Source organism: Neolamprologus multifasciatus, chromosome 20 (genome assembly GCF_963576455.1).
Source record: "Neolamprologus multifasciatus chromosome 20, fNeoMul1.2, whole genome shotgun sequence".
In the NCBI taxonomy this organism is placed as follows: domain Eukaryota; kingdom Metazoa; phylum Chordata; class Actinopteri; order Cichliformes; family Cichlidae; genus Neolamprologus; species Neolamprologus multifasciatus.
The window spans coordinates 20,680,243-20,824,421 of record NC_140458.1 but is presented as its reverse complement, the minus strand read 5'-3'; the positions used below and the strand labels follow the sequence as shown (position 1 = coordinate 20,824,421).

General features: G+C 40.9%; 4 protein-coding genes and 1 long non-coding RNA gene across 10 annotated transcripts; 4 read left to right on the top strand and 1 right to left on the bottom strand.

Moving 5' to 3' along the window:
- Positions 1-20,802: 20,802 nt before the first annotated feature.
- nsfl1c (NSFL1 (p97) cofactor (p47)) lies at positions 20,803-30,676 on the top strand. Of its 2 annotated transcripts, none has more exons than XM_085145563.1 (9): positions 20,803-20,952; positions 21,678-21,778; positions 21,904-21,978; positions 24,436-24,601; positions 24,728-24,823; positions 26,593-26,702; positions 26,818-26,955; positions 28,875-29,045; positions 29,480-30,676. In XM_085145563.1, the coding sequence occupies exons 1-9, from the start codon at positions 20,851-20,853 to the stop codon at positions 29,640-29,642; spliced, it is 1,122 nt and encodes a 373-aa protein (XP_085001689.1). In that variant the 5' UTR covers positions 20,803-20,850; the 3' UTR covers positions 29,643-30,676. The 2 variants fall into 2 exon arrangements, with proteins under 2 accessions (XP_085001689.1, XP_085001688.1); XM_085145562.1 differs by having other exon boundaries at positions 21,901-21,978.
- Positions 30,677-32,620: 1,944 nt separating this feature from the next.
- fkbp1ab (FKBP prolyl isomerase 1Ab) lies at positions 32,621-42,241 on the top strand. The gene is made up of 5 exons (XM_085145572.1): positions 32,621-32,783; positions 32,890-32,937; positions 36,695-36,807; positions 39,222-39,387; positions 40,910-42,241. Exons 1-4 carry the CDS (start codon positions 32,747-32,749, stop codon positions 39,348-39,350), a joined length of 327 nt encoding a protein of 108 aa, XP_085001698.1. The 5' UTR covers positions 32,621-32,746; the 3' UTR covers positions 39,351-39,387; positions 40,910-42,241.
- A 12,391-nt stretch (positions 42,242-54,632) lies between these two features.
- Positions 54,633-78,246, top strand: sdcbp2 (syndecan binding protein (syntenin) 2). 2 transcript variants are annotated; one of them, XM_085145565.1, is made up of 10 exons: positions 54,661-54,775; positions 58,089-58,145; positions 63,329-63,380; positions 65,068-65,164; positions 70,247-70,347; positions 71,113-71,277; positions 73,149-73,324; positions 74,580-74,751; positions 77,055-77,146; positions 77,885-78,246. In XM_085145565.1, the coding sequence occupies exons 3-10, from the start codon at positions 63,330-63,332 to the stop codon at positions 77,937-77,939; spliced, it is 909 nt and encodes a 302-aa protein (XP_085001691.1). In that variant the 5' UTR covers positions 54,661-54,775; positions 58,089-58,145; position 63,329; the 3' UTR covers positions 77,940-78,246. The 2 variants fall into 2 exon arrangements, with proteins under 2 accessions (XP_085001690.1, XP_085001691.1); XM_085145564.1 differs by lacking the exon at positions 58,089-58,145 and having other exon boundaries at positions 54,633-54,775.
- Positions 65,202-125,652, bottom strand: snphb (syntaphilin b). Of its 4 annotated transcripts, XM_085145545.1 has the most exons (7): positions 125,431-125,652; positions 100,882-101,009; positions 95,059-95,211; positions 90,680-90,859; positions 90,080-90,184; positions 89,110-89,259; positions 65,202-88,970 (listed from the first exon to the last, which is right to left on the bottom strand). In XM_085145545.1, exons 2-7 carry the CDS (start codon positions 100,929-100,931, stop codon positions 86,978-86,980), a joined length of 2,631 nt encoding a protein of 876 aa, XP_085001671.1. In that variant the 5' UTR covers positions 100,932-101,009; positions 125,431-125,652; the 3' UTR covers positions 65,202-86,977. The 4 variants fall into 4 exon arrangements, with proteins under 4 accessions (XP_085001671.1, XP_085001674.1, XP_085001673.1 ...); XM_085145548.1 differs by lacking the exon at positions 90,680-90,859; XM_085145547.1 differs by lacking the exon at positions 95,059-95,211 and having other exon boundaries at positions 125,431-125,651.
- On the top strand, positions 109,720-118,214 carry LOC146494875 (uncharacterized). The gene is made up of 2 exons (XR_014871478.1): positions 109,720-109,767; positions 109,801-118,214. It is a non-coding gene; the product is annotated as an uncharacterized LOC146494875 (long non-coding RNA).
- Positions 125,653-144,179: the final 18,527 nt, after the last annotated feature.

The following is a 144,179-nucleotide window of genomic DNA, read 5'->3' as shown; positions in this document are numbered from 1 at the left end:
TTCTCCTCTCTTGCCTCTGCTTTCTTTCTCTCTCGTCCTCTCCCTCTCTCTTTCTCCTGCCAGGGCAGAGCTCAGTATGGGCTCCTGCCCCTGGCCCACGCACCTGGGGATGATCAGCACACCTGCCGCTGATTACGAATTAGAGTACTACTTAAGATGGCGAGTCTGCTCTACTCGTCGCTGGATCGTTGAGCCATCAGCGTCAGTCGCCCTGCAAACCTGTTATTTGAACTCGTGAGTACTTCTGAACCTGGAAGCTGACTGTCTCTCTATATGTGTGTAGATCTCCCCTGGACCCTGAGCAACTGTGACTGAGCGTGTGCAAGACGAGTGGTGGTGAAGAGAGGAGCTGTATGGAAAGCCCCCACCCTGGACTCCTTCCCCTGTCACTCCTGGATCCCGAACCCCGACCCTTTTCCCGAACACCTTTGTATATATATTGCACCTGTGGGAATCACTGTAAATAAATCCACTCTTGTTTGAAGGAACTAGTGGTCTGCACCTGAGTTCGCTTCACTAGCCTTGACAGGAAGTATTGGTAGTGGAAATAAATCAGGGTGGGTGCAAGAAACAGATTTCCTCATCTTTCTGAAGCACTTCGCAAACCACGCCAAGGTAAGCCATGATAAAAAGTAATTCAATTGCGATGCTGGTGAACAACTACATTTTTTCAGCTTCATTGTTATGTTCAAAATTGGTGCAAGAGTTGTAGGTTATAATGCCCACTGAGCCAATGAGGCCAAACTCAAGGAAGACCAACCAAAATTGATGAAATATTCAGTTGCAGAAAATTCCATAATTTGTCTTTTTTGGGGGGTTGGAATATGTTCAAAAGCTAGATTTCTGCATCCTGTCACACACACACATAGCTACATAAATGGCTCAAGTGCATTCATGTGTTGAATAAACAAAGATTACATGTTAATTTTTTGTTAGTACCCTTATTTCATTGTGTTACATTTCAACCCAGGATATGTTACAACTAACCCAGACTATGGGGTAAATTGTAACATTTCACTCTTGTGTTTGAGACCATACCATGCAATGGGTAATTGTGCTGCAGAGAAAATAGCTGCACTATTTAATAGCAGAGACATGTAAATACTTTGCATTACATTTTGAATCCACTACCTTAAAAGAGCTCCAATTTACAGACAGAAATGTCAAAAATGTTACAACTATCCCTGGTCTCCCCTACATAATCAACATTTACATTAAATGTGGCACTTTGTCAGTTCTGTTTATCATTGTAATAATTTATAGTACGCATTTTCTCTTCTCGTTTTACAAAGTATGGTCCGGTAAAGAAGGTAATAAAAGAAGGATTGACGCTCCTTTCCATACCATGTGGAGAGTTCAAACAGCTCCTATTATAACTATCACACAGAAACATCTGGATCCCTATGGTCAGTTACAAACATTCTTTATAAAAAACAAAACAAAAAACTGAACTTATCAAAAAAGGACTGTTGGAAAATATCCAAAATCTTGGATGTGAGTGTTCTTGGTTCCCCTTACAAGACCTCTGTAGAGGCTCTTTGAGCCCAAAAAGGTCAACGCCTGCAAAAGCCCACAGCTGTAGGAATGAATGGACCACTTTTTTATCTGCATGTTTTACACAATACTGTTACCCACCTTCATTAAAATGACACTAACTCTCAGTAAATTTGGAGGTGAATGCAGAAATATTTAATTTAGTATCCCTCAAACCATGTTCTGTGCAGTTAAGAAAACACGGGGTAATTATACTAGTATAAATACACACATAAAACCATTAAGACCCAAATAAGGCACAGCAAAATATAGTAAAGAATGCCTCCTGAGGCCCTCAATTAAAAATTGATGTTATGCTCAAACAAGCTCTTGGCTGTATCCACTGAATATTTCATAAACAGTCTGACTTTTCCTTTTTGCTTTGGCACCATTATGCTGGCTTGGGTATGTAGGACAGGAAGCCACTCACAACTACTTCCTGTCTGATAATGCAGATCTCTGGAAGACCTGCAGGAAACCCCACCAGGAGAAACAGGGGCGAGGGAAAAGAGGAGGTGGGGATCAAGCTCGGTAGAAGAAGTTGTCACATAGAAAAGACTATATTTATCTCGATTCTTAACTTATTGAGAATGACACTGAAACAAGATGGGAACTGTCATGCACTTGTTTAATGAAATTGAAAAAGATAAAAAGCTGAGAAAGAGCATATAAATGGGAAAGGAGAACGGGAGAGGGATGATAGGCAGCTTGGGAGAAGACAGGGAAACGTACAAAGATAGCATGGCAGCAATTGTGTCGCAGGATCCAAGGACTTGTTTTGTCTTCATGAGAATCAGAGAGGAGGAGGCAGCCAGGAGCTACATGTGTATGTATGAAAGAGAGTGAAAGACAGGGAAGAAGTGTGTGATGCCTGGTGTGTGTATACATGTGTGCATGGCAGAGGGTGGAGGGGACTCCGGGGAGAAAGAACCTCGACTCAACCTCCAAAATCCTTTTCATGTGCGATTGGTGCCGTGCCTCTGTCTCCTTGTTATCTTCACACACAGGCCGGGTATCGCTTTCTCTGTGCTGGCCGACTCTGTAACTGACACCAAGTGTCTGCAGCACAACTTTGGCCGGCTTTTCTCAGCCCGCTTCTCCCTGCTTAAAACTGATTTGAATGAGGGTGAGAAGTGAATAGCTCAAATAATGCAGTGTCTCACTGCTATTTTTGACCTGGCATACATGTAAGCATTTGAATAACACTGCCATGTACAAAGCCCTTAATTTGAATGAGAATAGAACAAAAGGCTCAGCTGAGACTTTTTAGAGGGCTGAACCACCAGTTTTGACACACAGTGAAAATATACAAAATTCAAAGCACAACTTTATTGGAACAACGAAATGCACTATAAACTACATGCCAGATGATTCTACAGCAAAGCACCTAAGGTAATGAAGACTGAAAGATAAATTTAAATTGCACTTATTAGTACAAGTGAAAGGACAATTTTTTTCTTTTTTCTCTATGTGTGTATGGAGACACATTTTTCTTATATTCTTACACATATATATTTGATATTGGAGATTTATTTATGTTGTATTAATCCAATGGCAAGTAAATGCAAAAATTCATTCTAATGTGCACCATCTGGTGTATGTTCTGAATGACAATAAAATAGCTATCCTCTTCCATTCTACAAAACCTTCAACAACTCAGAGCCTTCTTGCTATGAGATGGTAGTATTCAACTGAATTAAACTCAGTTTTATACTTCCAAATCACAACAGTCGCTCTATGGTGCTAAATGAATAGGGAATAAACCAAGGCAATTAGATGCCCCCCTGTGAGCAAGCACTTGGTGACAGTAGGAAGGAAAACATCCTTCCTACCTCCAGCAGAGCCCGGCTCAGGTAGGAGCAGTCATCTGCTATGACCGGTTAGGAATGGGAGCAGGCAGGCAGGACAAAGCTACATTGTGGGAGAGAGCCAGAGATTAATAATAACTAATGATGAAATCCAGGGTGGTGTACAAAGATATACTGAGTGAAAAGAACTTAGTGAAGAGAAACACTGAGTGCATCATTGTAAGCCCCCAACAGCCTTGGTCTATTCCACCATAACTAAACGAGGGTTCGGGGTCACCTAATCCAGCCCTATGTGCTTTATCAAAAAGGAAAGTTTTACATCTAATCTTAAAAGTAGAAAAGGTGTCTGTCTCCTGAATCCAAACTCAGAGCTCTTTCCACAGAACAGTGGTCTGAAAACTGAAGCCTCTGCCTCCCATTCTACTTTTAGTGTCATGAAGTGGGGTGTGTGGCAGCAGCAGGTGGACCTAGAATGCAGGACTCATGACAGACAGAAGTAAATTTTAAATCACAGTGTTTATTTGTGCTGGCAAAACAGCAAAGACAACAAGAACAAACCCAGGCTGGAACAAACCAAAGGCAAAAAAGACTGACACAAATTACATACACCATGACAATATATACACAGGAGGAGATTATGGTAGAGTGAACACACCTGGGAACACAGCTGAACAGAATCTGACGAGACAGGGAAACAAAAACTGAAGGTTATGCACACAGGATGAGGGAATGTCAGAATAAAACAGGAAGTCAGTAGGACTGAGACCCAGACTAAGACATATGAACCTGAAACAATCACTGGAGATAAATAGACAAGGAGACATGACTGACTGGGGGGACCAAAGGATCAAACACTGAGAGATAATAAGAGGAACAGGAAGTGAAAAACACAGGGAAAAGGTCTTAAGATATATTAACTAGACAAGACAGGGATACCAGACAACCACAGAGACAGGACACGGAGAGACAAAACAAACACAGAGACAAGACTGATTACCACAGGAGACGCTGGAGACAGGTCAGAGAGACGAGACTGGGACTGACTCTAGGAACTAATAAACTCAAGGCAAATACAGAGCTAAAAGATACATATGTCTCAAATCTAAAAGAATAAGTCAGAAGTCCAAAAACAAAACTCAGAATAAAAGCTCAGAGACCTAGGACTACGACTTTTAGAAACTCTAGGAACCACAAGTAATCCAGCAATCTGAGAGTAAAGTGCTCTTTTTTGGTGATATGATACTGTGAAGACTTTAAGTTAAGAAGCTGATTCACAACCATCTAAAATGTCAATCAAATGTTTATCATCAATTGGTTCAAAATTATCTTTATTTTTCTTACACTGGGTCTTGGTGCAGGCTCTTGATTCATGTCTGTCTGAAACTAGCCACTCGCCCTTTATCTCAGCCTTTTCTGACTGGTTTGCGCCTCACACACAAAACATTTCTTTACGAGGGGCTGTTTAAAGTGAAGCTCTGCCCTGAAGCTGATTTTCCTGAAAGGGCACACCTGTGTGTGCCTGAAATCAAAGCGTGATGACATGTGACCAGTAATGGGAGGTCAACCCTCTAACTAATGTCTAATTCACATCTGTGACATAATACACTTTTATTCAGGGTCCTTTGGCAACCTAATGAAGGTCCTGAAATGCTGTGTTCTAATATATTGAATGCTGTGTTTGCTTTGCTCCTTAGATATTACCATGAAATAGTTTTTACTTTACAGGTTTGCAACTGTGAGCCAAAATAAAATATTGCTTAAAGCTCACCGTTTGTAATTTGAGCTGTTTGAAAGAGCTCAAGGCTTTGTTTACAGAACATGTGCTCACCAAGATAACAACTGGAGGTTTTTATTACTGCCACCACTCTTCATTTTTTTATCCTTGAGAGATGATGTTTTGTCCTTTGCTGAGCTCTAGACACCACATAAAAGTCAGTAAGAGGTGCAAATTCAGACTCGTAACTGGCTCATCACACTCTGTGTATTCAAAGACTGTCTCTCCATCCACCCCCACCTCTGCACTTGGAAAAAAAAGATGATTCTGTGGAATCATCTGATTTACCTTATTTTAAGACCTTCTAAGGTTTTATGTCCTGATATGCAAAACATATCATATTCAAATTCAACTAGAACACAGTTGGATGCAAAAATTCCAAATGAAAAGGGGATTTTCTTTTTTTGGTGCAGCAAAAGCAACAGGGACATGGTGTAACATGTAACAGTGTGCTCATTTACACAGACTTTACAGAGCTACTGCAGGAGCATCAGAGAGGACACTCCTTTCTTGTATTCACATGATACTTAAATGATATGTAAACTGACCTTTATGTGTAAATGAAGTCACAGAGAGTCACTACATTTCTGTTTGGGTTTGTTTTTTATATAAACTTGAAAGCGTAGCTGCTAAGGTGTTAAGTGATTTCATCATTTGGCTCACCAAATATTCATCAAGGACAATCATTTGTAACTAACCATGCATCTGAACATAATCCTGTTCATCTCTTTCTAACTCTGTACTTTGTTTTTTGCCATTTTTTCTCTCGCTGTGTAACAATGCAGTGTCGGTGGCTTGCATAAGCACATGCGTAGACTGAGAGGAACTAGGTCTGTTCAAAGCATGATGACTGAAACAGAAATCCACCCCCCCCCCCATCCCCCTCCAAAAAAAAAAATCTGAGAAGATGAAACGACACAAGAAAAAAAGAGAGAATCTTTAATTCTGATGAAAAAGAGGACACTTCATAGCATCTGTGTTGAATGCTAGAAAACCTCATTTGGGCAGAAAATGGGAAAGTTATCCTTCATCATCATTCCACATGTAATTTAGTATATACAGCTTTAGATAAAACTGACAAAGAAACTGTCAGAACATAAACGTGTTCACGCAGAAGCAAACTATGATGTATCATAAAAAATGATAAAAGCCAAAATCTTAATGCGTTCTATCATTTTATTCATGTCATGAATGAACATAAATAGACTAGACCATAGTCACCTGCCCCTCCCCCTACCACAAACACATCCACTGTACACTAACTTAGACGCGCAGACACTGAAGGCTGACAAATGTCGACTGAGATCTGGGGCAGTTTCCTCCTGGGCACGACATTGCTGTCCGTATGCAGCCAGATGAGCTCCTGCATCCAGCTGAGTGTGTGGTTACCACGGTGACCCTGGTGTCTCGTCTCGTTCACGACCAATAAAAATGCCGAAAAGCTGCAGAAAGGAGGATTGTCTGGGGGGCATTTAGTGGAATGTCATGTAGTATTACCCCAAACAGAGTGTGTACTAGTGCGCACAGTGTTAGTGTTGGACATTTAAAGGGTCTGGTGTGGTAATAAAACACACACAAAGAGTCTGACGGTTTAAGGTTCATTTAAAGGCTGTTTTCTTTTCTTTTTCTAACCTCATTTGATTTAGGTTCAGCCTTTAACAGCAACACACAGCTCCTGGGGCTTTATTGCACCAATGATTACACCGGCTCATTGACTTCCTTTTAAATTCAACTGTGGATGCACACATTAGGGTCTGTTTATATGGGCAAATGCAGCCTTCCATACATTTACCACGAAGTGCCTGCATCCAAAATGCACAGATAAACATTAAAATATTGTTTATTTCAAGTTTCCTTTTAAAGCAACTAAAACCACATGATGCCTTCATGTTTGGTTAAAAAAAAAACACACTAAAACAAGCAAATTTGAATGAAAAAAGGAAGCTCGTGCCAAGATCCTTTCTTTTTTTAATTTTGAAATTTACTGACTTACTTATTCCTTTTTTGTTCTTGGCATTAAAGGAACAATATACCTATATCTCAGTTATGGCGCAGACACTGTTGGAGTGTGGTAAAAAAACAAACAAAAAAAACCTCAGTATCGTGCATAACAGTTGAATGTTTTCCCAGTGAGTCATAATCCTGTAGACCCACTTGGGTTCTATTATGTTTTGCTAAGTCTTTCTTAATGGTTCCCTCATTTTTCTGACTTTCAAATACAAGCACAGAGTGTGCAACCAGCCAATGATGTCCTTTTCCACCACTCACCTGCATGCAACTCAAAATATGACAAAGCAAAAGAAGAATTGTCATTTTTCCGAGCTGTCAAACGATGTGCAGGTACTGGTGTCATTTTCAAAAATGTAGGCTTTTGTCTACTTTAAGAAAGAAAAATTGCAGTAAATGCAATGCTGACAAAAAGCTTCTACAAGAGTTTGTTTATTTGGAATGATAGGGGGAGATGTTATCAGAACGAGTGCATAATTAGCACTTTGGGTGGATAGCTCAGAGCTGTGAGAGCAGTGCCTAAACTTTGGCTCTGACCAAACTCTTCATTCCATCCTCACACTGAGTGTGTAGAACTCACTCTCACTTGTTTCTCCTCTTCTATAGGGAGGACATAGCAGTAAAGCAAGGGTGCCCTGCACGTTTTAAATGTGTCCTTGATCCAACACAGCTGATTTCAATAAATTACCTCCTCAACATGTCTTGAAGTTCTCCAGAGCCTTGGTAATGAACTCATCATTTGATTCAATTCAATTCAATTCAATTTTATTTATATAGCGCCAAATCACAACAAATGTCGCCTCAAGGCGCTTCATAGATACAGAGAAAAGCCCAACAATCATATGACCCCCTATGAGCAAGCACTTTGGCGACAGTGGGAAGGAAAAACTCCCTTTTAACAGGAAGAAACCTCCGGCAGAACCAGGCTCAGGGAGGGGCGGCCATCTGCTGCGACCGGTTGGGGTGAGAGAAGGAAGACAGGATAAAAGACATGCTGTGGAAGAGAGACAGAGATTAATAACAGATACGATTCAATACAGAGAGGTCTGTTAACACATAGTGAGTGAGAAAGGTGACTGGAAAGGAAAAACTCAATGCATCATGGGAATCCCCCGGCAGCCTACATCTATTGCAGCATAACTAAGGGAGGATTCAGGGTCACCTGGTCCAGCCCTAACTATATGCTTTAGCAAAAAGGAAAGTTTTAAGCCTAATCTTAAAAGTAGAGATAGTGTCTGTCTCCCGAATCCAAACTGGAAGCTGGTTCCACAGAAGAGGGGCCTGAAAACTGAAGGCTCTCCCTCCCATTCTACTTTTAAATACTCTAGGAACAACAAGTAGGCCTGCAGAGCGGGAGCAAAGTGCTCTAATAGGGTGATATGGTACTACAAGGTCATTAAGATAAGATGGGGCCTGATTATTTAAGACCTTGTATGTGAGGAGCAGGATTTTGAATTCAATTCTGGATTTAACAGGAAGCCAATGAAGGGAAGCCAAAACAGGAGAAATATGCTCTCTCTTTCTAGTCCCTGTCAGTACTCTTGCTGCAGCATTTTGGATTAACTGAAGGCTTTTCAGTGAGTTTTTTGGACATCCTGATAATAATGAATTGCAGTAGTCCAGCCTGGAAGTAATAAATGCATGAACTAGTTTTTCAGCGTCACTCTGAGACAGGATATTTTTAATTTTAGAGATGTTGCGCAAATGGAAGAACGCAGTCTTACATATTTGTTTAATATGTGCGTTGAAGGACATATCCTGGTCAAAAATGACTCCAAGGTTCCTCACAGTGTTACTGGAGGCCAAGGTAATGCCATCCAGAGTAAGAATCTGCTTAGATACCATATTTCTAAGCTTCAGGTGTGTTAACCCATATTTAAAACCTGTAGGACACCAGTAATTGCACATAAATATAAATAACAATCCTATACACCAATGGACATTAGAACGCAAATTGAATAATACAGAACCTTGAACACACTTTTAGCAATATATATAGATGATGATGTTGACTTATAGAGAGCACTTATAAATGTATGTTTATGCAAGCGAACACCTGAAAAAGAGGCATTGTGACATAGTGACACAATGAAGTGCTAAATGACTTACTCTGAGACCAACTTGGAGACTGGCGTCGAGCTCCAAAGGCGATGGATCAGGTGGTTCAGCTGACTGAGCTTTATGAACTGATAATGTGTGGGTCTGCACTCAGCATGCAGCTGAAACACTCAAACGTTGTTTGTGACTCACATTGTCCTCCTCACATTTCATATGTGAGTGAAAAAAAAGTCTATTGTTGTTGGCTCTTTACTTTGGCCCTCAGTGCTAACTACTCTTCCAGATAATCTGTTTTCTCCTGTTCACCATTAACTTGTCCCTGCTGGTTTTGTACATCTCTTGACTCCTTACACCCCGTTTTCCTCTCTGCATGAATACCAAAGCCTAACATTAGTTGGCATAATGTTAGCTTATAAACAGCTGTTGCTGTTGTTGTTTAGCCAGCTTGTTGTCAGCAGTCCGGAGATGGGAGGGTCTAATCTACTGACAAGAAGCAATTGCGACAAAATTGGGAATTAATAAGCGTGTTTATGAACGTTTCTGTGTACTAGAGCCTTGACTTCAGTACAGGAGATGAAATTTGAGGTGAGGAAGAGGATGAGGAGGGAATGAGGGAGGAGAGAGATGAAGAAGCAGAGTAGATAGACATAGTGAGAAAGATGATGAAAATATCCACGTCCAAATCCTAATTGGTCATATGCAATTTGAAATAGCTGTTTGTAATCAAGTAATTTAAAGGCATACTTTGTATGTGGCCAGCCTCTAGCAAGATACATGAAACATGATTAGGCAGAACAGGGATATCCATTCAAGATAGACATCAGGATGGCATCCACAAAACAGTGCCTCTTCCTGTATGTGTTTAATAGTTTAATTCTATGTTCATTAATCCATCAATTTGTTGGAAGATGTAATTACACAGTAATGAACATATATTTATGAGTACAACATTTTTACCCCCCCCCCCCCCCCCCCAAAAAAAAAAAAAAAAAATTACTTGCTGTACCTTTAAACCAGGTCCACCCCCAGCAACTTACATAAATTATTGATAAAACAATGTAAACTAAATGTGCATGCCACCAGAATACTGCATCTTGTCAGTTTCTGCAGTCCCAGAACTTGGGAACACAGACCATTTTATCTTGGTTGCTGCTAACACGTGCAAAACGGAAAGCTATCCAAATGTAAACACACTGTTGTCTCCACATGAACAGATAGTATAATTAGGTCAGCCAGCAATGTGCCCCAGAGTTTGTGTCCTCCTAAGATGTCCTTTAGACATGCACATCCTAGACGCCAAACATCTATAACGGATTTGGAGATTGGAGAAAATATATGATAAGTGAAACATAACACACAAATAAATATCCAAATATGTTGCTTTTCAGCAGGCGTGCGTATATATGCAGTGTACCTTGGTATGTTCAACATTTTTGTCATCAAAGGGAAGTGTAATTTTACTATGGATCCACAACGTGCACCATAAAATATTTAATTCAATTCAATTCAATTCAATTTTATTTATATAGCGCCAAATCACAACAAAAGTTGCCTCAAGGCACTTCATAGATACAGAGAAAAACCCAACAATCATATGACCCCCTATGAGCAAGCACTTTGGCGACAGTGGGAAGGAAAAACTCCCTTTTAACAGGAAGAAACCTCCGGCAGAACCAGGCTCAGTGAGGGGCGGCCATCTGCTGCGACCGGTTGGGGTGAGAGAAGGAAGACAGGATAAAAGACATGCTGTGGAAGAGAGACAGAGATTAATAACAGATATGATTCAATGCAGAGAAGTCTATTAATACATAGTGAGTGAGAAAGGTGACTGGAAAGGAAAAACTCAATGCATCATGGGAATCCCCCGGCAGCCTACATCTATTGCAGCATAACTAAGGGAGGATTCAGGGTCACCTGGTCCAGCCCTAACTATATGCTTTAGCAAAAAGGAAAGTTTTAAGCCTAATCTTAAAAGGCTGGAAGCTGGTTCCACAGAAAGGGGCCTGAAAACTGAAGGATCTCCCTCCCATTCTACTTTTAAATACTCTAGGAACAAAAAGTAGGCCTGCAGAGCGAGAGCAAAGTGCTCTAATAGGGTGATATGGTACTACAAGGTCATTAAGATAAGATGGGCCCTGATTATTTAAGACCTTGTATGGGAGCAGGATTTTGAATTCAATTCTGGATTTAACAGGAAGCCAATGAAGGGAAGCCAAAACAGGAGAAATCTGCTCTCTCTTTTTAGCAGACATCAGAACAACAAAATGTTGGCTGAACCATGTTCCATTCATCTACCGTATAAATAATCACAACGGAATAACTACTTTGTAGTACTAAATAATCTCAACCGTAAATCAAGAAATCAATGTAGTCACTGTGGCATCTCCTATTGCTTAGTGTAGCACCTTAGTGAACTCAAAAGCTGCAGACATCATTGTGATCATTTGAAAGTGGACCTGACAAGAGAGTGTGGGGTCTGACTGAGAAACCACAAGAAATCACAGGGCCAGCCTTAAACGTCTCTGTTTAGGGCCATTAATTAAAAAAACGAAAATTGTGTTTTATTTAATAATAAGGCACTTATGGCTCCACCTTTCAGACATGGAAGCTGTGTCACTCTTATGCAAAGTCTCATATAGAATCCACGACAGAGTAGCATTAAAAAGCAGTTGCGTGATCATTTTTAGAGAAGGATTTTATCTCTACAACAAGTGTTTACATTTCAAGGTGGTTGCATGAACGCAGGTATTGAATGTGAGCTATAATACATTGTTTCATCACTATAGAGAGAGCTGTTCAACACTTAATTCTCCTGAGTCAGTTACATTCAGTGGATTTAGAATCTGACCTGAGAATGCACCAGAAACAACATTAAATAAATCTATTTAATAAACAACATATATATTCTTTTGAACTCTGCATCAGTCGCAGCCTTCAGCTTTACAGCTGTTGTGTGAACTGTAAATCACTGTGGGGTTTAATTAAAACGTGTTCACTGCTGTGTCAGTGTGTGTCCCCAAGTTACAATGTGATGCAGCGGGTGTTTGACCCTTGGTGACACTGGGGTGGGGTGGGGGTGGGGGATGAAAAAGAGGAAATTGAGGGAGGAAAAAGGTGTCAGGGAAGGGAAGAGGGAAAAAGGAAGAGACAAGGTTTGAAAATAAAGGAAGAATAGAGAAAACAGAGGAGGAGGAGGCAGAGGAAAGCATCCTGGCTGTAGTAAATCTCTCTCTGGCAGTCGAGAGAGCGGCAGCCAGATTTATGACTGCATGCTGGGGTAATAAGAGAATGGACTGTATCCCTTTTAGTGGCCCTCTTCACAGCATTGCAGTGCCTACAGCCAGAGTGACCTCCCTGCTGCTGTACGCTGATTTATGTACTCTATGATCTGCTACAATATGCACACCCTTTAACCTAATGCAATTTACACTTCTTGTCATATGTAGGTCAGAAGCTTCTGTCTCGTCCCTGCAGACCCGGTTCTGCCAACTGTATCAGGTGATTGTCTGCTGCCATGGAGATAAAAATGGAGCTGGCTCTGTTTTTGGTCTTTTGGACGCACAGACAGGCAGTTTTCAAGTATCTGCACATGCAGAGATGCACCCGTGGAGAAAGAGGAAAAAGTAACAATATAATGGCTACGAAGATAATAAGGCCCTTCCTCTTTCCTTCTTCCTGCTGATACCAAACTGTTTATCTTGTGCAGGCTAAACAGCCTCATGGGCAGAAGCAAAAGACAGAAAAAAGACAACAAAAAAAATGGAGATAATAATGTGTGGATATCCGCCCTGCCCATGAAACTCAAGGGAAAACTCAGTGGTGGAGAATGGAAATCTTGTTCACATTGGCAACTTCTCTTTAAAAAAGTAGTGGAAATCCATAAATCCTTTAACGCAATCACTTGGATAATACTTAGCACCTTGTAAGTGGATGTGGAAAAAATGTTATCAATCATCTAACACATACTGAGCAAGGCCAGTCTCCTGTGCATGTCTGTCCACCAGAAATCCAAAGAAGGCCCCGAGAGCTCGATGCAACGACAAAACACACACAAATAGACAAAACTTAAACAAATTAAGGACACATCGTTTGAGCATACCAGACTTTTTTCTAGGGAGACTTAAAAAAAAAGTTGTAAGCACTGCTGGAACACAGTTATTGTTGCAATAATTTACAGCTAAAATCTAATGTCTGTTGGTGACGTTGAAAAATGAGCCTATAAAGGCTTTTGGTTAGTTTTTAGCATGAAGTATTGTAGCAAACAGTATGTCCGCTTTTTTTCCCCTTTTTGTTTGCACTCTCACATAATGACTCTGGAAACCACGCACCTCTATGTGCTAACAAAGTCGTAGAAGAAGGAAACCAAAACATAGCAAATATGTATGTAAATGGTGCAAGACATCAAATATTCTGAAATTGTCGTTCCATTTTTGAATGCAGGAGTTGGAATGCTTTGCTTTAAAGTGATGCACGTAGTTCAGTCTGTGTGGCAGCACTACTTTTGTTCATGTAACAACCACAAGTGCTACTTCTATGGTTCCTGAGTCACCAGCACTCAGTGACTTTAGTGTATGATGTCAGTGACATCCCAATAATGTATTAGCCAGATTCTAAGAAATAGCTCTGTCAGTTTGTAATTATGGTTAGACTCATGATAGGTGGGAAGAAAAGCTCGTGCTGACAGAGACCCTCAGGGCAGCCATTGTTAGATCTGACTTCACCTGGACTTCTATGACGTCTGTCTGCTGGGATTAAAAATTCTCCCAAAGGGAAATACCAGTGTGGCACTGTGAATGCACTGGTGCTTACAACAGATGAAAAACCACCGCTGGGGATGACATCGATATAAGTGTACTAACTTTTAGAGGAGTACAAGAATCCTCTGCTTTGTTATTACAGAATATAACATGGATACGCCTTCAATTCCAAAAGGGTTGGCGTGCTGTGGAAACAGAATACAATGATCTACAAATGTACAAATATTTTATTCACCAGAGAACATAGAAAACAGTGACATGTTTTCCCTGATTCATTATGAATAAAATATGGATTTTAACCCTTAGATTTTGTTTTTATTGACATTTTATACAGAATCCCAGTGTTTTTAGAACATTTTTTAAAATAAACTTTAAAGTAAACTTTTTTAATTTTTTTAAAGTAAACTTTAAAAAAATGTGTTACACATAATATCAGATTACAATAAAAGCTTATGACACGTGTCTATCGAAGGAGAAATTACCAGTTTGATTGGAAATTATAGTTATTTTTATTTATTTTACATATCCCCAGCATCACCTTGTTGCACATATATGCTTCCTTTGTTGCAGGATTCCTCTCTGCAGAATGAATTGTTTGTGACTCTGCTGACCTTTAACAGGGCAGTTAACACAAGGCCTTGACCTTTTAGCCTGCAATTGTTACTATTAGCTACTCCCTGCCTAAAGACAAATGAGATATATTGCTATGCTTGACAATACTAAAGCAGGTGGAGGATGAATAAAGAGCAGGAACACAACAAATTATTGAAATATGTACTGATACAAGTTAGTACCAGTCAAGAGTTAAGTGGTAAGTATAATAAATCCTTGAATTTCTATGGCATAGTCTTCAAAAGTAGCCATCACTTAAATGATTTGGTGCTCTCCTGAAGATTGTAGACCTTCACTAAGTCTTGAGTTGTTCTATGCTGTGGTTCTTTTATGGCATCACACCACTGGTAATTGCGATTGTGCAACTTGTACATGATTTAGAAGAGTGAGTGGCAGGGAGGTGGAGGGAAGTTTAGGGGCCTCTATGTACACTTGGACTAACAAACAAACAGCAGCTTTCTTTTACAAGCTGTCATCTTCTCAATGCTCTGCTGGATGCTGACCTCCTGAAGGCAGTTCAAAATTAAATTACTGTGTAATATAATAGAAAGCTGTTTTTAACTCTAATAAGAAAAACTGAAAGATACAATATTAAGATTATCATGCTATTACACATATATGAACAGAAACTATAATCCTATGGTAACTTTATTACAATAGAACCTGAAATCATATCTAACTTATCTACTATCTAATCATATCTACTAATGTTAAATACATCATAAAAAAAACTACAATTTACATACTTTTAAATTCAGAAAAATACTATATTTAGCATTCTTGTACAAAATATGAAAAAACTGATACCACTTTTATAACTATGCATTGTATGCCGAGGGGGAGCCAGGAGAGAGTAGCATCAGTTAGCATAAAGAGTGGGAGCAGGAGAAACAGCCAACAACAAATTTGATATATGTTAGATTAGAACTGGAATATTGTTGGATAATAATAATAATAATAATAATAATAATAATAATAATAATAACAAGGAAACTACAACCAAAAATCAGCTCAAGGGATCACTTCTGTGGTGTCCCTGGTTGCAACAGCTTTGTGTTTGAGTTTTATGCTAAGAAGCCGAGGATATACTGCATAACAAATAGCTGGATTTTCTTGTTTGAGTGCAACTAGCCAAACAGCGAACAGCCACTGAGACAGAGAGTTACAGAGACAGGCAGTGAAAGTGGACAGTGTGTCCTCTGTTTCTTAGCATAAAACTCATTGCTGCAGCACAAATGTGATCCCCTTAAACAGATTTTCAGTTATAGTGTCCTTATTTTCCCCTGAGTTACCGATTCTGTCACTAGCTAACATAAACTAATGTAAGTCTATTAACTGCAACCAACCACATTTCTTACTGACAGAAGATGGTGCTGAACATGTTCTTAAAACTTTACAGAGCTACATCGATTTCAGTTTTTGAGAGTAGGGCTCAATGGTGTAAATTAGCCTTTATATGCGTAGCGTTTCATGTCCCCTTTAAGGCAAGGTCATCAATTTACCATTCCACAATTAAGTAGAGAGTAGGCTACTGAATTGTAGTCATTATAAAAAATTACACATGCATTTCAGGTAGCAAATCTCTAAATCTTTTATTTTCTCCAAAAAGTCCTCCAGCTAAACAATTATATAGTCATGGTCCTGCACTGGTCCAGTTGCTGTTTTGGTATTCCACTTTCAACAAGTAGGTTGGAAGTTGGGTTAAGCAGGTGATGATGTGCTTGAGGATGGAGTCCCGTTTTTCAGCCGCCACACTGTTGTTTGTCAGTCTTATTTTCAGCACTTAAGGTCCAGCTCCAGCATCCAGTATCTGATTGTCTGCCTCCTTAGAGTGGTCATCAGGCTCCTCTGTGACTTTCTTGTTTTTTCACAAACCTTCAAACTAAAGTCTCAATTTCCTTGTCTCCCAGTGTTCCTTGTGTGGCCCAACTTACCTGTTCTCATCTAGCTGGTCCATTCTCTTTGGAATCCTACGTCAGAGAATTACTGCATCTACTCACCTGTCTGTCCTGGCACAAAACAGATCAGTGCTTCCCTTCCAAGTATCCTCCCCAGATCAGCCATACTTGTTATTAATCTCTGTCTCTCTTCCACAGCATGTCTTTTATCCTGTTTTCCTTCTCTCTCCCCAACCGGTCGCAGCAGATGGCCCCGCCCCTCCCTGATCCTGGTTCTGCCGGAGGTTTCTTCCTGTTAAAAGGGAGTTTTTCCTTCCCACTGTTGCCAAAATGCTGCTCATAGGGCGTCATATGATTGTTGGGTTTTTCTCTGTATGCATTATTGTAGGGTCTACCTTACAATATAAAGCGCCTTGAGGCGACTGTTGTTGTGATTTGGCGCTGTACAAATAAAATTGAATTGAATTAAGCAAAACCCTCTGGGACAGTGCTGTGGAAGTCTTGTGTGTAGGTTAACCTGAGCCAACCTGCCTCTTCCTCTCTCTCAGTGGTTCCAGTCCTCATAAGCCAAACGGTTCCCAGGAAGTCTCGTAGCTGACATCTCCTCCAGTATTTCTTTGTCATTATTTAATAAATTTCTCAAACTTTTAATTTGTCTGCACTGCTCTAGAGTCCACTACTATTTTGGCGTATGACACACATTTGTAATATTTGTTGTGTGTTCTCTTACTATCTATCTTAACTATCTCAAGTGTTGCTGAAATAATCTTTCCACTATAAAAGCCTAAAACCATCTGCACTAACGGGGAATGACACACACAAACACATTGAAATCTTGTCCAGGAGGAGTCTGTTTAACCACCAAAACTACTTGGTTAGGCAAATACCATGTCTTAAAAATAATCTCTTACAACATTAGAAACACGTTAAAACCCTTAATTTTCTTGTATATCAGTGTGGTGCCAGTCCCACTGAACCTTAAAGGTGAAAACACTATTTACATTTCACTATGTATTTACTATTCACAGGAGGGGAGGAGGTCATGTTTTCTGTCCGTCAGTCCATCAGACGCTTCCAGTGACATTCCAGTTAACTTCAGCTGACATCTAAAGTCTGCCGTCTACTTCTAACATTTTGCAACTGTAGGCTCACTGTAACATTACACTTCGACAACATCAGCCCCCAATCTCATGGGACCATAAACACACACATAAATCAACACTCACGCCTTCAGGATTTCCTGAGGCGAGATTCACTGATGTCAAGCTGTGAAATGGGTTCAGGCTGACTCTAATGTGTGTTGGTGTGTGACAGGCTTTAGGACATGATAACAACTACTTCTGGTCTTGTTCCCTTTTCACTTTATACATCATGTGCATGTGATTTTTCTTGTTTTTCCTCCATTGGTTTGCAGGTTTACACTTCACTCTCTTCCTTATATCATTCCCTCTCTTGCTTTGAATCTGGGTGCTGTTGCCTCATTACGCAGAGCCTGAAGCTAAAAACATCCAAAGGGGAAACTATATGATCACAGCCTCTTAAACTTCCTCACTGTATTTTTCCTTTATTTATCTCCATCTTTTGTCTGCGTCTGTTGGGGGATGGTGGGTGTCGTGCTTCACCAATGTGACATCAGGGTTTTCTCACTTCACTACAGATTAATTAGCCTTGAAGATCAAACAACGAAGAGCACATGGCACAAACTACCCCACCAACCCATGCCCCCCCCCAGAAAAAATTAAGATGGTTCAAATCTGTCTGAATGTGGATTGCTTTGTGCCATCCGTTCAGCTTGCGATCAGACACTTTACTGGAATACAAAGGTAGCCTATCACCCATGGGAATATTCTCACCATCTGCTTATCATACTGGAATCAGAGGAACATGTTTCCTGGAGCACTTCTGCCAGAGGTGAGGGTGTTTGACACTTCAGCCAGCATTTGTTTCACGGAGCACTTGCATAAAAATCTAAACTAGAGATAGGGGCTGAAAAATGGTATAAGATGCAGATTACGATCTGCTGGTGGCATTAGAAGTTCCCACATTGATGTGTCAGAGCTTGTTGGAATGGAATCAGATTAACGAGACAGAATGAGATGAAAACCCTGACAGGGTCTAAAGAAAAGCTAGAAAGTTGTTATAGTCTGTTTAAAATAAGAGGTGATCTTTTCTCTTTCTCTCTCCCAGCAACTCGCTTGTCACAAGGGGTCAGCCCAGCAGGCAGCCTTTACACCAGATACTCTTTCTGATGTAACCCCAAAAGGGATTTGTGTCCCCAGTTGGAACTGAACCAAATGCAAATGTATAATCCAATGCAGTTAAATTTATAGACTTCTTTGTCCTAGTTCAGAAGCAAAGTTTGAAAAGGATAATATCTATCTATCTATCTATCTATCTATCTATCTATCTATCTATCTATCTATCTATATACCTGGGGATCCCGCAGGCGAATGGGAACCATGAAGAGGCCGCTAGGAAAGCTGCAACCACCAAGTACCTGCAGAGGGTCAGGCAAGTCCTGAGGAGTCAGTTGAACGGTAAGAACAAGATCCGGGCCATCAACACGTACGCCCTGCCCGTGATCAGGTACCCTGCTGGAGTAATAGGCTGGCCAAAGGAGGAGATAGAAGCCACTGACATAAAGACAAGAAAGCTCCTTACCATGCATGGAGGGTTTCACCCCAAGTCCAGCACCCTGAGGCTGTACGCTAAGCGGAAGGAAGGGGGCCGGGGACTGGTGAGTGTCAGCACCACAGTCCAGGATGAGACAACGAACATCCAAGAATACATTGGGAAGATGGCCCCAACTGACAGCGTGCTCAGTGAATACCTCAGGCAGCAGAAACCCAAGAAAGAGGAGGGAGACGAGGAACCATCATGGAAGGACAGGCCCCTGCACGGTATGTACCACCGGCAGATAGAGGAGGTGGCTGATATCCAGAAATCCTACCAGTGGCTGGACAAAGCTGGACTGAAAGATAGCACAGAGGCACTAATCATGGCAGCACAAGAACAAGCTCTGAGTACAAGATCCATAGAGGCTGGGGTCCATCACACCAGGCAAGACCCCAAGTGCAGGCTGTGTAAAGATGCCCCAGAGACAATCCAGCACATAACAGCAGGGTGCAAGATGCTAGCAGGCAAGGTATACATGGAACGCCATAACCAAGTGGCCAGCATAGTGTACAGGAACATCTGTGCTGAGTATAACCTGGAAGTCAAAAATGGGAAATGCCCCCAAGGGTGGTGGAGAATGACCGAGCTAAGATCCTGTGGGACTTCCAGATACAGACGGACAAAATGGTGGTGGCTAACCAACCGGACATAGTGGTGGTAGACAAACAGAAGAAGACGGCCGTAGTGATCGATGTAGCGGTTCCGAATGACAGCAATATCAGGAAGAAGGAACACGAGAAGCTGGAGAAATACCAAGGGCTCAGAGAAGAGCTCGAGAGGATGTGGAGGGTGAAGGTAACGGTGGTCCCCGTGGTAATCGGAGCACTAGGTGCGGTGACTCCCAAGCTAGGCGAGTGGCTCCAGCAGATCCCGGGACTAACATCGGAGATCTCTGTCCAGAAGAGCGCAGTCCTGGGAACAGCTAAGATACTGCGCAGGACCCTCAAGCTCCCAGGCCTCTGGTAGAGGACCCGAGCTTGACGGATAAACCGCCCGCAGGGGCGTGCTGGGTGTTTATATATATATATATATATATATATATATATATATATATACACACACACACCTTCTTTACCTTGAGGAATAAGTAATGGTAAATGGACTGGTTCTTATATAGCGCTTTTCTACTCATCTGAGCACTCAAAGCGCTTTACACAACTTGTGCATTCACCCATTCAGACCCATTCGCACAAGCACATCTTTCTAAGTGCTTTATAGCTAACATTCACACACATTCATACTCCGATGGATGCATCGGAGAGCAATTTGGGGTTAGTATCTTGCCCAAGGATATTTGGCATGCAGACTAGGGGAAGCCAGGAATCGAACCACCAACCTTCCGATCAGTAGATGACCTGCTCTACCGCCTGAGCTACAACCACCCCAGTAATGACTTAAAACACTCCATACACAGGAACAAACATTACACAGTGTAACGCTAATGAGTTACTGTTCAGTTTAACCTGTGGGTAGGTCGCCACCAAGTGGTTAACATTATGTTAACAACGCAGGAAATTGTTATAAAAAATACACTGTGTTCAAAATTATGAGAGCTGTCGATACTCGTTGAAAAAAAATAAAATACAGTTTAAAACCACATGGGACCTTGTTTGACTGTGATGTGTTTAACACTTGCTTCCTGTCTGGTTTGTAACAGGATAGGAACCATCATCTGTTGCTAGTTTCCTCAGGTGGAGGCGGACGAGTTATTGAAGGAGCGAATCAAAATGGCGAACCAAGAGGAGTCAGTGAGGGAGTTCGTCGCTGTTACTGATGTGGATGAGGAGAGGGCCCGTTTTTTCCTGGAGTCTGCCGGCTGGAATCTGCAGGTATGGCTTTTCTGCGATCTTCCATGGAGCTGCGGTGGACTGTAGGAAAGACCCTAAGAAGGAAACTCAGGTTACCGGGCATGTGCCAGACCAGTAGCTCGACGGCTAACATTAGCCGGGTTTTGCCGGTAATTTGTGCAAGTCACCCTTTGACAATGGCCGGACTGCTTCTTATCATCAGCAACAATTCACGCGTGCGGTTAGTCAGCTGATAGCGTCACGCGTGCAGTAACTACTGCTGTGTTATCATAAAGAAGATTGTCCATTAAGTGTTGTCTAAGCTGGTCTGCCGTAAACCTATTGACTCGTGCTAGCTAGCATTAGCATGCAACGCTAAATAAAATGGTTATTATTAGTAGCCACCTGCCCTGATCGTATGGGCTGCTCCATGGGAGAATAACGTGTGTGTGTGTGTGTGTGTGTTGGGGGGAGGGGGGGGGGTAGGGAAATAAACGCATATCCACAGTATTTGCGTGGTCTGATACTGTAAGATAACACAGACATGGTCCGTTTCTTCACTGTACCAGCGTCGTCAGTGTACAAAGAGAAAGACAAAATAAGTCAGTGAAACTGTGTCTAAATCGCTTAATCCTCGAGAATGTTTGACGCGAGCTCTTGACTGACGTGTTACCGGAGCGGTGTACAGTAGCATCTGGAGCTCGTCAGATATTATCTTACTGTCTGCTTCGTGCTGTCACATTTGCATGCTCGTTTTGCATCCTCAGCTTGCACTCGCCAGCTTCTTTGAAGACGGAGCCGATGATGACATAGTGACACTTCCCCAGCCTGAGGGAGGCTCCTCGGTGTCCCGATCCGCAGGCCCCAGGTACAGTCTCCATCCAGCCTGTCAGTGTTTTAATCACACTGTAATGGCACAATTATAAGAGGGACGTTTTTTGTCTAAGTACAGGACACTTGTACATGTATTTATACAATTTTATCGTCCAGTAGTCAGCCCAGAGTGACCTCCTTCAGAGATCTCATGCATGAAGCAGAGGATGAGAGTGATGAAGAGGAAGGCCAAAGGTATGTGTACTTCCCTCTTGTCTGTTTATTATCTTTAGTGAGTGTGTGGAAAAGGTGTGGAAATAAGACCACAGCTCTCTTAGGCTGAGTAACAGAAAAGCTTCAGTGTGTCTCGGTATAATACTCAAATAGATAATTACGAGCAAAGGAGGTGAATACCTTTTTGTGCCGGAGGCCTTTCAGAATGGGTGTGACAGATGTTGCTGTCTGTTTGAGCTGTGGATGGATGGTACAAAGTCACACCTAGCTGGCGTGGTTCCAGAATGCACCAAACTATTTTTGGTAACACCTCATTCTCTGGGAGCTGGTCGCTTTCCTGCTGTGTCAACAGATTCTGCTGCTGGATCAGTGCAGCGGACTAGTTGTTAAGGGGACCGTGTAGGGGTACTGATAACCTTCATAGTCATTTTTCATTTCATCCAAGCAAATAGAGCTAAAGAACAGAGTATTTTATTCCAGAGTCAGTAATGATGTCATTTATAATTAACATTTCTTCTGGTTCTGTTTCTCAGTGCACAGTGGCTTCTGGGATAGTTTGGAGGAGGGGGAGTGTCTTTATTTCGATATGTACACAGCTCAAAATGAGTGAAGGGACAGTCACACATTGCTGTATTAATCAAAGTCAGTTAAACTTCAGGGATATCAATTGATCCCGTTAGGAAGTGTAAACCATTGTGAATCCATTTTACTGACTTTGGTGCAAATGACAGTCACAACAGGTGCAGTATACAGACAACAACAAGACCAGGGAATGGTTTTACAGCAGCTGCTCTCTCTTTACCTCTGATGTTAATTGTTTTCTGTAGTTTTCCTTTTGTTAGTAGTATTATCCTCTATGGTAGCATGAGACAGTACCTGTTGTAGAAATGGTGCCGTATTTCTTGAGAACTTCTTGACAAGTCAGTCTGCAGGACTACCTGTGCAACCTTAAGGAGCTGTCAGTATGGTCACATGCTACTAGACAGAGACACCAGCTTTAGAAAATAAAATCAGTTAGGAGGGATAAGGAGAGAGCATCAGTCTGCAAAAGCATTCCCTCTTTGTTGTTGTCTTGTTGTTGCCTCCACAGCGCACCTGTTGTCAGTTTCGTTTCATGTCTATCTTTTTAAGTTTGTTTCCATCCAGGCGACACACTTTAACATGCATAAGAATTATATAATGCAGCACTGTAGATTGTACAGTTTTCAAATACGGTTACATCGTTTGTCTTGCTGCCTGACTACTAGAACAATGTGCACATAGTTGGCTACCCAGACACCTGTCTCCAGTGCAACTGTATGCTCATCTTATTTCTTTGTTGTCCAAACAGCTGATACGCTGCAAAGGACTTCTCAGTAGAGATGTTCCATTTTCTTTTGCCTATTTTCTTCATTATGTATCAAAACTTTAAAGCTTTGAGAAAAGTGCTTTGAATTTGCGATTGTTAAATGTTTCTACCTTTAGCTTTGATTACAACTTTCCACTCTATCAGGTTGTCACATGAAGCCTGTCCAACACCCTTGAATAAGTTCTAACATATGGCTGCTTTTCTCACTCATACAGTTGCTGTACTGAATGGTCTGTAGTCCATTCATTGTTTCTAGATCTAAACACTTTTCTCCCTTCTTCTCAGTTGGTTTCAGAATTGTTTTTTTTCCCTTGTAGATCCACCATGAAGGCTTCATTCAGTTTTCTATACACAGTTGAGATCTGTCTGAAAGATTCTGAACTTGTCTTTCCTGTGGTGGTCCTCCTACAAATTATTAAATAAAACCATGTACACTTTATAGTCCAAGATATAGGAGTTACCTGACTAGCCTGTTTGTAAGGAAAAGGATAGACAGGAAAGACCAGAGCTAGCTGGTTAGCAGCAAGTTGACTTTCAAAATAAAAGCCAGGAAACTGTTGAATAATCAGTCAGTTGCCTTGTGTTCTCAGGTGGATGAAAAAATAAAGATAAATCGCTAAATGTGTTTTTTAGTCTACCCAAATAAGCTTACTCCTAAAAATCACACATAGACACACATAAACACACATACTATGCATACACCAATAAACTTTTAGTTTTTTTGTCATACCTCCAAGAGAACAGACAACATCTGCAATTATTTTACTAGTGGTCAGTACCTTTGCTCTGGACACCAACTGTGAGCTGGAGGACCACTCCGACCAGATCCTGTGCTGTGCCAAGCTTATAAAGGTTGCAGCACAGAACAAGGATTACTGCGGCCAGTTGTCCATCAGCAGGACAAGAGACTCACTGTAAACAGTCTTTATTGGGCACAAAGGACAAGGACTTTAGTTTTTGCACAGAAACACTGTTGTTTTTCAACTTTTATTTTGCAATTATGGCTTTATTATCCTCACTCTCACACTGTGACATGCGACCCTGTAGAACACTGTTCTCTCTCTTTCCCCAGAGTGTCTGTTGTTCTGATTATAAAAGACTTCTAACTAGCTCTATACCCACCCTCTCAGGTTTTTTGCAGGAGGATCAGAGCGCAGTGGGCAACAGATTGTGGGACCTCCTAAGAAAAAGAGCTCCAATGAAGTGGTAGAGGATCTGTTCAAGGGGGCGAAGGAACACGGAGCTGTGCCTTTGGACCGCAGCGGGAGAGGACTGGGGGAGCCCAGCAAAGCTAAGGTGAAGTATAGCTACTGTGAACAGCTGTCCATGACAGGCTCCTTCTCTTCTATGTTGCTCCTGTTAGCAGATTTCTTTTGTGTCTGTAAATCAGTTACTCTGTTCTGATTGTACTTTTTGTTCTAGGCGTTTGTTGGCGGAGGTTACAGGCTAGGAGCAGCCCCTGAGGAGGAGTCAACTTATGTGGCTGGTGAGAGGCACGCTTCCAACAGGCAGCAGGATGTGAGTGTAGATTATTTTCTTTCTTTTTGTGGGTAATTCAGTCCTTGCATTGTTTCCTGTCCTGTGTTTCTGAATCTGCTCCAAGGTAGACTTCAGTCAATCAAAGCCTGGGGCTTTACGTTTATAGCAATAAAACAAGACAGTAACAGATGAAGGGTGATCAATCCTGTTCCAGGAATCCAACTAATCATTAATCAAATCCTAAATAGTGTCCTCATGAGTAGAGTCACATAACACCGAGATGTTTGTTTTGTTGCTTTGTTATATAAACTGCACTCACGGCCATCTCACAAAGCATACCAGTGCTGAAAGGCATGATGCACTTAAGTTGTTGTTCTGAAAGTATTTCAAAAAGTATATTGGCTCTAAAAGTAGCTCATAAATCTGAGAGAGAGTAGAGGTCTCTTTAGCCACTAAGACCAGACAAATCCTGCAGGGATGTTGCACTATTACAGGCACTCTGTGGCAAATATGCTGCAATTATGTATCAAGCCTGAATGCACTCTGCAGAGCACAGTTTGCCTGAAAGTATATAAATGCATGTTTCAGCAGCACCAACAGTACGAAATAAAAGGAGCTGATTTTAGAGCGTTATTCTAAGAAATCACCGCTAGATTTGTTAGAATAACTATATTTAGAGTTGCATTGTGTCCTGTCCTGCATTAATAATGCAAATCATACACCTAACCTAGGAGGCCTTCAGGAGGCATCCTAGTCAGAGGCCCAAACCATCTCAGCTGGCTCCCTTTCCTTTGTGGAGGAGCTGCGCCTCTGCTCCACCCAGCCAGCCTTTATAGAAAACTAATTTGTGACTGTAGTTAAGGCTAGGAACGTAGATTGAATTGTGAGTGGACAGCTCGGGTCTCTTCAGAGCAACGGGTGGGTACAGCGTCTCATTCAGTGCCAACTCCTCACCAATCTGTCTGTCAGTCTCAAAGTGCCAGTGTTCCTGCTGTAATGGTCGCTTTGCTCAGCGCCACAACCTTGTCTCACAGACACACTGCAGTATTCTCCTGAACAATAGGTGTCGCCACTTAGACAATATCGCCATCTAAGTGCTGCTATAGGAGATGATGAAGTCACAACCAGTAGCCAAGTTTTTCAAACAACTCCAGCCTCTCCCTCTGTATATCTGAATGTCTCTGAGCTTCTGTACTGGAATATTGTTAGAATCATGGTAAAAACTGACAAAATCGTACTCTCGTACACGCGCCAAGTTACAAAAATCAAGAGGAAGACTAATGGCAGACACAACACAAAGACTCTGTCGCGTGGACACATGATGTGACGTCAAAATCAACTTGCCACACTGGCGAACAAGAAGCCAAGATATTTCATCTCCTCTAGTTGGAGAAGCAACTCGTCCTGAATTCGGAATGGACTTCCTTCACCTCTGGTGGTGGTCCACCGTCTGTTTCAGGAATTACCACTATGACAGGCACCAGCCACCTGTTGTAACTGTGAAGAAAGAGTACCTGGGAAGAACCCTCACGGGCACAGAGAGAACATGGAAACTCTACACAGAAAAGCTCCAACTGGATTCAAGGCTCACGACTATCAGACCACAAAAGAACAAAACGTGGAAGGTCAATGTGCCAGTGTCAAGTGCGTGTTGAAGCCATTCATGCTTCCATTACCTGCCAACAGCGGACAGTTTAGTGACTTATTGTATTGCTTTTTTAATTTTGTTCCTTTAAAAAATGGCTGTGAGGAAAATTGCATCTGTATTGAATAATCCCTGTGTGTGTGTGTGTGTGTGTGTGTGTTAGGTACATGTGGTGCTTAAGCTGTGGAAGACCGGTTTCAGTCTGGATAACGGTGAACTCAGAAGCTACGATGATCCTGGAAATGCCAACTTCCTTGAAGCGATCAGAAGAGGGTGAGATTAGCTGAAATCTATTATTTGTTTGCAATTTCAGCAATTTGCTTTTCGGCTCGTGTTATGTCCTGATGAATGTTAGTTCCACACTCACCCGTTCATCCTCATCCCACAGGGAGATTCCTCTTGAGCTGAGACAGCGGTCTCGAGGGGGCCAAGTCAACCTAGACATGGAGGACCACAGAGATGAGGACTTTACCAAGCCCAGGATGGCCTTCAAAGCCTTTGAAGGTGAAGGACAGAAGCTGGGGAGGTGAGGATGACGTTTGATTTAACATTGTAGCTGTATTGTTTCTATTGTATGGTTTTTAAAAAAGCACTGACTGAGCTCAGTGCAAGCTTCATTCATATAAAGGCCAGAGAACCAGTCTGCCTCGTTTTTCAAGTTATCATGAATCATCTGGATGAATTACTGGTTTCTATGGGTCATAGAAACTCCAAGGTTACCAATAACCTGCATAAGTCATGCATGCTGACGGTAAGTACAAAGAAGACAATTACAAAGCACTGGTTCAGTCCTGATATTTGTATGGAATCATTCTGCATACGATGTCTTATCCGTATCATTAACCTTGAACATACCACAGCAAAATTAAATAACGCTCGACCCACGACTGTCGAAGCTTGGAAAATCTTCTCATCCATTTTTCTTTCATGTCCCCATGCCTTGTGACCAATGTTTGCTTTGCTACTGCAGTATACAGTTGTGCTGTATATGTCTGTAACCCCCCCCCCCCCCCCATTCCTGTTGTAAATCAATAAAATGCTGATCACAAAAAAAAGTTTGAAGAGAGATTTTAACATAAAATAAGAAGTCTGTAATATATGGAAATTCTCACTATTTGATTTTATTTATTTATTTGTGGATGGGGATATTTGATACTTTTATCAGTTTTCCAGAACATTGTTGTGGTACAATTTATAGGCCGGTGATTATCTGAAAATGATACAAAATCTCAAGCTGAAAACCTTTTCCTCAGGCCATGAAATCATCTGCTGTCCACGGGACTGCAGGAGCATGTAATTTGAATAGTTAAATGTTTGATTGAATACAACCCCAGTAAAATCGATCAGCAAGCAGCAAATGGAAAAGCAAAACCCAAACTAAAGTGTTTCAGACACATGTTTGGAAAATAACTGCAAACCAAATCAGTAGCTACTTTATTCTTCAGATGTTGACATTCATGTATTTAACCCTTTAAAACTGGTCAGAGTGGGCACGCTCCGTTTTGCGTAACTATTTTTAAATTCCGGTAGCACTGCAACCACGTGAGCTAGCGCAATAATTTTTTTTGCATATGAAACCAGAGGAGTTGTACTTACATCTTATGCCATCAGCTTGTCCTCGGTCACAGTTTCCTTCCACATATAGCTTTGCAAAAACTGCATAAAAAGCACTTGCAGCAACAAAAACATAATATTCCAGAAACACGCTTTTCCGATCCAATCAGCTGTTCATAACACTTCCTACGTCCATCAGCACGAACTATCGCATGTCCGCCATGACCTGGCCGAAACCGGAAGTGACGTCATTTTCGCGGAAATGTAGTTTTTTACCACCAAGGCCTCATGAGCCTATACTGGTGTTTTTAAAAGTTATGTTTGACTTTATGACTTTCTGTGTTGTTTCTGGGATGCTTAGGACTAATATTGCACTGCTGGAAATAGTTTATTTAGATGCATATGCTGCTTTTTTGCAAATTTGCACTATAATATTTATTTTCGTTTTTCCTGCAGTGTATAGAAATTGGTGTATTTCAAAAATAAAACTATGAAGACACTCAAAATAAATTTCCTGTGGTAGGAAACTATTTTGTGCAACTTTTTTGTATTTACAGTTTTGAGGGATAAGCCTCTTAAATTTCTCTAACTAGAAACATATGTTAAAAAACAAAAATGATTTTCAATTTTTTTGTAGTGCACTTTTTTTGCAATTTATGTAATTACTATGCACTTAATGCATGCATATTGTTAAAGGTTAGGCTGTAATGGTTGTATTGATGTATAGCAACTTGAAATGCTCCCAAAAATGGCTCTACAACATGTAAAAATATAATATAAGCTCTGGCGGACTTGGTTCTAGGGTTAAAGTATACGTTGTGTATTTTTTGCATTCATAACCTCTGTTCACTTTGGTCATGTTTGGTTTTTTTTTTGCCTTTTTCTCTCCAGCGCCACACCAGAGTTGATTTCAGCTCCGCCCACCTCCCAGCAGGACCAAGCTGCCAACGAGGCCCAAGCCAGTGCCTCAGTGACCCTCGACCCCTCCCAGCCCGTCACTAACATTCAGATCAGACTTGCCGATGGTGGCAGGCTGGTCCAAAAGTTCAACCATACCCACAGGTAAAAAAATTTTAAGTTGCATGTGTTTCTGCTGGACGTGGATATGAAGAGGACAAGATCTGTAGATATTTGGTCCCAGTTATGCAACCAGTCCTTGTGATTGTTAATGCAGAGACATTGTGTTGTTTCAAGTGTCTTATTAGGGACACAAGGTTTGGGGGGTTGTAAATCAGTGAATCCCTGTCTCATAAACCCTACACACTGTGATTTTACACCAACACAAACCATGTTCTTAAAGAAGAGAGAAAGAAACAGATACACAAACTGTGGTACACGAGTCTGCGGACAACATTTAGCTTGGTCAGTGCCACCAGCCTAAATAATTGAAGAAGGTGAAATCGGTCCTGTATCAAAGAGTAGAAGCTAACATTGTCAGATTTCATCCTGTCATATAACCCTTTTTTCCTGTCCTGCCGTGTCCTTGTGTCTCCCAGGGTGTCTGACCTGCGACACTTTGTGGTGGCGGCCCGGCCCGCCATGGCTGCCAGAGAGTTCGTCCTGATGACCACCTTCCCCAACAAGGAGCTGATGGATGAGAGCCAGACGCTGCAGCAGGCCAACCTCCTCAATGCTGTAATCGTCCAGCGGCTAAAGTGAGGATGAGAGAGGAAGATCAACCCCCTGAACCCTCTCCCTGTCCCCCTCCTCCAGCTGCCCTCCCCCCTCTTCCACTCCTCCCTCTCCCTGTGGCGTGGCTAAGCAGCTCTTTGAAACCTGCTGCCCTATCGAGGGTGGAGAGAAAACAGACTTATGTATGGACTTCTAATTTCTCAGTTTTGTTTTTCTAAAGTGAAACTTAACACTCTGCTTCACAGCCCTGTCCCCCCAAATTCTCCCCCTCTCCCTGTCTGTGAAAGACGGTAACGGGGACGAAACTAAAAATCTTCCAGACTGGAACAGAGTTCATGTAAGAGCCTGTCGGAGCCTGAAGATGCAGTCTGAATGACAGTTTAGTTATAAAGGTGTTCACTAAAGATTTGTTTGTTTTCCATTAACCCATCTTTTCTTTTTCTATAGACCTTAACTCAGCCCATCAGCTGTCAGTAGCCGGTGCTTTGGCAGATCCACACCGTGACAGATTCTCACTTTGATTCTGTCTCAACAGCACAGACCAGAATCACATAGCCAAAGCCAGTTTATTATCGCATGATGATGTGGCTTTGTACAAGTTTCCATTTCTCTCCACACATTCATGTTGGAGAGAAATGGGTGATGATGGAACAAAACACCAAGGAGTTTTCTCTCTCCAAACCAACCTGTACCAGTAGCCTTACTCTTCTTTACGCATTTCCACAATCACACCTGTCCATTTGTTTAAATGAAGATGGAATTATTTTTTTTAAATCAACTCCTTTTATCACTTCCTTCTCTTTTTTTTTCTTTTTCACGCCGATTGTAAGATTGTCCCAGTTAGACAGAAGCATTTTGATATATGAACACCAATTACACATGGCTTTATTATTAAACCAATGGTCGAGCAAAAGAACATTTAGATTGTAAACACTGGTTTGTGTTAGCTGAAGTTGAATTCTTAAGATACACTGACATCTTCTATGCATCCTGGGGCAACACAAAAATATGTTTGGACCTCTGGTGAAATAAATCCATTTTATGGTTGATGTATAAAGAAATGATGGTCTTGTGTTTTTGTTATTGTTAGTGGGATATCTGCTGCTTTTATAAAGTGAGAAAACATGAATTATAATTATGCTAGATAATGTTAGCCTTTCACCTGGGGGACATCAGTGAGTTTATCAGTGATGTAACCACATTTCATGTTGGTTTTCTAATGTGTAAGTCCCTACATTTGTCAGACTTCCCAAAAGAAATTACACATGGACCCAGCAAAGGTGTGTATACAGCTTATTGCCAAATACCGCCATTTCCATTGTCAGTCTGGCACACAGACTGTATCTAAAAGAAGGATGTTGTCACAGGTACGTCGTCCTTTGACTTCTGGATGTTTTGGCTGTCAGAATATTTGGTTTGTTTTCAGGAGTGACCATATTTGGACAAGAGGCTGGAAGCCCAAGTTATTGCATGTTAGCATGTTTGGTTAATAAGGTGCATCAATGAACTGCATGGATGCAACATTAAACACACACATCTGCTAGCAACTACTAAGTAGCAGACTTATCAAATACTAAGACTGAACTCACCAAAACTGAAGCAAACACAGATTCTCTGCATCTGGCAGCAGGTTTTATTGTTTGTCCAACTGTAATTAGCAGAGGTAAAGCTTGGCACACAGCTGCCGACTATTCAAAGTGGCTACCTTCCTTAACAAAACAAAGGCATTCTAAAAATATTTACCCACTGTATAACACTTCTTAAGAAAATATCTGTAGAGACTTGGTTTCTGTCAGACTGCAAACATGATTATTTCTGCTGTGAGGTTGAAATTTTTAAAATGTAAGAATTGAGAGGAAGGCGGATGTGGTTTCTAATCTAGGGGTCCACCTTGGATTTGGGCATGCCAAAAGGGAGGGAGACGATCCCAGCTGGACATGAGATTGTCAGTTGTGTCTCTTGGCTGGCTTGATATCCTCTTAGTGCCCCTTTGGAAAGGGGCGTGTTGTGTGGGAAGAGGGAGGTCTGAGCAATCTGCAACACATGGTAGATGGATTTATGGAAGTGTCAAGCTTTGTGTAATATCTGCCTATTGATCAGATCTGATGGGCCCCCTTTGTTCTAATAGTGTTTTATTGTTTGTCTTACGTGACTCACTGTATAGTGTTTAGATCTAAGAAACCTAAAATCATTCTCATGAATAAAAAAAGCTTCCACTTTAAATATTTCCTTTCCTGTTCTCACATACAGTTTAAGCTTACTGTATTCTGAATTAAGATGTATCTCAGAGGCTACACACACACATTCACGTGGACTCGGTTGGCGTGCAATTCTTTTATAGTGACTTCAGCATAACAGTCTCAACTACTGCGCTACAGTTTAACAATAATAATAATAATACATTTTATTTATAGGTGCCTTTAAGACCCTCAAGTAAAATAGTACAAGAACAATAGCAGCAATAAAATAATATTTTAATAATAATATAATAAACATGGCAAGATAAAATTTAGACATAAGGTTGAAAAATAAAATGGAGAATGAAAAAACCTAAGAAGCAGGTTAGTTCTGATTCTTCTTTCAGTCAGAAGTGAATGGCACGTAACTTTTTAAATTTCTTGCTACGTTGTGCTTTTGCATTTAAGGAGCACTTGCTGGTGCCCAGAGTAAACCCAGTGCGCTGTGATCTGTTTTCCTTTTTGAAGGCCTGTTTTTCTGTTATTTGTTATTTGCAAACATTTTTAATCTTGATTTTTTTTTTTAAATCACGATAATATCTGAACAATATATTATTCACTTTTAAAACAGATTTTATTTATTCTAATAACATTCATCCAAATATGAAAACCGGTGGCCTGTGGCCGCCAGGGGTCCGTTCCAGTGATTTAGATTGGGTTTTACTTTGATGGTCGTGGGCGGAAGTGTTGATGTGAGCCATTGACGCTAGTGTGTGTGTGTGTGTGTGTGTGTGTGTGTGTGTGTGTGTGTGTGAGAGAGAGAGAGAGAGAGGGAGAGAGAGAGAGAGATGTGGAACATCCGCCGGAGGAGCGCGCAGACAGACGGACTGCGGGAGGAGTGTTGCCGTGTTCAGGGACAGCAGCAGCAGCAGCTCCAGGACGCACAGCGCTGAAATGGGAGTCGAAATCGAGACCATCACCCCCGGTGACGGTAAAGCCTGCTGTACACTTTAACGTGCTTGCGTGCAGCCATAGAAACAGCGCCTTAATTGCGTCATGAGCATGTTATGTTGAGCTCTCTTTTGGCTTCTCCACAGGACGGACTTTCCCCAAAAAAGGACAGACGTGTGTGGTGCATTATGTCGGTGAGTTTGACGTGACAAACTTAAACTGTGCGTGCACGGACACACTGTACACGTTAGGCACACCGGCGGGTTCACAGGAAGGCCGTCCGAGTGGAGTGACGGCTGTGGGCAACTGTGTCCTACACCCGTTCTGAAAAATAGCTCAGCGTGATAATCCTGAAAGTATCGCAGGAGATGATGAGAATCCGCGCAGGGACGCTGTAAGGGTTGGATTGAGAGCAACGTGCAGCCGGACAAAGTGTGCACAGCAGACATATTTTGTGCCTCAGACCTTTCCAGGCAGTGATTTCTCAGTAGGGCAAAGAGGTATTACTGTCAGTCACCGACCGAGCTGCGTGGAAATTTAACCCCTTCGTCGCGTTTCTACTCCCCGCACATTCGGTGTGTTGGGTAGGTGAAAACGTGCAAAGCAGCATCAGCAACAGTAGGTGGAGTTGGTGGTGGTGTGTCCCGGGGACGGTGCTCTGGATTCACCACTGCGTAAAATAATGCGCGCCTCAATCTGGGGCCGACCGCTCCATTACAGCCTCATGAAGATCACTGGATGAATGTGGTCATTTGTCTTGTCTGGATAATTAACAAAAGAGGAGGTGGAGGGGGGACGCAGACTGATTCCGCCGCAGGGTTCACTCAGAGGACCAGACAGACAGACCAGAGGAGCCCAGACAGCACGGTTTTAAATCCCGTCTGATTTCCAGCGCTTTTCTGTCTTTGTTGGAGTTTCTCTGGGGTCGTTGGGGGTTTGGGGGTTGGTGGCGTTTAGCTGAGCGGATTATAACCGTCTGGCTGACTGTAATAATAGCAGGCTCAATCCTCTACTATTTTCTGGAGAATTGCACGTTATGTGAACAACACTGAATGTTGGTCACTTCGTCACTCTGAACAAGAGTTAGCAATATTAGTCACATCTTTTATTTTTAACCCCTCCTTTGTGCCACCAGGATAGAGCTGTAGGACTGATGTACAGCACAGTCTGCGGCTAAGACTTATTTTCTGTGTTAATTAATATCTCAGTTGTCTTTTGTTTTCTTTTGTTTTTTTTTTAAGAAAAAATGCTTAGAAATGAAGAAGCTTATTACAGTTCACTGGAGTCAACTTGGATGGCAGCATAAAATGTTTTGTTGTCTAACTAATAATCCAAAGCCACAGGGTGCAGATGAAGACTGAAAAGGTTCAATTCATTTAAGTTTTAATTATATAGTGCCAAATCGCAACAGCAGGTGCCCCAAGGTACTTTATATTGAAAGATAATGATCCTTTAATATTAGAGCAAAACCCAACAATAGAACAACCCCTTATGAGCAAGCACTTGGCGACAGTGGGAAGGAAAAACTCCCTTTTAACAGGAAAAAACCTCCAGCAGAACCAGGCTCAGGGAGGAGGAGTTGGGTTGAAATTGAACATCATACTGTGTTAAAAAAAGACTAAAGTAGTGACTGGGGCGATCGTGGCTCAAGAGTTAGCAGTTTGTCTTGTAACTGGAAGGTTGCCGGTTCGAGCTCCTGCTCGGACAGTCTCAGCCATTGTGTCCTTGGGCAAGACACTTCACCTACCACCTACTGGTGATGGCCAGAGGGACCGATGGCGTGATATGGCAGCCTCGCTTCTGTCAGTCTGCCCCAGTTGCAGCTGTGGCTACAACTGTAGCTGCCTCCACCAGTGTGTGAATATGAGAGTGAATGAATAGTGGAATTGTAAAGCGCTTTGAGGGCCCGAAAAGCGCTATATAAATGCAATCCATTATTATTATTGATAGCATAACTGATTGGCAAACACAATAGTGGATAAAGAAGGATTATCCAAAATGTGAACACTCGTCCATGACAAATTGTCGACATTAGCAAATTGGTAGCACCGTTTAATTGACTAATGACGTATACTTGACCTATTAATATTAACAAGCCTATAACCTATGAGTATAGAGTTATTAACTAATAAGCACTAATAAGCACGGGGTTTCACAGTCAGATCCAGCCCTCACTCGTCACATCTGGTTTCAAAACACTAGTGATAGAGAAAAGTGACTAACTATCCAGTGAGTGACTGTGTCCATCTTTTATACTGGCTCTCATTTAAACAGACTAAGTTTTGGCAACATATATCCCCCAACCCTCATTAATCTCTAGTTGCCGGTCAAGTCACACATCACTTACTAGATCCTTCTCACTTACAAATCCCTCCATACCCTGGCCCTCAGTATCTGTCTGACCTCCTTGACCCGTGCACACTGTCTCAGATCCTACGATCTTCAGCCATGGGTCTGTCCCTCGCTCTAACCTCCGTACCGCTGAGCTTTCAATGTGGCAGCCCTACCCTCTGGACTCCTCTCCCATCTGAGCTCTGCAACGCTAGCAATGCAATGCTAAAACCGTATGTTGAGGTTCAGCAGTCGGTTGTGTGGCGGGTTTGCATGCTAGCAGAATTTGTGCAATCAAATTTGTGGCTTTTTCTATTGCCAAAGTTTTGCATAAATTAAAATTCTCCTCAGATAGTGCTATATAAAAAGCTAATTTATTACAAGCCACTCATAGTGGAGCATGAAGTTTGTGGATCAGCAAAGTCATTGAGAGTTTTCTTGTGGAAATTGCACAATACTTCATGGAAATCCTTCCTCGTGTTGCTGCTGAGACGTAAAAGCAGTGGACAGACTGACAGATATCATTAGCATGCTTTGCAGTGTATTAAAAGAGAGTAACATGTAGATCATGTCGTGCAGTTCGCAGCATACTAGACTACATATTTGTCTGCACCTGTTTTTAGTTTGGCAAAGCGTGTTGCCTGGTGAGACAGACATAACTCACCCTGTAACACAAGCCTCTTTGCTTCGAGATTATGTAACATGAAGTCAGAGCTCATTTGGGCTTTGCAAGGCAAAGCATATTTTTTAAAACTTGTTTTTAGACTTGAGACTGCATTCTCTCCTTTTTAATAACCCACAATCTGCAGGATTTCCTCTCTGAGCCGTCTCCCTTCCTGCAAGCCTACAAAGTTATCTTGACATGAAACAGGATATTCCGTTACACAAGCGAGTCTTTTTTTGATGCAGACATCTGTATGAAGATCAAAACTTGGTCTGTCTGGGGTCTCGGAGCAGCTCTGCATCCAGGAAATGATCAGCGTGTGAGAAAGTCATTATTGGGTTCTTTGCACTGCAGTGCTCAGATCGAATGGGACCTTTAGCTTGTCCACATAATCTGATATCTAGATTTCCAGAAGAGGACAGGACACCCCGCCGTGCCGCTGGGATTACAGGCTGCATCTTGCCACCTCGCCTCCTGAACTGCGTATCGATATGTGTGATGTTGCATCAAGCAACCACACACACAGACACACACCCTTCCACGGTGGTGGTAATAACAGTAATAACGACGGCGGAAATGGTATTGGAGGGCTGCTATTCTGTGCACCCATGCCTGCTTTTTCCTGACTCACATTCAAACCCACCATGCAGACAGCTGCAGCTTCTATTTCTGAGATGCTGAGAATCCCTTTATTTGTGCGCTCTGTATAAACACAGCAGAGATGATGGATGCTAGAGAAGCTTGGAAGACATCACTGTTTGCAATGGTTTTATGAAACAACTTGTACACGTTAGATATTAGCCGGCCTGAACATTCTGTGAGTGATTAGTCCTGTAATTGTTCATGTTCAGGGGTAATGGCTGGCTTTTTCAACAGCAGGATGAGGGCGTGCACCAGCAGCTGTTTCTGTTTCTCTCACACACTGTACTTCCATCTTACCATTTCCTTGTTTGCAGGCTCTCTCACAGACGGACGGAAGTTTGACTCTTCTCGTGACAGAGATAAGCCTTTCCGGTTCAAGATTGGCAAGCAGGAAGTGATCCGAGGCTGGGAAGAGGGCGTAGTGCAGGTAGGCTGGAGAACTTTGGGAAAAGGTAAAAAGGTTATTATTAGTAGCGTTACATTTTTCCATCATAGACTTTACATGGTGGGTTAGCACATTTTAGTTTTATATATTCATCCCTCCAGTGATACCCACCTTCAGTTTACTAGGCCATAATCCTCTCACTTTTATTTGGGAAGTTAATTTGCTGCTAACCATTTTGTATTTTCCCTACTAGCTGAGTCACTGGGTAGGTTACTGTTGTGGCGGTCTTCAATATCCATCTGCTGCTTTGTAGGAAGGATCTAGTCCTGTGGTTGGAAAGATTCCAACTCCACTATCTTGGACTGCTGCTGGTGTTCGTACTCCTCACTAAGCAATGGAGATCTTCTGCAAGCTGGAAGGCCACCAAACTGGCTCATGTGCTGCAGTTCTAAGCTGTACAACAGAAGAAAGCTTACTTCACCAGCTGCAGTCCAAGATGGTGGAGTTTAACTACAACATTCACTGAAGTTGATGATGATTCAATAAAACATGGATACATCTATGCTTATTCAGCCTATTTTCAGTCAGGTTAACAACCATCGACTCTGCTGAGAAGATGGAAATAACAAAGCTGACGTGTTCTTGTGTGTTTTGTAGTTCTTTTGGAGCCGGAAGTAATAATAATAATAATAATGGATTGCATTTATATAGCGCTTTATGAGACCCTCAGAGCGCTTTACAATTCCACTATTCACTCACTCTCACACACTGGTGGAGGCAAGCTACAGTTGTAGCCACAGCTGCCCTGGGGCAAACTGACAGAAGCGAGGCTGCCATATCGCACCATTGGCCCCTCTGGCCAACACCAGTAGGCGAAGTGTCTTGTCCAAGGTCACAACAACCAAGACTGTCCAAGCCAGGGCTCGAACCGGCAACCTTCCGATTACAAGACGAACTGCCAACTCTTGAGCCACAAGAAGTGACCATATTTACAGGCGAGGATGGAGTGCTAAGTTATCACCATATGCTAGCTAGTTTGGTTAGCAGACATGCTGTTGCTAATTAGTCTGAACACTAAAAAAAACAAACTAGAATTTCAATCAACAGTTCAGGGACTCTGATTAACTGTCTGCTAAGCGGCACATGGGCTGGACACAAAAACAAAAGAAAAAAACAGTCTCACCATGAAAGCAGATATATGAAAAGAGGTAGTGCGAAGTAAAATTCTTAACGGGCAAAAAATGAAAACTGAGATTGCGTTTTGCAAAATGTCTTTTGACTTCTGCGTAGGCTATTTGCAGACTTGCAGTCCAACAGATTCATTCACGATTAGCCAAAACGACCCAGACTAAAAACAACCTAAAAAACTGACTTTAGAAAGGCTCCAGGACCAAAAATCGTGCCCTTCAGAGTTTGCTTGTTCAGACGTGTCCATTGTTACCTGTTTATAAACAGCATCATTATACCTGGAGCAAATGCCATAAAGCTGTGTTTCTGCTACTTGTCTGGTTCCAGGTCATGTAACTAGTTAGTTGTATTACTATCAGTTATGAAATTCAGCTGGTTAAAATGAGGTGGTGATGTCAGTGATATCAATGTACCCGCTCATGTGCTTTGTAAATAAGTGCTGAGCTTATTGTTCCAACTGGTTTTACATTGGACTGACTTGATTGCAGAAAGGAAATAAACATTTTATTATGCGTCTTAAAAAGTCTTACATTTGTATCTAGTACCCGATACGGAAACCCCAATACAGCACATATAAAATAATGATCAAGCAATGAATCTAAAGCTGGTCTATAAGCTGTGTGAATTTATTCAGATGTCCTCAGAGGACATTCTGCAGTGTATTGTATGCCACTGGATCAGATTCTGGGGGAAAAGTCATAAAGCTCGACAGCTTCAGCAGTCATGATTTAGAGGCAAATGTAACTGGGATGGTTTCAAAGAAGATGTATTTTGCTTCTGTAACACATAAATTTATTGACATGGTTCCATTATCGAGTTTTCACTTACCAAGCTCTCCATTAACTCTGTTCCTCTGTGCACCAACACAGCAAGGACACAGCTCCATATCTCACCCGCTCAGCCGTGCAGCATTTAGATGAGGTGGCTGGTGCTGCCTGTGTGGACATCCTGTATTTTTAATGGTAGCAACTTCAAGTTCTCTGTGTGCTCAGTGTGATCTTTAATATACCCACAGGGCATTTAGATTGATTTGCTATTGTGCAGTAGGGCAGTCAGAGTAGATGCACTGTGGATAAGATTGAGGAAAACTGAAGCATCATTAGTAAACAAGATATTTTTACTGCCCCCTGTGGCTTATTATCTAACTTCCACTGCAGAGACTACATTATGATCCAATTAACTGTATTTTCTAGCAGAACAAGTGCTCAATAACAATCCATTGCCTTTGTCCTGTTTCTGTCTCCTCCTCTTCATCCTCCTGCATCTAGATGAGTGTTGGTCAGAGGGCCAAGCTGACCTGTTCGCCTGACTATGCTTACGGAAACAAAGGCCATCCGGGCATCATCCCACCTAATGCCACCCTCATCTTTGATGTAGAGCTGCTGGGTTTGGAGTGAAACAAACCCGCTGCCTTTATTATTTTTTTAATGTTGTGTAAGTATTCTGTAAAAAGTCACAGTCTGATATACATTTTAGCTAGCTTACATATTAAACACAGGGCAGCACAGCAAGTGATAAATGGACTGGTTCTCGTATCATGCATTTCGACTCTACTTGAGCACTTGGAGTGCTTTATACCCATTCATGCAAACACCTTTTTCCTACACTTAATTGCTTTCCATCTAAACACACACATTCATACTCTGACAAACTCATTGGAGAGCAACTTGGCGTTGCCCAAGGATTCAAATAAAAAATCAGCCACCCAAAAGCCCCATAAACTCATAAGGCTAGAATACAAGGGTTGTTGTTATTGAGAAAATAACTGGTAGCACACTCACAAGTTCAGGCTGTCCTAGAGCTTTCCTCTCACCACAGATGAGCTGTTGTTGTTGCACCTTTGTCGTTTTAATTTTTTTTCTTTTTGTCCTGACAGGACACAACTAGCCTACTTTAACACAGTACTATAGCATAACAGTTGGCTAGCTTCTTCAGTAGCTAGTTTATTATTTCACATTACATGACATACTGTAGCTGCAACATGTATTGAATTCACTCACTACCTATTATTATAGCATTTCATTATGTTACAGAACTAACATATTCACACATGAATATGAACTGGCTAAATCTGGGTCGAAAACTGAGGTAATGTAGCTATAGTTATAATGTAGCTAGTTATGGCTACATTCTCACTTTCTTTCTGGGCTCTGTTTTTTTAAAGCCTCAGTGTTAGCATTGTTTTCTTCTACTTCAGTGGGTGTTTTTTTTTTCTAGTTGTAGTTTTTAGCTGACATTCAAAAGCTTGGTTTACAAGCTCCTAAAACTCTACAGGTATAACACGAAGACATAGATACCCCATAATTAGTGTAATTAATACTAAAAAATAGAATTCAATGACAGTGAATCAGCTTAGTGGATGTGGGCCACTCCCCTAACTTTAAGTGTTATTAATGTGGAAATTAGCTATAAAGAACAAAACCACTTCTCCAGGTTGTTATGTTACAGCTAAAGCTCTCTTTGTAGCCAGTGTAAACTGGCCATTAGAGGAAATGAAGTTTTTGGCCTTTAATTCTGTAACCTAGAAGTTGATACATGTTTTTAAGTATATCCTATATTCCAAGTTACCATCTCAGTCAAATCCAGTTTGGACCCCAGAAGTGCACCTATTCAAATATGTTTCACAGCATCCATTTAGCATTTATGCTTAATTGACTTCCTACACTCCTTGTTTTTACCCTTACCCCTGAATTGGTCGTGGCAGGAAGTTTCATCCTGTTTAAAGGGAGTGTTTCCTTCCCAGTTGCCAAATACTTGTCCATAGGCGATTGTCTGGTTGTTGTGGGGGGTTATCTTATTCCATGAAGTGCCCTGAGTGTATATACTGCTGTTAAACACTTAAGCTTGGTAAGATGACTCTTAAATCTCATTCCAAACTAAAGTGTCAGAGGTATCTCCATCTGTACATCCTAAAATGTTTTTAAACAAGATGTTCTCCTTCATGTTGTCATCACAGGGGACTTCCTACACGGGCGACCAGGAGAGAAGCTAGGAGAGTCTGCACTTGAGGCTCAAGTCAATATTCCACTACTTATTTCATCAAACTATGACAGTTTGTGTTATTTTGTCTCTGTGACTGAGTTGATTCTGTTTTTCCATCTTATTCTTCCTCCTAGAAAAACCATGGGTCATAGCCTTAAAAACCTCCACGTTCTTAATCTTAAAATGCTAATTGAATTGCTTTTCTTTATGTTTTAGAAATGTTGTGCATGGTTACGCTGAAAAGTACATAACCAATGAACCACTAGCCGAAACATTCATCTTTATAAGTCAAACCCATACTGATGTTATATGTTTGACAGCTTGTAGTATACCGGAAAAAAAAAGTACAAAAACATATTAAAAGCACACATTTATATCCCTGCCCAGCTTCAAATTGGGTTAAATAGGCATAAGGTTAAATTTAATGGCTACTTGTTGTGAAAGTCAGGGAAGGCCTTAATGGTGCGACACAGGAACGTAGTTTCTGTAAAACACCGCTGTGTTTACTTTTTCATTGAAGTTGCAAATTTAAGCTGGCACAAAAGAGAACAAGTAACAGTTGTAGATAGCTCTCATGTGTGCCTAAATCTTCTCACCAGATACACGGTTACTACTTTACCCTATCTGCATGTTGTAGGCCTGATGGAAACTTAGTGCGTACATGCTGAAAGCTTTGCATCTGATTTTATTATTACTGCCTTCTCATCTTGCCAAGTCTTTAAACCCCATTTAAAGCCATACACAGGTCGAACGGTGCAACAACGGGATTTGTGGGAACACGTGTCAATTGGAAGTTTGGTTATTTTTGTCTTATAAAAATAGGATGAAAATGCTTGAAATCAAGGGGAGGGTGTCAGTCAAATTTTAACCTCCCTGATTTATTTTGTGGAACAATTACAATTGTGTATTTTTTCAGATGCTCACTTTCTATCTCTAGAATCAACATGGCTGATGTTCAACCTGTGACGATAAATTCTCTTCTTTTTTTAGTTATATTTTATTTTTTTGCCACTGTAAAGTACCACACTGCCTAACTGAAGTCTGTGTTGTCATAAAAAAAGTTGCTGACACACAGGCGTCCTTGTGGTTTTTGTATCTAAAAAAAAAGTAGTAGTTTTAAATGGAGTTTAAATGAAGGGATTTGCTGGCCTGGCTGTCTGATATTGACTGTTGATGTTGCATATTGGCCAAGCTGCAACTGGTGTGACAGCAGTCCACCTATGTACTGTGTAGTTCTGTGCTGATGCATTACTGTATGCAGGCTAAACCAATGAAGACATATTTAAAATAAAAGAAGTACTCTCCACATGCCTATGAAGTTTATTTTTGGCTTTTTTTCCCTACTCCACTGTATTTGATTTATTACCATTTGGGGTGTGACAAAGTGCAGACCAATCATCATGCTGAAGATCAACAGACAAAATAAAATAAAAAGCACATAGCTTCAGAGGCTGCCTCTGTTTATTGACTGCTGCTCACTGACCTGCAAGCCAAGGGTGGGGTAACTTAGACAACTAAAGTGATGAGCAGCTTATATAATAAATTGTATTAACATTAGATAAACACTTAATAACTTGTGAAACTATTTTACCACGAGTGCCTACAAGCTAATCATAAACGGAACGGAGCAAGCGAGTACGAACATGAGGCTTCAACAAATCGGATAAATAAACAGGGGCCAGACCATTTAAAGATTTAAAAACCAATAAAAGGACTTTAAAACGGATCCTAAAAACAATAGGAAGCCAATTTAGTGAAGCCAGAACCGGAGTGATGCGGTCAAATTTCCTTCTACCAGTTAAAAAACGTGACGCCGCATTTTGCACTAATTGCAAGCGTGACAGGGTGCCCAACCCAACCCCAATTAAAAGGGAATTGCAATAGTCCAAACGTGAGGTAATAAAGGCATGAAAAAGGCTACCTTCACACTGCAGGTCTTAATGCTCAATTCCGATTTTTTGATCAAATCCGATTTTTTTGTGTGCTTGTTCACACTACAAATAAAATGCAACAGCAAACGCGCTCTAGTGTGAACGCTCAAAGCGGCCCGCATGCGCAAAAGACTTCACACACAACGCGCTCTGTTTAGATCCAGAGCAAACAGTATTGTTTGACTGATGACCTTAATATAAAGACTTCGGACTTTACGTTTCCCAATTTTTGCTTTAAGTTATTTTGTTATTTACATAATAATGTAGATAACCTAATAATGATCCTTATTGCTGTTTTAGAGGAGCAGTGCCTCAAAGGATAGTTGCAGATTTCTGTCAGAATCTGCAGATTATATAGTACAAATAAAATGTTCACGTTTCTCCAATGTTGTCTTCCCAGCAGTTTCACTGACATCTACACGGGATGGACAGGAAGCGTTCGCGATGTCTTCTCTGGCGCTGATAAATGGCGTCTGTCTTGTGTCGGTGACGTAAAAGACGGATTTAATGCGACATGATCATTCAAACAGCAGTCGCTTTCTAAAACATTGGATATGTATCGGATTCAGTACCACATACGAAAGTGACCCAGATCGGATTTGAAAATATCGGATTTGCGCCGTTCACACTGTCATAGCATGATCGGATATGGGTCGCATAGGGTCAAAAAAATCGGATTTGATGCGCTTTCGCCTGCAGTGTGAACGTAGCCTAAGAGTTTCCAAACTGCGTTTGGAAAGGAAAGGCTGCACCTTCGCTAGGTGTCTGAGGTGATAAAAAGCCAATTTTACCACCCCATTTACATGACCATCAAAGGTAAGTGCGGAATCAAAATTCACACCAAGATTTACAATTGAACTTTTCAGATAGGAGGTTAAAACACCGAAATGAGCATCTGGAGAAACAATAGAGCAATGAAGGCCAAATAAAATTGCTCCCGTTTTATGATCATTAAAATTTAAAAAGTTATTTGACATCCACACTTTAACTTCACTGAGACAGTCAAGTAAAGATTGACAGGGAGAAGTAACCAGGTGGCTAAAGGGTAAATAAAACTGACAATTATCAGCATACAAGTGAAAAGATACTTTATGTTTCTGAAATATCGCACCAAGAGGGACTAAATACAGCGAAAAGAGTAATGGCCCAAGGATAGATCCCTGCAGAGGAGCCACAGAAGATGCAGCTAACCCCAGCTTGACACAAAAACGCCTGTCAGAAAGGTATGACTTTATCCATATCCAGTTAAATATATCATATAGGAGACACACACAGTGATATTTCAGAAGTGAAATGAAGTTTATTGGATTTACAGAAAGTGTGCAATAATTGTTTAAACAAAATCAGGCAGGTGCATAAATTTGGGCACTGTTGTCATTTTATTGATTCCAAAACCTTTAGAACTAATTATTGGAACTCAAATTGGCTTGGTAAGCTCAGTGGCTCAGGCCAGTGCAGGGACTGGGAATCTTGTCAAAGTTGAGGGACACATGGATTCCACTCAGTATCAGCAGATTCTGGAGACCAATGTCCAGGAATCAGTGACAAAGCTGAAGCTGCGCCGGGGCTGGATCTTTCAACAAGACAACGACCCGAAAAACTGCTCAAAATCCACTAAGGCATTCATGCAGAGGAACAAGTACAACGTTCTGGAATGGCCATGTCAGTCCCCAGACCTGAATATTATTGAAAATCTGTGGTGTAAGTTAAAGAGAGTTGTCCATGCTCGGAAGCCATCAAACCTGAATGAACTAGAGATGTTTTATAAAGAGGAATGGTCCAAACTACCTTCAACCACAATCCAGACTCTCATTGGAACCTACAGGAAGTGTTTAGAGACTGTAATTTCTGTAAAAGGCGGATCTACTAAATATTGATTTCATTTCTTTTTTTGTGGTGCCCAAATTCATGCACCTGCCTGATTTTGTTTAAACAATTACTGCACACTTTCTGTGAATCCAATAAACTTCATTTCACTTCTGAAATATCACTGTGTGGGTCTCCTATATGATATATTTAACTGACATTTTTATTGTAACAACCAATGATTTATATAGGAAAATAATAACTATTAATAAGGTTGCCCAAACTTTTGCATCCCACTGTACATCCATTTCTGCAGCACTCCATTAATCAGGCCCATATGGTAACCCAACCACAATCATAAGAAAGGCTGCTGATTTGACAGTTGTTGATCATCAACAACCTCCACAAATTGGGTAGGCCACTGAAGGACCTTCAGGACTGGCTCTTATATAGTGCTTTTCTACTCTGCTTGAGCCATCAAAGCACTTCATAATACAAACATTAATCACACACATTTTTCCTATACCTCTGCTCTCCATCTAACACGTCGATTGAACAACTTGGGTAAGCTACTGAAACTGCAACTCCTTGGAGACTAGAGCAGCCAGAGATTGAACCACCAACCTTCCAATTAGAGGATGACCTGTGTTGCACACTTGGATTAAAATGAATTGAAACCAGTGTGGCTTTGTAAGTTCGCCTTTACTGTATCTGCAAATATATATATTGACATAGCACAACGTTACACACTTTTGCAGTCTCACACAACTCTTATAGGCGTACCGCCTTATGGTTAGTCTTTAAACTCAAATCACTAATATTTCTTACAGTGCAACAATGAAATAAACATAAACAAAAGATAGTGTGATCCACCAGTCTATATTTGCTGTGATCACAGCCCGGTACAGGTATAAATCCACAAAAGCGCCACGAGGTTCCCGCACAAACTAATGAATCAGATCAGGCTGCTAATCGTTAGCATCACGGCTAATTCACATCGCTACCAATAACTTATATACTAATGACACATAGTGGGGATCAACAGCCAACTTTCCCACATTCTCTGTAACCCCGTGGACTCATCTGTAGATACATTTTAAGTTATTTACCATCTTGTATCTGCTTACCTGCAAATATATATATTGACATAGCACAACGTTACACACTTTTGCAGTCTCACACAACTCTTATAGGCGCACTGCCTTATGGTTAGTGGCTGGGCTTATTTACTCCAGCTAGAGCTGCTCATTTTAGGAGATACTCCCTCTTGTGGTGTAACGGGGGAATAACTACCCTTCCTGCACTATGTCATTTTTGGAGACTGGGGCACACATTATTTTACCACAATCAAAGAAAATACATATTTGAACAATCAGACCATTTAACTAACTATAATATTGTAACTAAAGATTATTGGGGGGTGCCCTGTTTTGTCCACAATGTCTTTCTTGTCCTTACACTCTCCCCTCAAAAAGTTAATGGCGTCCTGACATTCTACCAATATCAGTCCCTATGTGGCAACTATACATTGCTTGTAGGAGGCTACATCCCTTTAGGTGTCAGAGTTCAGCATCACTGCTAGCCACAGTGAAATACATGACATGTATCTCCCCTTCATGTCATATGTCGCAGCAGGTGTTATTGTGCACGATAACAGTCCACTGCTTTTTCCGTCCATATCACGGGTATCTGCATCTTTACTGAGTAAGATGCTCTCACCTGGACATAACCTCGCTACATAACATAGGGTGCCATTCTCATAACGGGTCATTACACTAACTCTTCTTTATGGCTAACAAAACAGAATTAACATTTCTATTCTTCTAATAAAGCATTAATGAAAACCTGAAAATGTAACTGTTATAAATGCTTTACTGCAGTATGTAACATATGACTGTCTGAGGTACTTATTCAAGTGCTAATGTCGGCTGTCCTAACTTGTGGTAAGTAAACATTAGCTTTTGTTTTCTCATTCTGAAAGGATACTTTTTCACACTGACAGGTGACTGGTCAGTGTCCTCTTGGTCACTGCACTCCATCTCAAGCTGGTGCGTCTGCTCTGTGTCTTTATTGTTCTCTTGTGCCTCTGTATCCTCGTCATGCTCGTCGCGTTGGTGTTCTATATTGTCCACGCCCAGATTCTCTTCTTCGCAGTCCTCCTGGTGTTCCATGTCATTGTCATCACAGAGATATGACTGTGATGACATATCCTACTGACTGCTCCACTCTCTGCATTGAACTCTGTCCACCAGGACTGTCTACCACGTTCCCCTTGTTCTGTTGACAGTCCTTTGATTGCTCTCCATTCATCTTCATCCTCCGAACTGTGCTCTTGCTCATGCCACTCATGTCTGTCCAAGAAGTCACGCGGCAGCAGGAGGTTCCTGTGAACGACTCTGACACGTCCCTTGCCATTTTCTGGCTTAATCTCATATACTGGGCTATCCTTATGTTTCCTTTGTGTCACCTGAAACACCTGGTCCTCCCAGAAGGATCTCAGTTTCCCTGGTCCTCCCTTCTCACCAAAATTCCGGACCAGTACTCTGCACCCTGGGTACAGCTCTGCGCCGTGTGTTTTTCTGTCATAGAGCACTTTCCCCCGTCGGCTCTCCTTACAGGCTGTCGCTGAGGCCAGTTTGTAAGCGTCCTTCATGCGAATCTTCCACTTCCCAGCATAGTCTTGATGAGAAGGGCTTTGGTCATTAGCTGTGAGACCAAAAATCATATCAATGGGGAGTCTGGGGTTTCTCCCAAACAAGAGGAAATAAGGTGCATATCCAGTAGCCTCGCTGCGCGTACAGTTGTACGCATGGACCACCTTTGTCAGGGATGCCTTCCAGTCTGCTTTTGCTCCCTCTGGAAGGTTCCAAAGCATGGCCAGCAGTATCCTATTGAACCTTTCTACCTGGCCATTTCCCTGGGGGTGGTATGGTGTGGTTCTGGATCCCTTGACTCCACTGTATCCTTCCAGCTTGGCGAAGAGTTTGTTTTCGAGCTCTCTTCCCTGGTCATGATGGAGCCGTGTGGGAAAACCAAACTTCAACACGAAGTCTCCAAATATTTTTTCTGCCACTGTTTTGGCACTTTTATCTCTGCAGGGATAAGCCTGAGCAAATCGTGTAAAGTGGTCCATGGCCACGAGGATATACTCATACCCTCCCTTACATTTCTCCAAATGTAGAAAATCAATGGAGACCAGCTCAAATGGGTACGTTGTAGTGATATTGATCAGTGGAGCTCTGGTTGGCTTGTGGGGACGTTTGTTTTTTAGACAGCTACACACCTGTGTTATGTAGTGCTCCACGTCCTTCTGCATGTGAGGCCAGTAAAAGCAATCCTGAATGAGGGCCAAAACTCTCTCCAACCCCAAGTGACCCATGTCTTCATGTAGTTCTTTATAAACGAGCGAATGGAACTTCTTAGGCAGGAGTAGCTGTGTTCGGCTGAGTGTTTTCCTGTACAGTAAACCATCCTTATCAAGGTGCAGTTTCTGTTTTTCCCTTGCCAGGGCAGTGATCTCCTTGTTGCATGCCTGTTTTCTACCTTATGGCCACCGATTGGAGATGACCTACTTCAGGACTTCCCCTATCACAGGATCCTCTTTTTGTGCATCTCTTAAGTTTGCCTTAGGGATTTCCAGACCTGACATCCCTACTTCCTCACTTTGCTCTGCTACCACAGTTGAGATGTTTAACGGGCAGAGCCAGGGTTCACTTCCCTGCAGCTGAACAGCCAGAGCCTGAGTCACGCTGTTTAGGACCTCAGGTGTCACTGCTTCTGTACAAGTTTGTATGTAGTGTTCCATATCCAAGGGCATTTGTGAGAGACCATCTGCATCCCTGTTAGCTCTGCCAGGTCGATACTTGATGGAGAACTGGAAGTCAGCGAGTTCAGCCACCCATCTGTGTGTGGTTGCATTCAGTTTTGCCATTGTCAGCACATATGTGAGGGGGTTATTGTCAGTGTAGACAATGAAGGGTGGTGAATAGTAGAGATAATCTCTAAACCTCTCACATATGGCCCACTTCAGGGCAAGAAATTCCAGCTTCCCTGAATGGAGGTGGTAGTTCTTCTCTGGGGCAGTAAGGGTCCTAGATCCATATGCAATAACCACTAGCTTCCCCTTTTGTCTTTAGTAAAGCACAGCTCCAAGTCCCTCCTGTGATGCATCGCAGTGTAAGATGAATGGTTGCTCGAAGTCGAGATAATCTAAAACGGGGGGCTGAATGAGGAAGTTGACGAGCTGACAGACCACCTGATGATGCTCAGCTGACCATGCCACTGGGTGAGAGGATGGTAGCTGACCCCCTTGATTCTTTGTCTTTTTGTTGCGTTTTGACTTCCTGTCTCTCCCTTCCCCTGGCTTTTCTGAGGAGAGCAGGTCATAGAGTGGCTTTGCAATGCGCGAAAAGTTAGGAATATAGTTGCGATAGTATGAGATGAATCCCAACAGCTTCCTCACTTCCCCAATGGTGGTGGGGTTCCTTTGTTTTAAGGCTTGGACAGGCGCAATGTCAGCAGGGTCCATGGTGTGACCATCTTGAGTTACCAACCTTCCCAGGAATCTCACCTGATTTTTGAACAGTTCACATTTCCTGGGTGTTAATTTCACTCCATGGCTCTGATAACGCTGCAGGACCTGCTTTAGATCATTTAAGTGGTCCTCAAATGTTTTTGAATGAACAAGGTTGTCATCCAAGTAAGGCAGACATATGTCGTCCCGCAGCCCTGCAAGGCATTCTTCCATCGACCTCTGAAACTCTGCCGGCGCAGATGACAGCCCAAAAGGGATTCTTACCCATTCATACAATCCCCATGGTGTGATGAATGCAGTGAGAGGGTGACTTGACTCTTCCAGGAAGCCCTGGTGATAAGCCTTCCCTTGGTCTAAGACCGAGAACCAGGAGCTTCCTTTCAATGTGTTGAACATATCTTGTATGCGTGGTATGGGATGGCGGTCAGGGATTGACTTCATATTTAGCTCCCTATAGTCACAGCACAAGCGGAGGCTGCCATCTTTTTTCCGCACACATACGATGGGGCTGGAGTAGGAGGATTTTGATTTCTTTATCCACCCTCTATTCAGCAAGTCTTCCAGATATTCTTTTACTTCTTTACGAAGTGGCTTAGGCACTGATGTATATGTTCGGCGAACAGGTATGGGGTCACTGAGGCTGATCTTAAGCTGCAGTGAGGGGATATTGCCAACATCCTGTTCATCACGAGCAAAGGCATTACTCTCCTCCCTTAATAGCTGTCTGATCTTCAGCTGCTGTGCCGGAGACAGATGGTCAAGGTGAACTGGGGGGTCCCATACACCTTCACTGTTGCTTCTTGTTCTGTTTTCCTGTTCCCCAATTTGGCTAGCTGGAGGTGCAGCTGTTGCTTCTACAGTAGGTCTTGTCGTTTCCAACTGTTCTATTTCCACTGCCACTGTGTTAGCTGGGTAAATAGTTCGGACCCTCTGAGTTTGTCCCAAAACAGTTCTCAGAGGCAGTATGATCTCATAAGCTTTGGTATTAGTGACTGGGAGGCTAATACGGGACCAGCTGCCTTGCTGTAAATGGACAACGCACTCTTGCACCTCCAATCCCTCTAGCATCTGGGGGTAGGGACTGGGCTCGAACAGGACACCGTGACCTGCTGGGAGTGGGCCTGCTCTCAAACTACACTTGACCACTCTTGTCTGACCAGGTGGGATGCTCATTAATTCTCTCACAGTTTTCACTCTGCCCTCACCTAGCCCATCGTCTCCACTCTTCATCACCTTTATAAAGACCTCAGCTTTCTTACAGTCAATGGAGAATGCTGTGCTAACAGCTTCTGTTACAGCACGAGGTGGCTCTATTCCCCTCTCTAGCATGTGTTCAATCACGTTGAAGCCAATTATTGGCTCCTCTGCCACCCCATCTTCCTGAGCTACTAATACTGGCACGAGAAGCTCTAACTGCGCAGCCTCTTCTGTGGGCAACCTGAATTTGATTTCAACCCACCCGGAAAATGGGATTGGTGTCTGGTTTACTGCCCTCCCATCTAATATACCAGGCCCAATGATTTCAGTTAAACTCCTAACTTTGATCTGTGGGATGTTCTGTTGTCTCCATTTTTCATTTATAAGACAAACCTGTGATCCTGTGTCCCACAACGCTGTGGTTTTTACTCCCTCAAGCAGGCAGGTGATCATGTGCTTCCTCCCAATAAGATTGAGGAGCTGGGCTCTTCGCCTTGGGGAGAGGAGGCTGACGGAGACCGCTTCATTCCTGTTATCTTGTGTGGCGGCTGCTACTTTTGTCTCCAAATGTTTTATACTGTCTGTCAAGAGTTTGTGAACATCTTGTTGTTGCTCACCTTGGTTTAGTAGCTGAAAAGAGGGTTACGGGCGTGGGTTCACCGTGCTAGCTGACATACCAATCTGCTCTGCCCTGTCTGGAAGTTTTCTCCGGGTGCGGCATCCCTTTGACAAATGCCCACTTTGTCCACATTTGAAGCAGTGGTCGCAGTTTTCTCCTCTATTGCTGTGTGCCTCTGCTTTTATCTCTCTTACTTTCATTTCTCGGATGGTCTTTCTTATGTTGCCTCTCCCACTCAAGGCTGGCCGCTTCATTTGTCTTTGCAATCAGCACATCGTCAGTGACTGCTGGATCATCCAGGTAGGGTTTGATCTGGTATTTCACATTGTCGCTAATCAGACCTGTGCCAACGGCTCGCAGAAACTTTTTCTGAATCAGTTCGACACTGTATTGTTCATCTGTCCCTGGCTCCCTTGATGATGCTAGGAGTCTTTCTTTCAGCTCTGTGGACACAGAGCTAAATAGAAAGTTCTGTGGGGACTCATTACTTCCTTGAGTGATATTTATCAGCCAATGATAGAGGTCAGTAGAGCTATCCTCCTTGTAGTGTCCCCTCAGTATGGTACAGAGCTGCATGAGGGTGAGGTCTGTTTTAATCTCCAACATATCACGGAGACTTAGGCCTGGGCTTATGGCCCTAACAACAGCTTCAATAATTTCAGCTTCGCTGTGATTCTTTTTAAGTCCCATTTCGATTTGATGAATCAGGTTGGAGTATGACAGTTGGTCTTTCTGACCCCGTTCCTCAATTTGGCCACTGATTCTAAATTCCCTGCGTATAGTCACTTCAGGGGGCTGAGTTGCTGGTGAAGCAGGTAATGGTGATGGGCGAGGAGGTAACTATGTAGCCAGACCCTGACTAGTTTCTTGGGAGGCAATTCTGTCTGTCAGTCTTGCCATTTCTTCCTCTAACCTTTTTGTCGAGGTTTGAAAACTTAGTTGCAATGCTGCATATTGTTCTTGTAGACTGGCCAATGCAACCGCATCCCTACTGATACTCTCTTCACGTTCCTGTGCAGGGTCATCTCTTTCCTTTAGTTCTTTAACAGTTTTAATTAATCTGTCCAGGAATGTGTGTGCTACTTCCTCTTCCTCCACTTCAATAATTGTTTCAACTGCTTCACTTATTGTTCTGATCAGCGTGTGCTTCTTTGTCTGTTTGCCGATTGAGATTTTAGCTTGTAAACACACTTCTTGTAGTTGGTCTGACCTTAACTGCAGCAAGCTCTCACTTAGCTGGTCTTGCAGTTGCTCCAACTCCATACTGTGTGTGACGATTCTGTAATCTCACACTGCTTCTCAGTAGCACCGCTGATCCCACTGCTGCCACCAAATTTTATTGCACACTTGGATTAAAATGAATTGAAACCAGTATGGCGTTGTGAGTTCGCCTTTACTGTATCTACAAATATATATATTTACATAACACAACATTACACACTTTTGCAGTCTCACACAACACTGCCTTATGGTTAGTCTTTAGACTCAAATCACTAATATTTCTTACAGTGCAACAATGAAATAAACATAAACAAAATATAGTGTGATCCACCAGTCTATATCTGCTGTGATTACAGCCCGGTACAGGTATAAATCCACAAAAGCGCCATGAGGTTCCCGTACAAACTAATGAATCAGATCAGGCTGCGTTAGCGTCACGGCTAATTCACATCGCTACCAATAACTTATATACTAATGACACATAGTGGGAATCAACGGCCAACTTTCCCACATTCTCTGCAACCCCGTGGACTCATCTGTAGATACATTTTAAGTTATTTACCATCTTGTATCTGCTTACCTGCAAATATATATATTGACATAGCACAACATTACACACTTTTGCAGTCTCACACAAGAGGTGCACTGCCTTATGGTTAGTGGCTGGGCTTATTTACTCCCGCTAGAGCTGCTCATTTTAGGAGATACTCCCTCTTGTGGTGTAACGGAGGAATAACTACCCTTCCTGCACTATGTCATTTTTGGAGACTGGGGCACACATTATTTTACCACAATCAAAGAAAATACATATTTGAACAATCAGACCATTTAACTAACTATAATATTGTAACCAAAGATTATTGGGGGGTGCTCTGTTTTGTCCACAATGTCTTTCTTGTCCTTACACCTGTATTACCTCCTAAGCCACAGGTCCCAGCTTTGAATTTTGTTCCAAACAAAAATAAAACAAAATGATGAAAAGAAGATTGGACTCTTTGCCCTTAATACCAAGAGTCATGTCTGGAGGAAACAGGCACTGCTCTTCACCTGACCAATACCATCCCTAAAATAAAGCATGGTGGTAGCAGCACCAAGCAGTGGGGATATTTTTCTTCAGCAGGAATTAGAAGACTAGTTGGGTTTGATTCAGGAATTTATAGAGACATGCTTGATGATAATCTGCTCCAGAGTGCTCTGGATGTCAGACTTGGTCAAAGGACAAAAACCCAAAGCACACAGCCAAGATAACAAAGCAGTGGCTTCAGCACTCTGTAAATATCCCTGAGTGTTCCAGGCAGAGCCCAGACTTAAAACCTCTGCAGAGATCTTAAAATGGCTGTGCACTGACCCTCCCCATCCAACCGAGGTCTTCAAAGTGAGCTTAATAATAATTAGTTCAGAATTCAACAAAAGTGCCTTATAACTTAGAAACTATGATTCTTACAGCATATGATTCTTAAAGCATGTTGTGTATTGTCAATATGTAGAACATACTGTATAGAAGTTTAAAACATCATTGTCACATTTGACCTCTGACCTCTCCTTAACATGGATGTATTGACAGCAAGAATGACAGACAGAATTTTAAATTCTACAAACGATATTTTAAGTGTCCAAAAAGGACTGGATTGATTATGATGTAGAACACAGAGTATGCTTAAAACTGCTGAGTCATAAAGCCTCTTGCAAACCAGGTGATTTCTTTATTTGATACATCCTGCTGACTACAGGCTATTTACTGACATAAGCAAAGATATCAGACATAAAAAACACATAGAAACATTGGAAAATTACTTTTTTTGGCTGATGATTACTGTTTGGCACTCCCTCACTTTGTACTCTGGTAGCAATAAGGCTGAGTCTGACTCCTCTTCTACAACTATGAGTAAAGTCCTTCCATCCTGACTCAGCCCTCAGCTTACTTAAATATTGACATGGGTGGAGGTATTAGTAAGACTTGCTGTCCACTACAAAGGACACTGAGTGAACGTTTAGTTTTGAAAGAAATGCCTGCAACCTGAAGTTAAGAGTGTCATACTGAAGAAGCAGTTTGCAACATAATCACTTAACCTCCTTTTTCCCCATGAGCTGCAATGACGCGTCGCTCTGAAAACAATGTCCATGTTGTCTTTTAGCTTAACCCAGCATGTCCTCTTCACAGTACAGTACAGTAGGATTTATTTATACTGAATTGCGCTTGAGTTAAAAGTCTTAGACTCATGCTCCCCAAAGAGAACAAAAACGAACTGTTGTCTTATCATTAATTACCGATGATCACAATGTTTTCGTATAATTATGGTCCTGGTGAGTTAATATTCATGTGACCGATACTGGGCGTGGCTTACAACGTCAATACTGATTGACGTGGTTGGCACGACCAGGAAGCCAGGAGTGACATCACTTTCCAGAAGTCCCCTTCAGGTTTGATCGGCGGAGAGCCACAGCGAAGCAGAGGCAAGAAAGATAAAGGCGTTCGCTGCTATCTGAAATTCAGGAGCGTTTAAGCTGACTTTTCAACCAAAAAGTTAAAAGGTAAGACGGCATTTACCAGATTGTTGTAGCAAAGCCTTCCTAGTATTAACTGTTACATCCTGACTTCGTGTACCTTACAAGCTAACGTCGTTACGGCTAGCTCTCTGCGTTCCTGCTGTTTATGTCGGAACAAAGGGGGTCTGCTTCTCGGCTCCTCCGCTGCTTTTCTCTTGATATGCACACCTCCCAGTGTGTTCTCATTTCAGCTATTTTTTAGCAGCGTTATGACTGCCCAAAATGTACCCGTCGTCTTAAAGCACCTCATTAATATTTAATGGCTGTGCGGTAAGGTTAGCTAACGGTTATTCGCAACACTTTAGTGTCGTAAAACTTAATGATTGTCATATGATTTAGACGCAACTGAACGACCTCATTAAAGTCACGAAGACGCTTAGCCATTATTAGAGTATTATGGCAATGGCGAACCTGATATTACTGACCAGTCGTCTGAAAAATGCAGTTCCTGTGTTGTTATAGCGTTAAAACAACAGCCTAAAGCATAACGGTATGCTAGCTATCTTAAGTCCTGTAATGTAACGTGGTACAGATAAATAGGGCACATTAGCAAGGGTGTGGGCTTTTTTTTTTAAAACCTTTTCAGTCCTTCTCCCTCCCTCTTTCATTTTCCCAGCCATGTCAGTAGACCGGAATAAGCTGCCAGGAAGACCACATTCTTAGATCGAACCAATTCGTTCAGGCTTACTGAAGTTGGCCTTCTCTTTTCTTTCCACTATCCATCCAAGCTTTTTGCTTCGCTGGCTCCATATTATCAGGCTGAATAGAAGTGATGAAAAGTGCTTTAATTCAGTATTTTAGTTTTTGGGGAACTTGGACTTTGCTTGCACTTTTCTATTCGATCCTGCTTCACACTCCCAGGACAGAGTTATTGTTGTTTTTGTCTATTTTGTCTGTTTTTGTTGTAATTTCTTCTCTTTTTAAAAAAAAATATTTGTCTTAGTTTCCACAGTGGGTCTGCTCTTTAGTTTTGTGCTCTTTTTTAAAAAAAATATACATTTACTAGTATTGTATTAGTTTCGTTTTTATTCATAATAAGTGAAGGGTTGAGGGAGCATATTTATCAAGTGCAAGTCATAACAAATATATAAGGTATAACAATAATATAAATGTAAAATAATGTAAAAGATGGCTGCTGCTACTGTAAAGCCACCTACTGTCATGCTCAGTCATTCTGTAAAGAATACGCTGCTTTATCCAACTTCTTGATTCATTTGGGGACCATAATTTCCAAAATAAACATTGTATTTTATTCAAAACTAGCAATACAGAACATGGATTCAGGAAATAGGAAACTGTTTATTGAGGTCATGGATTAGGTCAGCAGTACGGTTATTTTCCATGGACTAGATCGACCATCGACTAGATGTCTGTTTTTATTGTGAGGAATCTCCCCCTGCAGACGATTAGAGACATTTCAGGTCTCAGGCACTCCTGATTTGGCTTCACTTTTCAGACTTCAAAGGTACAGCTGTTTTTTATATGCAGTCTGTGTACAATACATACGACCTTTGACTTTCAGTTATGACCAGTTTCAAAAAACATAGTTAGTTTTACATGCCCACAAGTTAATAATAAAAGACAAATTACTTAAAATTAAACTTTTTTTATTACCTGCTTGTAGTTGTGTTTTTTGTGAACTATAATAAGCTTTGTTCCTGGCCATGTCTTATTCTAGTGTATGCAGATGAAGATTTGCTTTAAAGTCATGTGATATGGACTTTTTGTGTTGTGTAAGTTTTCTTTGAAATGGTTGCCTAGTCACAGCCTTGTAGGTTTCAGATGAATGTCTGAGCTATTTCCCCTTTGGCTTTTTTCCCCACAGGGTTTCTTTATTTCGAAATTATCTTAAGATCCCAAAAAAGCAGAGTCAAAAAAAGAAAGAAGTTTTGTGAATTGTGAAACTTTCACAATACAGGCTGGGGAAATGGTCCTCACAAGGGTTATAATCTAACAATCTTAGATCATAACCAGCCACAGACAACCTGCAGTATAAATGCTTTTACTTTAGCGCATTTAGCTGATGAAATTTCCAGTGCTTGGTGCTTTTGATGGAGTAAAGGATCAGGATGGAAATATCAGCTGCCCACTTCTTTTAAGCTGCAGATGCAGAAGTGAGTCAAGGATGGGATTGTGTCACGGCAAAAGTTGGTCAGACTCTCCTTTTTTCCCCCCACGGTTACTCCCTTATACCTAAAACCTGCAGTTATGAAGGAGGGATATAAGGAGAGCAAACAAACAGAGCTGAAAAGTAAACAGTAGAAGGTACAAGAATGTGCCTCTGTATCCACTGGCACAATGATGCACTTGTATGTGAGGACTGGGAGGAAGAGAATAGAGTATTGGCTGGAGTAGCTGAGAGAGTGAGATGTTATTGTGGTCAAGTGATTTGCTTACTTTACGGGCTGAGTTCAAGTTTTATTCACTGGTGTTAAGCTCAGTGTCTGACTGCATGTCTTGCCACAGGATTGTGATATATTGCACATATTAGTACAATAATTTGGTAATGCATCATACAGCGAGTAACAAAGCATTTACCATGTAATGTTTGGTATTTAAAAATACTCAAAATACATTTTACATTTACAAGTATTTTAGGTACTGCAAAGTAGTTTCAGGTACTGAAAATGTAACCCTTATTTCAGAAGAATCATATGACATATGGACGTTACACCATAAGTCATGTGCTGTATTACGAGTTGCTAACAACAGATTTTTTTTTAATTGGCTATATTTGCCTCAGTATGTGGATAAGCTTTCTTTGGGAAGTTGTTTGTGATGGGTGCATTAGCAGGATGGAGAGCAAGTCATTATTTTTTAACTTTACTCCATTTAGTTTTTCCATTTTGTTGTCTTTCTTGCTGAACTCTGTCATTCAGCTTCAGTTTTGGTCCTAGTTTGGTCCTAGTTGTCCTTTATCCTCCTCACCAATTTCCTGTTTTGTTTTGATAAATATGTGTCCAGATGTCTTGTGATCATGACACGCAGTTAGCTGTCACGGTGTGACAACTGAGCTTGTAGAGAAGTAGAAAGTCCAGAGTTTGTTTAACATTAGCACTGCTAGCACCAATAGCCTTGGGTTTTTCCTTGCTAACGTCTACGTCCTGGTGCAGAATATGGTTACACGTCTCTTCAAATGCTTGGTTATTTTCCAGTTTATTCTGACAAAGCCTACATAGAGTCGCTCTTTTTTATTTATTTTTTTATTAATTCATTTTCATTTAACGTCAAAGGTTTGCAGAACATCACTGCTTAGCACAGCTGTCATATATTTACTTTCCTCTTTGCTCATTTACAGCTCACATTCATAAAGAGCAAGAGAGAGAGATAAGGGTGCCTCGATCTGCAGCCCCAGGTAGTGAATGTTGGCCTTTTAATATCAATGAACCATCAACTGCCATTGCACATTAATAAAATAAAAATAATTTATAGAGCCAGATAGTGTTTTGGTAGTTGAGAGCAGTGGGTATTTAGTAAAAAAAAATTTATTCATGTTATGGAAACCAAGAAATCTTCATTAGGAAAGAAAAAACAAAATTCTATTGAAGTCTTTGAGCTCTTCAACACATTACAGTCTTTCAACTGAATTAGAATGTATTTTTATTGCCAGGAGGGGCATTGACGCACACCACTGCTTTTATGAATACAATTATAAACTGTAATATATTTATCATTTGTAGCAGTAAATAATCAATAGTGAGCTGCCTCTCCAGTCAGTTATTCATCCTGTCCATGGACGCAGACTCCAAGATCTTGAATTACAGGTTCAAGATCTTGGACCAGCAGCTTCTGTGAACTCAGTGTGGCGGCACCTGAACCAGTTCTCCAGCTGCTGGAGGTTCTGATCACCGTGGTTGTCTAGCTTGCAGCAAGTTTCCAGAGTATAACAAGGATTACTGTCACCAGCTGCTGTCGACAGCAGTACAGTTGAAGTACGTCTCACTAGAGGATGACGGATTCTCCAAAGATAAATTGTCTAATAGCTGGTCATAACAGTGACCTCATCAGCTTGCTGCTGGGGGAGATACAAGACTGGAATTGTAAAAGTACAACTACCTTTGAAAAGGTGTCCAGTGCAAGATTTATGTCACAAGAGATAAACACCTTTCATTCCTGTCAGTAAATGCCATTTTAGTGTTGATGTCATAAACAAGACTGTTTCCATTATGTAATGGTACATATTTGATAATATCCGTGATACATAAATAACTACAAAACTAAAAAAAAAAAAGATCATCATGTTGTACATCCATGAAAGTCTTTGAAAGCCTCTCATGAAATACAGTAACAATTAAAAAAGTACTTTTCACAAAGTAGTTGGGTATATGCCATGAGTGCCCTCTGTGTGTGAGTGCATGATTGTCTGTGATGGGTGTAGCTGGAAAATGAAGAGGTTTAAAAAGTTCATCCATTGCAACATGTTCCATTTGCAATGCTCTCTGCTTTTCCCGGTTCTTTGCTGCTTGTTACCTTTCATGTATGAAGTCTGCAGATTGTTATTTGGAAACTAAACAACAACAAAACATCACAAGCTGAAAAGCTTAATTGTTGCGTAGTGTACACCTCAACACAATGTGGGGCAAAGAAGGTTTATTTTCAAAAAAGGATATCTGTGCTTTTCCTTAGTGTTCAGATACAGTGGCCATATTCAGTAAAACTGATTTACTTCCACACTTCTTTTTTACTGCTCACCTTTTCCAGCTACTAATGATAAACTATCGATTAAAAAGAGATAGTTTATGAAGTTTGCAATATAGATCCATGATTACGTTTGCCCTCATGCAACTGGGGCTGAACCAGTGTGGGAGGGGTTTTGTGGACCAAGAATAAAATATGAAGTGAAATTAAGGTAAATATGAGGATATGGATTTTGTGTGGAAACCAGGCTTTGCTATTGCTGTGGTATTGACATTTATAGTCATTTTTCAGATCAATGTTTTTGGTGTATGTGGCAGCAAATCAGCTGCTGAAGTGGGCAGATAAAGTTTATGAAGGTCCGCTTTTCACTATTATATATTCCCACGTGGTAATGTGTGGGTAAGTGTGTTGTTTTTTTTGTTTTGTTTTGTTTTTCTTTTTTTGTTTTGGCATTTGGTCAAGTACAGTGGAATAAAAAATGCAAGACCAACAAAGGTGGGGTTTTCCAGTGTCAGAATGGGCTGCTGAGCAGTGACCATAAATAGAATTAGTGAATATACAGTTCCAGCAGTGAGTCTGTCACAAATTCCAATTAAGAAATCTCGTTAGCAGATTGTTTTTATTACAGAATGAATGATTGGTTTTGGATAAAATCTCTTTGAGAAAAATTGTGCCTAACAAGAAAAGTAGATTATGATGTTAATTAAGAAGAAGGTATAAAACTGTTTTCAGGAAAAATAGCAATTACAGTGAGCTATTATTTATAAAACCAGTTTTGCAAGAAACATTGGGACAGATGTTCAGGTTTTAACTTATACAAGTATCTTTTGCCTTTAGGATGCTATGATCAGGGGTGCACATAAGTTGTCCGCATGTGTGCATGCGCTGTCAAAATAAAAGATGCGCACCAGATAAGAAGTTGTAAAGTGTGTTTGCGTACATAAGATTTTCTGGAGGAGGACAGACATGATGGGAATATGCCGCATACTCTGCACCACATCTTCATCATTTGTTTGAAGCCAGCTCACCTCCTGCAACCACTTTTCCGAGAATACGCGCTTCTTTTGCGGTTCGGACTCCTTCTGACATTTCTTTGGAAGTGGAGGAACACCAAAATAATCGCTTAAAGGAGCTTGCTTCTTTGACCTCTTTAAGAGTTCTAAACAAATGTCTGTCCTCCCCTGGCTATGATAGTAAACTGAAAAGAATGGGTCAAAAATGGAGTCTGGTTGATATATGGTGATGGTCACCACTTACTTCAATAATGATAATAATAATAATAATACATTTTATTTAAGAAAGCGCCTTTCAAAACACTCAAGGACACTGTACACAAGCAATAACAACAACAAACATAACAATTTACAAAATAGGAAAAAGGATAAAACGTTGAGCAAATAGATAAAATAAATTAAAGTAGCAGGAAACTCTTGAGAATCTGTTTTGTGACAATGTCCTGGTGAGATGAATCAGCATGGGAACCCAAAGAAACCTGCTGGTTTGAAGCCAGGACCTGAGTCAACATGCTACCTGAGCATGTTACCAGAGGATGCTATGGTTTATTTTACATAAACTTTGGACAACCAACTTTCTTTTTTTTTTCTTCATAAGGTGTTGTCCTGTAGAAGCATCCATGAACTTCCTGTTGTGTCAGATTACCAGGCACCAGAGTACAGGAAAATATGAGCATTATTGTATAACAAAGCAAATGAGCGAGCAGGTTCTACAGTAACAGACACCAGATGCAGACATGCTTCCTTGTAATGCGTAACCATGCCACTGCATGTCTTAGCCTGTTCTGCTGGACTGTTGACTGTCTACTACCTCTCATTTCCTCTTCCTGTTGCACCCAGCTGTTTGTTTGTGTTCATGATAATGTCTTCTGGCCTGAATTTTGTTTAGACTAAAACCACAAAGGAGTCCAGGTTGCATTATAATGGTTTTTGCCATTGTAGGATGCTGAGAGCTAATACTCTCTGCTTATGTGTTTCTCCATAAGTTTTTTTTTCCTCCACCTGTGTTGACTCAATATTATGTTGTGTGGCAAGCTGCCTGTGCTCTGCACAACTCATTTATATTTACAGACCTGAGTGTTATTCAGTGCAATGTTGTTGAACCTTAGCAGAGACCTTCATCATTACCACGGTTTAGAGGAGATGATTAAAAGACTTTCTTATATATTGTCCTACTTTTGTGCACTGTACACATTCTACCAAAATACCTTGTGTCATCTCTACTTTGTCCAGAATACGTCATTTACGGTAATGTGAGTTCAAAGTCAGCACACACATGTGCACACCTTCATTCATCCAGTGTTAAAACAAAACTGAAGAAGATAACTGTGTCCCTAGGTGACACACATTGGAATAAGTGACCTTGTTTTTTCTATGGTCCTTTACATATATTGACAGTGCCTGTGTGTTCACCTGGCCATTAGTTGCCAGGTTCTTCATTTCTGGAGCTTTGCTGCTAATGTTAAACTATGGAAAACTGTTCCATGTACTGTCTGGACAAAAGGTCACCTTATCTTGGATTTATTCACCGCCTGGCCAAATGCTATTTCTAAATCTGTGTTAATGTGCTTGCAGTTTGGCAATATGATAATACAAAGTGTGAGGTTGCTAAACAGTTATTTTCTGAGGGTGAAGAAAATGTATTTGATTTGATTTATTTCATCTCGATATACAGCGACAGTTGAATTAGTCGCTAGAAGAAGTCTTTAAAACATGTAAAAAGCTCACTGAGTGTGCCGAGCTGGAGACCAACCACAAGATGAGGGACTCAGTGGAAAAGCAGCTGGTTATTAGAGCAGGGCGATATGACCAAAAATATTTATCACGATATACATTTGAAAATTTGCGATAATGATATAACTGACGATATAATTGACACTAGACAAAATACTTTAAAACTCCACAACTTTATTAGTGCAAAAAAAAAAAACCCCATCAACGTATTTTCACTCGAACAAGCAGCTGGTTTTTTTGTGCATTAAAGCTATATAAAAATTTAACAGTGCAAATGCAAATTCCTTGCTGACAGTTTAACCAAAAGGCATTTCCAGTGGAAATTGGCCGACATATCCTCAGCATAAACATGTATAATATCCACAAAACTTAAAAATAGGTTATACACACACAATATGGTAATATTATGTTGAAGCGCAGTACGTATCACTCCGCGACGCTCCTGCCTACGATAGCCGTAATGCTCCGACAATCCATCAAGCGGTGTGGGTTTGTAGCTTAGCAAAGTCGTACTAAAACATTTGACAGATTCCACTGAAGTTGCAGCATTTTTACAAACCAATTCTGCTTCATCCGTTTCATTCAACGATCCGCTTTCACCCTTCTCATTCTCCGTTGCCGCCATGCTTTTTCCACCATGTGTGTATTAAAACAAAGTCACTGCACATGTGTGTTTTACCCATATGCTATCGCAATATTTCATATTCTTATCGTTGCCCAACATTATAACGGTATTACCGTGAACGGTATGATATGGCCCACACTTACTGGTTATTATGCAATTATTTACTATTTTATGTGCTTCTAACTATCTGTAGTGTTGTTTTAGTTCATTATTTTAGAAAGCAAGGATTTTGCTCCTATTGCCCATGCACACACACATGGCATGTAGCCCCAGAAAGTTGCTAGAAATACAGTTTTACTCAGTGGTGAAGTGCACAAGAGCAGTTTCTTACTTTGGCTTTCTGAGTGTTTGACTGTGTGCATCATTCACTCTTAATCTGTGTTATTATTCTTCGTTTCAAACACTAGCATCCAAATTACATTAGAGAGTTGTAATGGATAACATGAAGACAGTTTTTGTCTGGAGCTGGTGATGCTTATCTGGTTGGGTTGTTATTTCCACTCACAGCTGTTTGTATTATCTCCACAGCATGTCCCTGTACCCATCACTCGAGGACCTTAAGGTCGACAAGGTCATCAAGGTAAGGGTTTTGAAGTGAATCTATATTAAATGTGGTGCTGGCTTTGTAAGTAACAGGTGATGTAAAATATACAAATATGTTCCCAATGTGGTTTTCATTTTCAAAATGAGAAGTCTTACTGATGTTGTAGAGCCTCTTTGGAAACTCACTTTAGTCACCATAGCTTCTAAAGCAGTGAATGGGACATTTTTGGAGGTAATTTAATAAAATGGTTTGCAAAACTTGTCCCTCCTCAGGAGGTTTGGATATTCACCAACCTTTAACCTATCCTTTGTGCCTCTGACTTTAATTTAACTCGGCACTTGAATCAGAGAGAACAGAAAACATAATAATAAACATATAACACTCACATGGCATCGCAATCACTGAGTGCTAAATAACTTTGTGATATCAGCATCAAACCTGCCTGCCACAGAAGCTGTTCAGGGCAGTGTAAAAGTTTAAGAACCCCTGGTCAAAATTTTTTGTTAAGGTTGTAGAAAATGGTATAAGCCTTAAAATTAATAATTCTTTTTAACTTTTTTAAGTTAGCAGGAATAGCAGAGGTCAAGCTGAGCTGTATAGCCCAGTAATACCACATTAACCCTTTAAAACCGGTCAGAGTGGGCACGCTCCATTTTGCGTAACTATTTTTAAATCCCGGTAGCACTGCAACCACGTGAGCTAGCGCAATAATTTTTTTTGCATATGAAACCGGAGGAGTTGTACTTACATCTTATGCCATCAGCTTGTCCTCGGTCACAGTTTCCTTCCACATATAGCTTTGCAAAAACTGCATAAAAAGCACTTGCAGCAACAAAAACATAATATTCCAGAAACACGCTTTGCCGATCCCATCAGCTGTTCATAACACTTCCTACGTCCATCAGCATGAACTATCGCATGTCCGCCATGACCTGCCTGAAACCGGAAGTGACGTCATTTTCGCGGAAATGTAGTTTTTTTTTTTAACCATCAAGGCCTCATGAGCTTATACTGGTGTTTTTAAAAGTTATGTTTGACTTTATGACTTTCTGTGTTGTTTCTGGGATGCTTAGGACTCATATTGCACTGCTGGAAATAGTTTATTTTGATGCATATGCTGCTTTTTTTGCAAATTTGCATTATAATATTTATTTTCGTTTTTCCTGCAGTGTATAGAAATTGGTGTATTTCAAAAATAAAACTATGAAGACACTCAAAATAAATTTCCTGTGGTAGGAAACTATTTTGTGCAACTTTTTTGTATTTACAGTTTTGAGGGATAAGCCTCTTAAATTTCTCTAACTAGAAATATATGTTAAAAAACAAAAACGATTTTCAATTTTTTGTAGTTTATTGCACTTTTTTGCAATTTATGTAATTACTATGCACTTAATGCATGCATATTATTAAAATTTAGGCTGTAATGGTTGTATTGATGTATAGCAACTTGAAATGCTCCCAAAAATGGCTCTACAACATGTAAATGCGGACTTGGTTCTATGGTAGGTCTTAAAGGGTTAAGTTTGAACATTGTAAGAAATCAGGAAATTAACTACTTACAGTAATGGAAATTTTTGCACTCCAAAGCCATTGATATTTGTTGTAGGCAAAGAAATCCTTCAGTCAGTCTCCTTACCAGCAGTAAAAGACTTATGTATTGGTTTGAGCCCAGTTATCTCTAATTCAGTATTTAAAAATCACTGTGTGTTTGATTGCTTTTTAGGCCCAGGCCCAGTTCACCCAGACTACCACACCCATGCCAGCCATCACCGAGGGAACCTACCAGCCCCAGGCTGCCACTGCTGGGATGCCAGGATCAAGTGAGTGTCACTTACACTGTTAAAAATCTTTAGAAAGTGTTTTTTGGTTTCTCTTTCTCTTGTTTCTGTTTCTTGGTGTTTGTGTCTCTGTGTGGGGGGCCTGTGTTTTGGAGCTTTAAGTTAAGAACTTTGCAGTTGTATAAGGGGAAGATAAAGGACTGGGATTGGTGTTAGGAGTTATTTAGGAAAATAACTAGAGTAAAGGGGCCTCACACATTCTATAATTTGTCTTTTTGTGAGTTGTTTCTGTTTTGTTGTGCATTTGTTTTTGTTTCTCTGTGCTTTTGTCTGGATGTAAACCTGAACTGTGTAGTGGGTTGGATTTAGATGGAAGCAAGGCGAGAGAAATGACGACCCCACAAAAGATTAAAAGTGGGCAAAAGGGCCTTTGGAGATTAGAGAAAACCACTTATTTTCACTTCCCCTTATCCCATTCTCCCACTCATTCAATTTCTTCTTTCTCTGCTTGGATGCAAAGTCCTGTGGGCTTTTCCGTCTTTTGTTTTCACCTCAGCATAGCTGTCTATGAGTCACCATGGAGACTGGCTCTAGCAGTTGTGCTGGGACAGGGCATGAAGGGAAAAAGGAGAGGAGGAGGCGGAGTTGAAAAGGAGGGAGGAAGAGGAGGAGATGAAAAGGGGGCAGTATGATCGACATAAGCCTAGTTGGATATACTCATTTTGTTCAATAACAATATCAGGGTGTCTTGTCATTTCGATTGAACAAACTGAACAGAAACAGTTCAGTTTAATGTCGTTTTATTACTATACTGCGGAATCACAACAATTCCCTGAAGGTTTTTTATATTCAAAAGGAAAAGACCGTACAATAATAGCCAGAAACCCCCAACAATCAGATGACCTCTTTTGAGCAAGCATATTTATATTAATAGTAATTAATATTAGTAATAACTAATATTAAATGAGAATGAAAAGAGGTGAGTGAAGTAAAAGTGCTCATGGGAAGCCCTAAACAGCCTAGGCCTATTGCAGCATACCTGCAGGGTTCAGGGTCACCTAATCCAACCCTAACTATGTGCTTTAGCAAAAAGGAACGTTTTAAGCCTAATCTTAAATGTAGGGAAGATGTCTGTCTCCCAAATCCAGATTGGAAGCTGATTCCACAGAAGAGGAGTCTGAAAGCTGAAGGTTCTGCCTCCCATTGTACTTTTCAAATAACCAAGTAACAGACTGATTATTTTTCAAGCGCTTATATGTGAAGAGACAGATTTAAAATTCGATTCTGAATTTAACAGGATGCTCTCTCTTTCTAGTCCCTATCCCTATTACAGTAGTCAATCCTAGATGTTATAAATGCATAGAATAGTTTTTCAGCTTCTCTCTAAGAAAGGAGATTTCTAGTTCTAGTAAAACAGGACATTCTTCATCCTAGGGCTGCTCAGTTAATCGAATTTTAATCACGATTACGATCTGGGCTTTCAACGATCATTAAAAATGACTGAGCCGATTATTAGCACCTCCCTCGTGCTTTACTCTCGCGCTGCTCCGTGTGGCAAATCGAGCGCACCTCTCTGCATTTCGAACACGTGTTACAACAATTAAGAGCAGCGGTCTCCAACCTTTTTTGCGCCACAGACCGGTTTATGCCCGACAATATTTTCATGGACCGGCCTTTAAGGTGTCGCGGATAAATACATCAAAATAAAACTAGTACCGGTACCGAAAAAAAGAAAATGTATTCATAACACACGTGAAAAGACCCAGGAAAACCGAGTAAATGATAAAAACGATAACGAAATAACGCTGAAAACAGATAAAAACCCTAAAAACTATACATTTCACACCTGAGCCTCAACTCTCGCGGCCCGGTACCAAACGACTCGGGGTAGGGGACCGCTGATTAAGAGGACCCGAGGGAAGCTCGGAAAGCTAAGCAGAAGTTATTTGGAGAGGAGAGTGACTGCTGTTGGTTGAAAAGAGAGGTTAAAAAAACTTCAGTGGTGTGGAAACATTATGGGTTCGCGGAGTCAGACGTGGATCAAGTAGACATAGTGTGTAAACTTTGCTACAGTGTCGTAGCTGCACCACAGAGCAACACTGCAAAGTTCACTAAACATAGATGTTTACATTTTTCATTTATTTTTTATATTGCAAACATTTGCACTGTTATCAGTATTTGCACACTATTTTATATTATTTTTTGACAATCTTTAAAGTCATTATTCAATACATTGTTATTGTTAAATAAATATCGTCAAATAATCAAGATCTCAATTTCAGTGAAAATAATCGTGATTATCATTTTTGCCATAATCGAGCAGCCCTACTTCATCCTCATCCTAATCATCCTTGGGAGTGTGGAGATTTGAATTCAGGTCCTTGTTTACAGAGCTTACAGGTTGTTACTGTTGATACTTCACCCCAATAGTCTTTTCTTTGCTTTGCTAATTTGAGAGGACAACGGAACATCATTGAATAAAAAAGGAGAAATCATTCCTAATACTTGCCCGTGTGGGAGCATGTGAAGCAGGCATGTGTGGGAGAGGTGAACCAAAGAGATAAAATAAGAGAGCATAGGAAGATAGACCAGGAAAGCAGAGAGGACAGGCCAATTGTTATGACAAAGTATTCTCATTTTCTGATATAACAGAGCACATTCAGTGATTTTAATTAGGACCTATTTTAGGATTGCACTTTGAATTAGCATATTTTGTTGTTTGCTTAAGGCTTGACCAACGAGTTGTGGGTGCTTCTCTGTCTCTATGCTTCTCTTCCACACCATGATCAGACCTGTCATTTATTAGTGTGCCTTGGGGGATTTCTGAGTATGTAGGTGGAGTGTATATTTTATTAAAGTGGCATATTCAAATCATGTTAAAATAAGAATATGATACTAAGATTGTGTCTCAGTGATGTATTAATAGATCAGAATCATTAAACTACTCCCTCGTGCTGTCCTGTCATACTCTCTGGTGCGCTCAACATATATCACCTATCTACTGCTTAGTTTGTTTCATTTCCACTTTTGTCCTCAGAAAACCGGTTTTCAAAAAAAACTCACTGGTTTTCAAAAAAGTTTCTGTGATTATAAAACAGGAAGTCAGAATCCAATAGCAACAACCTTTGACAGAAAAGGTAAAAAAGCAATGAGTTCCTGTCAGACCTTCCTGATAAATTATAGGGTCAAACACAACTGGTCACAGACCATTATTTAAAAGAAAAAAGCCACTTGCCCCCACACAGGCAGTACAGTTTAAATCTCTTTAATCACTTCCTTATTGAAGCTGTAGCTTTTCTGGTAACTGCGGGTAACATGTCAGCAGTGAGTAAATTACTTCAAGAATTACACCACCAGCTACCAGTTGTTCATTATTTTCCTGTTTAATCTACTAATAATTTTAGCTACAGAACAGGTAGACATATGACTTAATTTGCTGGCAATCCATTCTGGGTGTGGTTGCATGTGCTTTCAAAGTACATAAGAACATCATACATTAACTTGTAATTAAATGGCTTTCATTCTTACTTTCATAGGTGTTTAGCAACTTGGCTGATACCTATTTCCCTCCTCTGAATACTACCATACACATTCTTCTTTTTGCTTTTTCCAAAATAAAGAAATTCAGGCAGGCATGTATCATCACTTTGCATGAAACATGTTTATATTTTTATATCTTTGGGATATTTTCATAGGCAAAACAAGAACACACAATGGACACATACAAGCAGCAAGCAAACCTTTCCATAGCAGGTTATAGAGGGCTTGATGTCATAACACGGAGCTCAGTGCTGATGTCTGAATGGTTGTACTGCACAGCAACACAGGCCGCTCATTATCAAATTTCTTCAGCGGAAAGCTTAATAGCTCAGGCTGTGCCCTTGTAGTGATGGATGGCATGAATAAAATATAAAGTGTTGGAAAGAAGGTGGTCGGCTAAACAAACTTAAATCGTTTGTAAACCTGTGACTGCGGGAGGGAGATTAAAACCTGTCTTCATTGTTATGTTTAGGGGTAGCACTTCTTTACCTTCTTTACTTTTTTTGCATTAATTAGAAAAATATTAAAATGTATTTGTATGGGATTTCATCAAAACCAGTGCTACAAAACACAGTGCACATTATAATCATTTTGGCAAAAACCAAAACAAGAAAACAAACAAGAAAATCAAAGAATCAAATACTTCAAGGATAAGTTACCAGTGTCTCAGCAAGAGTCAAGTGCAATGTCCAGAATAAATTATAGTGGGACTCAACAGTCAACAATAAAATAACCTAAAAAAGTGTAAATGATTTATAAGCAGGTCTGCTCCTAAGTCGTTAAAAGGGGATTTTAAAAAAAGATACAGATGAAGTGAGCTGGAGTATGCCAGGCACATCATTCTGCAACTAAGAAGCATGAAGTGGGAGAAATTAGCAGGCTGTACACTGGTGGGTACAGGGACAGCAATTCCAGTATAGTGTAGTCTGGGTCTAGGCATTCAAGGGCTTTAAAAGCACTAAGATAGAGCAAATTTGAGGTATTATGTGCACTCTTCCTGGTCCTCCTAGATCTTGCTGCCACGTTTTGGGCAATATAGAATTCACTAATTGATTTCTAATCGATATCTGTTAAATGGCCATTACAATAATCTAACTGAGAGGAAAGCACGAATGATCTTGAGTGTGACTCTAAAACTTTTTATTGATTGTATTGCAGCAATCTTCCCTCAGTGTTCTTGTTTGTGTGTTTCTCAGAAGTGAGATCCATATCATACCAAACAGACTTCGGACCACTGATTGAACATTAATTTCTAAATGAGGACCAAATGAGGTCCCACTGCTAGGATGTTTCAGAACCACTGACATCTTCATTTTGAGTTTTATCACACAACATTACCAGATTTGTGTTGGTGGTCTTAGAGGTGTGGTCACAGACATACCAGCGGATCAAGATGATATTTCTCTATATACTGTGGCTAAGTGGTAGCATATTATGTAGAAAGCTCGTTTTTTCCTTCCTACTCACCACATCAACCTCCTTCTACCTGCTATGTCTGCCTCCAGGTGCTCCCTTTATTTCAGTTCCTTCTTGACCTTGTTTTTCACCCACTCACCTCCTTCTCTGTCCCGCCTGTTCTCCCAGGCCTGTACCCAAATCTGGAGGAACTGGGAGACTACATGGGGCTGGCCCTCAACAGCGATGAAGTGCAGAAGAACTTGGCCCTGGTGCCTGTTGCTGACAATGTAAGCATTATAACTGTGTGTGTGTGTGTTTTGATCTTCATGCTACCCCATTATGTGTAGATATATGGCATGTTTCTTTTTTATTTATTAACAGTTGTGGTTAAAAAAAATGGCCATTTTGGCATTTTATTTACACTAAATTCAGGTCACATTTAATTTAAAACTTCATAATTAATCTCACATCACACCAGCAACGTTTAAAGACTCAAAACCTGCTTTTATTGGATGTAGGAGTTGTGAGAGTGCAACAGTACTGTGTTCCTGGAGCTCCACATTACTGAATGACTCACTGCAGGCCCGGAGCACTGTGTGGGAGGGTGTGAGCTCTTCACTCCCCTCCAACACTGTGTGTGTGTGTGTGTGTGTGTGTGTGTGTGTGTGTGTGTGTGTGTGTGTGGAGGAGCGGGGGGGCGACGACACACTCTCGCTCAGTTTTGTCACCTGGCATTTAACCATCCGAGTTCTTTGCCATTTGCTGCTTCTCTGCACCTCCACTGTTATTTTCCTGCTTTTTAAAAATTAATTTCAAAGCATATTAACGACAGAAGTTTTCGAAAGAAAAGCCTAAAGCGTGTCATTCTCTGGTGGAGGAGGAGATGAAACCAAATCCTCCCACTCTATGTGATGCAGCTTTCCTTTTTATGTTGACTTGAATATTAATGTAGCCTTGCTCTTAAATCTGTTTTAAATCACCCCTGCTAGTTCTCTTTTTTTTAACCCACGTCTTTCAACCTTTTCACCTTCCTCGCTGTTTGCCCTTACCAGCAAGTGGCACTGCCCTCTGGCTCAGGTGTCGGAGGGATGGTGCGGCCGGTGACCGGAGCAGACATCGGCATCAGGAGGGCAGAAATCCGCCCAGGACTGCGGGAGATCATCCTCTGCAAAGACCAGGACAAGAAGGTTGGACTCCGGCTCAGGGCCATCGACAATGTGAGTCAACAGCCAAGAGCCAACTCCTTCATGAATTATTTAGCACAGGCTGACTGTCATTAACAGCCCTTTGACACCATACCAGTGACTGAGGAAATCCACACTAACATCTTGTGTTCTTAAGCACAGGATCACAGTTGTGATGTGGGTCAAACTCTGTTTGAAACATCTTTTCTTCCAGCGAATAGATCACTAGTGGTTTGTCAGCTGTTTGATCTACTTAAACTAGAGCAGAGCTTATTCAGGGACAGTGTAACTCTGAATATTTTTATAGCAGATGTCCCCTAAGTGTGCCACATGCAGGCACTCATAAATAGTGTTTTGAATAGAGGAAAGCTGTAAGGAAATGCTTGGCAAATGCTTGTTTGTGTGTTAAAAATGTGGCTGTGCCAAAAGGCCAGACTATGAGTTGCAGCATTCCATCCAGACATGAGGGGGAATTTGTAGAATTCTCTCTAGGATTTGGGTTTGGCTCTTGATGATTGTTAAACTTGAGAAGTAAGAGGCTTAGCAATAGATTAATGCTAATGAATGTCTTCACAAATAAATACTGCAGTGTGTGTGTGTGCTGAGTAGGCAGCAGTCACTCTAAATCAGGGGTCTCCAACCTTTACTGTGAAAAGAACCATTTCCAAGCAACCCAAAGAAATCTGCATGGAGCCATAAAACATAAGGTGTACGCTTATCTTATAGTAGTATGTTTGTGTCCTTTAAGGTGTTATTTGGCTAAACAGAGAGGTACAGAACCTACACAAACTTGCGTGCAGTTCATGTAGATGATGCCTCATGTAGAAGACAGCCTGCAAAGCTGTCAGTAGGCTCAGCTTAGGAACAACCCAAAAGCACAAAGGCCAAAATAATGAAGGGTGACAGCTTATAAGTATAAATAAACTTAGCAACATTACTAGTGAAAATGGGTTGAAATAATAACTTTAGCTAACTTTTAATTTCAAGTAATATCTACATAAAATATTTAAATGAATAATTACTCTTTTACCTTGTGACTACTCTGCAGTGGGCTATTTTTGTTGTTGTTGTTTTTCTACCCTTTTCTGCATTTATTTTTTCATGTGAACATGTTTATAGCCAGATTGGAAAACCCTGGCTGAAGTGCCCTTTTTTAGGGTAAGTGAAGCCAAATGGGGAAAAGATGTCCTTGGTTTGTTGGGCTTGCTTTGTAATACAGACCCTTCTCTGAGAGAACATTGTGAGGCTTATCAAGATTTTTTTTAGGTCAGGTTGAAGGTCAGTGTTGACATTGTATGATTGAATGGAAAATAATTATTATAGGTTCAAAAGAACAAGGTTCTGTTCTCTGCCCAAGTAATATGAATTGATAAGAAGAGGTAATTATAGAATTCTGCAGCATGGCAGAGGGAAATGTTTGAATTGCTCTTACCTTGCAGGGGCCCGTGGAGCAGGGTTGTGTGATACTTTGTCAGTGAGTAACACAGAGATGATAGTGTCGGTCATCTGAGCGTGTTTATGAAGCTGTCATATGAGTCTTGTGTTGACATCAGCTCTATGATACAGAATAAACTGGTGCCTTGTGTCTGTTGGGTAATACTGTTATTGTGCTGATTTCTTTTAGTCTGGTGTTACAGTTCTTTTAAAAATTATAGGTTCGTATTTCTTTTTAAGGTCTAATTACACATTTACTTTGTAAGTGTGGCTGTGCTACCTGAAATCATATGAGTAACTTACTACTGGGCACAGCATTTATGTGTTTTGATAAAGCTCATAAAGTCTCTATTGAAACCACCTGCTTTTGTGCTTGTTTGGAAGAGACAGAAAACAGATGCCTGCCTGCATCTGTTTTCTGTCTCTTCCTCCATTCCTCACACTTTGAATGTTTTATCTGTTTCTCTCAGGGAGTGTTTGTCCAGCTGGTGCAGGCTAACTCCCCCGCTGCCCTGGCTGGGCTGCGCTTTGGGGACCAGGTCTTGCAGCTCAACGGGCAGAACTCTGCTGGATGGAGTGCAGACAAGGCCCACAAGGCTCTGAAGGCTGCGTCTGAGACCCGCATTGAGCTGGTGGTCAGGGACAGGTGAGGAGACTTGTAGTGTGCAGCAGGGCTTGTCAAACCTTATATCAGGACTTGATGCTTCAAACATAACAGATGTCATACAGCTGGTCTTATTCACTTTACATGTTCTGTCCATGGTTGTGTTTAGCTTAAGTGGAGTGCTTTTCTATATAAATGTGCATGTCGGTCGTGAAGCCATGAAGCCAGTGCCTTACACCTGCATTCTTTCTGTAGGCCACCAGATGGCAATAGCTGTAGTTGAAAAAGACTTCTGGTCTCATAGACCTGCGGAGTTCTCTGCTACCAATTTGCCAAGAGCAGAAATCCTGAACTCAAGCATTACATTTAACTGTGAATTTGAAATAATAATAATATGGAGCTAGAGTTGAGCAGACTCTGTCCATTTTAAGCTAGCATCTACAGTGTGCTGTTGGTTCTCACAAGGTCTCCAATAACTGTTTGAATAATAAGCTTTTCATGAAATGTTTTTCTTGTCATAGTTTTTCTGTTCGTCCAACTTTGACTTTCAAGGTTGCTCATGAAGTTTCAGTGTTGATGTCAAAGATGACTTTGACATCATAAGATGACTTTTTATTTGGTTTCAGTCTCAGTTTTGTTTCAGAAATGAGAGTCACCAAAAATTCATTTTCGACTGTGGTAAAATGGTTGGACACCTATGTTTGTGAATGTGATAACTTGAGAATGAGGCGACGTAGCATTTTGAAATTGATACCATAAGTGTATCCTACGGTGTTCCTATAGGAGGCTGAGTGGTAGCACCATTGGTTTAAGAACAAATTATTGCGAATGTGTTAATTTCTCTGCGGGCTTGCAAATTATAAATATTACAGTGCACATTAAAACTAGACACATCAAAACAGAACAGACACAAAAAGGATCAAAGGATCTCTGACTACTCGGCCGATGTATTATTACCTTGCCTTTTATACAGAAGTACTACACTTTGGATTTTGAATCTGTAACAGGATATGCTCGGTGATATCAATGTGTGAGCAGATTTCCAATGTAAAATATTTAAACTGCTGGGGTATTGTTGCAGTATCATAGCATCTGTGGAGCTGAGATCTTTGGCTCCCTCTTCTGACTGTTTCACACATGTCATCTCTCCTCTTAGTTTCTGTTTTTTCGACTGTTATAAAATGCTTTTTTCTGAGTCACAGTTCTGTGATGACAGGCATGTTGTATGCTGCTTTATAGTAAAAGCTTTAAGACTTTCTGCATATGGATTATTGATGTTTCCTGTGTGTGTCTCTAGGCCATTTCAGCGCACTGTCACCATGCACAAAGATAGCTCTGGTCACGTGGGCTTCATCTACAAGAATGGGAAAATCACCTCATTGGTCAAAGATGGATCTGCCGCCCGCAATGGCCTGCTGACTGAACATTACATCTGTGAAATCAACGGACAGAATGTCATCGGACTCAAGGTCAGACTCTCACTCCTGCAAATATCAGGCTTTTCATCTAATAGTTTGCTAGGGTATTTTGTCATATTGTGTGTATTGTGGAATCTGTATTATGATAGATGAAGTTCAGTATAGAGAATACCATAGACTGAAAATGACAGTGACTTCAGAACGTTTGCAATGCTCATCAGATGTTTGGTGACTGATTTTAAAGATTGCACTGAGATGGCTGCTTCCATAATAGGAGAACGTAATAAAACACAGGGACGTCCAGCAGTTTTAAGTAAGTGCAGTGCTCCCCAGCTCTGAGGTGTTTAATAAGTGTTGAGTAGTTTGCTTCCAGTGGGTGCGTAGTTTCTGTCTACCCTGTGATGCAGGTTTGCAACATGTTCTTATCTCAGGTTTGTTTGCACATTGATTTGATGCACCTCTGCAGTGCTCACGGTTATGGAAGCATTCACTATGCTTTTGAAAATTGCTGGCTTTCTGCACCACTTGACCTTTCATAGAACCATGATTCACCGTGTGAGAGTATCCAATGAGATCACGGCAAGTTGGTTTTGTGGATGTTTTAAAAAATAAATAAAAAAAACAAACAAGCTGTAGAAAAATGTGAATAAAACCTGGCAAATTCCATACAGTATATAAAAGACAGATGTAGCATCCAGGTCTGAAAAGTCTTTGGGAGAATAGCCTTCAGCTCCCCTGATATGTCTATGTGACTGCAGTAAACACTTCAGTAATGAGCTAATGAGTTTAGTTTGTAGTTTAAAGTCTGGTCATTTAATAAATAAAGATAAATAAAGACCTAGATCAGGTCATGCTTTATCATGTGATTGATAAGCTGCTAGTCCTTGAGCATGCAGCATCACGTTAAGCGGTTCCTCAGTTTTATCTGCCCCTCACTCCAGTGTTAAAACAAGATGATGATGACAAAAACACTCAGATTGAAGCATGACTAATTTGTGGAAGATGTCACAATGCAGTGTTCATCTTTCATGAGTAATTCAATTTGATTTATATAGCGCCAAATCACAACAAAAGTCGCCCCAAGGCGCTTTATATTGCAAGGTAGACCCTACAATAATACATACAGAGAAAAACCCAGCAATCATATTACCCCCTATGAGCAAGCACTTTGGCGACAGTGGGAAGGAAAAACTCCCTTTTAACAGGAAGAAACCTCCAGCAGAACCAGGCTCAGGGAGGGGCGGGGCCATCTGTTGCAACCAGTTGGGGTGAGAGAAGGAAGACAGGATGACAGACATGCTGTGGAAGAGAGCCAGAGATTTATAAGTATGAATCAATGCAGAGAGGTCTATTAACACATAGTGGGTGAGAAAGGTGACTGAAGAAGAAATACATAACGCGTTATTTAAGACCTTGTATGTGAGGAGCAGGATTTTGAATTCAATTTTGGATTTAACAGGGAGCCAATGAAGGGAAACCAGTATCGGAGGAATCTGTACAGACACTTTTAGCTATCCTGGAAAGTAACTAGATTTTACTGACCAGATCTTATTACATCTGATCTTCACACAAGAAATGATTTTTCAATGTAAAAAAAACCCCAAAAGCAAAATATGTGACAGTGTAGCAAACAAATTAAGACAGTGACCTACACATCTGAATGTCCACTAGCAGCCAGCTGCCAATTACAAGACCATTTATGATGAACACAATGCCTTATGTAGTGACTGGGCTTGAGCCTTAGTTCATCTAATGAGTAGCTTAGCTAAGCAGAGTAGCAGCATGTGCTGTGCCTGCATCCCTTGACTCTGGTAGAACAAATATGTAAACCCCTGTATGTAACGATTCGTCTAGGTTATTGTGTAGGTTATTTTTAAAGGTCTGAAAATGACAAAGCGTAAAGGCAAAGTTTCCTGTCGCACTTGTATACCTGGTAGTTGTTTGGTAGTCTTCAAACAACAAACCCCAATTTCTCAGCTACTCCTGTGTTTGTGTTGCTTCCCTCGGCCTTTGTAGAGCAGTTGTGCTGTATTTCAGACCATACCACGTGTAAACATGTCCTGGTCTTAAGACTGAAAAGCTGTGCATACTGAATGCTAAAGCAATGTTGGTGAAAATAGAAATTATTTTGATTTTGATGATTTTGAGTACATGGGTCATATTAAAGTGTCCACTTACACATGGCGGTTCAGTTTTAGTCTTTGTCTCCTCTATTCTTAAGTGTTTGTTTGTTTGTTTTCTTGTTTCCTGGAATACGTCTAAACAACAGAGTGAAACTGTGAAGCGAGTGTGTTTGTTTTGCACTGATTACACAAAGCCTTTACATGTCCCTCTGCCTGTGTGGAAATTTCCAGGACTCTCAGATCAAAGACATCCTGACCACCTCTCCGACAACCATGACCATCACCATCATGCCTAAGTTTGTCTACGAGCACATGGTTAAGAGGTAGGACTGCAGCAGAGACTTTTTCTGTCCATGCATCAGTTATTAACATCTGATCTCAAGTCAAACCCAGTGTGTTTGGCTCAATCTGTGTGGAATAAGCCATAGAGTCACATTGAGTCACCTCTCGCCTGACTAGCCAACATTATCTTAACATACTGCTTGCCACGGTTAGATGATTTCAAATTGTTTCTGTGATTGGCCAGCAAATCTTTGTTTTCCTACTGCAGTAACCTGTCAGCCCTTGAGCAAATCTAAAGGTTTAAATGAGTAATTAATAGGGATGTGTACTGAAATTAGGTATGAAATGGACCACAGGGCTTAATTATCGAAGACCAGAATACAGATGAGCTCCAATGTTATCAGTGCTGCTTTTGGTACTGGAGAAAAGAAAAACATAATGGTTATTATTTCCACAAGAATGTCATCTTTCACATTTTATCTTCAAGTCCCTTGAAGGTTTTTATCTCTGAGGCATTTTTGCTGTTCCTGATCCACAGACAGCAGGGCCATGGCGCAGGTCTCTCATTTGCCACACCGTGCACATGAACACAGACCCTGGTTTAGTGATGGTGAGGTAGAGAATTAAATGCTCAGAAGTGTGGTTGCACTGAGGCAGACAGTGCTTATTGCCACAAGTGAAACAGTGATGCCCTCTAAAGAGTAGTAGCTGAGTGCCCAGCTCAAGAGATCAGGAAGCCATGCAGCGTTTTGTTGACAGGTTGTGTGCTTGTGTTCCAGGATGTCCTCTGGCCTGATGCGGTCAGCCATGGATCACTCTGTCCCAGAGGTGTGAGGACCAGGAAGAGGACTAGAGGATGTCAAGATGTCTACCGTGCAGATTCTTTCTCTCTGTTTTCCTTATGTCTTTTTCTCTATTTCTGTCATCAAACCAAACCTCCTCCTACATCACAATCACCAACCCTGCCCTTGGTCATCTCTAACATAATCTTAAGATGCCTTTTTTATTCTTTACCTTTTCTACATTTCCCTCACCTGCTGACATTAGTATGTTTTATATGTTAACCTAGTACTCTATGTTTTTTTTTCTTGTTTTGTATTTGAAATCAAGGACAGTAAAACAAAAAAAAAAAATGTTTTTTTTTAAAAAAGCCATGCATACCATCATGAGTCCAGAGCTTCCTGCTCAGTGTGGAGATGAATCATTCACCTTTTCATAATGCTGTAAAAGCTGACGGACAGCCATCAGAGCCGTCCACGCAGATATTCAGCTGCCCTCCTGATCCCTGCACCCAACCCCTAACGTGTAAATAATCTGAGCTGAATTAACACCTGCAGACTCATATGAAGAGGTGTGTTGTGGGTTCCAGTGTACAGTCATTTTTACATGGCCAGTGAAAGTGATGGTGATGTTTACTATTCTTTCTTTTTCTTTCAACATTAAAAAGAATCCCAACATTTCACCACCCAGGTCTGAGTAACAGTTTCCGCTTTTTCCATGAGATGGCGACATATCCTTGTAACGCATTTCCAGCCTCTGACATTAAGTTTGCAGATAGTGTGTGTGCACATTCTGGGGGGCAAGTGTAAGGGAAGGGAGCAGCAGTACATTATCATTAACCTATGCAGCTCGGACTGTCCACAAACACTCTTTAAGAGCTATGACAGAGTAAAAAAAACACGAGTTAGCAGGTGCCCAGCGCACCACAGGCTGCAGGAGTCCTGTGAGGCTTTGTGCTTCAAAGAATCGAGGAAACAGTTGGTGTTTGTTTGGAGGGGTCGGCGCCAGGCGGACCCACTAAGTGCACTTTTCATTAACCTTATAAGAGGTCCTCTCTCCTATATCCATTTCAAGTTCCAACAATTTTTTTTCATAATTGTTGTGTTTGTGATGCTTCATGTTAACGAGAGAAAACTAAAAGCTTAAATTTGATGCTGAAAAATCAATCGGTCAAATGAAAGCATTTAAATTACGCGTCATGGGTTTCTCCAGTGAACTGCTGTCCTCTGCTAAGTTTTGTTAAAGGCCTATCCTCTTTAAAATTCCTTCCTTGACTGATGAGCACAGCAAGACTCAGCAGAGCTCACAGTTGTGAATTTCTACTTGTTATATAAAATTTCTCCTTTTAATGCTGTTCACTTTCGGATGCATGTATTCCTTTAATTTTCTAGGTATGCAATCTGATAAAAAAAAACAACCGCTGTCATTCTGTAAAAACAAACGCTAGAAAAATCTAAAAGTTTATATACGAATGTAACCATGATAATGTTGTAAACAAATAAAGTCTTTCTGCTCACATTTGTGTTCAGTCTCAAGGCATTGCATTTCTTGTGTTGCTTCAGATCAGCCGGTGTGGGAATAAACACAAAGGCAAAGCAGAGGTTTCCTCCATGCTCTTTAATATAGGGGCTTTTGCTCTTTCTTTATACAGTGTGGTGGAAGATGTAGCCTACTGATGTCTTCACCTGTACACACTACTGTTGCTATTAAAATAGTTCATTTACGTGATATTATCTGACAATATTTAAGATGTCAGCTAAATTCCTACACGAGGCATTGAATGTCCTCAGTGGAAGGATGTTAAATGACTCCACCTCTGTTACATTAGTTACTATTACATAGGTTAGGGAACACACACAGTCAGACAAGGACTAAAGCGTAAAGTGACAGTACACATTCAAATATTGTCTGATTTAAAGAAAAAGAAAAGCCAAACATCCTCCGTAGTCCTTTCATATGCATTTAAAATCACATGTGTCTACAGGGGACATGTATATATAATCAGTCACCCCCACGCACTGTACACTGACATAACAGCACACTACAACAGGAAGTTCAGGTGTATCTTGGGACAGTCTGGTACAGCTACATTTTTCAGCACACCTGTAGTACCAGCGTAGGCATTCTCCTTGGCTTTAAAGTTCCACATGGTAAAAATACACCACAGGAATATTTTAATGCAATAGACTTAAAGCTGCTAATACGGAATCTCCAAAGTCCCAAAATAATCTTTAAAAAGTGACCATTGGAAGATATTACTATAGCTGCAAAAAAAAGAAGACGAATGCACAAAATACATTTTATCATGCTCAAGAATGGTACCTTGCATTCCATGTTTTTTAGATTTTAAAGTAATTAAACAAGAAGATCAAATATCCACATCTAATTAAAATTGTGCATGTGAGACTAAAAGTCATTATCAAAGCAGCTTGCCAAATCTTCATTATCTAGCATGTGTATTTCAATTAAACATTTCAGGAACAGGAGCCTTGAGAATAAACATGTGCCCACCTAATGGTGCTAAACAAAGACGGCTGAGATGTTTGATATGGCACCAGATATTTTACACCAGATGACCTTTCTGACGCAAAGTACATTTGTGTTTGCCTGGAATCAAACCAGCCACCTTTCATTTGCTGCTTGGTAGATGTACCCTTTGGTCCTTCTGTCATCCTGTTTCCAAAAATCAGCTGCAATTAACAGCGGGACTGTCACATCAAAGTACAGTGCAGGTTTACATCATAATCACTTACATGATTATTATATTTGACATTTTGGTACATAATACATTAATATTGATAGGAGGAGGTGGCTTTCCACATTGTCACACCAGTTCCCTCACAGATTTATGGCTTTTGGTAAAACAGGGAATTGTTTTAGCCTCTTCATTATCTTTAGCCAAACCTTTCCCACAATGCAGCTGGATGATGGGCGCACAGCTCTTGCACAAATCATAACAATGCAAACGATGCTGAGAAAACCTTGTAATTGTGTCCGTAAGGCATTCATTCAATCTTTTCATGGATAGCAATGCATTAATTCCGATTATCATGATTGTCACTGACATCTGACAATTACATAATCGGATCACACAGTATGAGAAAAAAATGTATGTTTTTGAAATGAGAGGTTTTTAGAAATTTTATGGCATCTATGTATATTAATACATAGATGTATGTAAATGTGAAGGGCTAAAATAAACAGTTCTTATTAAAGATGAGAGATTACTGCTTTACAGCATTCACAGGAACAAGCCATACCTGCATGTCTGTAGTATCTTATTTACGCCAAATTTTTGCTTCAGCTGCACTTTAAACTGTCACTGCAGAACAGAACAATCAGAAAATGCTCAGTGAGCTCACACACACAGTGCAGCTGAAAAATTGGGGTTGAAAATTGTGTCTTTCTTTCTTTCTTAAAGAAACACACATTTGTTGGAATTTAAAATCATATAAGATTTACCAGAAATATTCTAAATGACAATAAATTGTTCAATAATCATAACCGAGTTAGTATTACATGAAAGTATTGCCAGTCCGAGTTCAACTTCAATTGCTATCTCATCAACACAATGCTTAGTTCTGTAACCAGAATAAAAAGTAGAGTTGAAGGTAAGAGGACCAGTACATCAGAATCTGTCATTAGAGAAACAGATGCCCACTCATCTTTTCACTTTCAACTTATGTTGAAAAAGTTATGACTTTTTATGAAGAGCATGAAATTTTCAGGCTAACCTCAAACTTATCAGTGCTAAGTTACAATCTCAACTTCAAGTAATTGCTTAAAATTCATAAAGTGAACAATAGTGCAAAACATATAAACCAACTGGTGAAAAGAATAGAATAGAAAAAAGAATAAAAGTCTTTTTTTTAACGCAGAACAATTTGAGTTTGGAACATTTTTCATTCGACATTTAAATCGGGACGGACAGATTTAGAGTTATTTCATGGAGGGATTGTTCAAACACGCCCCCTGGGCACAGGAGTTTACACAGAAGACCAAAACATTTTGTAGATACTTTGTATGATTGTTTTGTGTCACTTTATGGTAGTTTTGCCCCTGCTTGTAACTTTACATTCCACTAACACAGGGGTCGGCAACCTGCGGCTCTTTAGTCCTTATAGTGTGGTTTGGGAAAATAAAGTATTTAGCTCAAGTGTATTTTATTTATGTTAGTTCGTTTTTAACTTGTAGTTCTAAATTGGAAGATTATTGTGATATTGAAATATAAAAATAAAATTATATTCTATTATTTTTTCATTGCTCAAAATAAGCGTCACACTCGCAGAAGCCGGTATACCCGCCGAAACGCCGTGCATTTATCGAGACTTTCAACCCATAGACCAATTATGGATCTTCGGATCCACATTATGTCGGCAACTATTCTCCACCGTGAACTATGTTAAAAACAAACACCGCTCACGCCTCTCAGATGACAGCTTACAGTCCTGCATAAAGATGAAAGTGACTTCGTACAGCCCGGATTTGCAGACGCTGTGCGCAGAGGTTCAGGAGCAGAAGTGCCATTATAAGCATACCACGGCAGACCCGACGATGTTCGCATGAACATGCTTTTCAGCATCTCTTTATAGACCACTTTTCACACACGGTTGCTGTATGCATACAGCCGGCTGTAGCTTTTCAGCTCACAGCCCAACACATACTAACACAACAGCACAGATAGCACAGACGTTAAGGTGGCGAGGCGTGATTGCGGATGCCGCTCACGTGCGTCCGCGTCCCCTGCAGCGGTGCTGCAGACCACGCCCCGCCACACACGTTAACCAGGTAAAATACATATTTAGGCAGAATTTTGCAAATATCTATTTTTCTATTTTTAGCAGCATAGTGCTTTTTTTCCAATTATTTTTTTTAAAAGCCAGGCCAAGGCTCCAAAAGTCCAAAGGCAATATAAGGGTGGCGGCTCAAAACAGTTTTTGTTTGCTACATGGATCATTTTAGTTCAGCTGGGTGTCTTTCCTTTTGTTATATTTCTTCAAAATGACTTCAAATACATAAATAAAATGTCATTTTCTCTGTAGCACTTCATGGATTTCATAAGCAACACACCTTAGTTGTTCACACAAAGCATAAAAGTAAAAAACAATATATACACAATGTTATCTTCATTTTAGATGTCAAAAAGTATTTGCGGCTCCCAGTGTTTTCTTTTGTGTGGAAACCGGATCCAAATGGCTCTTTGGGTGTTAAAGGTTGCTGACCCCTGCACTTGTGATTGGTGATTTTGTGCCGCTTTGATTTCCCTCTGTGGTTTTTTCTTTTATTGGTCACTGTGGTTCTCTTTGTGGTTGTTCCACATGTATTTGAAGTTCTTTGGCGTGTCTTTGTAGTTGTATGCAGTTGTTTTAAGCATCTTTGTGGTTGTGTCTCCGTGTCATTTTGTGGTTTTATGTCTGTGCAGTTGTTTTTCTTCTTCCTGCAGCCCTTTTACATCTTTTTGTAGTCATTTAGATATAATTTCACATCTATTTGTATGTACTTAAGCTCTCTTTGAAGTCATTTTTTCATATTTTTGTAGCCACTTCAAATCTCTTGGAAGTGATTTTGCATCTCTTTTAAGTATTAGACATCTCTACAGTTGTGTTCTCTCTGCATGTTTTTGTTGCTTCAAAGTCATTTGGGAAATCCCTTTGAAGTCATTTTAATCTCTGTACAGTTTAGGCACCTCTACAATTGTTTGTTTTATACATCTTTGAGGTCATTTTATATCACTGCAGCGACTTTCTCTTTCTTTGTAGTTGCTTTCTGGTTTTTTTTATCCAGCTGTCTTGCAGACCTTAGTATTTGTTGTCATTTTCTGTCTCTTTGTAGGGTTCTTTATGTTTTATTTCCTTGTACATGACTTTGTAGTCACATTAGGTCTCTCTGAAGTCATTTTGAATCTTTTTGTAGTCATTAGACATCTCTTGCATTGGTTTTACGTTTCTTGCAGTTGTTTTGTGTCATTTTTGTAGTTGCTTGGTTTCTTTTTGGAGTAGTTTTAAACTCTGTCATCATTCATATTGACATATGACTGATGGGTGGCTGTAGGTCAGGAGGTAGAGCAGGTCATCTACTGATTGTAAAGGTTGGTGGTTCAATCCCTGGCTCCCTTTAGTCTACATACCAAATATTCTTGGGCAAGATAATAACCCCAAGTTGCTCTCCCATCTTAGCATCAATGTGTGTGAATGGTGGTTAGAAAACACTTAAAAACATAGAAGACAGTGCTTGGGTGAATCTGGCATGTTGTATGGAGTGCCTTGAGTACTCTGGGAGAGTAGAGAAGTGTTATGTAAGAATTAGTCTGTTACATAGCATTTTTGTCTGTTATCTACTGGCAATTGTTTTCCACCCTCTTGCAGCCATATTGCTCTTTAGTGAGCTTTCAGATCCTATTCCAACTTCTTGGAAGCCTTTTGTTTTGTTCTAGCAGTCTTAGCAGTTAGATCTGTGCCCAGCAGGCCCATTCAGTTATCCAGCCATGATTTGCTTATTTGCTCATTTACACATTCATCTTTCATCACAGTCCTCTCGTGATGCACACATTCAGACAAATAAAAAAATACCCTGATGCTAAGTGCGTTTAAAACCCAGACATCTTATGTAATGTACATCTGAACTGTCGACTGAGATGTAGCACACAATGTCTGTAAATGCCTTTCAGAATGATCTGTTGGACAAATTAAGCAGAGTTATTAGCAGTGACTGACTAGCTCTTGTACAGTTGACTTGGAATACATACTACCAGAGTGACAGTTAAAACTACACCACAAGAGCATTAAGTTTAGCAGAAATATACAGCACAGATCACAGACTGAGCACAACTCATTCCATTCAGAGCTACACTAAGATACCAAAGTGAGCCGGTGAGGATCTACAAACAAAGTGTTTGATCGTGATATGGCATTTCAATTAGATTTAATCAGGTGACTTTAAGTAACACAAACTTAAACTGAAGTAACACAAACTGAGGTCTGTTATTTTCACCAAATGAATTGGTTCTTGCAACTTTGCTTTGAATACAAGCTTAAGCAGATAAGGCCCATATGAGACAATATGACTGAGTATGGAAAATATTCCACCCTAAAATATAATGTGCATGTTATTATTGTTACCTTCCCAAACAAGTAGACTGCCCCAATAAATAAATAGATACATAAAATGAAAACAAAAAAAACCAAAAGCTCTCAAATGGATTACAGAAACAAATCTAAGATTTTATTTAGAGAACTTTGCTTTTTAACTTTTGAGTTTACCTTTGCAAAGACTCAGGCTGGCTCTCAACTGAGCTTCATTTTTAGTGTATAGTTATAAGTGTGGTATTGATCTTAGTTTGAGTTTAATAAATCTGAATAGCTTTATTTATTTAGGAGAACTAATCGTAATGCTCTCAGGGTAGAAACACAACGAACATGGCAATAGGTAAATCACCCATGGACTTTCTATAATAAGTAACATCTTCTTCATTATTAATGAGATTCTGGCTGGCCCCCTGGGGATGCAGAGGTTAAGAGAAATTAAAGTGCACATTCTAACGTCAACGTCAAGTAGAGGGAAATTTTTAAGCAGTCTTTAGAAAAAAATTGCAGAAATCAAACAAGGTACTTGCTTTTATCAGGTTAATTGGCAGGTTAGACTAAATAACTGCCTACAAAAGGCGCAACATGAAGACTTCATTCAACAAGGACAAAGCCTGTTTTTTGTTTCAAGTGATGGTTATGCATATTATAAGTAGATGAGAATGATTGGCGACATATGCAATTTTATGGCCTAAATCAACCATTTCCAGGAAAAAAAAAGCTTTTATTGGAAATGCTACATTTACACATTGAAAATGTGTAAATGTTGAAAAGACTCTGAAGCTTGAAAAGACTCTGGCATCTGCATGTATCTGTGTATAAGATTAGATAAGATAACCTTTGTTAGTCCCACAGGTGGGGAATTTGTCTCTTATCTTTTATTATAAAGTAATTTTAATATAAAAAAATCTACATGCTGCTAATGGAGAGATGCCAAACTGTCTTTCATTGTTTTTGTAACAGTGACAATAAAGATCTATCTTATCTTAAAAACAGTCTCATCCTAAGTGTGATGGCATCATGGTTTTTGTTTTTAGATGCCCCAAACTGCTAAATGCATGAAATGCATGACATAAAATTAGAAATCAGCTTCTATGCAGTTGATGTATACACACCTCAGATTAACCTACTGTGTTTGATTAATAATCATCTAAATAGGATTTTTGGCAGAGGTCATTTTAATGATGAACAACATTCCTTTGGGGGGGGGGGGGGGGGGGGGTGAGTTCAACCAAAACGCTTCTTTGGCCAGGAGAGAGAACTAAAACCTTAATACGATTAAAAGTAAGTAGAGTTTAACTTGGCAGCACAACTGAACTGGCCACAGCTGGGTGTTTATGATTTGAAGCAAATTTAATAGGTTTGTGTGTTTCTACCCTCGGAACATCCCTGAGTTTTGTGTCTACGTCATGATGGCAGACACACTCTGAGATTTCAGTCTTGAAGATCAATGAAGACCATCTGCAGTTGTAGAAACATGTAAATTCTGATTTAGAGTGGATTTTCCCCTCAGCCATTGCTTAATGACTTGGTGAAGCTGTAGCTTTTTGTAACTTGGCTACACATGTATACAAGCTCTTATACATATATGCCACATATACACACACAACCATTCAAATGTGTTAGAATTCATAGGTTGAGTAGTCAATGAATCTTTTACAGTTTTCCCTGCATTAAAGATCAAAAGAAACAATCAGCATCAAAGATCCAGGCATCATTCATTTCAATAGGCTCATTTACTTTTGCACAAGCCAGTAGAGCTGGCAGACATCTCGGTAGCAAGGCTGAGGAACATTGGGTGACAGACATTGCGGAGCAGAACCAAAACAAGGCAGAGCTTGCCAGTCCAAGAGCTTCACATTTCCTGTTTCTTATACCCCTCTTGCCTATTCTTGGCAGAAACTGCAGGACAGGAAGTCCTCGTCTTCTTGCACTTGAATCTTCCAAGAGAAAACCTATACAGGAAAGGTCGTGGTTAAGGGCCACAGAGGTGCTGAGCAGATTTTCCTCTTATATCTGTGATCCCCCTAAGTCTCCCCCGCCTGCGGGGTAGTGCCTCAGCCCGCCTCCCCTGCGCAGCGAGTGCAACGCCACAGTGCAACAGCCTCTCAGCAGTGATCCTATGTGATACATTGGCTGTCCTTGCCGGACTGGACCGCGGCAGAGCCACGCCACCGTCGGCACCACAGGAATGGCCACCGCAAGCAGATCAACTAGGAAGTGACGACTCCAGTAGCTTTTCTGAATCGTCCCAGAACTAGATGATTCTCCGTTCTCATCTGCAGTGTCCCCTGTGGCACCGTGCTCTTTTGTTTCACCGTTATCATTGTCCTCATTGTGCACCTCCACCACTGTAACACCACCTATCTCCTCATGGGAAGTAGACCTTCTTGGCTGGATTGTGTGAGGCAGTTCTATAGCTGGAGACGATCCCTGGTGACTTGGACTCAGGTGAGGTGTCTCTACCTGGGTTGATTCTTGTAAAGGACAGCTTTCTTGCTGCGTGTCCACAACTCCGAGGTTTTCAAATGATGTCCCACCCTGCCTGCCTTCTCCACAGCATCCTCTTAACTTAAGCTCACCCTGCCATGTTGCTGGCATCTCAGCAAGATCACAGAGTTTTCCTTGAGCCGGCTTCTCTTCAGCACCCTGCCCTCCTATCTTCTCTCCCACTGAACCAATCAGCGTCTGTTGCCTTTCTTCTGCCAGTTTGATCATAACTATCTCCACCTGCTCTTCTGCCACAAAATCTTCCTTCTCTTTTTCCTCTTTCTCCTGCTTTTCCTCCTCCTCTCCATGCTCTTTCTCTTTATGCACAGGACTTTCCATGGAACACGCAACAGTGGCGGACCGTGGTAAAGATGGGACCACTGGGGTTTTGGGGATTGGCTCTGTTGCTGTACTCATGACTGTTGCTGTGGTTACTGAAGTTGTGGTGGTAATGGAGTCCAACTCGTCGTCCCCTTCATCAGACATCCAGGTTGAAGTGGGGCTACAGGCCTGGGACCGGAAGGTACGTTGCTCTGCGATGGTGTCCAGATCGGAGGGATACCCTGCTGTTGTAGGGATGGGGCAGCTTTCTGTCTGAATGCCAGTCTCCCTTAAAGGGTGCAGGTACAGATGGTGGTGGGAGAGGCAGGGGTGGCTCATGCAGCTCACTCCACCCAGACCACAACGAAAGGGTGCCAGCCCCTCCCCTGTGCACAGCTTCTCATACGTAGAAGAGTGTGGCATAGTATGCGGCACAGAGTGGGACAAATTGTGAGGGAAAGAATGAGGTAAGGTATGTGAGTAGGTGTGAGACAGTGAGTTTGGCAGAGAGTGGGGATGAGAATGGGGAAGAGAGTGGGAGAAGGTCTGCGTGTAGGAATTAAGTAAAGATGCTGTTTCCTCAGAAAGGAATGCGGCCTCCAGCAGAAGGTCAGCCCGGCTGGGGATGTTACTCTCCCCACAGCACACAAAGCCGCTGTCCTGGGTGCCGTCGCCTGAGAGACAAGGAAAGTCTGACCCGTTGTCATTGCGGTCCGCCAGTGCCTGATCACTCAGCTTTGTGTAGGTGGAACTCCGAGTTAAAGACCGGGCTGGGGAGCCATCACAAGAGCAAGACCCTCTTCCTCCTACAGTAAGTTTGGGTACTCCGCCAGGACTTTCTCCTGAAACAGATGCTGGTGCTGAACCCCCAACGCGGGTCCGACAGCCTGGCATAGCCTCCGCCTCCTTTGCTAATCCAGCCTGGGCCAACTCCATACTCAGCAAAAGGTTCTCCAGTTTGTGGTTCTGAGCGTTGATATCCTGAAAGTACTTCTGGACCCCTACATCTCCACTGAGGCCTCCAGCATCGCTCAGTCTGGCACGAACAGTATCCACAGCCTGTTTGAGCTGCTGGATTTCCTGACGCGCCTCCTTCAGGGCCAGCTGAGCCTCTACGCGGTGGCACTCTTCTTCAACCCAGTCCTCCTGCATTCTGTAAAGCCGGCCTCTCAACTCATCTATTTCCGTGTCCCTAAGAGGGTGACAACAGAGAAAGGGTTAGAACCTTTGACGATAAGAAGCACAGACCAATATAAAAGATCTAAGAAGAACTAGCATAAAACCTTGCTTTATAGGACCTGCCAGTCTCTCATCCTGTCTCAGTATCTCACCTGTCTTGCAGGGTGTTGATGGTTTCTTTTAGCTTGGCCCGCAGGTGTCGGATACACACCTCCTTCTGCTGAAGGGGTGTGAGGTACTGCTCTGGTGGAGGAGGCCGAATGCCATGGTTGTCTGTACATGACGTGTACTTCTGATGGCGTCTAAAAAAGACAGGACTTCAGTTTATGAAAAGAATAAGTGGTGTTTTCCATTTTTTGAGATGTTAAGAAAGAAGTGATGAAAGGAAAGTTAACATGACTATTTAATTAAGAGTTTCAAACACTCTTAACCTTCTGAGGTCTAAGTCATCGGTGATGATGATATCACAAATAACTTTTTGCTTATCTTCAAAATAGTAGGTTGGGGCTCAGAGCTGCTGTTTTATCAGTAATGTGGGCTTTTTTCCTTTTTAACAGCACTCACCATATTTTCATTCACATATTCAACCAATGAGCATAAACTGAAAAAAGAAGAGACTGCAAATGTGCTCTTTCATACTTTTGGAAAGCGAACTGGAGTAAATAATTTTTGCTTGTGTCATATCATCGCTGAAATTCAGAAAATAGTTAATAAAAATGATTCCAGAAATGTGAATTGGCAGCCATATCTCTTCATCTTTTTAAATAACGGATATTAATTAAATAGCCAATTGAGGTAATAAGACAGCAAATCATATTAAGTTCTGTTTTCACTGAGTTGACAAAGTCACAAAGAGTTTCATTTTCTATCCCAAGGCATTAACGTTATACCTCTTTTCCATCAATGCAGTAGTGGTGCAGAGTTTGTGGTGCACTGCTGTTAGAGAACAAGCCCACAATTTGACAAGTTAGAGAAGTCATTATTTTGCAATCTTAGTGTTGGAATTTGGGGAAACATTAGTAGGAAGAATCAGAATCGGTGGCCCGTATTGCAAACATATTTAGCTCTAGTATTGGGACTACGCTGGTACAAGAGCTAGTAGAAATGTGCTACACCTCTTACCCTTTGGTTGGGCTGCATTCACTGCCTTTACATGAGCCTGAGTTGCTGCTGCTGAGAGAAGCGTTTCCATAGGGATCTCTATTACTGGCCGCAGCCGGAGTGCGCCTGGTACACAGTAAGAGGAGACATGTTAATGTGTTCCTGGCAACACCATGAAACCACAGTCCAGACACTAAGTGAGCTGCTAAGCTAAACCATGACAAACAGATCCACAGTGCAAACAGAAATGAATGGAAAACACTTCAATCCAGGTCCACCACCATGCTTATACAACACAGGTTTACACAGATACACAGAGTACAATATTTCAGCATGTCAGCCTGAGAAACAAATACACACACTCCTCTTGGCACTCACAACAATGCTGAAACTGAAAAGGACATCAAATTAGCGTTACTCAAATGAAAAAAGAAAGTTTTCCCCAGAAGGGAACTAAAAGAGAGCAATCAGACAGAAAAGAAGAAGAGAGTCAGACTAGACAGGATGTTTTCTAGAATGTGGCGTCACAAAACATTTACAGCAGTGCAAAACATCTTGCCATTCCCATGCTTTAAAGGATCAAGACTGATCGGGAGGAAAGAAGAGCGAGTCGGGACAGACCGGGAGCGAGGGGTAGAGGGAGAGTTTGTTGAACGACCGTGGCGATCTGGAGACTTGGTGGAAGCGTATCCCTTTGTCGGTGACTTGGTCGATACATAGCCTTTAGTTGGGCGCATTGACACCATACAGCTTGACTCCATGGGCACGTAGTCTAACTCTATGAACCTGCAGTAGTCAAACCTGACCAGAGACAAGAGGGTGTTAAATCACAGAGGGTGGCAATGTGCCTGCTGCACACTGAAGGGAGGTAAGGTTGGTTGACATTTAGCATATCTCAGCATAATTTTAAAGTGTAAGAACTCAAACAGTGAAGTGGCTCAGGAGAGCTTGCTTTCTAAAAGCCATGCTTCACTGTTGAGGCTCCTCTGTTTGGCTTCCTGTACTGCACCGCTAATAGGAGCAGTTTACTGCTATGAGGCTTTTACTGGAATGTAAACTAACACTGCATCCTGAAACACAATTTACAAGTGATAAAATGTTTTAGGTCTTCTAAGAGCAACATGGAAGCAGCGGCAACAACAATAATTCATAAACGCCCCATTCTAACTCGCAACACACTTTCACAAAAATATCAGCAAACTTATAGAAATTTCCCCCCACTTTTGATGACAAGTGCAAACTAGCTTAGCTAAACAAGTAAATGAAAAAAAAAGTAACTTTAAGACAACTGACACCTGTGCAAAACCACTATAGAGACCAAGTAAAACCACATAACATCAAAGAGTAGAATTGGTGGTGTATATATATTTTCACCTCTAGGCATTTTTACTATCCAGCAAAACATGACACAGTTTGTTAGTACAGTTTAATTATATCAGTGGTAGATAGAAAAGGGTTATCTGTGATTGGCAACTTCTGTCAGTGTCTGTGTGGTTTTAAAGTCTATAATGAATGTTCACCAACTGAGTTACTGTTGTTCTTTAACAAGGACATAACTGTTGCCCAATCACTGGACACCACACTGGGAGGGGAGGACAAGCAGGGTCAATCAGAACAGCCATGATGGTATTGGACACAGGACACGAAAACTCCACACTAAACATGCACATAGTCTTGTATATAACTCGTCTCTGTCTTTAAACTTTTTGCTGTTCATGTCATATATATGTATATATATAAATATATATATCATACTTTATGTGTAAAGCAAAGTATGACAGTCAGTGTTTCCCAGAAATACATATCTTACTTATTTCACCAACACAGAAAAACTAATGAAGCACAATGTTTTTGCAATTTGGCTGAATTGTTTAATTGCTCATGAGTTCATTTCACTCTATTTTGAAAGTTCAGTTGTTAACTATGTCATGTTTCCATGATGGCAAAGTGACCATCTCACTGTTCGGGTGGTCCTCAGCTTCTTCTTCTGTTAGCTTTTCTTTCTCCAGCTCCACCATCGTGGACTGCAGCTTACAATGCTAATCTTGTAGATCTGGAACAAGCTGGAGGTTCACTCTAAACCCAAATGCACAGCTGGTGGAGAACTAGTTCAATTGCTGCTATGTTGAACTCCCAGAAGACCACGGTTGCCAATTGCAGGTCAAAACTGTTTGACTGTTTTTAATTGTCACAGGATTTTACTAACTGAGGAAATTGCTAGAGAAACAGCTGACGACTGAATTATTAGATATTGGTACGTGGCTGTCTTAATCATCTCAGAGTTCAGCTGTGAGCTTGAGGGCCACATTAATCAAAACTTCAAAGACTTTTGGAACTAATGCTGCTAAGCTGACTCCACCAGGGCTCTAGAGCAGAACAAGGACTGCTATGGTCTGCTGCCGTCTAAGACAATGGAGCTGAAGTCCATCAACACAATGAGGAAGTTACCGGAGAAGAAGCTGATTACTGTCCTGTTATTGTCACAAAGCACCTATGGTAAAGTTTTTAAATTTACTTTTAAAAAAAATTAAGCAATATACCAAGTCCAACTAGTGGTGTATGAAATCATGCATGCACATGTGTGCACAAACAAATGACCAAACAAAGAAACAAACAAAAAACTCTTGCAACACTATAAATGAAATTTTGAATTTTGAGTGCCCTGTAAAAGATTAATAATAATTTTACTCAGGGTTAATTTGAGCATGCAGCTAAGGTTCAGCAAAGGTTCCAAAAAGTAATTTTACGCATGAGGTCAAGTAAGAAGAACAAAAACCTTAATCACCTGGATTATGTAATAAACCGCTGGAGACCGTTTGTAATAGGCACATACATTATATTTAAACTACTATTGAACGCACGTCTGTTGTTTCCATTTTTTACTGTATATTTTGCTACTGAACTGAGTCACCGTGTCCTGTGTTACATAATTAGGGAGGAAGCCAGATATTGACAGCTCAACACTTAATAGCACAGAAATGGGGAGAGAGAAGCAGCAGAAACACTGAGCCTGGAAAGGGATAAAATACACAGTACAACAGTGTTTAGGGCGTGACAGTTCATCCCAGCCATCTGCTGGGATGGAACTAATGTCTGGGGTGTGGGTGTTGTCTGCTTGAGGCAAGCATTTCCCAGTTGTCAGGTGTTAGCATGAGTGGGTGGAGAGGAGTGAAGAGATATTCCTTTACGAAAGCAACTTTGCTCAAGAGGCTGAAACTGATTTAGTAAACAATATCTCGATAAACCAAAAGCACATTCGCATTACAGGCAATGCTGCTGCACATGAGTGTTTCACACAGTGCTGTTGAGTGAGTGGCTGCGGTCAACCAGTGATCACAGTATGCACATTAAACGTGCATTTCTACCGTGCATGTAGCCACTAAACCTAATCCTTGAAAGATTAGCACCAATTCTTGCATTTAAGTACATGATAGTATCACAGACTCTGTACTCGAAGGTGATGTGACACAACAACACGCACACAGTTCTTGCCACTTTCTGTGCTCCTTACAGGCCACAGACTGTATACATGTGTTGAAAGTAGCCACAATGACACTACCCTCTGATTTGGTTTGAGCATTTTCCACATTACCATTCTGATTTTTTTACAAGTCAGTCAGGACTTATCATATCCATGGTAGTCACACAAGGCGTTTATGTTATTGATGGATCTATTTATATTTATATCTACCTATATCTATATCTATCTATTTTAAAAAGTACATCATGTTGTTTTGGACAAGTCTTGAAAATAGCAACTGAGGCCACAACTCCAATCAAAAAATGTTTATAAAGATGTCATGAAGTCAAACAGAAGTCATTTTGCTATAGCCCTATGCATAATAGACTCCAGGCATGCCTGCTTTTTTGGGACCACATTTTTACATTACAATGCACCAAATAGGCTTGCTCCCCAGGTGAAGAACAAGCAGGTGACAAAGTAGCATAAGAGGAATGACTACTTGGCCTATGGGTCTCCAGCAGTCCATGTCTGTGTCCACAACGGAGGATATTCTTGGCTTTAAGATTTAATGCACTATAAAGAACTATGCTAATTCCGCACTAAACTAATCATAAACCTTTAGCCTTTATGTTAACAGTAGCATGGTGCAGGTTTTCTTGTAGCAAACATCATCTAAAGTAAATGAAAATATAGCAGATTTTGGCAAATTCAATACATAGACCTCCTTTTGTCTCTTGTTGCTTTACATAGTTTAAAGCTAAATCTTAATGAATAACAGGACTATACCTTATAAGTCATCAACTAGTTCTACGCTGTATAACAAGAATAGGTCTTTTAGCATTGATTGCATGCAAGTACCCATCTAGTATCCAGAGGTAATGTTAGCTAACTAAACAAGCTAGCTACTGATGGTAAACTCTTCAGTTTACCTGCACATACATGTCTGTGTCTGCTAAATTATTCTTATCTATGCTGGGGATAAATATTTATCCCAACTTCTGAGTTTCAGTACTGCGTCTTAGATAAAGTCTTCAGTGCAAACAACAGTCAAATAAAAAATCGACTTTTACTTTTGGCAGTTGTGATCCTATGACACCGTTTACGGTAGATCTGGATCTGTTCTGTTCCAACTTTTTATTACAATCACAAACACATGTTTTTTTTTAGCATGAAAACTACCAAATAAAAGAGAAATTAAGTAGATTCACAGCATCAGGAGACTCAAATAAAAAATCTACTTTGTGCCAACCGCTTGCCTGATCATTGACATTGAAATTCCCTAAAAGGTGAGCTGTGCAGCTTTGCAACAGGTGATGTTGACAGGAGAAGCCACACACCTGACTGCAAAGATTAATCCTAACCTGACCACGTTTCACTGCATTATTCACAGGTTAGAACCTTAACTTGCCTGTGTGCTGTTGTTTATTTTTCCAACATTTAATTTCCAATTTTGGTTTTAGTGGCTACAGTGCATGCCAAAGCTACAGCTACAGCTATGGAGCATGCTCTCTCAGACTGTAACTGAAGTGTGTCTCACGCAGGGGGCGCGGGCACAGGAATGGCCACTGGTGCTGTGGCGGCTGGCACAGCAGTCCCCGACCCAGACGCCGGCTTGGGTACCGGCACGGGCGAGGACGCCAGTATTTGCTGCAAGCGACGTTTGGGCTGCAGCACCTTCAGAGGGTTGAATCTGAGGAAAATAAATAAGAGAGAGGAGGACACCACAACTACACGTTGATCCGTCTGCAGTTACACAACTTTTTCTGTAAAAACATTAAACCGTCCAGACAGATTCAGCTTGGCTCCAGTTTAAGAGACCATTTATCAGTCTGTACCCAACACATACACCATAGCAAGCAACAGCTAGATGGCAGAAAAGACTATTTAACACATCAGCTGAAAGAAACGACACATTGGCTTTCTGTGGTATTAAAGTACTGGTAGTGTCAAACTGGACCACAGAAGAAAAGCAATGTCCATCACTCATGCATTAAGTATATAACAACACATTATGCATACAATATTATTGCAGCATTCACATTCCGAAACAAGTTAATGGTTGTGCAAAAGTCAACAGTGGTCCCTACAGACATGAAATACATCTTATCTTTCATCCTGTGTCCAGTAAACAGGCCAGGTTAGTCCAGTGGCTAAAGGAGAGAACATCAATATACTCAATAAACTCTGTTCAAGTCAGTTGCTATTTACAGCATTTAGAACATACACTGCTATGAAAACAGTATTTGCCCCTAGACAAACAGACTGAGTTCATATAAAAAGAAAAAAATTATCTAAACCTAAATGGCCTTGGTGGAACAATAATGACGGGTTACGCCACCCTTACCCTTACCCTGCAGTAAGAACTACAATCAAGCGTTTGCAATAACTGGCACTGAGTCATTCACATCGCCGTGGAGGAATTTTGGCCCACTTTTCTTTACAGAAATGTTTTAATTCAAAAAAGAGGTTAAGATATTTGCCAAAACATCTTAACTGGATTTAGATCCAGACTTACTTTGAACACTCCAAAATTATAGTTGGACTTACTGTTTTGGATTAGTGCTGCATAAGGTTCAGGACACAAGCTGAGGGATGGACTAGTGAAAGTGAACAATGTGGTTGATCACAACAATTTCATAAATAATAAAGAGCTATTCTATTCTATTCTATTCTGTTCCATTCTATTCAATACATTATTTAATTAGGGAGAACAATTATTTTTTCCGTGTAGGGCCAAGGAGGTTTGAATAACTTATTTCCTTTAATAAATGAAATCATTATCTAAAAACTGCATTTTGTATTTATCTCTTTCTAATATTAAAATTTGTAAGATTTATTGTCATTGTAAGGACACTGTGGGACAGGATTCCAGAGTGCTACCTCTTTTGGAAAGGGCACAATGAATGTGGAATGTGTGATGATCTCAACATGTAAATGTAGTAAATAAAAAAAAGAAAAAGAAGGCAGCAAATACTTTTCATAGCACTCTAGTTCTCAATTTTAGGTCCATTTATTCATCAACAAGTCTTAGACGAGTTATTTACATCGAAGTACAGAAACAAACTGAGCATGGTGCCACTTTTTAAATAAAGACAGATATATTTACATGATATGTTGGTCTTTTACAATTTGACTTATTATAAAGCTACATTACAAAGTAACAAATGCCAGTTTTTCCTGGTTTGCAATCAGCAGTTTCATTAACTGTTTATTCAGAAGATTTTTACACATTCTTTACTGAAAGTACTGATAACTGAGTTTCAGTGCTAACTGCAATGCCAGCTTGCCATTTGGTGGTGTAATTTTGTAAACGTTTAATTATTGCTGCTACAAATTGTAACAGTAACAGTAAATGTTGCCTTAACTTGTCATTTATATTTTTTTAATCCTTCATAAATACTGACAGCTAACCGTGTCGGAAAAAGCTCAAGTGTCGCAGTTCCCACTGCAGTCTTAAAGGCGCACACCCCACACGTCTAAAACACCCTATTTTCTCTCACTTATTAAAAAGTGGCACCACACTGACTATGAATATTTGTTAAAGAGAAAACACACACACACACACACACACACACACAGGCTGCTCTTACACATAATATTATACTGTTGGGGATGTGAAATCCCCCCCCCCCCGCCCCTCCCACTGACACCAGGCAAACCTCCACCAGCCCCACTCCTGCAAAACAGGTGAAAACAGACTTAAGAGCGACAGGAGTTAGTGCCGCTGAATCTTGTTTATTTATTCATTTATTTTATTTATTTTTGCTGTGTTTTACTTGCATCTATGTGAAAGAGTGAGTGTAAACGCAAAAAAGTATTTTATTTTATATGCTGGAATATGCAGAAAATAGGTTTAAATGTTAAACAAATTTCTTCAAGTCAAGGACGGTTGCATATGATTTAATTTTTGCTTGATGCAATGTGCATAAAGTTAAAAGATTAAACCTAATAAAAGAGACTCTTTCATTTGATTCAATTTTATATGATGGATTATGCAGTAATTAATTACTTTTTTCAGGTAACTTGACCAACACTGGTCAAGCACCAGGAAATTATTTTCATATTTCAGTTTCCACAAAGCAGCTATCGTTTGCCTTGATGAAGGCTGTCCACACACATCTGTATGCTAAGCTGTTATCAAAGGCCAGGTCATTTTTTTGGTCTGTTTGCTTGTAACACAAATCCATGCTAATACTAAAACATCATATTGAAACATTTAAAAAAGTAGGGATGGGTTTTTATAATCGATTTATCGATTAAAATCGATTCTGGCTTGGATAACGTAAAATCGATTCATTAAAATCCTGAATCGATTTTTTAATATAAATTTATTTTGCCCGAAATGCCAGAATCTCAGGTGAAATCTCACAAAATTTCAACAACCACCAAACAGCTAAGACAGTAAATGAGAGCAGGAACAGGGATTCTGCACAAAGACTTAAACACACAGCGCAACCCGCGGATCAGAATCAGTGAGATGTCGCCTTTCTCACAGTCGGGGCTGAAAGCCAACAGCTGGCTGATTCTGATCTGTCGGCGGTCCGCGCTTTGTGTTCACGCCCTTTATGCGCTGATTCTAAAGCTGTTAGTTTTATCTCTCTCCAAACAATATTGACCGAACCAGCAGCAAAAGAAGATCCAAACTAGGCTTCACATAAACAACGTCATGAATTCACTCTGACTTTTGTTTTGCTTCGACCACATGCACAGCTCTCTCTCGCATGCTCGCTCTCTCGCTCTCTCTCTCCCTCTCTCTCTCTGTACTGTTTTCTGCATTATTCGCTTGCTTGTTACGCACAAGTCTACCGTTGTTTACAGCGCTGTCGGCCGACGTTTTTTTTTTTTTCGTTTTATATACTTCCGAAAATAAAACCTAATTTCTGCCGTTCAATACCGAACAAATTTAAACTTTTTAAAATTATGCAAAATGCAAAACGCTCAGCCTTGTCTCTAATAAAACCGCTGTAACTTCAGAGGTAATGTTCATGTGTTGATTAATGGTTTTCTTTCGTTTTTGATCTACTGCAGAAAATTTTTATAAAATCCCAGAACAGGAAAATCACCTTCATGTGTTTCTGTGTTTTATCTTCAGCTACTTTGACACAAAGGCATCTGCTGTGATGCTCACACCTTTGATAAAGTCTTGGTGTGTCAGCTTCCTTTTTATAGATACAAAAATATGTAAATGTCCTGATCTGAATTATAATATTTCTGACTGTCAAAATTTCCCAGATTCAAATCAAAGTGAGTTGAATCGAATTAAATCGAATCGAATCGAATTAAATCGAATTGTGGATCGAATCGATTCGGGACCCTGTGAATCGCAATTGAATCGATTCTAGAAATCAGTGACGATACCCAGCCCTATAAAAAAGCCTTGAATAAGCAGGTATTAAAATAAACACAACACAAAAAAATGCATTACATGGTGAAGGGTGTAGTCCTGCACATGTTTTTGTAAACCACATGTTTCAGTCAGCACAAGGCCACTTATGGTTTATTTGGTTAACTTGTGGCTGACATTAAGCAGCCAGGATTGAGATGCCCATAGGTCATCGCACCAAATAGTTTGTCTTCAGAACTGAGCCAGAATACGGCAATGTTTCTGTCTGGGAGTAGTAGAGATAATAACTGTTGATTTAAATGTGCTTTTGTTGTTTTTTTGTTTAGCATGACCTTATTTTGGATACTACAGCAAGATTAGAAAGGAACATTATAAAAAGGTGATATTTTGAGATGTATGTATTGTGATGTAGTCCTAGCTGTGTATATTATTATTATTATTATATGTGTATATATTATTATCACTGCTGGAAAGCTGCATGTTTTTGGGGAACCATGTGTTTGCCAATCCATCGTGCTACAGAACATGTTTCTATTTCTCTTTCCATTTCACGATGGTTCCTACATATTATCAGAGACCGAGACTATGGTCTCTGATAACAGAAAAACGAAAAGTTTTAAACTAACAATGCTCAACTTGTAGATCCCAAAGATGGTCCTAAGTTAAAACTCTTTGGAAACTTTTTAACCAACCAGCAAAGATATCAATGACAAGTGAGGTCATGTGATTCACTTTATACAGATAATCCAGCTTTCTTTTTTGACTTAAGACGATTTAGGAACAATTCAAAATGGCGTTTTGACAGGATAATCTGTCCCTTAATCTGTTTTTCATTAGTGAAACAGAAGAAAAAAGTTTTTCCAGTCTTTGACACTTGTTTTTACTCCAAATTTATTTATTTATTTACACAAAAACATTTACTGCGGAGCAATTGAGCATAATGCCACACTTGTAAAAGTGCACTGATGGGAGTGGAAAGTTCTGTGGGTGACTAAGCCAGTTCATTTCAGTAATGACCAGGGCAATCTACCAGGAGAGTCAAATTAGTGGGATAAAAATGAGCCGACAATGTAAGCGCAGGTTCTGTGTTTAAGGGGAATCAGTATATATTGATATAAAGCCCAAGTCTCCCATCACAGTTTGATAGGGAGTGTGTGGAGTCTCAGAGGCCAACAAAAAGCTTCTTTTCTGGATAATTCTGAAAGCTCGTGCAAAGGAAATACAGCTTTGCTTTATATGAAAAAACTGGAGAGCAAGGACTGCACCAATAAGCTGAACTCATTTCAGCACAATATTAATTTTATCTCTTTATTATCCGCTACTGGTAAGAGTAGATGTTACAGTTAGGCAATGAAAAGGTGAAACAGGCATAATAAAAGCACCAACACTATTATCACTAACATTTACAGTGATGCTGGATTCAATTGCATACACACAGGGTTTTAAAGTAGTGAAAAAAAAGTAGCCGCCTTTAAAGTAAAAGCAAAAAAGCTGAATTATGATTTCTCACAAAATTGCAAAAGACAGGAGATGAGGAGTTTATTGAAGAGTGTTTGGTGTCTGAAATTAGATGAACTGCAAAATGTGTACTTCTTTATGTTTGACCTTCACGCACACCTCACACCTCACCAGGCTGGGCCTGGATGTTGCCTGCAAGCCACACAATACTCAGGGATGGTTTATACTTTTTACTCTGTTTAGATCATGAGGCAGGACACTTTAGACTCTTGTGGTTAAATTGAGTACCATAAAAAGAAGTTACTGGTTTTTAGCAGATGAATCTCATTTTTTGCTTCTTATTTTTTTATTTTACAGACAAAAAATATTTAAGAAACGATGAATCACTGAAATGAATTTTTCTCTACTTATTTCTCAGGGCTCTGAGACACTACAGTACAATATGACATACTTATTCCCTGCAGACTTTTCAACCATGGTTACCTTGCAGTGCACAGAAAGCCCATAATTATCACAGGTGAGCACTGGTATCACAAAACAGGTATTCACTCTACTTACCGGCGAGAGACCGATGAGGACCTCTGATTGGGTGGAGCAGGGGCAGACATGGAGCCAGGCAACGTCTCGGGTTTCTTGTGCTCTAACCTTTTCTCTGAGTTTTCAGCTCTATACTGAGAGCCTGGAGCCTGACAGAAAACAGACATGGGCAGTGAGTGAACACAGAGTCACACAAAGAAAGAGAGGACTGTTACACACTCAAATAAAGCGTGATTTTTGCTGACTGCCCATGTGCACTGCTATAGATGCCTTCATCAGGCTCCCTTGTGCTACTGACACAAGCTGACACTTAGCTTGCACAGACTGGACATCAGCGTTCAGCAACAAATCACATTTCAATCATGTGGTACAACTAGCCAATCACCACTTCTTTGTCTGTTTCCAGGTCAAATAACAGTGGCAGAGGTGAGCAAAGAGAAGTGAGAGTTGCATCTGCATCTGGACAAATTCAGTTCGGCTTTATTTACATAGCACCAAATCACAACAACAATCACCTCAAGGCGCTTTATATTACAGTCCCCTATGAGGAAGCACCTGGCAACACTGGGAAGAAAAAACTCCCTTTTAGCAGGAAGAAATCTGTAAATGTACACATATATACATGTTGCAGGTTTCTGCCACAGCTGTAGTGTAAGTACGTCCAAAAATATTTACAAATAACATCCTGCTGAGTTGTATTGTGAGAGAGAAAGACAGGCTAAGAGAAAGAAAAGCGGATGAAAGAAGAACTTAGAGGGGGGAAAGAGGAGGATTATTCTCATCAATAATACACCACAAACAATTTGGTGTGCCCTTGAGAGGCAGGTTTCTGTATGTGTGGAAATGCAGGACGCCTGCTGTCAGTCAGCTTCCTGCATTAACACTTCTCTGCTGTGTTGTTTTCCTATCAACCATGACTGGCTCAAAAAGCCTCGCTCATATTCTCTTCTGCTTCTAAAGTCAGCAAACAAAGACAGCTGAATGAAAGAAAGTTATTCAGTCAAATCCTGTCAATACTATTAATCTACCTACTGTAGAACCTCATCCACATCTGACCTCTAACTTTAAATCCTCTTCTATTGTTCCTCGGCTTTCTATCATGATTTTAAAGCTGGTCTAAGATGTATTGTTGCACAGTTAGCAGTGAGCAATCTAAACCACAGACCCGCGCAGTGGCACAAATCTCTATACTAATGAAAACATACACAAGATCCTTATGATAGTGTTTTTGTATAAACCAGAGGTCGGCAACATGCGGCTCCAGAGCCGCATGTTGCCGACCTCTCCGCGTGGCTCCTCTCCGCGTGGCTCCGCGTGGTTTGGGAGAATAAATTTGTTTTTTTAAGTATTTAACTGAAGTGTATTTTATTTATGTTTATTTATGTTCTTTTTTAACTTGTAGTTCTAAATTGGAAGATTATTGTGATATTGAAATATAAAATTATATTCTATTATTTTTTTATCGCTCAAAATAAGCGTCACACTCACAGAAGCCGGTGTACCCGCCGAAACGCCGTGCATTTATCGAGACTTTCAACCCCAGATAGGCCAATTATGGATCTTCGGATCCACATTATGTCAGCAGCTATTCTCCACTGTGAACTATGTTAAAAACAAACACCGCTCACGCCTCACAGATGACAGCTTACAGTCCTGCATAAAGATGAAGTGACTTCGTACAGCCCCGATTTGCAGACGCTGTGCGCAGAGGTTCAGGAGCAGAAGTTCCATTATAAGCATACCACGGCAGACCTGACGATGTTCGCATGAACACGCTTTTCAGCATTTCTTTATTGACCACTTTTCACACACGGTTGCTGTACACATACAGCCAGCTGTAGCTTTTCAGCTCACAGCCCGACACATACCAACACAACAGCATAGATCGCACAGACGTTAAGGTGGCGAGGCGTGATTGCGGGTGCTGCTCAGGTGCGTCCGCCTCCCCTGCAGCGGCGCAGCAGACCACGCCCCGCCACACACATTAACCAGGTAAAATACATATTTAGGCAGAATTTTGCAAATATCTATTTTTCTGTTTTTAGCAGCATAGTGCTTTTTATCCCAATTATTTTGTTAAAAGTCAGGTCAAGGCTCCAAAAGCCCAAAGGCAATATAAGGGTGGCGGCTCACAGCAGTTTTTGTTTGCTACATGGATCATTTTAGTTCAGCTGGGTGTCTTTCCTTTTGTTATATTTCTTTAAGACTTCAAAATGTGTTAATTACATAAATAAAATATAATTTTCTCTGTAGCACTTCATGGATTTCACAAGCAATAGACCTTAGTTGTTCACACAAAGCATAAAGGTAAAAAACAATATATACAGTGTTATCTTCATTTTAGATGTCAAAAAGTATTTGCGGCTCCCAGTGTTTTCTTTTGCGTGGAAAGGTTGCTGACCCCTGGTATAAACACAAAGCAGACAGAGAGCCAGCCACAGGAGCACATCACAGAAAAATGTATCCACAGAGAATCTACTGTAGTACTCCGGCTTCCTCCCACAGTCCAAAGACATGTAGTTAGTAGGGATAGGTTAAATGGAAACTCTAAATTGCCCATAGGGCATGTGAGTGTGAATCGTTGTCTGTGTCTGTGTGTTAGCCCAGTGACAGACTGGCGACCTGTTCAAGGTGTACCCTGCCTCTCGCCCTAAGACTTCTGAGATAGGCTCCAGCACCCCCCCCCCCCCCCCCCCCCGTGACCCTGAAAAGGATAAGTGGAAGAGAATGGATGGATGGGTACTGATGGTGTGACGTGACCTGGAAATCAACTATAGGGACAAAAGTACTGGATCACAGTTATCTTTAAATTCAAGCGTATAATATATTCTGGTGTATAAAATCAAACACCTAGCCACACAGTATGTCCTTTTAAAGATTTGTGAAAGATCGGTTGTTCTAATGAGCTCACTGAATTCAAGCGTGATACTGTAATTAGATGCCACAATTGCAACATTTCCTTCCTCCTAGATATCCCACCTGTAGGTAGTATTATTGCAAAGTGGAAGCATTTATGAACCATGGCAACATAGACACAAAGTGTCAGCCCATCTAACATTACAGATGCAAATTTTATAGTATGTAGTTTAAATCTCCTATAGCAGCAACATCAGCACAAAAACTATGTTCCAGGAGCTTCATGGCATGGGTTTTCATGGCTGAGCTGCAACATGTAAACATACATTGCCAAGCACAATGCTGTGTCAGATGGAGCGGAGTGAAGCACACCACCACTAGACTCTGGAGCAGTGGAAATGTGGTCTGTGGTGTGATGAATCATATTTTGTTATCTGGCACTATGATGGACAAGTCTGGTTTGGCAAATGTCAGGAGAACATTACCTGCCAGAGTGCCAACTGTACAGTTTGGTGTTGGAAGAAAAATGCCATGGCATTGTTTTTCTGGTCTCCTTCAACGCAGTGAGGAGAAATGTTAATGCTTCAGCTTACAGAGATATTTATTCAACTAGCTGAGTTTAAATAAGCAAGAGAACTTATTCTGCTAGTAGATGCCATTTTTTCTGGACCTTTTATATTAATTATTAGTTTTGTATATAAAATGATGAATTTAGCTGGTAAGACACCTTCTTTGTGTTTGGACTCTGAAGCTCCTCTAGATAATGAATGTGACTTGTAGATCTGAAAAGTGAAACCAGCATGGAAGTGTGTTTAATCTACATTAAATTAAACCATTTGGCTAAGATCCTTGACAATTTAAAACCTTTTCTCTTAACTTCACTGTTTTTGACTTTTTAGAGCAAAAATTTACTTAGCTTACAATTCATATCTACCAATCTTAGCTGTCTTAACTATCTTATATCTAACTTCAAGTCAGCATGTCATCCTGTTTTGGTTGCTGTCACCACAGATCAAACCACACCAGACCACACGATGCAGATGATTTATTAAGTTAGGCCTGTTATGCAACACCTTACCCAGCCTGAGTGTGCTGAACCTGCAAGCAGCTTCTGCGCTGACGACATGGAAACACAAAACTGGAAAGAGAGGAGGTAAGAGACAAGAGAACGTGAGGATGAGAGGAGGAAAGAGGAGCCAATGAGATGAAAGGAGAAGACAGCACGTGTTGCGAGAAGAACGGTAACTGAGGAAAGGAAGGAAGGAGGTTTGAAAGAAGGATGATTCTGGACACACAGGACTATAGAATGGCATGATTACATACACACACATTCACAAACTCAGGATTATTCATCCCCCCCATGTGTCTGGAGCAGAACACACAGTGCATTGTCTCTCATGAAAGACAGCGTGTCCTTGTTGTCCAACCATGATGTGACCTTGATGAATCTCAGAGCATCTGCAACAAATGTTCTGCAGTGTCAGTACGTGAAAGTACTTACAGGCAGTACTAAACAGTAACAAAGATCTGACTTACTCCAGGATGCACAGCATAATGTGTGAGAGGAATGCAGACTCACAAGTCTGCATTTAAACTCCTCCTTTAGTCTTTCATCTAGATCGAGCAGACTGCAGTGGTAACATAACTCACAACTTGGACCCTATAGGGGAACTGGAGGCTGTGTGTGCGTGTGTGTGTGTGTGTGTGTGTGTGTGAAGGTGTGACTCACACCAGTTACCAGAGCCTCCTGAATGCATAATGCAAGCCTATCTAATAAACAGGAAAATGCTGGAAACCAGAGGTTCATAAACTGCTTGATAGCCATAGGGTCTTGAACACTGAGTCACTGCTGCTATTCCAAAACAGCCATTCAACACCTCTGGTGTGTGTTTGGATGTGCTTGTGGGCTGAGTGTTGAGCTTACAAAGCAACTGTGGTTGTTCTGTAACAATTCTCCCGCCCGTGAGGAGGTCAATGATCAATGAGAAAGATCAAATAAAAGACAAACATAGGCTGTAAATAAAAGATGGCACCCTGGGTTTTAAACAGAAACCCAATTTGGGAGAACTTTACACCTGCATTCTTTCTAAGGAATGGCTCCTTTAGTTTTAAAATGCAGTTTTGTTTCATAGACGTCTATTAATAAAAAAAGGCCTCTGTCTCCCATTGGTTGATTCCAGTAACAACTAAAGTCATAGTTAATGGTGCAAATCAGGATAAATCAGCGTATAGTTTAAGATGACCTATCAGTATAAAAGAAGCTGGGCCCGAGCTAAGCAATGGATAATGTCACAGTGGTGACATCCATCCTTTATATAAGATATATTTTTATATAGGTCAAACTCCAGCAACAAGTGTTATTATATAGAACACAGTCCTTTACTAATGTGTTTCAGCTTGTGGTCAGGGTTGCTATTACACACAAAAAGAGAGAATGTTAATACACAAGCAATCCTTTCTGTAATTATTTTAAATTAAAGTCTTTAGCATTTCAATGGATGACAATTCTTCATGGAATAATACCTTAATGTAATTAAAAGGTGGCAAAATAAAGCAGATCACAATGAATGAAACACTATCGCTGTGTCCATTTGAAGTATTAGAAATGTATGGATATATTTAGGCACCAGGAAGTTCTCCAACACAGCTGCTGGCCCCCCGGCGTCACAGTGTCAGAATTAGATATATTCCGAGTGTTGGGGTCAAAGGTTAATTATGTCTTATTTGCTACACTATTCCCAAACTACTGAAGGCGAAAAATTCACAAGCAGTTAACTCCTCATCTGATTTCAATAATAAATCTGTAGACTGGATGCAACACTGCGGCTCTCCGAGGTAAACAGTCTCTATCGCACTGGATGATGACTCATTCTTTTATCTTAACATACAGCACAGTCAGCAGCTTCTAGTAGCATCCTACCTGGGGAAAAATAACAATATGACCCTCCACCATAAGTGCTATAAATACCAACAGTCTTACGCAAGAAAAAAAAAACATGGTTATGATGTTGATGGTAGAGGTGCTGGTTTCCTGGATTTTTCCTACAAAGGACAAATTACATGTAAACACTACATAAAACACTGGAAATAACTAAAAATCTGCTGGTTGTTCTGTTTGTTAGCCGTCGTCAGGTTTGGTCTCTGTAGTTTACAGTGCAGCTAAAGGAAAAAACAACAAGACACTTGCGACTTTTTCTCATAACAATCACAGAAGTCACTAATCCTCTGCATTTCTTTGTGGAAGTTTTATATAAATTTATGCTCTGCCCAGCTCTGCTTGGCTCAGCTGGTTGTCATGTTTGTGGCATTCCAAACATATGTTGCCGACAGGGAAGTTGCGGCGTGCACTTTCCAGAGAGGTGCAATTAAAAAGAATCAATTTTTATTGCCCTTTCACAATAAAAAGTGGTACAAACCTACCCACAGCGAGTCTCTATAGCAGCAGCTGATAGTGATGCAAATACACACTGCAGTAAAGGCTGCACAATGTCAGTTTCTCAAAACAGATGGCAACGTGAAGACCAGCTCCTCTTTCTTACAAGCCTTTCCCCATGAACATGAGCCATGCGCATATACAAACTTATTCACACATTCAGTAAGGAGGTCAAAACAGCAAACGCAGATCAGGCCAGTCCTGCAGAGTCACCCTATTGCCGCAGTGCATGCAGAATAAGGTCCAGCAGAGCACAGCAATAAAGCTGCTACAGCAGTGCTCTTACTAATTAACATAACAAAGAAAAAATAATAATGTTCTAATCCTTGAACAAATATAATCAATCAATAATAACTAGACTCTGTTTTTTCTTTTATGCTCACCAGGGTTAATGGTGCTCTTATAGTTTCCTTACATCAGGCATTTATTGGACTTTTGCCCTCATTTGGCTTTGGTTAAAAAGCACTTCTGGATTTCTAAGGGGCTGTCTGAGCTTAATCAGGTCAAATGCTCAAAATATCCAATACACCATAGGTTTGTCATTAGTGAACCAAGCAGCAGCAAATGAAACCACGCCAGAGTGCTGCATCCTAAATGATCGTGCTAATAGTGTGTGTGAACCAAAGAGCATTGATAAAAGCAGGAAATCAATAATCACATTACAGTGTACAACTCAGCACTGCCTACATGAATCTCTTTCACTGTCGATTCACATTGCTTATCTCTCCTGTCTATTTCAGGCGTGTATCATCTGAAGTGGTATTTTTTTTCTCTTTTTTCTCTGTGTTGGTCTCCACCATACGGTGGCTGGGAAGTGCAAAGCGCAACAAATTAAAAAACCGCAACAAATTAAAAATCCACAACAAATTAAAAAACCGCAACAAATTAAAAATCCGCAACAAATTAAAAATCCACAACAAATTAAAAAACCACAACAAATTAAAAAACCGCAACAAATTAAAAATCCACAACAAATTAAAAAAACGCAACAAATTAAAAAACCACAACAAATTAAAAATCCTTGAAAGGGATTGTCTGAAATACCGGAAGTGACACAACGATTAGCCTAATAGGGCTTTTGGAGAGTGATGTCACGAGAGGGGCGTGGCCAGGATTTTTGGTTGAGGCGCCATGTTTCTGGGCCGAACAAAGCGCTAGCGAAAGAGGAGCGAAAGTACACGGATAACACCAGCTATGGTTCGTACTTGCTGTGCGGTCGGTTGTAAAGTTAGATCGCACGACCGGCAAGGGAATAAGGTTGAAATGGTTTATCTTTTCATTCTTTCCCCACCTGGAAGCAACATGAGGCAGCTCATGTATCGCATGTTACCAAAAGAAGGCGTCTAGTCTGGATAGCAGCTGTGAGACGAGCTGATATCTCTTCTCTTCCATCTCCAAATATCTGTTGGTGCTCCAGACATTTTCCTTCCGGTAAGTTATAGATATGTTCATATCACTCTTTATCCGGTCTTTTAAGTCTGACATCACTAGCCGTGTCTTGGCTCAAACTCCGCTGCAGGTCCATAAATCACACGATCACTGTGGCATCACTGAGTGTTGAAAAACTATCTAAAGTCTTTCATCTGTAATAAAATGATCAGCGGTCTGCTCTACCATGTGTAATAAGTGAGTTTATCATCCAGGCATCCATGAAAGCGAAATTAGCAGGAAGTTAGTGTCAGGGTGAATTGTTAAATATTGTCATTTTTATGTTTGCCATTTGTACATTGTTTTAATTCTGTGAAAGGAATTCTTTCTGTCCTCCCCTCCCCAGATTCTCGAGGTTCTAGGTGGGGGGGGGGCTGTAGTCTTTTATCACAGACACATCCTTGTGCTTTTGATGTAAGCTTCCTGCGTTTACGACCCTTTGGTCAGCAGGAGGTCTGACACACACACACACATTCTTACAGAAGTTCACACATATACATACAATGCTTTGTCTTAGAACCATGTGGGCGTGGCTTTGTTCTGACGTGTTTTGTGTGAACTGTCTCTCAATAAAGGCAGCAGGACGAGGTCAGATCTGGGGGTCATTTTCGTGGTGGACACAGACGAGGCCTCCCTTGCGCAAATAATCGATCGATCGACTGTCTTGTTTTCTTCATGATGAATAAGTCTCTAGAATTAGCAGGGCTTGTGGAAACACAGACCCAACATTTATTTGGTCCTTCGAGCCGGAGCCTAACACATCGCATCCACAGAGGAGAGGGAGAGGACGCTACCGCAGTCTGCTAGCAGCCATCGTCTGGGACGATTGATGAAAGCCCTGGTACTACTTTGCTTTTGTTACCAGGCCAGGAAGTTTGCGCCTGAACTCCCCTCGGGATGGATGGCGATTGACGGGATCCAGAGACTCTTCCCATGAACGTAAACAAACAGTGAGTACAGAAGGGCCTTAGAGAGCGGCTACGTGCCCATGCGTTAAAGCAGGTACGTGAGCGCGCAAGCTGTGCGTGTAGACGCAAGCTGCCTGGTTTCTCCGCCAGTGTTTTTGTTTTTGTTTTAATCTTTTTGATTTATTTAAGGAGGGTTAAGTCGGTTTCTCCACCGAAGGAGGTTTAAAGAGGTTTCTCCACCGAAGGAGGTTTAAAGAGGTTTCTCCACCGAATAGAAGGAGGGTAAGGACGGTTTCTCCACCGAAAGGAGGATAGAGCTCTATAAAATAAAAAAAACGATCTCCGCAGTTGAGGGCGTTGAGTGTTTATATGGTTTCTCCACCAATGTTTAAGGAGGAAAGAGCTCGCCGCGGTAAGGGCCAAAAAAGTGTGAATGAGCATATATGTGTGCGAGTGCCAGTAAGCAGCACAGAAGGAAACCTAAAGCGGTAATTCTGTGACCTGTTGTGTACACGTAGCCTGGATTTTTGAGGTAAGGTGTTACCTGCCGCAAACTTAAAAGAATTGTCATAATGGGGAATAAAATGTGTAAGTCTGCCTTAGAAGGGGATGTAAAATTTATGGAGAAATTTTAACCGGGCAGCACGCAGTATGTAGGTTGTTGACGTGAAAAATATGGATTTGAATGGACATTAGTGGAAGTTAAGAGTAAAGTGCTTGTAGAAAGAATAGTTGTAAGTGTAGCAGGTAAAACAGGGAAAGTGAAGCAGAGGAAGGAATTGCAGTTAGCAGTTGCTAAGTTGTGGCTGGAGCAGGCTCAAAAGAGAAGAGAAGCACAGAATGTTAAAAGAGCAATTTTGCAAGCAGTAGTTGTAAAACCTGAGGATGAAACCACAGCTCAATCCACTGCAACTACTTTAGAACAACACCGTAGAAAAGCATTAGAAAGAGCAAGAATGTTAGCAGAAAGAAAAGTCAGAGAAGAGCGTGAGAGAGCAGAGACAGAGGAGGAGGAGAAATTAAAGGCTGAGTATGGAGAGGCATTAGGAGCAGCATCGAGTCTAAGACAGACTAGGCGTAGTGAACACAAACGTTACAACCACATATCCATCCCTGACACAATACACAGGTAAAGGGCCAGGTGATAACACCCTGCCCTATGGAGATGCAGATCTCGTTGTCGAAATTAATGAAGTATAATTGTGATCTAAGCAGAAGTGAGTGTTTGACGTCACGGTGTGTGTGAAAAGGTATCCAGCTGGGGCAGACATGATACTGCAGATCACCTGCCCAGTGGACAAAAAGAAATAAAATAGTTGTGTGGATGAATGACAGCATGAAGAGTGTTTGGTGTTTCTCAGTCTGAAACAGCTGTAATGCTATTTTCTGTTCGGAGAAAAGTACAGTTTAAAAAAAACAAAAAAAAAAAAACAGAGAGAGATGTGTGATGTTTTAAGCAGTGATGAGATTAATGAAAGTGTGATGAGAGAGGAACACGAAAACATACAGAAAATGCATTAACTATACTAACCCTACATACATATACACAATAAATGATACTCATGAAGACCAGACAGCACCTTAAGCATGAGATTCCGTTTGTCATCTTGTCCAAGTCACTAGTAAGATGAAAGTGATACATAGACTAGTGGACTGAATATTATAGGAGGACAGATGGTTACATCATAGAGGAGAAAAACAGAATGCTGATGAGAGGTTTTAGATGAGTGAGCTGATTGTGAGTTTCTGGTGTGTGAAGAAGTTTTAACATGGCACACATTTAGTTACATGAGAAGAAACTCATGTGCTAAGACAACAGGGTTATGCTGTATGTTGTGTGTGATAGGATGAATGTTTGAGATTAAACTGGCTGTTGATTTGTCTTTTGTTACTAAGTTGAGCCTGCCAATTGGGTTGTTACGATTTATCCCCCTGGCATGAAGAACACGGGTCATGACTTAAACAAGGCCTTTCCTTTATTTTCTTTATTTCCTTTTGTTACTTTCATGGTACACTGAAAGTTTTGTTTGATGATCTCTGTTTGAGCAGATCTGCACGATTAGAACAGAAGCGCTATACGACTCGTCGTCGAGAAAACTGTTGCAAAGTGAGCTTCTCCAAAATTAAAATGGGCTCAGGAGAAAGCCACTTATTTGGGACAATTAGAAAATAAGTTCCTGTCCAAAAGGATTCAACGAGGAAATCCAGTCTAAATTATTTTTCTTTTTGAAATGACGTCAATTTGCTGAGCGTGGAAACGAATGCGACAATAATTTCCACAATCTGCAAAGAATCACTGAGTGAATGAGTGAGAATTTTAAAATAAATGGGGAAGCTGACAAGACTGACTGACTTAACACCATTGTGTGAAGTTAACCCACACCTGACAAAGGTGTGGATGTATCTCTGTGTGTGTCTATCTGTTGCAGGAGCAGCAGGAGACCACAGGAGGAAACTTGGGTCATATGACTATGTGAACTCTGCAAATTTAACCTTTTTAGTTTAAAATTTCTTGTGTCTGTGAATTTACCATGGGTGTGTTATTCACTACCTTGTGTTGCTCACAGAGATTACTGTGAGAAAGAGTGTATACACCTGCGCAGCGCTAACATTTACATTTCTTTTTACAGCAGATGGTTAATCATGTGATTTGATCATGTGATTTATAGCAGGACACAACTTAATGATGTTTTTCTACCACAGGATTACTGAGATTTTGTGTGAAGGAAACTGGCCATATGTTGATGATGAAATTACACTGTGTTGTTGAGAGAATGTTGGAGAAAATGTGAAAATTACAGGGGAGAAATTAATACAGTTTGAGACATACTGTGATGAGACCATTGTTACTTTTCCACAGCGAGTGTTAACTTCATGACTTTTCACAGCTCCTCTGGAATCTGGATGGCCGACACCTGACAACCAGGATGAACCGTGTGTTTGGCTAATGTTTGTTTTTCCTTAAGAGTGTTTTTAAAGGATTCAGCAGACAGACAAGTGACAATTGAACAGATGTGCAATGGTTACAGAATAGTTATATGGGGCTCATTATCTGACCACTATTGGGCTCATGGTGAGTGACAAACTTAAGGGAAGTCACTGATTACAATGTGGAATGATGTTGAGATGTTAAATGATTTGGAACAAATTATGGGAAAAAGTAGGAGTTTAATGAGTTTAGAATAAACCTGCAATGATACTTGTCTTTGTGATGCTGAATACTTTATTACACTTACGAGCTGCAGTTGGTTGCAAATGTGAGGTTGTTTTAACTTTAAGACTTTGTCTTCTAGGATACAGGCTGAAGCTGCGAGTTAAACAAGCAAAACATTTAATTGCTGACTAATGTTTTTTACACAGGGTTACAGCTTGGAGTGAAGCTGCTCCAAGGGACAAACCCTGGAGATTGTTTTAGGGAGACTGTGCAACATTCTTGTACATGTCTCATTGGGGAGTTGACACATGGCGAAAGCCATGTGGCGAGAGGAGTGTCATTTTTTAATTTGTAGATGTCGTGAGGTGCCATGATGAGAAGGAGTGACTGAGAGGATCGCCCACAAGATGGAAGCTGAGGCCTGGAGAGAGTCTTCAGGAGGATTAGAGATCACCTCCAGCACAGCAGCATCGCGCAGAGAGCTGTGCTACTGGGCTTCCAGGAGCGTTGGAACATGAGAACCTGAGGGAGCGTGCCAAGCTCCAAAGAGTGACAGCGCAGAGGAGGTCCAGCGATGGACTTGTGGTTCTGTGAACAGCACAAATGCCAGGTGACTGTAAAATAACTAACAGCACTTTTTCCACAAGTGAAGCCAGTAACTTACTATCCTAAAAGATTAGCTCTAGTTGCTTGTGCTTTACCTCCATGCGTGAGATCAGTATGTGCAGCAGCTTAAGCTGTACAATGTTTCAGAAAATAGTTTATTTCACCTTTTGACATTGTTAGTTCCACATGAGGTAGATGTCTATTACTGCAGACTAAATTTACATTTCTGTCACCTACAAGACACTTGTCTTTAATTTTACTATTACTCTCACAACCATACATAACCATAAAGTGGTGCACAATTCTGAATTTGTCAAACCCTTTTTGCCAACGAAAGAAGAGGGCACTTCTCATGAGTGTAGAGAGCACGTGGAGAAGAAGTGTAAGTCGAGGGATGACTTAATAGCTGTGCCACTCGTTGAGGGAAAGGTTTGGTTTGTTGATGGTTTGAGTTTTACAACAGCAGAGGGACAGACTAGAACACGTTTTACTGTAGTAGACAGTGAGAAAGTTATCTGTGCAGGACAACTAACATGTTTTATATTTGCTTGAGCAGCAGAGATGCTAGCTTTAACGGAAACGTGTAAAGCTGCAGAGAGACAATATACCCTGATAGCCAGTGTGCATTTGCTACATTACATTTCCTTGTAGTGCAGTGAGTGAGACGAGGTGTGACAACCTCTACAGGGAAACCTGTAGAACACACCAAACTCTTGCAAAATCTGCTGGAGGCAGTGTTATTAACCAGTGGAATTGCCGTTTGTAAATGTGCAGCACACATGTGAGGGAAAGATCCAGTTGCATTAGGGAAAGTTTTTGCAGATAACATCGCAAAAGAGGCAGCTTTAGTAGAACATGGTGTTAACATTTTAGCAGTACAACATCAGCAGACACGTAGGGCCACTCACCTACAGCAGGAAAACAGCTGTGACTTACAGAAGGAGCGAGCTTGCAGGTTGGTGTTTATCATCTGTGTGATAAACCAATACTGCCTAATAATTTGTACAAGACTGCTGCTATTTTGAGCCATGGGCTTTGCAATGTCTCCACAGGGGGAATGATGGCAGCAGTAGTTTATACTCACTCTAGGATTATTAAATACTTAAAAAAAAAAAAAAAATTTGCATTTGCAGGCAGAGAGAACTAATAGAACAGTAAAGTTAAGACTTAGGAAGACAGGCAGGACATGGGTTAGACTGTATAGAATTAATTAAGATATACATGAGGATTCCTCCAACAGAGAATGGTCTGACTCTTTGAGATTATATATGTTAGAGCATTTAGAGTTCTAGTCTTCTGTAGTGATCATAGAAAAACAGAAGAGAAAGCATATTAGCAGATTAGATGCTTGAAATGTTTAAAAGTAAAGTAGTCTTGAGAACAAATGATCTGCCAGATGATTCTGTTTCTCCGCAGGAGCAGAGTCTGAAGTCTGGAGATTGGATGTTGATAAGGCCATGGAGAGGAAGTGCTGGTCCAGTCCGCGGTGGAAGGTTCCTATCGGGTGCTGCTGACGACGCCCACAGCAGTGAAGATTGCCGGAAGGAATACATGGATACAACAAGCGCACTGCAAGAAGGTGACACACATCCAGGCCAGCTCGGAGTAAGTGGCAGGAAGACCGGGTACAAAGGGGGGGGAAAGCCTCCAGGGCCCCTCGTCTCAATCCGGTGAAGAAACCAACTGAGCCACAGGTACTCATCAGAATGGCTGGGAATGTGCTGTGCATCTTCTTGAGCCTGTGGACCCAGAGTGGGATGACAGGGAGCGCACTGGGACAGAGCAAACCACACCCAGTGCCTGCATGGGTTTTCAACAACTACTGGTGGCAGTTTAAGAACACAACCGTTCACATAAAGAACGAGACCAATAGTTATGCTTGTGATGCCACTGGCTACACATTCTTCTGGACTGTGGCCATATAGCATCACTGAGAGCGAGACAGTTTGTTTGGTTGCCTTAGCAACACATCCAGGAGTAAACGTACTTGGAACACTGCCAACTTTTCAACTGCTCTGAACCTGAATGGACGGTTGATTCACCAGTAGCCGGGAAGGTGAACTGCTCTGGTACGACAGACCTGCTAGTCTGACTCAAAGGATCTGACTCGCTGCAGGACATTGAACAGCTAAACGAACTGGAAACAGGCTGATTGCCTATGTGCATAAAGGACAATGAACTAGTCCAAGTTGAAGATTTACCATGGAATTTGTGCAACATCACCTATTCTTTTGTCTTCTGCAAGAAGGATGTAAACAGAGAAGCCTTTTGTCTACATTTACATCATGAACACTTGAGGTTTTGGGCCAAGAAGATCAAAACAGCTTGATCCAATTTCCTTTACAAATCGTTTTCTGTGGTGACAACAGGACAGGAGAAGAGTTGTAAATGCAGATAACTCACCAGTTGACTCTAACCCCCACAGGAAGCCTACAGTGAGATTAGGGGGGTTGGTAGGAGTCATAAAAAGGGGTGTTGACCAGGCTACAGCTTTGAAGTTAGCTGAGAGCCACATGGACAAACAATGAAGTCAACTGATGTGTTTGAATGCGTATGTCTGTATACAGTTGGATTGTAGTGACATATGATTTTTGAGGATGATGATTCTTCTTGTTTGACTTTTCACATTCAGTTGTATACTTGCAGAAATACATAATGAATTGCACGACAGGAGTAGATGCACCATAAGGCTGGATAGCTTGGTTAATGTCTGGTCCTTGGTGGCATCCTCTTTTGAAAATATTAATTCCTGTTTTTGTATTGTTGATACTGATTTGCTTATGTATAGGATGCATTTTACCTTGTATAAGATCAATGCTGACTAAGATGATTTCCAATACATTTGTTAATTATGTACTTTTACAACAATATGACATGACTGAAATTACTGACATGACAGAAGCCTGTGTATAAATGACGCCTGCGCTGAAAATGTCAAGCACGAGGTGCATGGCTAGAATATACTACATAGGAATAATTTGAGGCATAAAAATAACATAACAGGAGGGAAATGTCAGGGTGAATTGTTAAATATTGTCATTTTTATGTTTGCCATTTGTACATTGTTTTAATTCTGTGAAAGGAATTCTTTCTGTCCTCCCCTCCCCAGATTCTCGAGGTTCTAGGTGGGGGGGGGCTGTAGTCTTTTATCACAGACACATCCTTGTGCTTTTGATGTAAGCTTCCTGCGTTTACGACCCTTTGGTCAGCAGGAGGTCTGACACACACACACACACACATTCTTACAGAAGTTCACACATATACATACAATGCTTTGTCTTAGAACCATGTGGGCGTGGCTTTGTTCTGACGTGTTTTGTGTGAACTGTCTCTCAATAAAGGCAGCAGGACGAGGTCAGATCTGGGGGTCATTTTCGTGGTGGACACAGACGAGGCCTCCCTTGCGCAAATAATCGATCGATCGACTGTCTTGTTTTCTTCATGATGAATAAGTCTCTAGAATTAGCAGGGCTTGTGGAAACACAGACCCAACAGTTAGCTCGCTAGATTCCATCTAAATGCAATATAGCATGTCCTAACTGAGGGGTTTTGGAAACAAATTCAAACGTACAGCTCTGCTATCACTTCCAACATAAATGAAGACAGAAAACTAAACAGCAGTGACGTTTGTAGGGTACTGTGAGTAAAATGCGTTTGATTTTCCCCCGAACATTCAAATTAGTGCAATCATAAATTCATTCACGAGGGACAAATTACAGGGAGAGCATGTGGAGGCTCTGGCTACGTTCACACTGCACGCGAAAGCGCATCAAATCGGACTTTTTTGACCGTATGCGACCCATATCCAATCATGGTATGACAGTGTAAAAACAGCACAAATCCGATATTTTCAAATCCGATCTGGGTCACTTTCGTATGTGGTACTGAATCCAATACATATCTGATGTTTTAGAAAGCAACTGCTGATTGAATGGTCATGTCGCATTAAATCCGTCTTTTACGTCACTGACACGAAACATATGCCAATTATCAGCGCTGGAGAAGCGTCCGAGAAGACATTAAGAACGCATGAGCGCTTCGTGTCCATCCCGTGTAGATGTTAGTGAAACTGTTGGGAAGACAACATGAACATTTTATTTATACTGTATAATCTGCAGATTCTCACAGAAATCTGCATATCCTTTGAAGCACCGCTCCTCTCTAAAACGGCAATAAGGATAATTATTAGGCCATATGTAAATAACAAAATAACTTAAAGCAAAGTCTGAAACTAGTCTTTATATTAAGGGCCATCAGTCAAACAATACTGTTTGGTCTGGGTCTAAACAGAGCGTGTTGTGTGTGACACCAGCTTTTGCATATGCAGGCCACTTTGAGGGTTCACAAAGGAGCGCGTTTGCTGTCACATTTTATTTATGTCGGCCTTGGCTCATTAGAGTCTTTGTCTTTAAATTAACTTTGTGTGTTTCAGGTCCTGCACTCTCAAAGACTGAATGAACCAGCATTACAGCCATGGGTCATTGTGAGTATCGCAGGGAAGGTTGAAGCCGCCCACTGCACCTGTATGGCCGGAGTTGTGGAGACCTGCAGCCATGTCACTGTTCTTCTTTTTAAAGTAGAAGCAACAGTACGGATCTGTGGCACAAGGGCTGTTACAGATGAACCTGCATACTGGGTTTTGCCTGGTAATATGACCAAGATACAGCCAGAGGTTGGCCATAAGATAGATTTCTCCTCTTCAGCTGCCCAAAAACGGCTCTGGATCAAAACATAAACAGACCATCCGTATTGAAAGGTAAAAGGAGCCGTCCTCAAAAAAGAAAAATCCCACCTGCTACTGTGGAGGAGTTGTCACTGCTATAATGCCATAATGTTTTATCTAGGGGTCTAGATTTATGCCTGTAGTGCACTGCCATGTAGATAATTTGCATTTACTGAATATGTACTGACTGAGTACCACTGTTCAAAAGTTCAATAAAGAAACAAACTAATTTTTTGCCTCTTTTTTATTATAGAACATCACATCAGTTACAATGTAGAATCCATGTCATTTATAGTTTATAAAAGACAAAATGTTTACACAAAATCATGACAGCATTTACACGATATCAATTATCAATTTATCTTCTGAAAAATTACCGCTATCTATACAGCATAAGACTTAAGAATATTTAACAGCAGCAAGTTTCATTTTTCCCTGGTTTTACTACCACACTGTTCACCAAAACGGCAGCAAACCTTCACCGTCTTATCCAGAAGGGTCACCTCTTCACCCTCACATGGAAGAAGTAATCTGATTGGCATGGTGGTATGTTTGAAGCAGGTCCCTTGTGTAGCGCTGGAACCCAGTCACGATGTTTCATCCATTTCATAGGCTGGTTTGCTGCAATAATGCCAAATAATTAACAAGTCTATAAATAGAACGTAGTTCTGCAAAATCACTCATTAGGATGTTTTTTTTCTAATTTGCTATGACCTCAGAGTGCATCGAAAAGAAAACTAATAGGCTATCTGGTCTTTAAGTGATGGCGTGACAAATCCTGCTTCCAGGCCTAAAGTAGTCTGCGTTTAATATGGATTTTGTGTTGTTAACATGTTTAATGTTTTGTATTGTCTTCTATTTAATCTCAAAAAACTCCTAAAAACAGTAAGTGATCACTGCAGGCCCCCCCTTGGCTTCTATCACCACTAATCATTTGAAAGCTCAGTTTTTAAAACCTTACGATGTAGCTACAGCCCAGCCCATGCAGCAGTATATGAATGACTAATCCTATTCATCCTTGTGGATGGATTATCTCAATTGTTCTCCTGGCTGAAGTTTGGTCTGTTTACAGCATCCTGCCATGAGATTACATTTGTTCCTGACAGTGTTGGGAAGGTTACTTTTAAAATGTATTCCACTACAGATTACAGAATACAGAATACATGCCCCAAAATGTATTCTGTAACGTATCCCGTTATGTTACTCAATGAGAGTAACGTATTCTGAATACTTTGGATTACTTAACATATTATCATGCTGTTTACAACTACGTGAATGTACTAACCGTAGTAAAGGGACCTCAGGCTAATACGGTGGGTTCTGTGTCGGGCTGGTAGCCGAAAACTAGCTTTACTTTGTTGTCTGGGTCGACTTTGCTAGCGAGAGACAGAGAGAGGCGTTGAAAGGCTGCTCCAACGGAACTTATTGTTTTTGGAGGAAAACACGAACACGGTGTACAGTCGAGTCTTAATAGCTTACTTACAACTGGGCTCATCAGGCACTCTTCTTGGCTGCAGTGGTTATTATTATATTTACATGCTTCCAGCTCCTGTTTTTGCTCGATGACAGCTCGTACTTTTCCTTTTTCTCCCTCCCTCGCTCACAGACACATAACGTGTATGACAGTCCATTCTCCCTGCAGCACGGACTACACTGACTATGATGCTACATTCTTTAGAGTTATACCTGTAGCATTCTAGCACAACAACAACAAAAAGGCCTCTCTCACCCAGGAAACACACAGAGAGAGAGCGTCACCCTGGCAACCATAACGCTGCCACCTGGAACTACAGAAGTAGCTGTCAAACAAAACGCAAACAGTCCTGACCGCCACAATATGAAACAGGAAAGTACCGCCGTGTAATCCATTTATTTCAACAAAGTAACTGTATTCTAAATACCACCTTTTAAACGGTAACTGTAACGGAATACAGTTACTCATATTTTGTATTTTAAATACGTAACGGCGGTACATGTATTCCGTTACTCCCCAACACTGGTTCCTGACCACCAAGAATCCTCACGATAACTTTTATCAAGTGGAAAAAGTTAGAGGGCCTTTCTCAATATGCGTACTTGTGCGTACTTGCATTCTCGTGTACTCGTGATACGTCATCAGTCGGAGACCAAGTACTGTTCCAATTCGAAGTACGCATCAAGCCGAGAACGCGAAAAAGTCCCGGATGTGTTCTCGCTCCGCCCGTTTTATCGAGCATGCATCGGTGGTGACTTGTGTGGACTTGGTACAGCTAAATATCCCAGAATGCATTTCGTCCAAAACTCAAACGCGGCAATGGCGGACGAGCGGGTCTAAAAACTTTTAAATATTACTCTTTCTGGGTCACAAAATAAACTTTTAAGTTCTTTTCAAGCGAGAATGTAGCTGTGTAAACTTCGAATATCTGCTCAGTTTATCAAGATATCATATATTTCCAAACGAGGTCCGACGTTTTCGGAGACGTCTGTGACCCGCCAGCTCCATAGCAGACAGCGAGGTCGAGGATTATTACAGCCGGCGAGAACAGCCGACTCCCGGCAGATCGTTTTCAACCCCCCCGCGGTCTTTTCGCTACTCAGGTTAAACAAACCCCAAACCCCAGTAGCTGTCTATTGTATTGAGTGTCCACTAAAATAAAAATAAAAGCGTTCTAACATCTCACCTGCTTGTTTTTATTAAGGTATGTACACGTATGTGCATGTACACTATTTTTATTAATAGAGATTTCACTACTGAGGTTAAACATGATATATAAGTCACTTAGATCACTTCTAAATGTTAATGTTTGGCTTATTTCGGCTTTTTATTTGTTCCTGAGTAAACCGGTTTGGCTGTGATTAAAGTTAAGCTTCATAACATATTACTCACAGTTAAATTAAGGACGGCAGTAAAAACTCCGGACCTGTGACATCATCAAGTACGCTGGTGTTCCAATTGTACAAATCGCGAGTCCGTGCTCGCGTTCTCGGCGAGTCCGTACTCCTGTGCGTTCTCGGCGAGTACGTACCCGCCGAGAACGCGAGTACGTACTCGCGTACTTGAGAATTGAGAAAGGGCCAGAGTGTTTATATTATGCTCACATAGCTGTGTCGCTAGCAGTCAAGTAGCACATCGTTATACACCAGCTAGCCAAACTTCAGTAACCCTACAAATGTCACTGCTGTTTAGTTTTCTGTCTTCATTTATGTTGGAAGTGATAGCAGAGCTGTACGTTTGAATTTGTTTCCAAAACCCCTCAGTTAGGACATGCTATATTGTATTTAGATGGAATCTAGCGAGCTAACTTCCTGCCAATTTCGTTTTCATGGATGCCTGGATGATAAACTCACTTATTACACATGGTAGAGCAGACCGCTGATCATTTTATTACAGATGAAAGACTTTAGATAGTTTTTCAACACTCAGTGATGCCACAGTGATCGTGTGATTTATGGACCTGCAGCGGAGTTTGAGCCAAGACACGGCTAGTGATGTCAGACTTAAAAGACCGGATAAAGAGTGATATGAACATATCTATAACTTACCGGAAGGAAAATGTCTGGAGCACCAACAGATATTTGGAGATGGAAGAGAAGAGATATCAGCTCGTCTCACAGCTGCTATCCAGACTAGACGCCTTCTTTTGGTAACATGCGATACATGAGCTGCCTCATGTTGCTTCCAGGTGGGGAAAGAATGAAAAGATAAACCATTTCAACCTTATTCCCTTGCCGGTCGTGCGATCTAACTTTACAACCGACCACACAGCAAGTACGAACCATAGCTGGTGTTATCCGTGTACTTTCGCTCCTCTTTCGCTAGCGCTTTGTTCGGCCCGGAAACATGGCGCCTCGACCAAAAATCCCGGCCACGCCCCTCTCGTGACATCACTCTCCAAAAGCCCTATTAGGCTAATCGTTGTGTCACTTCCGGTATTTCAGACAATCCCTTTCCGTCAAGGATTTTTAATTTGTTGTGGTTTTTTAATTTGTTGTGGTTTTTTAATTTGTTGCGGATTTTTAATTTGTTGCGTTTTTTTAATTTGTTGTGGATTTTTAATTTGTTGCGGTTTTTTTAATTTGTTGTGGATTTTTAATTTGTTGCAGATTTTTAATTTGTTGCGGATTTTTAATTTGTTGTGGTTTTTTAATTTGTTGCGGCTTTTTAATTTGTTGTGGATTTTTAATTTGTTGCGGTTTTTTAATTTGTTGCGTTTTTTTAATTTGTTGCCATTTTTTAATTTGTTGCGGATTTTTAATTTGTTGCCGTTTTTTTAATTTGTTGTGGATTTTTAATTTGTTGCGGTTTTTTTAATTTGTTGCGCTTTGCACTTCCCAGCCACCGTACCACCATCTCCTGAGTATGTACTCAATTCTTCACTGTGAACAGCCACGAAAGGGCGAGAGATGGAACACAGAAAAGATCGTCAAACATATAAACTGAAAAAATGAGAGGAAATTGTTTACAACCTTTGCTTTTAGCCTCTGGTTTGACTTCATTGTGCAGCAATAACTGCAGCTAATCTTTTGAACAACTGTTGATGGGTCCTGCATCGACTTTGGAGGATCTTTTGTCCATTTCATAGTTTATAACATAATTTAATGTTGCTAAGTTTCCTTCCATAACTTTAAGGTTTGGACTTGAACTTGGCTGTTCCAAACCATTATTTTTATTCCGTTATTTTTTTTTTTCTGTGTTCAGTAGAACAACTTGGAAGATTTCATGAGATCATAAGAAATCTCACTTGTGATGGTGAATTTTGTGTGAATGCAAAGAGAGACTGTTTGTCTTCATAGTAAAAGTTACAGTGTTTGGAAATGTGTTGGTTTCAGCAGTAAGACATATGTTGCATTAAAGCAAACATTCTCAGTGTCTTTGTGCTGCACTTTTTCAGGTTTCACTACTGCTTGGTGGTTATTTAGCGAGTATCTGGTAAATGGGCTGATTGTCTACCTGAGCACTCAAAGTGTTTTATACAACTTGTCTCATTCATCCATTTATACATGCAGTTTTTCTACCTAAAAACACTCACACTCTGATGGAAGTACCAGAGTTCATACTCCAACAGATGTACTGGAGTATGACTGTAGCAGTAACAGCCAGGAATAGATCCACCAACCTTGCGACTAGCAGATGACCTGCTCTACCTCCTGAGCTACAGCCACCCCTGTCTGCAAGCGAGTCATCATCTTCCATGCAAATAACAGGTGACTGCAGCAATCTAGCAACCAAAGCAATTATATGAAGGTTGCTTCTTGTGCAGTATTGTCTTTCCGACCAAGTTCACCTAACAACTGCTACTAAAGACTACCAGCAACCTTCAGCTACAAATCACTATCTGCTCAGGGAGTACACATTCTTCTCTAGAGATCCGAAGGCAGGCCTCTAGGTGTGTAACTGAGGTCTGAAGAGCCACTTATACAATTAAACTTAGTATTATGTAAAATTAAGCTTTCTGCTATTTCCCCTGCTCTTTCTTCTTTATAGCCACTAAACGTTTTCTCCAGTTACTGTAGAAATATTGTGCAAACAACTGGAATTCAAAGTGACATGTTTTACTGCACATGTGGGCTATACCTATACTAAAAGGGAATACCCTTTCTTCCTTTTCAGCATTCATGGATTTGAAGGTTTGATTGACACTACAACAAATAGAACAAAGAGCATTTCATATACTGAGAGACCACCGGAGCAGTGCCACACTTGAAGGATTAATAATTCTGCTTGTTGTTCCTAAAATTTACTCTCCATGAGTGCATCTGGATAAATGGCACACTTTTTTGCCTGGTGACTACGTCACCATGGCAACGGTCAGTCCGCCACTTGTTTGGAACGTGACCAGAAGGAGAGTGGCTATTGGCTGGGTGCGCTGAGGAACAGGATGAAGGAAGGAGCCTGCTGCTGACAAGATGGCAATGCTGCAAAGGACAGCTCAGTCTTACAGCTTGCAGCAATGCATTGGACTTCTGTTTCAGACAGCGTACTGACCGTATGTGGCCTCATAAATTAATTAAGGTTCATAAGTGTGGCTGGAGAACTGAACAGTCCTAAAGGAACAGGCTCAGATGCCCAGGAGCCCCTGTGACTCTTTGGGTGCCTGGGTCTGGTAGCCCCTTTTTGAAGGGTATCTAAAAAGAGATTCAAAATGAAAGGATAAAAGAGACTCAACAACAAACAAATTAAACATGAAAATAAAACTTAAAATGGCAACGGAAATGGAATGGCTTTAAAATGAAGTGCACAAATACACACATTTCCTCAAAAAGGCAACAAATGATTCAAAACAATTACAGAGACCCAAAACAACTATGAAAGATCCAATAAAACAACACCCAAAACCATTCCACAAATATGCAAATTAAACAAAAGTAGAGGCAAAAAGACAGAAAACAACAAAAATAACATTTCTTACATATAAAGCCTATAAACAGAGACTGAAAACAGTTATACACAAAAGTAGAAAATTCAAATCTAAAAGACACAATCACTACCAAGACATGCAACATGGCAACACAAAAATGCAAAAGCTGCTAGAGATGAAAGAAAATGGGCTCAGTGTCTCATAGTGCATTAATGTCCAAATGTATTTAACAGTCTTTGCTTGCACACATGTACTTCTCAGTGTGTACCTGCTTAACTGTAAAAAAACGCTGAGCATTTATGATGACAAAGTGGAGGAAGTGTTCTTTCAGCCATCACTGGCACAGAAATGCACAATATGCTTTCTGTACCAAGAATATTCAGAGAGATCCTTGCGCCAGAATCGTCAATCATAACTCCATCCATTCACTGACTACGCTTCTCTGCCACTCTATTAAAATCACAGACAGAAAACCCGTAAAAGAAAACTGTGCGCAAATGAATTTGCTCACGGAAACTAGACTGTTCTGTAATATGATCAGAGTAAAAGCCATGTGGACATGAAAAAAGAGCTCTGGCTCTGTCATCTGTCAGGCAGGACGTTACGTTAGTGGAAAAACAGGAATGCTGCAAGGTCAAACTGCAGCGCCAGGCAACCCGTCACGACTCTGCCGCCTACAAAACATGGATGACACTCACTTTGAGTGTGAGCTGCTTGTGCATGCGGAGCCAGGGGTTTTAAAAACTGTCTGCTGTGACGCTGCGTGGACAGTGTGTACTATATCTGACGCCCAAAGGCCCGTGAGAGTTCAAACATGGACGCGCAGGATGACCAAAACATCTGCCGGAGGAAGCGCACTGCGCATCAACATCATCATCATCATGCCTCCATCAGCTGCACCAAAACAAACAGACAGGCCAGAAAACAGCCTGACCCGACAACCAAGAGCTTTACTCTCCACAAATTCCCTGCACGGGGGCTCCATTCACTTATTATTTCTAACCGCTGTTGTGAGCCACTCAGTCCACTACACGCAGACTCATTCTCCGCACTGAGAGAGCTCTGCAGCATCCACGGATGGCACCGATGATTTCCATAAACGGGCTTGACCCGGCCCCGCTTACCTGTGCCCGGCTTCCCGTATAGCGCTGTTAGTCCGTCCACAGTTCCATCGCCATGGTTGTTGTTGTGTCCCTCATTTCTTCCACCAAGAGCTCCGCCTGATGGAGCGGCGGCACGTCCGAGGAGGAGTGGGGAGGAGGGAGAGAGGGGGCTGAGTCAGGAGGGATGCAGGGAGACGCACTGGATGGCTGCCCCGTGAGGAGGAGAGGCACAAGGGTATATGGACGGAAGCATCTGCGTCACGTTACGTCAGATTGATATTTTTAAAGGGAAACACTACTTCATTTGTCGGGCTTCAGCTCAGTGCAAGCTACAGTTCCCAGCTTCTTTAACACCGAGAATACTTTAGAGACAGGGCTGCTGTCACTGCAAGGAGAAAGTGGTCTGTTACTAGGTAACACTGCAATAAATATATAATTATGGCTATTGTGAAGATGTAAAAATATTTGTTGGGAGTGATCGACAGGATTTTAAATGAGTAAATCAGAGGGACAAATATAGAGAGGCAAGGCTCGGACATGTGCAGAGGAGGGGAAGTGGACATTCTGGGTGAATGATGTTGAGGTAGGAAAAGAGGAAGATCACAGAGAAAGTTCGACGATGTTGTGAAGGAGGACAAGCAGAGGGTTGGTGTGACACAAGGGGATGTTGGTCAGAGGATGAGAAAGAAGTAGACAAGCAGCCAGTGTCCAAATAAAAACTTTGAAAGACCTCCAGAAAGACTTTTGTACAGCGTTTAAGATAAACAAGAGTTAGTGAGTTTTCATTGTCCTCATTTAAAGTGCTATTAAATGGTTAAACATTTCTTTGTTTTACATAGACCTGTAATAAAACCTGACTTCCTTTTACTTATTTTTAAAGACTTTGTGCCAAATCTCAAAATTGTCCTATACTGACCGTCTCAGCCATAGTTCAAGAAAAGAAACAATACCTTTTACTAGAAACAAAAATCTTAAAAATGTTAATAGGCACTTCTGGCATACCTTTGTGTCTTTTTTAATGTGTATATTTCTAAAAGTAGGAAGTTGATCCTATATATCATTACTGAGAACACTGTCCTATGCTCCATTATGTCATATTTGGATTTTCTTCTTCTTTTATGATTTTATGTGGATAGCTATATTTAGCTGAAGAAACTCATTTATGATCATATACCTGATATACCCCCGTCAATTATTCATGGTAAGTTTATCTATTAGAATTGTGCAAATATTTAACCATGTTTACAGAAAACTGAAAGTGTTGAGTTTTATTGTCCTTTGGTGGGTGAAAACCTGAAATGATATGTATGCATATTTAAATATAAACAGTATTTTAAATAAAATAATTAGGGGTCATTGTCATCTTATCAACTGATTATGAGAGTTAAGTTAGCGAAACCATGCTTATTAACTGACACTAAAACATAACAGTCCACTGTTGTGATGCCTTTGGGATGTCACTCCAGATAACAAAGATAACACACAAAAGAACAAGATATCTTTAAGAAGCTTTTACACAACTAAATAAAATGAGTATGCATGTTTGTTATTCTTTTTTAAACATTTAACTCAAATTAAAATATATGCTGCTGTTTTTGGAGATAAATGTGAGTGTGTGATATCGCTGGCTCTCTTCCACAGCATGTCTTTTATCCCGCCTCCCTTCTCTCTCCCCAACCAATCACAGCAGATGGCCCCTCGCTGAGCCTGGTTCTGCCGGAGGGTTCTTCCTGTTAAAAGGGAGTTTTTCCTTCCCACTTTTGCCAAGGTGCTTGCTCATATGAGGTCATATGATTGTTGGGTTTTTTTTGCCTGTCCCGTTGAACCTGTCCCATTCTCTTGCCATCAGAATTATTGTCTAAAGGCGAGGAAAGATGCTGAACGGATTTACTTTACCAAATTGACCATCCCAGCCTTGCCGTAATGGTCTATTTGATTCACCTTTTATTGTTTATTTTATTTATTTTTTATTTTCACTTGCTAGATACGGGACAGACTTGAATGAGGAAAAGAAAAGGGAGAAAGGAAGAGGGGGAAAAACAGCGGAGAAGAGGGACGGGGATAAGGGGCAAAAAAAACAAAAACATACTAAATAAGCAGACAAAAAAAAAAACATATATCAATCACCTGGATCACCTGTTGAGAAAGAAAAAAGAAAACAAGCAGAAGAAAACGAGAGCAATACAATAAGCAACATCACGATGATATATGTGAATATAACCGTCACTGACTGATGTTCCCCTGGTCCCAGCTCCTATATTTGTTCCACTTTTAACAGTAATACACAAAACTCTGGACTCGGACCTTTCTCTCCCACAGTCAACACAATACCCGTTATAATCACAAACAGAGAGCAACAGAATTATCATAAATCCAGTAACTCCAAAAACATTAATAACCTCCGGCCTCTTCAAAAATGTCAACATCCATTCAACTCTGTTGTCAAAAATCCACCGGTCTCAATCAGTATGGCACTTTTAAATGTCCGCTCTCTGTTGAACAAGTCTTTTATTATTAATGATTTAATTTTAGATAATAAACTTGACTGTTTATTTTTAACTGAAACATGGCTGGGTTCGGATGCACCAGTTGTTCTCACTGAGGCCTCCCCACCAAATTTTAATTTCTCTTTTTCTATTAGAAGTGGTAAGAGAGGTGGTGGGACTGCATCTTTAGCCAACAACACACTCACGACCAAACAAATTTTATTTGATCATTTTACCACTTTCGAATTCCATGCTATTGTTTTCAGCAGCCCTCCAGTTTTATCTGTCACAATTTATAGACCACCTAAAGACAGTGCTGCTTTTATCAAGGAATTCTCAGAATTTTTAACAAACATACATTCAAAATATAACATGATAATTTTAACCTGTGATTTTAACCTGCACATAGATAATCCTTCTGGCCCTGCATCAAAAGAATTCTTAAACATTCTTCACTGTTTGGATTTTACCCAGCACGTCACGCAGCCGACTCACAACAGAGGACACACCCTGGACCTGGTCATCACCCATGGGCTGTCCGCCAGTGTGTCCTCTGTTGTTGACTTGGCTGTCTCTGACCACTACTGTGTGTTTTTTAACATCACCGGTTTTATTCAGCGGGAGACCTCGGTGCGAACTGTGAGGAGGCGCTATCTAACCTCTGAAGTGGCTTTGATATTTTACCAGGGTTTTAGACAAATGCACCCCTGTGATTTTACCTGCACCCTGTGATTTTATTTTTAGTCATTTTAACAGCAAACTGAAGAAAAGCCTTGACTCCGTTGCTCCACTTACCACCAAAAAGATTAACGTAAAACATGCATCACCCTGGAGAAACGAAGAAGTCAAAAAATTCAAAAGAAATTGCAGGGCAGCAGAAAGGAGATGGAGGAAAAATAAAAATACAATCAACCATGAAATATTTTGCGAGCAACTTAAAATGTACAATAATACATTAAGGAATTCAAGAAATTCATACTTTGCCAAAATAATCAGTAATAACAAAAATAATCCCAAGGTCCTCTTTTCCACCATAGATCATTTATTTAACCCTGATTTTAACAGCTCCCACAGAACCCCCACAGACTCGCTCTGTGAGCAGTTTGCAGACCACTTCAGGGGAAAAATCAGTGCCATCAGATCTGATATTTTATCTTCTCGCGATATGATTTTAAACACATCTGAGGACTCGATTGTACCCAAGGAGACACTGGACAGCTTTGTCCTGGTTAATGCTGAGAACCTTAAGAAATTTTTCTCCACAGTGAGACCCACCACATGTCTTTTAGATCCAATCCCCTCTTTACTTTTTAAAACACTTTATGGATCTTTTGAAGCTGAGCTTTTATACATGATGAATTGCTCTCTTCAGTTGGGTGTCTTCCCTGCTGCCTTTAAAACGGCGGTGGTGAGGCCCCTTCTGAAGAAGAGCAATTTGGATTGTAATGATTTTAATAACTACAGACCTGTATCCAACTTACCATTTTTAAGTAAAATTTTAGAAAAACTTGTTTTTACTCAGATTAATGACTTTTTGAGTGATAGACAGATCCTGGAGATATTCCAGTCTGGATTTAAGGTGAACCACAGCACAGAGACTGCTCTCCTAAAGGTTTTAAATGATCTTAGATGTAACTGGGACTCCCAAAAGCTCTCAGTCCTGGTGCTACTGGATCTAAGCGCAGCCTTTGATACAGTAGACCACGCTATTCTTTTAAACAGACTGAAACACATGGTGGGCCTCTCTGGTGCTGTACACAACTGGTTCACTGGTGTGGTGTGCCTCAAGGGTCAGTTTTAGGCCCTGTACTTTTTAATTTGTATATGCTCCCTCTCGGCGGTGTCATCAGGAGGCATGGAGTGAACTTTCACAGTTACGCTGATGACACTCAGCTGTACATTTCCATGTCTCCTGATGACACCAGACCAATGGATGCCCTTTTTAACTGTATTTTAGATATAAAATCTTGGATGGCAGAAAACTTTTTTACAGCTTAACCAGGACAAAACTGAAGTTTTAATCGTCGGTCCTGAGGCTCAGAGAGAGAAACTCTTGTCTAAATTACAGGCATTTTCACTATGTCCTTCGCTACAAGTGAAAAACCTGGGTGTTATTTTTGACTCTGAGCTTGGTTTTATCCCACATATTAAACATGTAACCAAAATTGGATTTTATCATCTAAAAAATATAGCCAGAGTCCGCCCTATTCTCTCTCGGGCCAACACGGAGATGTTGATGCATGCTTTTATTACCAGTCGCATTGATTACTGTAATGCCCTGCTCTCTGGTCTTCCTAAAAAGAATATGTCAACTTTACAACTTTTACAAAACTCTGCAGCTCGTGTGCTGATGAAAACGAGAGGGCGGGCCCACATTACACCGGTTTTAGAATCGCTGCACTGGCTCCCCGTGTGTTTCAGGATCGATTTTAAAGTTCTTTTATTGGTTTTTAAATGTCTTAATGGTCTTGGGCCTTCTTATCTCTCAGATCTGCTTTTACCATATGAACCCACGCGGACCTTGAGGTCCTCTGGTACTGGCCTTTTGATTGTCCCTAAAGTCAGGACACATACTCACGGAGAGGCAGCTTTTCAGTGGTATGGTCCTCGTCTGTGGAACAGCCTGCCGGAGGAGCTCAGGGCCGCAGAGAACGTACATGTTTTTAAGAACAGGCTCAAGACCCACCTTTTTAATTTGGCTTTTACTTAACGTTTATTTATTTTACGCTTATTTATTCTATCCTGTTATTCTATTGTTAATTTAGGTTTTACCTAATATTTATTGATTTTATTCTTATTCATTTTTTTAATCTTCTTACTCTATTTATATTTATATTTATACTGTATCCCGTTCTTATTTATTTTATCTTTTTACCCAGTATATATCCTATTGTGTCATATCTCCAGTGTTTCCTCGGAGGGCGCTCTCTGCACCGGGGCTGTGATCGACCGTGGCTGCTGGGGCTCTGGGGGTCCTCTCAGCCTGGCTGGGGGGCTTCTTTGCCTCCCTCCTGCTGTGTGCCCAGCCTGGAGGCTGCGGTCTGTGACCGGCTTCCGGTGCAGACGGCTCCCCATGATAGTGTTTCCTCACTTGGCTCATGTGTACCCACTCCAATTTTACTTTTTAAGTGTGCGCATGTGTGTGTGTGTGTGTGGTGGGGGGGGGGGGGGGGGGGGGGGGGGGGGGGGGGCTGCTTTTAACCATGTAAAGCACTTTGTGCTACATTTTTTTTTGTATGAAAAGTGCTTTATAAATAAAGATTGATTGATTGATTGATAACAGTAAATACTAAATATTAAACATTATTGTGCAGCACGTAATATCGACAGCGCACAGTGTGCTTTGAGGTAGGAGCCAAAAAGGGTGTAGTTTGTGTGTGTGAGCACCCGTGTACACCTGTGAGCATGGACGCGCTTGTTTTTAAAAGGTTCCTTCATGTAATAATCTGCTAGAGGGTGTGGGGAGCCACAGCCCCGTCCTCCAGGGCATGAAGCAGGTATGGAGGAGATCAAAACTCCAGACATCCAGAGGCCCCCAGAACACAAGAGACCAAGGAAGACCAACAGAGGGGCAGCCGTGCCACTGTCCCAGAAAGAGCTGAGGAGAGTCCCAGATGAGGGGTCACTCGGCAGCTGCGGAGCAGAAGCCAGGGGGGGTTGCAGTGACGTGCCCGTGAGCTCCGCCGGCAGCCAGCTGCGCCAGAGTCTATTTTTCTATTTTCTATTAGTCTATCCAAATCTATTTTTTAATAATGGTTTCATTTATTAAGGTAAAAAAAGAAAAAGTTGTCTAACCGTACCTGTCACTATGTGATAAGTAATCGCTACCTAAACCTAGGGACTACAATAGAGCATTTGCAATAACTAATGATGAGGCTGTCACATTGCTATGGAGGAATTCTGGCCCACTCTCCTTTCTAAAAGTGTTTAATTTAGCCACACTGGAAGGTTTTCAAACATGTACAATCGGTTTAAGGTGATTCTAGAACATTTTATTCACATTTAAATCTGGACTTGGATGAGGTCACTCTTAAACCTTGACCTTATTTTTATTGTTTTGACATGATGTGGACTTGCTAGTGAGTTTTGTCTTGCTGTGTAACCCAAGTGCACTTTGCATCAGGCAAGAACTGATGGACATTCTCCTTTAGGATTTTCTGGCAGAGAGCAGAATTCATGGTTTCATCAATTATGTTGGATCATCCAGGTCCTGAAGCAGCAAAGCAGCCTCAGACCCTCACACCACCACCATGTTTAACTGTTCTTTTTTATGAAATGCTGTGTTAGGTTTAAGGTGTAAGGGATGCAAACCTCCCAAAAAGTTAAAATTTTGTGTTGTCAAACCATAGAATATTTTCCTAAAAGAGACCATCAAGATGTGTTTTGGCAAATGTGAGTTGAGCCTTTGTGTGTGGTTTTTTTTTTTCTTTTAAACTCATAGAGCTAAGAAGGTTTGACAAGCTTTATCTTTGACCCCTCTGCAACCCTGAATTGGATAATAGGATGGATGTTTGCTTCTTTGGTGTTGGCTTTTTTTTCTTTGTTGTTAAAAATTAACAAGAAAGAAGCAAACTGTGCAAACAAATGCACCTGGAAGTGTGACGAACAAAAAGGTCGAAAACACCCTTGATCACAAAATATAAAGAGAAATAAATCATTTAATAGACTAATGTGACATTAAATTAACATAAAATATAACCATTAATTATTTAGAAAATATTACAAAGATGTTTTGTTTTTCTATTGCACTTTTTAATCTCTTAATTTTCATATTAAGAGCCTGGTTCTGCCGGAGGGTTCTTCCTGTAAAAAGGGAATTTTTCCTTCCCACTGTCGCCAAAGTCCTTGCTCATAGGGGGTCATGTGATTGTTGGGTTTTTCTCTGTATGTATTATTGTAGGGTCTGGCTTACAATATAAAGCACCTGATGCGACTGTTGTTGTGATTTGGTGCTATATAAATAAAATGGAATTGAGTTGAATTGAATTGAATATTATATTCCCCAAACTCTTCGATGTAATACATAATTGCATTTTTCACCTTATTTGTTTCCCAAAGTTTGTTTTTCTTTCAAAACATCTTCAGGCATTTGTGCTTCACTTGTCCGTTCACTTTTCTGTTATGGCCTACCGATGCCTGTGTTTAGGAAAGGAACAAATTTTATAATTTGTTTAAAGTATATACATATATTATTTCTAAAAGTAAATGGATCGGTATTTGAACATTTTGAGTTTTTCTATCCACCCAAAGCCCTTTTCCCAGGCTTCATTTACCCATTTACACACCTCTTTATTATTTAAACATACTTATCTCTCACACACGAATGCATCAGGGGCACAGGGTCATTTACCATTTGAAAGTTTGGTGATTCATTTCCCAGCTCCTCCAGTCTGCATGTAGAAGTAACTTTGGGGCAAGGATACTGAGCCGTGAGCTGGCCCGATGCATCCATCTAGGTGAGAAAAAACTGCGGGTATAAATATGAGTGCATGTGTGAATGATGCTTGTAGAAAAAAGTGCTTTGAGTGCTCAGGGTAGAAAAGTGCTAAATAAGTCCATTGCAGTGTTAGCAATATTTTATATTTACACTTAAGTAATTTGAATTCTTATATACCATTTTCACAAAAATTTTATCAATTCATAATTTCATTATACTAGCCAAAGAAACTAGTTTCACAACAAGATGATCTCATGTGTTTCCATTTTTAATGCTGGTTGTGAATAACAAATAAAACTGTCATTCCCCTTTGAAGCCTAAACCATGAAATAATTGCCAGAAAACTCAAATCGTTTGATATTGGAGCATTTATTGAAAAATAATTCAAAATTAATTTGCATATATGAGTTTCAGTTTGAATCATATTTGCTATTTGCTGCATTTTTTTTATTTATTTATTTTTTTTAAGGACAAACACCTTAGAGCAAAGCGTAATTTCTTTTTATAGACAAGTGCACTAACACTTCCACCGTAACTCAATTATAATATCTAACAAGGAGGACTCCAGAAAGCACACACTGTAGTATTTTACCAATTAAAAGTACAGTCTTTTGTTTGTAGAGTAGCCCTCCTGTTCATTCATGCAATTAGCAAATCGTATCATTAAAGAGAAAAAAAAGATGCAGCCTGGTTCAGGTTCTATAGTGTCTGTGGAACAGCCAACAAACAACCTGTAATGACAAGTTAATTACACAGGTGTAAGGTGTCAGGTTTTTTGGGCAGCATTAGATTTGAGATAAACCAAGTACTTAGGCTTCGTTTAGGTATCGAAGTACATATGATGCACTGACTAAGAAAAACGATGATAAAACGAATTCTGACTAAAAAAAGATGTTTTCCCCAAGAAAATGGGTAGATAAATGACAGGAGGCTATTTAACCTTCAGCTCTGTTTACCTGACAGATGTTTTTCTTTTGGAAACAGTTACAAATTGTTATAAAGACAATTTTTCCGGAATGTTGACTGTATAGTGCAGGGGTCCCCAAACCCAGTCCACGAGGGCCGGTGTCCCTGCAGGTTTTAGATGTGTCCTTGATCCATCACAGCTGATTTAAATGGATAAATGACCTCCTCAACATGTCTTAAAGTTCTCCAGAGGCCTGGTAATGAACTAATCATGTGATTCAGGTGTGTTGACCCAGGGTGAGATCTAAAACCTGCAGGGACACTGGCCCTCGTGGACTGGGATTGGGGACCCCTGGTATATTGTAACAATACTAATAATGAAACATGCTGTTGGATGAAGTCTCAGTGCATTGCAAACCCGTAGCAGAGATTTCATGCTGCATACATTGGGAAATGCATCTTTCAAGCTGAGTACTTCAATTTGTTTGACGATTTGCTACTTCATTCATACACTAGATGGCAGTATTGCCCTTGAGCACAATACCTACATTTTACTAGGACTGTGCATCTGCTTCTATGTGTTTTACTGAATTCCAAGTAATTGCCATTGATTTATTGTGAGAATTCTCACCAATCTGGCAATCCAGCTCAGATGTATGGGAGCATATTAGGTAATTTATTCTAACACTAATAGGTAAGCCTCAAACAATGAGACTGATTGCTTTGTAGAAAGAAATAAGAATGTGTTTGATGGATTTGTATCTTTTTTTTTTTTTTTTGCCAGTCCCATTTGGTTCTTTAGCTGACAGAATTGTTGTCTGAAGACCAACAAGGATACCCAATGCATTTTACTTTGCCAAATGGATCATCACCTTGCCGTATTGGTCTGTTTGATTGACCTTTGTTGTTATTATTTATTTTATTTTATTTTCAGTTGTTACAGACGGGACAGACATGACTGAGGGAAAGGAAAGGGAGAAACAAAGATGAAGGAAAAAAAAATAGCAGCCAATAGAGGTGTAGATTATGTCTATGGACAGTGAACACCTGTGTGCACACCTGTGTGGATCAGCGCACTTGTATTCAAAAGGTTTCCCCATGTAATGGTCTGCTAGAGGATGTAGAGAGCCATAGCCCCGTCCCCCAGGGCATGAAGCAGGCATAGAGGAGATCCAGGTCCCAGACATCCAGAGGCCCCAGAGTCCGAGAGCCCAAGGAGGACCACCGGAGGGGCATCCATGCCACCCTCCTGGGAAGAGCTGAGGAGAGCCCCAGATGAGGGGTCACCCAGTAGCCACAGAGCAGAAGCCAGAGGGGGCTGCAGTGGCGTGCCCGCCGGCTCTGCCGGCTCTGCTGGCAGCCAGCTGTACCAGAGTGAACCGAGCCGCAGGCCCAGAGGCCGGAGGCCCGAGGGCCCCCTTTGCCCCGGAAGAGGCCTGACCGAGCAACAGGTACCAGGCCCCGCCAAGTAGTCACCGGGAGTGAGCTGGAACATACCTGAGTGCCCAGCCCCGGACACCAAGAACCACCAACTGTTAGGATGCCTGGGTCGTTGACCCAGGGTTTTGAGTTTATTATATTATTTATAATTTCTAGTCTTTGGTTTCTAAGAGTTCTGTCTTATGGTTTATGTCTCTGTGTAATCCTTAGTGGCTGTCTCCCCTGTCTGCTATATCCCCGTGTCCAGTCAGTGTCAGTGTCTGCCCTGGTCCCACGTCTCTGTTCCCTCTGTTGTAGTGCCTGCCTGTGAGTCTGTGTCTGTTAGTTCAGTCTGTGTTATGTTTCCTGTTTTATTTTGAAGGTCCATGTCTTATGTTAATGTATCTGGTTTTGCTTCCCCTGTTTCGTTAGGCCTGATTTGCCCCAGCTGTGTTTCCCTCCTGTTGCCCATTCCCTGATTGCTCTCTCTATGTATTTAAGCCCTGTGTTTCAGTTTGTTGGTGATGTGATCTACTCTTATCTACCCTCACTTATGCTGTGTGTTTTGGGTTTCCTGCCTGCGTTAATGTTTGTACTTTGGAAGTTTGTTACTTTGAGTTCACGTCTGTCTCCGGAGTCTGCACTTTAGGTCCTTTTCCTGCCTGCACACAGCTGTCACATGACACCAACGCACCGACCCCTGAGGGCATCAGTTACCGGCAGGGAGTGTGGTGAGATAGGCCTTTGGAGGGCCTGAGAGTTTCCAGAGAGGTGGAGTGTAAGACCCGACCTGACATATAGACACAGACAAACAGGCACACACAGACACAAACATGCACACATATACAAATACTCAGCACTCACCCAACGTAGGGATAGACATAAATGGACATGTACACACAATCACACTCCCCAAACATACTCTATACCCCAGGTCCAGGTACCCTCGCCCCTGGAGGGGGAAACGGCACCTAGACCCAGGAGATGTTACCCTTTCCCCCGGGGTGGAGGCAAGCAGACCGCCCCAGGCTCCGCAGCAGCAGGGAGGCCCCGCATCCCAGATCCCAATCGGACGGCCAACACCTCCTTCCAGCCCCCCCGCCCCAATGGCCAGCAGAGAACAGGGGTGTGTGAAGACCCCATACCTCCCTCCTCCCGCTCAAGTGTAGTGTTGCTGCGTGTTGTTCTAAGGTGCATTTAAAACACGGGAGAGCATGGTGCTGCTGCCAGAGAGCAGCAGGTGTTAGCATGGCCCCTCCCGAGAACTCTCAATGTCTACATGGATTTAAAATTGAGAGGTGGGCACCGGCTCCAGAGGTGGGGTTGAATACACAGACCGTCCACTGGACGCCGTTAACGTGCCCACCCTCAAGGCCCTATATGTATGTGTTATGAGAGTGTGAGTAATGTGGATGTCTAAGGTTGTGGAATAAAATTGAGGCACAGGGGCCAGAAGGGGACGGGGGACGCCTCCCCTGCACCCTGGTGACACACCCGCACCCCCATAGGCCCTACTTGTTGTGGGTGGGTGTGTTGGAGCGGGAAGAGGGAGGGCAGCCGGGGATGGGGAGGATTTGTATCTTTAACTTTTAAAACAAATTATCCCTTCTCCCAAAAATTGCCCATCTATTTGTCCAGGCCGTTTGTCCTGCACCACTGACTGTATTTTCACCCACACAGAAGCAGACAGCTTCTGCGTCTGTGCAGAAATGCTCAGCGACGCATGAATTTCCAGAGTCTATCAGGAAAATATTTCCGTTGGATACGAAGGTCCTTGATTCTATCACATCTTTTTAACATGTCAGCACCTCCTACACTCTCATTTGATCTTTTAAGGTTTGATATGATGCTGCATCAGTGTGTAAGCCCACTCAGGATGGCATGTCTGCCAACAATATCATTCATACCTTAAAGATGCATCCCATCATGGAATGGCAGGACTCGATTTCATGGCTGATGTGAGCCTGAGGAACACTTCTATGATCATAGCTCTGTGTATAGGTGGGTTACAAGAGCCATCAAAGATGTGATGGAAATTGCGAAACCATTACAGCAGATGGACTAGGTGACTTAAAGTCGTGCCTAAGGGACATGAGCTGTGTAGCAGAAGAGCTGCAAGAATAACAAGTTTCCTTTCTTTATATCATTTTTCGCTCTTTTGTTCTGTTTAGCTTTAATGTTGCTGAATGCCTTTGCAATGCTGCTCTCTTTTAAATGAGAGACTTTATTCTGAGACAGACATTCAGAGATCAAGATGCTTTTAGAGCTACACAGAAATAATGAATCGTGATTCAAAGCCTAGAAAAAAGCTTAGCGATAAGTAGGCGTAAATTACTCTATAAGATTTCATATCATCTCATTGTTATGTTTTCACACCTTTCTGACAGTTTGCACTCAAGATGCATGTAAACCATGAGTTTTGTCTAATGCCTTCTATCCTTTGAGCAACTACTTCATTTTGACACATCAATAAGGTTTAGGTTTAAGTATTTAGGCATTATATGTTGGATGTTCCCTGTGATGCCAGCAATATAATCTTTTATCTTTAAGTAGATCTATTAAACATTGGTCTGATTGACCAAACACACCCTAATAAATCCTGTACATGGAGTTTTGTCACTTCTTGTACAGGTTTGAGCAAAACTCCTCTAAGCTTGCTTAATTGATGTTACACATCTGTATTTGTCTCCCTGCACACACACTGTTTTGGTATTGCATCGATAAATGCTTCTGCTGTTTTGTGTAAAATGTTTAAGCCATCCAATGTATATAAAGATGGATGTAGCTACTGTAGCATTACACAGAATTTGGAAAACAGAAATCTGAAGCCTGAATGCTTTCATTTTGGCTGTTTTTGACAGAAAAGACAGAATCCTAAGCAAGGTTTTTGTAACAGTACTTTTGATTCTAAAATATCTAGCATTTTAAAATGGTAATCTATGGGCAGTAATGTGTTTTGGTTTTGGGCTGGGTCTCCGGATTTGGCATCATTAGTTCAGGCCCTTCTGGATTCAGGGGTTCAGGGTAGAATACATAGGATTAACAGCCTCTGCTAACAGTCTCAGGGCAAGGCCACCAAAGCATCTTTTTGCTCCGTTGTGGCTGGGGCATAGTCTCTAAGGCAGCCTGTCAAGACTCAAATGTCACTAGCTCAGTCCTCTAAAGAGATCCCGTATGGAGCAGTCTCATGTGAGACACCCACAAGGATGGGTGAGGGCTAGAACTCCGCTTCCTCATGGCAGAACCTCCAATGGACCCAGGTATGGAACGGTCACAAAAGGCACAAAAGACTGAAGAATAATCAGAAAAGTCAAAATCACACAGTTACCCTGGACCAAAAACCAACAGAGTGCATGGAATGTCCAGGAACTCAGAAACAAACTCCCAGCTTATCACTCAGGACCATGACACTGTGGTCTTATAGGCTTAAGAAAAGTCAAACAAACTCCTTTTAGGGATGAAATAATAAAGGATGCAATGCCGGTTTGTACAGAAAATGGATAAAATTCAAAGCAGTGTTACTAACAGAAAACTTCCACAACATAGAAAGTCAAGTCCAAGTCAAGTCATCTTTATTTATATAGCACATTTAAAAGACATCAAGTGTCGGCCAAAGTGCTGAACAGAGGGATAGTATAATAAAAGAATTAAAATAGGAAGAAAACATTTTTTTAAAAAAAAGAATTGTAAGAATTGTAAGACATGTAATGTCTTACAAAGTAAACTTTTCTATGTGAACCATCACACTTAACAATCTCTGCTTTGCCATTGTGTTTGCAATGTCTCTGATGTCAACAGGCTTGAAATGGTCAAAAGAAAATGATGGACTTTGGAATAATAAGACCCTTCTGAGGATAAAAACAGGTTCACTGCACTGTGCAAGCGTCCAGGATGGTCTGCAATGTGCTAGTGTTTAGTTTCCCTTAAAATAAGTGGTCATGACCCTTATTGCAATGTACCCTCTGGCAATTGTTTACACAAAGAGAAAGAAAAAAACAGAGTGAAAAGACACTCACTACTTTCCACATAAGAAGCAGCAGTTTTACTGTAAAAGGTAATTTGTAAATTGAGTTTTATATGCATCACCTCCCAATGATGAGTGCAGTGTTGTATCATAATAATTAAGTATTGATGCAGCATAAAACTGGATGCTGGACACAAAAATGGAACCTACACATTAACAGTTCACTATCTGTGTAACAGTTACTCAGATAGAATCTGAGTAACTCAGATTCAGATAGAATCTGAGTAACAGAATTCAAAAAGAATGCAGCCACTGATGTTTACATGTAGTGTTTAAGTGGTGACATGGTTGGAACTTCAGCTTGGTCACAGACTCTGGACCCTATCAGAGAGTATCAGTATCGCCACAGCAGCAATCTGACCAGGACTGCCTTACAGAAAAACTGGATGGGAATGACTGGAGTTGGCTGGTTAACAGCTACATGTTCAAAACAAGTGCAAGGGGACTGTCCTGTCAAGTAAAATTGATGAAAAAGATGTAAATTTATTGGAAGATTTTGATAAAATTGCAATTTTGTTAGATAAATATCAAATTTTGGTAGAAAAAGCAACTTTGTAATGATAGCTCTTAGATGCTACCCAGAATATTTTGTGTGGACAAAGTAATAGTGGCCTTTGTTGGCCAAATATTTATTAAATATTAAGGATTTTGAAACGATGGAAATATTTAATGTTTTTGAAAGTGTGCTTTAGCAGCAGAGAACATTTATGGTATATTAAAACCCAAACCCCAAACAATTATTGCTAATATACATAAACAGGGCCTTACAGCTCTGGATATAAAAACTGTAAAGCTAATGTGCCAAATATGATGTAAAAGGAGAAATCTGAGGTTACAAAAACAGACAAAAGCTTTTTTGCCTGGGTGTGCTGTTTGACCTTAATGCTTTGCTTAAATGTCATTTACATGCTCAGGCATAAATGGCCTTGCACACCATGGGACAGATCTTTAAGTTATCTGGAGAAGAAGAAAAACCAACCATTAACAGAGCAACTAAAAGCCTTTTTTACAATGATGTAAATGCCCATGAATCTGAATAGGGGAACAGTTTTTATATGCAGCCTGAAAAACAAGGGGTTCTACAACAGATGGGCGGGTTGCACAGTGCCTGATCTCTGGAGGGTTTTCTGCCTCTACACGAGTTTCCAGAATGAAGCATAAACATGTGTTAATATATATACTTTTTCCTCAAAAGGGAAATCTAATTGAGGGTTGTTTCTAAAGTAAAAGAAAGCACAGATTAGAAAAAAAAACCCAGGAAGCTGCACAACCCGAGATTCTAGCATCAACATTGCTGGAGGACAAACAGTAAAATAGTTCCATAAGCTGTTGTTGGAGACGAATCTCTTCTCAGTGCATGAAGCATGTTATTACAGTCAAGTGGCTCAAACAAAACGAGTCTGGTACATTTAATTTTCAGCGTAAATTTTGGAAGTAAAGGAGTGAAACTGCCCAAGGAGTCTAGGCAACTTTCCAACCTTATACCAAAGCAGACCAGAGCAATGAGATTATATCCTCTGGATAATTATAGCCACACATTAACCCAGTGGGCTAGTACATACATTACCAGTCAGAAATTTGGACTCACCTGCTTACTCAAGTAGCAGAACAATGCTGCAAGCATGTAACATGTAAACAAAAAATGCTCCCATGACCTGGATGACTGAGAACCTCCACAGACATAAAAACAAAGATATATGCGAAATATAAAAATATATAAAATATAAATTCTTTATTCAGATTGAATATCTTTAAGTAGAACATGAGCAAGAAAAAAAAGCAAGGAAAATAAAACATATATTATATTTAATATGTATTTTCTGTTGCCTACATTAGAGAAGGAGACTTGTCATAGCTCCACAGCTCAGTGGCTGAGAGCGCCCGACTAATACTAACTTATTTGATATGTAGTTGCACACCACAAACATGTTTTGAGAAACTCTTAAGGAACTTGAGCGTTGATAGCTTCTAAAAATAAAGTGACCATTCTTTGTGTTCATGTGGACCAACCCGTGTGATTACCATTATTTTCTCCTGACAAGGTAAATTAGCCTTTTTACTCTTATAGTTGCAAAATTCACATTAAAACAGCAGAAAAGTGGACATGGCAGAATAAACAGATACAGCATAACCTATGACAATGATAATACATAACGATGGAAAAAAAATGTGTACTTGTGTAGCTTCTCTCTGTATCGTATTGTTTTGGCGATCTTCTCACAGGTAATTTGGGTGTTTTTTCAGCATTTGTTTGTGTATTTTCTCCCTATTACCTGTTTGACTTGGTTCAACAACATGGCAGCAACAATCCTGGGCTCTAATAGGTGAGATTATAGCACTAATAATAACAGCCTTGGAAACAGATCAGGATCAGTCATGAAAACATATCGATCTCTCTTTGTGAGCATTCCTTTGAGGTCCTCTTCTAGCCGTGTGCTCTCACCAGTTCCCGGTGGATGTCTGACTGGTACACCTGCATTCCATTGGCTCATCTCCCTCCTGTGCACTTAGCAGCTCATTCACTCTCTGCTTGCCAGATCATATAGCCAGCCTCCTTTCTGGAAAACCAAAACACCCGCATGCCCACTTTCCACCACTCCATGCCAAATTAGACATTAATTTGTTCTTCTGGGAGGAAAGTTATTCACATTTATAATATAATAATATAAAATTTTGAACTAACCGAAATTCCATTCCTACAAAACTGCTCAAAGAAGTCCTGCCATTAATTAATTCTTCGATCTTAAATATGATCAACCTATCTCTAATAATCGTGTATGTAATGTACCACAGGCCTTCAAGCTGGCTGTAGTTAAAGCTTTACTCAAAAGGCCATCTCAAGACCCAGCTGTCTTAGCTAATTATAGGCCAATCTCCAACCTTCCTTTCATATCAAAAATCCCTGAAAGAGTAGTTGTCAAACAGCTAACAGATCATCTGCAGAGGAATAGCTTATTTGAATAGTTTCAGTCAGGATTCAGAGCTCATCACAGCACAGTAACAGCTTTAGTGAAGTTTACAAATGATCTTCTTATGGCCTCTGACAGTCTCTGTGCTTGTCCTGCTAGACCTTAGTGCAGCGTTCAATACTGTTGACCATAATATCCCATTAAAGCGATTAGAACATGCTGTAGGTATTACAGGTACTGCACTGCAGTGGTTTGTATCATATCTATCTAATAGACTCCAATTTGTACATGTAAATGGAGAGTCCTCTTCACACACTAAGGTCAATTATGGAGTTCCACAGGGTTCAGTGCTTGGACCAATTCTGTTTACATTATACATGCTTCCCCTAGGCAGCATCATTAGAAGACATAGCATAAATTTTCACTGCTATGCAGATGACACCCAGCTCTATCTATCTATGAAGACAGATAACACACACCAATTAGTTAAACTGCAGGAATGTCTTAAAGACATAAAGACCTGGATGGCCGCTAACTTTCTGCTTCTTAATTCAGATAAAACTGAGGTTATTGTACTCGGCCCTGAAAATCTTAGAAATATGGTATCTAACCAGATTCTTACTCTGGATGGCATTACCTTGGCCTCCAGTAACACTGTGAGGAACCTTGGAGTCATTTTTGACCAGGACATGTCCTTCAATGCACATATTAAACAAATATGTAAGACTGCGTTCTTTCATTTGCGCAACATCTCTAAAATTAGAAATATCCTGTCTCAGAGTGACACTGAAAAACTAGTTCATGCATTTATTACTTCCAGGCTGGACTACTGCAATTCATTATTATCAGGATGTCCAAAAAACTCGCTGAAAAGCCTTCAGCTAATCCAAAATGCTGCAGCAAGAGTACTGACAGGGACTAGAAAGAGAGAGCATATTTCTCCTGTTTTGGCTTCCCTTCATTGGCTTCCTGCTAAATCCAGAATTGAATTCAAAATCCTGCTCCTCAGATACAAGGTCTTAAATAATCAGGCCCCATCTTATCTTAATGACCTTGTAGTACCATATCACCCAATTAGAGCACTTCACTCTCGCACTGCAGAACTACTTGTTGTTCCTAGAGTATTTAAAAATAGAATGGGAGGGAGAGCCTTCAGTTTTCAGGCCCCTCTTCTGTGGAACCAGCTTCCAGTTTGGATTCGGGAGACAGACACTCTCTCTATTTTTACGATTAGGCTTAAAACTTTCCTTTTTGCTTAAGCATATAGTTAGGGCTGGACCAGGTGACCCTGAATCCTCCCTTAGTTATGCTGCAATAGACGTAGGCTGCCGGGGGATTCCCATGATGCATTGAGTTTTTCCTTTCCAGTCACCTTTCTCACTCACTGTGTGTTAATAGACCTCTCTGTATTGAGTCATATCTGTTATTAACCTCTGTCTCTCTTCCACAGCATGTCTTTCATCCTGTTTTCCTTCTCTCACCCCAACCCTGTCACAGCAGATGGCCGCCCCTCCCTGAGCCTGGTTCTGCCGGAGGTTTCTTCCTGTTAAAAGGGAGTTTTTCCTTCCCACTGTCGCCAAAGTGCTTGC

What these genes read in the sequence shown, in the direction of transcription:
- sdcbp2 (XM_085145564.1), top strand. Translation starts at nt 63,330, where the DNA reads ATGTCCCTGTACCCATCACTCGAGGACCTTAAGGTCGACAAGGTCATC. An exon ending in GAGCTGGTGGTCAGGGACAG is followed by an intron (nt 73,325 to 74,579) that starts GTGAGGAGACTT and finishes GTGTGTCTCTAG; the next exon opens with GCCATTTCAGCGCACTGTCA. An exon ending in AGAATGTCATCGGACTCAAG is followed by an intron (nt 74,752 to 77,054) that starts GTCAGACTCTCA and finishes GGAAATTTCCAG; the next exon opens with GACTCTCAGATCAAAGACAT.
- snphb (XM_085145545.1), bottom strand. Translation starts at nt 100,931, where the DNA reads ATGTCTGCCCCTGCTCCACCCAATCAGAGGTCCTCATCGGTCTCTCGC. An exon ending in CCTGTGCCCGCGCCCCCTGC is followed by an intron (nt 90,860 to 95,058) that starts GTGAGACACACT and finishes GTCTCTGGTCAG; the next exon opens with GTTTGACTACTGCAGGTTCA. An exon ending in ATCAACACCCTGCAAGACAG is followed by an intron (nt 88,971 to 89,109) that starts GTGAGATACTGA and finishes TCACCCTCTTAG; the next exon opens with GGACACGGAAATAGATGAGT.
- fkbp1ab (XM_085145572.1), top strand. Translation starts at nt 32,747, where the DNA reads ATGGGAGTCGAAATCGAGACCATCACCCCCGGTGACG. An exon ending in GTGTGTGGTGCATTATGTCG is followed by an intron (nt 32,938 to 36,694) that starts GTGAGTTTGACG and finishes CCTTGTTTGCAG; the next exon opens with GCTCTCTCACAGACGGACGG. An exon ending in GGGAAGAGGGCGTAGTGCAG is followed by an intron (nt 36,808 to 39,221) that starts GTAGGCTGGAGA and finishes TCCTGCATCTAG; the next exon opens with ATGAGTGTTGGTCAGAGGGC.
- nsfl1c (XM_085145562.1), top strand. Translation starts at nt 20,851, where the DNA reads ATGGCGAACCAAGAGGAGTCAGTGAGGGAGTTCGTCGCTGTTACTGAT. An exon ending in CTTGAAGCGATCAGAAGAGG is followed by an intron (nt 26,703 to 26,817) that starts GTGAGATTAGCT and finishes CTCATCCCACAG; the next exon opens with GGAGATTCCTCTTGAGCTGA. An exon ending in GAAGGACAGAAGCTGGGGAG is followed by an intron (nt 26,956 to 28,874) that starts GTGAGGATGACG and finishes TTTTCTCTCCAG; the next exon opens with CGCCACACCAGAGTTGATTT.